The sequence below is a fragment of the Mobula hypostoma genome, unplaced genomic scaffold, assembly GCF_963921235.1.
Source record: "Mobula hypostoma unplaced genomic scaffold, sMobHyp1.1 scaffold_42, whole genome shotgun sequence".
Taxonomy (NCBI): domain Eukaryota; kingdom Metazoa; phylum Chordata; class Chondrichthyes; order Myliobatiformes; family Myliobatidae; genus Mobula; species Mobula hypostoma.
In genome coordinates this window covers 151,642-282,500 of record NW_026948219.1, presented here as the reverse complement: position 1 = coordinate 282,500, position 130,859 = coordinate 151,642, and the positions used below count along the sequence as shown (strand labels likewise).

Here is a 130,859-nt window from a genome sequence, read left to right as displayed (position 1 = left end):
TAGGATGCAGAAGTGGGCTGAGAAGTGGCAGATGGAGTTCAACCCGGAGAAGTGTGAGGTGGAACACTCTGGAAGGACAAACTCCAAGGGAGAGTACAAAGTAAATGGCAGGATACTTGGTAGTGTGGAGGAGCAGAGGGATCTCGGGGTAATGTCCACACATCCCTGAAAGTTGCCTCACAGGTAGATAGGGTAGTTAAGAAAGCTTATGGGATGTTAGCTTTCATAAGTCAAGGGATAGAGTTTAAGAGTTGCAATGTAATGATGCAGCTCTATAAAACTCTGGTTAGGCCACACTTGGAGTACTGTGTCCATTTCTGGTCGCCTCACTATTGGAAGGATGTGGAAGCATTGGAAAGGGTACAGAGGAGATTTACCATGATGCTGCCTAGTTTAGAGAGTATGGATTGTGATCGGAGATTAAGGGAGCTAGGGCTTTACTCTTTAGAAAGAAGAAGGATGAAAGGAGACATGATAGAGATGTACAAGATAATAAGAGGAATAGATAGAGTGGATAGCCAGGGCACCATTGCACAATACAGGAGTACATGGCTTTAAGGTAACGGGTGGGAAGTTCAAGGGGGATATTAGAGGAAGGATTTTTACTCAGAGAGTGGTTGGTGTGTGGAATGCACTGCCTGCGTCAGTGGTGGAGGCAGATACACCAGTGAAGTTTAAGAGACTACCGGACAGGTATATGAAGGAATTTAAGGTGGGGGGTTATATGGGAGGCAGGGTTTGAGGGTCGGCACAACATTGTGGGCCGAAGGGCCTGTAATGTGCTGTACTATTCTATGTTCTACGTTTCCTCTATGTTGTGTTGGGGAAATCTAATGTTGGCCACTGAGTCCCGTTAACTTCCCCCAACTCGCCTCGCTTCCTGAGGCTCCTCGCATTTGTCGCTGAGCTTTAGGCTGTTGTCTTCTCCCCGAATGGGGTGGGTGAGAAAGGAGAACGTCCCAGGTTGTGGGGATCTTTCATTTCACTGCCTGCTTTACCGAGGGACTGGGAAGTCGAGGGGGCAGAAGGGTTTCTGTGATGTGCTGATCTGTTTCCAAAGGTCTCTGGAGTTCATCACAGTCACGGGCAGAGTAGTTACCATGGAAACGTGTGAAGTGTCCGGATGAGAAGCTTTCTATGGTGTGTTGATAAAAATTTGGTGAGGGTCAAAGTATATATGGCAAATTTCTTGTTGTTTGTTCTAACTTTGTCATTTTAGGATCTGTTATACAGTAGTATGTACTATTAATTCAGTATCTGTGTATTGCTGGGGGACCATCAATGATTGTCTTTGATCCCTTCTCCCACCTGATTCCATGTGCTCATCCCTGCCCATCTTGTTCAACCTCTGTCCAGTCTCCTCACCCCACCCCACTGCCCTGCTTCAGTGATGTACATCAACCATCTGGGTCAACCTCTGTCCAGTCTCCTCACACCCCCCCACTGCCCTGCTTCAGTGATGTACATCAACCATCTGGGTCAACCTCTGTCCAGTCTCCTCACCCCACCGCACTGCCCTGCTTCAGCGATATACATCAACCATCTGGGTCAACCTCTGTCCAGTCTCCTCACCCCACCGCACTGCCCTGCTTCAGCGATATACATCAACCATCTGGGTCAACCTCTGTCCAGTCTCCTCACGCCACCCCACTGCCCTGCTTCAGTGATGTACATCAACCATCTGGGTCAACCTCGGTCCAGTCTCCTCACCCCCCCCCCCCACTGCCCTGCTTCAGTGATGTACATCAACCATCTGGGTCAACCTCGGTCCAGTCTCCTCACCCCACCCCACTGCCCTGCTTCAGCGATATACATCAACCATCTGGGTCAACCTCGGTCCAGTCTCCTCACCCCCCCCCCCCCCACTGCCCTGCTTCAGCGATATACATCAACCATCTCGGTCAACCTCTGTCCAGTCTCCTCACCCCACCCCACTGCCCTGCTTCAGCGATATACATCAACCATCTGGGTCAACCTCGGTCCAGTCTCCTCACCCCACCCCACTGCCCTGCTTCAGCGATATACATCAACCATCTGGGTCAACCTCTGTCCAGTCTCCTCACCCCCCCCCCACTGCCCTGCTTCAGTGATATACATCAACCATCTGGGTCAACCTCTGTCCAGTCTCCTCACCCCACCCCACTGTCCTGCTTCAGCGATATACATCAACCATCTGGGTCAACCTCGGTCCAGTCTCCTCACCCCCCCCCCCACCCCACTGCCCTGCTTCAGTGATATACATCAACCATCTGGGTCAACCTCTGTCCAGTCTCCTCACCCCACCCCACTGCCCTGCTTCAGCGATATACATCAACCATCTGGGTCAACCTCTGTCCAGTCTCCAAACCCCACCCCACTGCCCTGCTTCAGTGATATACATCAACCATCTGGGTCAACCTCGGTCCACCCTGTGTCCCACCTCCTCAATGTTATATATCAGCAATCTTCTAACCCTTGTTGTTATTGTGAAGTGTTCTTTTGCACCTTTGGCCTCGCTGAGTTATTTCCAGAATCAGTTTTTGTTAGCTGGAATGCCAGAGGGTCATCAGGTACCAGTTGTGTTGTGCATTAGTGTGGAGGTGCTGGTTTTTGAACTATGACTGGCTTACACACTGCAGCATTTTCCTGGCAGCAAAGAGTACTGGGAGAGTCCTGTGATCTACATTCCAGGCATATGGAACTGTTACTGTTTTGGTTTTGACTTTGGTTAGTGCTTCTACAGATGGGGCTGGACGGTCGTCCTTCTGCAATGAAGCAGAAATTTCAAGCAGCTGGACATTGGTTGTGTGGAAGTCCCAGATTGCACTATCCAGTGTGAGATGGGGTGGGAGGATGATGTGTGAGATTTTCAGGGTCAGTGAGTGGCAGGTTCAGCTGTGTGAGGTTGGATCCTGGGATATCACAGTTTTTGCTCCAGGTAAAATGGACCCGGGCATCGAGCTGCTTGGGTTTATGAGGTGTTGAGCGAGTATTTCTGGTCTGGGATCAGATGTTTATTTCTGGAGTTCCTTTGGAAGCAATGACTGCTAATCTGAGGAGAGGCTATGAGTAAAAGGGCTATTCCGTGTTTACAGCAGTAGAAATAGACCCATGAGTTTGGTGTTCAAACTGTGTTTGGAAATCCCCCCTGTCTGTCACTCGGTGGAAATCAGACAGAATCTCAAGTTGCTGGAGATTGGCACTAAAAACTGAAAATGTTTGAAGTCATTCTGATGAAACATTATTAACCTGAATTGTAAAGTGTGTTCCTGTCCCCAAAGCTATTCCTTACCTGCTGAGTGTTTCTGGTAATTCCAGTTTCTTTTTATTACATTCACTCTGGACTGGTTTATATTTCCTGAAATAAACCTGGTTTAACTTGGAAATGGAAATGGCTTGTTTTGTGATCGTAGTGTTATGTGGTCGGCAACTATGAATATAGAATTGAGACAGGTTTCATAAACAAACTGAAACATTTATTAAACTCTGCTCAACAATTGTGAAAAGTAAACTAACGACTAACTTAACCGGAAGTTAACTGCTATATGGCAATTTAACAAACAGCCAAACTCTGGAACAGTTCTTGAAGAGGTAAATTCGAACACAGTCTTAAAGTGGTAAATTTGAAAGTCCAAGTGATTTACGCAGTCAATAAGGAGAGACTTCTCTGGAAACGGATTTCTTCAAAGATGTGACGTTACTGCTGATTCTGTCCAAAGGATTCACGTCAAAGGAAATAAAACAGCTTAAAGGAACTGACCTTTTTCTGGATGGTGAACACTGCACAAACCTTTCCTGAGCTTGCAGGGGTTATCTCAGATGCAGGTCACTAATTCTGAATGAAGATTCCATAAGGTCGATCTTTTATGAAACCGCCAAACGACACCACCTTTACTCAATCCTTCAGGTTCCTGTAGTTTGGTAAAGGTCTTCACTCTCCGATACTAGACTGCAAAGGTAAACAAACAAAACCTGGCAGCGATTGGCGAAACTGCCAGCACAACGGTTTTACCTTAAAATAGAAAATAGAACTTCGCTTTGAAACAAAACTGCATAATGAGATGATTACGCAGCAAAACTAACTGATGGAGTAACTGACGAACCAAAACTGACGAACTAACTCTGTAACAACAGGGGTTTCCCCATGTATACCTGTTGGAACAGGTCATCACATGACCTCACACTGGTGGGAAAATTACTTGACCCCACCATCACAATGCAATTACATCATGCTCACAAGATACTCCATTACATCATGGTCATAAGACAGTCACAAGATACCCACAAGGTATGTAACAGTAGAACAGTAAAGAAAGCACAACATTTCCCCCTAAATTATCCTGGTACCAATTTGTCTATTATTCCTGGAAATGTGTTTGTACAGTTGTTGCAAACAAGGTTTACAAGAATAATCTCAGGAATGATGGGCATTATGTATGAGGAGAATTTCATGGTTCTGGGCCTGTGCTCAATGGAGTTCAGAGGGACGGTTGAGATGGTGGAGGGATGTATGGTCAAGTAAACCTCCCGAATGCTGAAAAGCCTGGATACAGTGGACATGGAGAGGATGTTTCCATTAGACGGAGAGTCTGTGATCTGACAGCACAGTCTCAGAATAAAGATGCTTCCCTTTAAGACTGACATGAGAAAAATTTTTTGGCCAAAAGATGTCCGATCTGTGGGATTTGTTGCCACGGATTTTGTTTGAGGCTGCCATTTGGGTGTATTTTTGACAGAGATTAAGATATTCATGATTGCTAAGTAACTTTGGGATTACAGGAGGAAGGCAGGAATATGGTGTTGGAATGAAAATCAGCTATGGTTGAGTGGTGAGGCAGACCAGATGGATCGAATCACTTAATTCTGTTCCTGTGACTTATGTCTTACCATGACTGAATGATGGCTTGTTCTTATCCCACATCGTTTTGTGACATGTGAGGGACAATAATAGATTGTTCACTGAGATCATTATATCTGCCTTCAATGTTTAAATTTCAGTGAGTTTTGTTCTTAGTAACATTAAGCAAAAATGTTTTTTTCTCCTTTTTATTGTTATTGTGCTTCATTATCTTTCACATTAAAGTTAGACCTGCGCTGAGAGCTTTATTGGAAGAAAAACCCCAACTGGACGCAAAGCACGACTGAAGACGAGGGAACAGCAACAAGTGAACCAGCCCGAGGGTTGACAGCATCAACTGGAGAGAACCCATCTGACTCGGAGGATCCAGTGATTCAGTCAGGGGAAAGTTTGGTGAGTCTCATTTACTTAGACACTGGTCCTTTAGACATTGCATACTTGTACAAAGGATGGTAGGAAATAGTTGGAGTGAGACTGAATGTTCCCAGAAGAACCAGTTATGCCTCTGTTAGACCCAGTTGCAATCACTCCTTGTCTGGTAATGTGCTTCCAGCAGCCCAGCCCTTTAAAACCACTCCCATTCTGTGGAAGTCGAATCCGGATAAAGCCACTCAGTGATCGTATAAGTACAAACTCTTTATTCCAAGCACCCGGGGCTATTCAGTTATTCGCTCAAACAGGAACAGTCCATGACTGTTCCTGCCCAATCCACTAACTGACTAACAATTCTCCTTACACCACAGATATATCCGTCCAGATACCCGCCCCCCACACAAGACAGGCTGGAGCCAAAGTTATTTGCTAAAGTCAAATTACAAAATAGTCATAATGGCTTACACACACAGAACAGACTGAAGCTGTCCTATCTCTACACATGAGTGCACAAGGAGATAAGCATCCTGAAACCCTAGCTAGCTACCCTCAAGAAGAAATATGGCTCAGCATGGCTTAGCACATCTGTTGATCATCAGCAGTTTCTTTCAGAAAAACAGGCTGCTATTGTTTAACGACGTGTTAATCCTTTTACATAATTTATCATTCCCTCCTTTTGATCATTATATGATCAACAAAGCAGTAATTTTTCACAGAGAAAGCAACCGAGTACAGCATTGACATATCAGTTGGTAATAACAGCGCACAACAGTAATTGTAACAATGACATGTAGAATTATTAGGCCATAATGCAATATCATGCTCCACATATGACTGAACAGGCCTTCGAAGACCATCATTTTGACCCTTCGATGAACCCATGTAAATCCTGTCCAACTTTCTTAATGCTGCAGTCTCCTTGGCAGTGTGGTCAGAGAGAGATGTAATGTTAGTAGACTCATCAGGGATATAGGTGCAGCATTCTGTGTCAATAATAGCACAGGTTCCCCCTTTCTCAGCTGGGATAAAATCTGAAGCCATACGACTCTGTAGGATTGTTTGCCAGATTGCAATCATTTCAGTGGATATTTCTGTTACTTGGGCCTGTGTTTCTGTCAGGGCCCCTGCAGTATTGTGGCCAGCTCCTCAAGTGCTGCAGCCAGATTGATTATCTCTCGTGAATTCCTGGCTACTCCATAGGAGAGAAAAGTGATCATCCAAAATCGCTCAGTCTCAGTTATTCCTCTCCTCTGCTGGGCACCTGCAAGTATGGCCAGGATGCATGTTTCCCAGTATAGGAAGTTCTGTTTGGTGGGAGCCTGAGATACCATCCTTCAAAACACTGACAGCCACAGTCATCTCTGACTGGAACATAGCTCCTCACCCCTCTTCCCCGGGTGTTGTTTAAGAAAGCCCAGGCTGAGAGTTCCTCACTCTGGTTGAGCGGGATTACTGACATTGGAATCATAGATTTACCACGCTGTGGAATTTTGACACAAACCCAGCAGGCCCCTAGTTCTACCTGTTTGGCATACGTGTGAGAGAGAGACAGAGAGTTAACACGGGGGCCCCCGGATGCTGGGGTGAGCCCTCTCAAAGACATGAAGACAAACACCACTATCAGCCAATACATTTTCCTTTTGTCCGAGAGAGTCCTTCTACTCAGCTTCTTCAGGAACATGTTTGTCGTCTGTTCGATGTTCAATGTATCCACCGAGATTGCCCCTTCAGTTTCACAGCCGTGGGAGTGGTCAGTAACACCTGATACGGTCCTCTCCACTGAGGTCCGAGTTTCCCTCGATCCCAGTTCTTGATCAGGACAAAATCCCCAGGTTCTATGGTGGGATAGTCACTCCTCTCTGCGGGGTAGTTCTCTTCCTTGCAAGCCTGTCGTACCTGTGAATGTAATGCTTGGAAAATTTTGGTTAGTTGGCATCTGTATTTCCCCATCTCTTCCCCTAGAGAATGCTGTTACGTACCCCGTAACTGGGTTGCCAAACCAGCAGAAATGGACCACTCAGTTGGAGTCTGGATTACTGGAACTGAGGAAGTTTTATTAAAGAAATAAGCAACACAGTACTCTAATCAAAAGGATATAAATGCAACAGTTTAGCAATGATAAAACACACATGCACACAGAACTAGGATAATAGGATCAATCAAGCTCTATCGCAGTCTAGGGGTAAATGATCAGTTTCAAGTGATGCAAAGTTCAGTTCAATTTAGTTCAGCTCAGTTCGCAGTAATCGCTGTTGTGCCGTTGGGGCGGGGAGAAGAGAGAGAGCGAAAGCGAATGAATATTCAAATAGGATTCCACACAGACCTTCGATATTCCTCGCAGTTAGCCTTCGGGCGAGCCCTTTGTAATGTCTTCTGAGGTCACCGACTGTGACCTCTCTGTTCCAGATACGATCGTTTCCCTGCGGTGAACCCGGCACCCAGGCAAGGGCGGACACACACACCAGGTTCCCGCCGACTCGTACCTTTCCACCCTGTGCGTCTCTGGCTGGTCCTGTGACCAGACCTCCAAAACTCCCACCAACTTGTGGGGACACAACGCACTTCCTGGGTCTCGTTGTCTCGTTTTGTCGTGTTGTCCTTTGCCTTAGCGAACCTGTTCCTTTTATCCTCTTGCTGGGGTATCGCCTGTCCATCAAACTTCAAACAGTTTCAGGTTCAAAGCAACCGTCTTGACAATACTCGGAACTGTGTCTCCTTTTCGTTAATCTCTCTCATCCCCCATTAACATTCTTGAATGTTCCCCCCATTGTCCTTCTTATCGGCATCAATCTTCTGATAACTTGGTATTTTGTCACAATGCATATCCAATTTTGCTGGTAGACTTTCTGGGAGCAATGGTACACCAACTCTTGGTCCCCAGTGTATCCTCATGGGCCGTCCATAAATGATTTCAGCTGGTAACAACCCTGTTTTCCCCTGTGGGGTAACCCTCATGTGGAATAGGGCTAACGGTAGGACCTTCAACCAAATGAGTCCAGTCTCTGTTGTTAGTTTGGCCAATTTACTCTTCAGAGTGCCATTGGCTCTTTCCACTATGCCAGCGACCCGTGGGTGGTGTACACAGTGGAATTATTGCTTGATAGCTAGTTTGATACATATCTCTTCGTTTACTTTCGCCACAAAGTGTGGGCCATTGTCAGATCTCAGCATCTCTGGCAATTATTGCAAGTACCTGGAAATTATTTCCCATAATAATACCTTCACAACAGTCATAGTATTATTATTGGTAACAGTCACAACACACTGGAGGAACTCAGCAGGTTGGGCAGCATCCGTGGAAAAGATCGGTCGACGTTCCGGCCCGAAACGTCCTGACGAAGGGTTCCGGCCCGAAACGTTGACCGATCTTTTCCACGGATGCTGCCCGACCTGCTGAGTTCCTCCAGCGTGTTGTGAGTGTTGCTTTGACCCCAGCATCTGCAGATTATTTTTTGGCAGTATTATTGGTGTTTGGAATAGCTTCAATCCATCTACTAAACTCATCTGTAATAACTAAGCAGTATCTATTGCAATGTACTCTGGGCAATTCAATAAAATCAACTTGTAGACACGAAAAAGGTCCACCTAGCAAGGGAGTCGTACCTGATGTTCAGGATACAGGTTACCAACCATTCCCTCCTTTCCCAGGTGTGTACAATTATGTATATAATCAACCAATATTCATTAAAAACTGTGTCGGAACACAAACCTGTCCCACTGGGGTGATCCAAAAATCTGGGTCGGGGTCTTTCTGGCACCCCATCTGGGACCACAGTTTGCGCTCCTCCTCAGAGGCGTCCCCCTGAAAAGTATGTACCTCCCGCATGTCTGGCAAACCCGTTCTGCTTCAGTCACGGAAGGTTGTTTGACGGGAACCCGAGGGGACGACAACTACTGAGGACTGTGACACACTTTTCACTGTCTTACCTGCTAAAGCATTGCCTTTAGTGACCCGGTCGGACATGCGGGTGTGGGCTGCACATTTAATAATGGCCAAAACTCGAGGTATCTGTGGAGCAGTGAGTAAGTTGTTTACAAAGGTAGCATTACTAATGGGGTGGCCAGAAGAAGTCAGGAACCCCCATTTTCCCAGAGAGCCCCGTAGTCATGTACAATTTCAAATGTATAACGGTAGTCTGTGTAAACGTTTGCACTTTAGTCTGTTGCTAGGATACAGGCACGAGTGAAACAGCTCAGCCTTCTGGGCGGAGACAACTGTTTCAAAAGACGACTGCTCAATTACTTCACTGTCCATCACTGTCGCATAGCCAGAACATTGTTTCTCTGCTGGATCCGCAAAAGAGCTTCCATCCACATAAAACATTGCCTCGGCCTTGAGGGGGTATTGTGGAATGGATAGCACAGTCTGTCCTTCTTTCACGGTGATCTGGACGGGGGCGGGGGGGGAGGGCAGTTGGTGTGGCCAACTTCATGGCCTGAAATTGCCCATAGATGGGGTACAGCATCCTGGGTTCGGTCAATATTAAAAGGATGTCTTACCAGATGTCCCCTCTTCACCTCTGACTCCTTCCATTATCGGAGTTGGCCCGTGGCCAGGTCTTGCTGGTCTCCCTCGGTGCTGGAGGTTTGTTTTGTCAGGTGTAGACAAGGAGCCCTAGGCTCTTTGGCTTGAACCTAGGGCAAAACCTAATGGTGGTATGGGGAACAACCAGTCCTGTCTGTCGCCAAAGGAAATCCGGAACTTCGGCCAGTAATGCACTGCCCTCTCTTCCTTTAACCTCTCCAATCACCGAGACTGGGAACCTCTGTCCCTCGAAGGGTGCATAATATTGGCCTCCTCAGTTCAGCACCCCGTAGGGTCATAGCACGGGGTCACATGGGGGTCGACCGCTGACAGAAGGGGTTCAAATGCAGTGGATTCCAGATTAAGTGCCCACCACTGGGGCGTTGGAAATTGGAAAAGGTGTTGGTTGTTCGCTAGTCCCAGGGTGATACCCTTACCTGTGCATAGAATCTCGACTTTCAACAGACAGCAAGTCTCTCCCTGCTAGATTGCACCCCAGACTGGTGGTGACTGTAATTGAAACCTCACTCTGGTTCCCCTGGATTTCCACCTGCAGTGGCTGGGCACGTGAATATGTACGTTCCGTGCCTTCAAACGCAGACAGAGTGATTGTTGCGTCTGATAGCTGGAATCCCTTTTCTGATACTATTTCCTGACCGAGAGTGGATGTGGTTCTCCCCGTAGCAATCATAAACGGAACTGGAATTTTAGCAACTTGCAGTATCCAGTATGAGGCTTCCAGAGTGCATACACAGGAATCACTGAAAGCTGTCCTTCCTCCTGCTCGTGGATTAGGCAGCATTTGGGTGGGCAGTTGTCATTGTGGAGCCATTAACTCTGCAGTTTTATTGCATTCTTCCCTCCCTGCTCGGAATAATCCTTGGTATTTCCTATCTGGATCTCAGGGTATAGGGATTTCCCCTTCCTTGCCACTGCTGTTTTACCCGAGCGGCCACCGTATCTGAGTACTGGGAGGATTGGGGTTTGAGAGCACTGGGTGCACTTGGCCCCTGGTAAGGTGAGGGTTACGATGGGTGCCCACTCCTCATCACGGTCACTGTCCTCAAACAGGGTCAGTATGCCAGACATGGGTTCAGGATCCCTTGTTTCCCTATCAGTTTGAGCTTCAGACTGACGTTCCTGCCCTTCTCTCCTATCTAGGTCTTGGTTTGCTTACGTTGTTTTTCCTGCTCTTGTTTTCGGTGCCCATCCACCCAATCACGCTCCGCTTTTAGCATCTCCCAACCTTTGGCGTTCCTTCTGCGGTACATTCCTCTATCCCTTTGTCACATGCATTATTCCTCCAACTTGCTGATCATATACTGTTCCACTTTACATCTGCCTTTTCCTTCCATTCCCTTCTCAACAATTTCCACTTCTTTCCACAGTTCTTTATCCATAGGAAATTTCCTGCTTGTTCACATGAGATAATATCCCAGGTTCCACATCCCCCCCCCCCCCACCAGTGGCCACATTTTGTTCCCCAATTTCTTAGTCAGCGCTGCATTCAACATTCACAAATCTTTTTCCTGGGTAAAAAAATGCACAGTAGATGATTTATGTGCACACTGGTCATTACAAATTAGAGGGGACATTGGTGGGAAGGTGGGGAGATCTCCAGTGTCCCTGATGCTCTCACCTACAAGATGTGCATCCAGCTGCAGCTTGTAACCCTGCACTTTAAGGAGTTGGAACTTGAAATGGATGAATTTCGGATCATCCAGGAGTTGGAGTGGGTGATAGATATGACATGAAGAGAGGTGAGTTACACCCAAGGTGCAGGACACAGGAAACTGGGTGAGAGTCGGGAAAGGGGATTATGTTAAATAGCCATCGCAGAGTAATCTTGTTGCCATCCCACACAACAGCAGGTGGACCACTTTAGAAACTGTTGGTGGGGATTCCCTGGCAGAGAAAAGTCAAAAGGGTGATAGGGGATTCGTTGGTTAGGGGAACAGAACAAGAGGGGTCTAATATCCTAGTGGTAAGGCTTGCTAGTGCTAGTGTGGGGAGAGGGTGATGTGGTTAAAATAAGTTGTAGGGGGAATGGGAGCCAGAATGACAGGACAGGTAGTGGGGAGGGTGAATTGAATTGAATTGACTTTATTACATACGTCCTTCATATACAAGAGGAGTGGAAATCTTTACGGTTCGTCTCCATCTAAATGTGCAATGTGTAATTTTCGTAATTTACAATAGATAGTTTACACATAGAATAGCCAATATATCATAGAAATGCAATTGTATCAGCATGAATTGATCAGTCTGATGGCCTGGTGGAAGATGGGCCTTTGCTGTGGCACCGTTTCCTGGACGGTAGCAGCAGGAACAGTTGCTGGTTGTGGTGAATTGGGTCCCCAATATCCTTTGGGCCCTTTTCACACACCTGTCTCTGTAAATGTCCTGAATTGTAGAAAGTTCACATCTACAGGTGCGCTGGGCTGTCCGCACCACTCTCTGCAGGGTCCTGTGATTTAGGGAAGTACAATTTCCGTAACAGGCAGTGATGCAGATAGTCAGGATGGCCTCAATTATATCCCTGTAGAAAGTTCTTTGGATTTGGGGTCCCATCCCAAACTTCTTCAACCGTGTGAGGTGAAAGAGGTGCTGCTGTGCTCTTTTCACAACACAGCCAGTATGTACAGACCATGTGAGATCCTCGGTGATGTTTATGCTGAGGAACTTAAAGCTGTTCACCCTCTCAACCCCGGATCCACTGATGTCAATAGGGGTTAGCCTGTCTCCATTCCTCTTGTAGTCCACAATCAGCTCCTTTTTTTTGTGACAAAGAGGGAGAGGTTGTTTTCTTGACCCCAATCAGATGTTGTTCAGACCTCAGACAGAGTCAGCAATCAAATGGTTGAGCATGGTGCGATGAATGTGCTGAGCTGTGTATATCACAGTGCAAGAAGCATCGTAGGAAAGCCAGATGAGCTCAGGACAGGGAATTATGATATTGTAGCCATTATTGGTACTTGGTTGCACTCAACAGTCTGAGGGATTTAGAGGAACAAATTTGTAGAGAGATCGCAGACCATGCCAGGAAACAAAGGTTGATTCAGTGAGTGATTTTAACTTTCATATATTGACTGGGACTCCCATACTGTAAAAGGACTAGCTGGGGTAGAGTTTGTCAAATGTGCCCTTAATCAGTAAGTAGAATTCCTGACGTAGAAGTGTGCAAGGTGCTGTTAGGAATTGATCCAGGGCTGGTGACAGAAATTAGTGATCATAATGCCATGAGATTCAAAGTAAATATGGCAAAAGGGAGGTCTGGACCATGGGTTGAGATTCCAAATTAGAGAAAGGTCAATTTTTATGGTATCAGAAAGGATCTAACAAGTGTGATTTATGACAGGCTGTTTTCTGGTAAAGGAGTACTTGTAAGTGGGAGGCCTTCAGAAGTGAAATTTTGAGGGTGTAGAGTTTGGATGTGCCTGCCAAAATAAAAGTTGAAAGATATTGTTGAAAGAACTGGTGTACAGACCTTGGTTTTCAGGAGATATTGAGGCCTCAGATATTTTATCCCTCTAAATACCTCAGACTGTTGGGTGCTAACAAGACTCATTAATGACTACAATATCATAATTCCACACCCTGAGCTCATCTGACATTTTTTTACTAGTCTTCTGTTGGTTTCTAAAAGCTTCCCAATAGTTTTTCCTCTTTTGTTTGCCCTCTCTTTGGTTTTTATGTTGGCCTTGGCTTCTCATTTTAGCCACGGTTGTGTCCTGCTTTTCCAATGCTTCCACTTCTTTGGGATGTATCGATCACTCAGCTTCCGAATTGCTCCCAGAAACTCCAGCCATTGCTGCTCCGTTGTCACTCCTACCTTTTCCCTCCAAACAAGTTTGTCCAGCTTCTCTGTCATAGAAACATGGAGAGGTTCAGGACAGAAACAAGCTATTTGGCCCATCTAGTCGATGCCGAAAAAACATTTAAGCTGTCTAATCAACTACCTGCACCAGGACCTTCGCCCTGCATGCCCCTACCATCCAGGCTCCCAAACAAACTTCTTTTAGATGGTAAAGCCGAGCTCATATTCACCACTTGTGCTGACATCTCATTCCACACTCTCACGACCATTTCAGTAAAGAGCTTTTACAAATGTTCCCATTAAATTTTCACCTTCCCCACTTACCCATGACCTCTGGTCGTCATCCCACCCAACCTCAGTGGAAACAGCTGCTTGCAATTACCCTATCTCTACCGTCATAATTTTGTGTATTTCTAACAAATCCTCAAAGCAATGTATAATTTCCTTGTTTATGTTTAGAGCCTTTTTTAGGTGTATAAGATGATGAGGGGCATTGATCGTTTAGATAGCCAGAGGTTTTTACCCAGGGCTGAAATAGCTAACACGAGGGGGTATAGTTTTAAGGTGCTTTGAAATAGATACCGAGGGGATGTCAGGGGTAAGTTTTTTACCCAGAGAGTGGTGGGTGCGTGGAATGCCCTACTGGCTATTTCAGAGTATTTCAGTTACTGTGGGGACAGGAACCCATGCAGCTCAGTGGGAACAGGGAATAATACCAATGCAGAGAGTCCTACTGAGACAGGTCACAGATTGGAGATGGCAGAAATGTCCCATTCTTATTAAGACAGGAAGAGCATCAGAGAATATGTTGGTCATTCCAGATACTAGCTCTGTGCCCAGTTAGAAGATGATTTTGCTCTCCTACTTGGGTTGAACTTCACTGTAATAGTGTGATGTGAGAATACACTTTGACAACTCAAGTGACCTCATCTGAAAGGTTGTCCAACACTGATTGATGGATTTTGTAAATCTTTTTACAAGTTAATAATGACAAGGAATTTGTCTACAGGAATCTCGAACACAACACGCCAATTTTGCTGTCTCTGTCCAGATATTTAAGAAGTGGAGCAAGGGATTCACTCGATCATCCTTCCTGCTCAGACTGTGGGGAGGGATTCACTCGATCATCTGACCGACTGGCACGCCCGTCAATTTGCACAGGGGGGAACCCATTCATTCGATCAGACAGAGGAAATGGATTCAGTCAGTCATTTCAATTGAAGATATATCAGCAAGTTCACACTGGACAAGGCCATTCACCTGTTCTGTGTGTGAGAAGGGATTCAGTTGGTCATCCCACCTGTGGACACACCGGTCAGTTCACCCTGGGCAGAGGCTGGTCATCTGCTGAATTTGTGGGGAAGGATTCACTCGGTCATCTGAACTAATGGCTCACCAGCGAGTTCACACCGGGGAGCGGCCATTCACCTGCTCGGACTGTGGGAAGGGATTCACTAATTCATCTCACCTACTGAGACACCAGTCAGTTCACACCGGGGAGCGGCCGTTCACCTGCTCGGACTGTGGGAAGGGATTCACTAATTCATCTCACCTACTGAGACACCAGTCAGTTCACACTGGGGAGCGGCCGTTCACCTGCTCAGACTGTGGGAAGGGATTCACTTCGTCATTTGTCCTACGGAGACACCAGCGAGTTCACACTGGGGAGAGGCCATTCGCCTGCTCAGTGTGTGGGAAGGGATTCATTCGATCATCCCACCTACAAGTACACTCATCTGTTCACACTGGGGAGCGGCCGTTCACCTGCTCAAACTGCGGGAAGGGATTCACTCAGTCATTTGAACTGAGGGTACACCAGCGAGTTCACTCTGGGGAGAGGCCGTTCACCTGCTCAGACTGTGGGAAGGGATTCACTTCATCATGTGTCCTACGGAGACACCAGCGAGTTCACACTGGGGAGAGGCCATTCGCCTGCTCAGTGTGTGGGAAGGGATTCATTCGATCATCCCACCTACAAGCACACTCATCTGTTCACACTGGGGAGCGGCCGTTCACTTGCTCAAACTGCGGGAAGGGATTCACTTGCTCATCCCAACTGAAGGTACATCAGCGAGTTCACACTGGGGAGAGGCCGTTCACCTGCTCAGTCTGTGGGAAGGGATTCACTGAGTCATCCACCCTACAGAGACATCAGCGAGTTCACACTGGGGAGAGGCCATTCACCTGCTCAGTCTGTGGGAAGGGATTCATTCAGTCATCTGAACTGAAGGTACATCAGCGAGTTCACACTGGGGAGCGGCCGTTCACCTGCTCAGACTGTGGGAAGGGATTCACTTCGTCATCTCAACTGAAGGTACACCAGCGAGTTCACACTGGGGAGAGGCCATTCACCTGCTCAGTCTGTGGGAAGGGATTCACTCAGTCATCTGAACTGAAGGTACATCAGCGAGTTCACACTGGGGAGCGGCCGTTCACCTGCTCAAACTGCGGGAAGGGATTCACTTCGTCATCTCAACTGAAGGTACACCAGCGAGTTCACACTGGGGAGAGGCCATTCACCTGCTCAGACTGTGGGAAGGGATTCATTCAGTCATCTGAACTGAAGGTACATCAGCGAATTCACACTGGGGAGAGGCCATTCATCTGCTCAGTGTGTGGGAAGGGATTCACTTTGTCATCCAAACTGAAGGTACATCAGCGAGTTCACACTGGGGAGAGCCGTTCACCTGCTTTGACTGTGGGAAGGGATTCACTCAGTCATCTGAACTGAAGGTACATCAGCGAGTTCACACTGGGGAGAGACCGTTCACCTGCTCAGACTGTGGGAAGGGATTCACTCAATCATCCTCCCTGATGGCACACCAGCTAGTTCACAGTGGGGAGCGGAAGTACACCTGCTCTGTCTGTGGGAAGGGATTCACCAGGTCACACACCCTACAGAGACATAAGCGAGTTCACAGTGGGGAGCGGCCGTTCACCTGCACAGACTGTGGGAAGGGATTTACTCAGTCATCCGAACTACAGGCACACCAATCAGTTCATACTGGGGAGTGGCCGTTCACCTGCTCAGTCTGTGGGAAGGGATTCACTCGGTCAACCGAACTACAGGCACACCAATCAGTTCATACTGGGGAGAGACTGTTCACCTGCTCAGTCTGTGGGAAGGGATTCACTAAGTCATCTCAACTGAACCTACATCAGCGAGTTCACACTGGAGAGAGGCCGTTCACCTGCTCAGACTGTGGAAAGGGATTCACTTCGTCATCTCAACTACTGAGTCACCAGCGAGTTCACACTGGAGAGAGGCCATTCACCTGCTCAGTGTGTGGGAAGGGATTCACTCGGTCGTCTCATCTACAGAGACACCAGCGTGTTCACACAGGGGAGAGGCCATTCACCTGCTCATTGTGTGGGAAGGGATTCACTCGGTCATCAAACCTACAGAAACACCAGCGAGTTCACACTGGGTAGAGGCTGATCACCTGCTCAGACTTCGGGAAGAGATTCTCTCAGCCATCTCCACCGAATGTGCACCATTGAGTTCACACTGGGGAGAGGCTGTTCGCCTGCTGTGAATGTGGGAAGCGATTCACTGAGTATTCTAACCTTAAGTAACTCTCGCTTTGGCTAGCAGCTTAATATAGGGTGTGATAGCCCCCCAGCCCAGCCAAACTTAAGAAATCTTGTTCGGGTGGATGCTGCTTGATGTATCCCCAGTTACATAGAAACATAGAAAATAGGTGCAGGAGTAGGCCATTCGGCCCTTCGAGCCTGCACCACCATTTATGGCTGATCATCCAACTCAGAACCCTGCACCAGCCTTCCCTCCATACCCCCGATCCCTGTAGCCACAAGGGCCATATCTAACTCCCTCTTAAATATAGCCAATGAACTGACCTCAACTGTTTCCTGTGGCAGAGAATTCCACAGATTCACCACTGTCTGTGTGAAGAAGTTTTTCCTAATCTCGGTCCTAAAAGGCTTCCCCTTTATCCTCAAACTGTGACCCCTCGTTCTGGACTTCCCCAACATCGGGAACAATCTTCCTGCATCTAGCCTGTCCAATTCCTTTAGTATTTTATACGTTTCAATCAGATCCCCCCTCAATCTTCTAAATTCCAACGAGTACAAGCCCAGTTCATCCAGTCTTTCTTCATATGAAAGTCCTGCCATCCCAGGAATCCATCTGGTGAACCTTCTTTGTACTCCCTCTATGGCAAGGATGTCTTTCCTCAGATTACGGGACCAAAACTGCACACAATACTCCAGGTGTGGTCTCACCAAGGCCTTGTACAACTGCAGTAGTACCTCCCTGCTCCTGTACTCAAATCCTCTCGCTATAAATGCCAGCATACCATTCGCCTTTTTCACCGCCTGCTGTACCTGCATGCCCACTTTCAATGACTGGTGTATAATGACACCCAGGTCTCGTTGCACCTCCCCTTTTCCTAATCGGCCACCATTCAGATAATAATCTGTTTTCCTATTTTTGCCACCAAAGTGGATAACTTCACATTTATCCACATTAAATTGCATCTGCCATGAATTTGCCCACTCACCCAACCTATCCAAGTCACCCTGCATCCTCTTAGCATCCTCCTCACAGCTAACACTGCCGCCCAGCTTCGTGTCATCCGCAAACTTGGAGATGCTGCATTTAATTCCCTCATCCAAGTCATTAATATATATCGTAAACAACTGGGCTCCCAGCACTGAGTCTTGCGGTACCCCACTAGTCACTGCCTGCCATTCTGCAAAGGTCCCGTTTATTCCCACTGTTTGCTTCCTGTCTGCTAACCAATTCTCTATCCACATCAATACCTTACCCCCAATACCCTGTGCTTTAAGTTTGCACACTAATCTCCTGTGTGGGACCTTGTCAAAAGCCTTTCGAAAATCCAAATATACCGCATCCACTGGTTCTCCCCTATCCTCTCTACTAGTTACATCCTCAAAAAATTCTATGAGATTCGTCAGACATGATTTTCCTTTCACAAATCCATGCTGACTTTGTCCGATCATTTCACTGCTTTCCAAATGTGCTGTTATCACATCTTTGATAACTGACTCCAGCAGTTTCCCCACCACCGACGTTAGGCTAACCGGTCTATAATTCCCCGGTTTCTCTCTCCCTCCTTTTTTAAAAGGTGGGGTTACATTAGCCACCCTCCAATCCTCAGGAACTAGTCCAGAATCTAACGAGTTCTGAAAAATTATCACTAATGCATCCACTATTTCTTGGGCTACTTCCTTAAGCACTTTGGGATGCAGACCATCTGGCCCTGGGGATTTATCTGCCTTTAATCCCTTCAATTTACCTAACACCACTTCCCTACTAACATGTATTTCGCTCAGTTCCTCCATCTCACTGAACCCTCTGTCCCCTACTATTTCTGGAAGATTATTTATGTCCTCCTTAGTGAAGACAGAACCAAAGTAATTATTCAATTGGTCTGCCATGTCCTTGCTCCCCATAATCAATTCACCTGTTTCTGTCTGTAGGGGACCTACATTTGTCTTTTCCAGTCTTTTCCTTTTTACATATCTATAAAAGCTTTTACAGTCAGTTTTTATGTTCCCTGCCAGTTATCTCTCATAATCTTTTTTCCCCTTCCTAATGAAGCCCTTTGCCCTCCTCTGCTGAACTCTGAATTTCTCCCAGTCCTCAGGTGAGCCACTTTCTCTGGCTAATTTGTATGCTTCTTCTTTGGAATTGATACTATCCCTAATTTCTCTTGTCAGCCACGGGTGCACTACCTTCCTTGATTTATTCTTTTGCCAAACTGGGATGAACAATTGTTGTAGTTCATCCATGCAATCCTTAAATGCTTGCCATTGCATATCCACCGTCAATCCTTTTAAGTGTCATTTGCCAGTCTATCTTAGCTAATTCACGTCTCATACCTTCAAAGTTACCCCTCTTTAAGTTCAGAACCTTTGTTTCTGAATTAACTATGTCACTCTCCATCTTAATGAAGAATTCCACCATATTATGGTCACTCTTACCCAAGGGGCCTCTCACGACAAGATTGCTAATTAACCCTTCCTCATTGCTCAAAACCCAGTCTAGAATAACCTGCTCTCTCGCTGGTTCCTCGACATGTTGGTTCAAAAAACCATCCCGCATACATTCCAAGAAATCCTCTTCCTCAGCACCTTTACCAATTTGGTTCACCCAATCTACATGTAGATTGAAGTCACCCATTATAACTGCTGTTCCTTTATTGCACACATTTCTAATTTCCTGTTTAATACCATCTCCGACCTCACTACTACTGTTAGGTGGCCTTACACAACTCCCACCAGCGTTTTCTGCCCCTTAGTGTTACGCAGCTCTACCCATATCGATTCCACATCTTTCCGGCTTATGTCCTTCCTTTCTATTGCGTTAATCTCATCTTTAACCAGCAACGCCACCCCACCTCCTTTTCTTTCATGTCTATCCCTCCTGAATATTGAATATCCCTGAACGTTGAGCTCCCATCCTTGGTCACCCTGAATCAGTACACAAATCAGTACCCTGAAAACACAAACGGTACATAATATGCGATTAAGCATTTGGGCTTTATAGTTTCTTACTTTGATTATAGGGCGAGTGAAAAAATTAATAAAGAGGAAAGGCCCACTCTCTCCGTTCATGTCTTCTCATCTCTCCCCGGCAAAAGACAGCAAAAATCTCTCTTCCCGACTCAGAAGAAAGAACAACATTTCTCTCATTGGATAGCCCTGCACTCCAAAACCCTGTTGTCTCTTGTGGTAACCTAAACATTGCTGCTACAGAGAAACCGTTACCTCAGCAGTGATACATTGCAGAGAGGCCATTACATTAGCAGTGAAACCTCACAGCATGTTACACTTGTGACATAGTACTGGAATGTTTCAATAAGCTGCATGCGGGATATTTGTCCATCACCGTTGCTGAATGCTATTTCGAGAGTGACTGTCGGTGCTGAACTCTGCAATTATTGCTGCTGCTCACCACACCCAATTCTGCACCCTGATCACTGGGCATGGGAGCAGTTTCTTCTGTTGTATATTCACCTTTAATGGGACTGGAGTTTAACGTAGACTGGAGTGGAGAGCGGCCAGTGAAGGAGTGGAGCTTTGAGGCTTTGGCTCGAGAGGTTTTGGCAATTGGATTGTGCAATCAAGTCAATCAAGATTTGAATATCTCAGACCCAGCAGAAAGCAGCTGATTGGGCAATCGAGGTCAGGTGACCAAGCAGTTTGATTGGGCAATCGAAAATTGAAAAGATCAACAAACAAGTAAAGAGAGGGGTAGCTCAAGCGGAGCGGCCAGTGAGTGAGTGGGCCAGTGAAGGAGTGGAGCTTTGAGGCTTTGGCTCGAGAGGTTTTGGCGAGCAAAGGCAGAGGACGAGCTTGCTCCCAGTAAGGTAAGGCCGGGTATGTTTCTTTAATTATTTTGATTAACTTAGGAGTTGGTAATGGAGGCAGTAGATAGGGCAGTCCAGTGCTCTGATTGTAGGATGTGGGAAGTCAGGGACAGCACAATTGTCTCTGATGACTAAACCTCAGGGATCTGCACTGGGTCCAATGTTGTTTGTCATATATATTAATGATCTGGATGATGGGGTGGTAAATTGGATTAGCAAGTATGCAGATAATACTAAGATAGGTGGAGTTGTGGATAATGAAGAAGGTTTTCAAAGCTTGCAGTGAGATTTAGACCACTTACAAGAGTGGGCTGAAAGATGGCAGATGGAGTTTAATGCTGATAAATGTGAGGCGCCGCATCTTGGTAGGACTAATCAAAATAGGACATACATGATAAATGGTAGGGAATTGAAGAATGCTGTAGAACAGAGGGATCTTGGAATAATGGTGCATAGTTCCCTGAAGGTGGAGTCTCATGTGGAAAGGGTGGTGAAGAAAGCTTTTGGTATGCTAAACTTTATAAATCAGAGCATTGAGTATCGGAGTTGGGATGTAATTTTGGAATTTTATAAGGCATTGGTGAGGCAAAACTTGGAGTATTGTGTACAGTTCTGGTCACCAAATTATAGGAAAGATGTCAATAAAATTGAGAGAGTACAGAGAAGATTTACTAAAATGTTGCCTGGGTTTCATCTCCTAAGTTACAGAGAAGAGTTGAACAAGTTAGGTCTTTGTTCTTTGGAGCATAGAAGGTTGAGGGGGGACTTGATAGAGGTATTTAAAATTATGAGGGGGATAGATAGTGTTGACGTGGATAGGCTTTTTCCATTGAGTGTGGGAGAGATTCAAACAAGAGGACATGATTGAGAGTTAAAGGGCAAAAGTTTAGGGATAACATGAGGGGGAACTTCTTTACTCAGAGAGTGGTAGCTGTGTGGAACGAGCTTCCAGCAGAAGTGGTTGAGGCAGGTTCGATGTTGTCATTTAAAGTTAAATTGGATAGATATATGGACAGGAAAGGAGTGGGGATTTATGGGCTGAGTGTAGGTTGGTGGGACTAGGTGAGAGTAAGAGTCCGGCATGGACTAGAAGGGCCGAGGTGGCCTTTTTCCGTGCTGTAATTGTTATATGGTTATATGGTTAAACCTGCAAGAGGTACATCCAGCTACAGGTCTTGTCAAACCGAGTTAGGGAACTGGAGCTGGATGAACTTCGGATCATTCGGGGGGCAGAAGCAGTAATAGATTGGAGTTGCAGGGAGACAGTCAGTCCTAAAAGTCAGGAGACAGGTAACTGGGTGACTGTCAGGAGAGGGAAGGGGAATAGACAGAAAGAGCAGAGCACCCCTGTGGCCGTTCCCATCAACAATAAGCGTACCATTTTGGATACTGTTGGTGGGGACGACCTGCCAGGGACAAGTTGTAGTGGTTGTGTGTCTGGCACCGAGACTGGACCCTCAGCTCAGAAAGGAAGGAGGGAAAAGAGGAGAGCAGTAGTGACAGGGGATTTGATAGTTAAGGGGACAGATAAGTGGTTCTGTGGGAAAGATTGAGAATCCCGGATGGTCTGTTGCCTCCCTGGTGCCAGGGTCCCCGATATCTCGGATGGAGTTCTCGGTATTCTCAGGAGAGAGGGTGAGCAGCCAGATGTCATGGTCCACGTGGGGACCAATGACATAGGTAGGAGTAGGGATCAGGTCCTGAAGAAGGAAAATAGGGAGTTAGGGAAAAAAGTTAAAAAGCAGGACCTCAAGGGAGGTAATCTCAGGGTTGCTGCCTGTGCCACGAGACAGAGAGGGTAGGAACAGGAAGTCATGGCCGTTGAATGCGTGGCTGAAGAGTTGGTGCAGGGGGCAGGGGTTCAGATTTCTGGAACATTGGGATCTCTTCTGGGGAAAGTCTGACCTGTACAACAAGGACGGGCTGCAGCTAAACTGGAAAGGCACCAATATCCTGGTGGAAGGTTTGCTAGAGCTGTTGGGGAGGGTTTAAACTCGTTTGGTAGGGGGGTGGGAATCAGAATGTGAGTGCAGAGATTAGGGTAGAAGGACAAGGGCATGATACTATGTGTTCTGAGTTGGTGAGGAAGGACAGGCAGGGGACAAAACATACATGTAGCTAGTTCGAGGGGTTGAAATGTGTCTATTTCAATGCTAGGAGTATTAGGGATAAAGGGGACGAACTTAGAGAATGGATCAGTACGTGGAACTACGACATTGTGGCCGTTACTGAAACTTGGCTGGAGGAAGGACAGGATTGGCTGATGCAGGTACCGGGGTTTAGGTGTTTAAAAGGAATAGTATGGGAGGTAGAAAAGTGGGGGAGTAGCATTACTGGTCAGGGATAGTATCACGGCTGTAGAAAGGGAGGATGCTGCAGAGGGAGTGTCCACTGAATTGGTGTGGTTGGAAGTCAGAAATAGGAAGGGATCAATCACTGTGCTGGGAGTAGTCTGTAGGCCCCCAAATAGCCCTCGGGACATCGAGGAGCAGATAAGCAGGTAGATTTTAGAATGGTGCAGGAAATACAGTGTTGTAGTTATGGGTGATTTCAACTTCCCTCATATTGACTGGCACCTCTTGACTGCAAGGGGGATAGATGGGGCTGAATTTGTCAGGTGTATTCAAGAAGGATTCCTGACACAGTATGTGGACCATTCGACGAGAAGAGAGGCCATACTGGATCTAGTTCTGGGTGATGAACCTGGTCAGGTTGCAGACCTCTTGGTGGGGGAGCATTTTGGTGAGAGTGACCACAACTCCCTTAGCTTCAGCATAGCTATGGAAAAGGATAAAAACAGACAAAATGGGCAAGTGCTTAACTGGGGAAGGGCTAACTATGAATGGATGAGGCAGGAACTAGCGAGAGTAAATTGGAAACAGATGTTCAAAGGTGAAAGCACAGAAGTAATGTGGAGGAAGTTTAGGGACCACTTGTGTGGGTTCAGGATAGGTTTGTCCCACTGAGGCAAGGAAAAAATGGTCGGAAAAGGGAACCGTGGCTGATGAAACATGTGAGGCAACTCGTCAAGCGGAAGGAGGAAGCATATGTAAGATATAAGAAGCAGCCAGAGCCCTGTTGGTCGCTTTTCAATTGCTCCTACCCTGTTTACTTAATTGTCTCCTACCAGTCTTTTTTTTTGAAACCTTATTATAATACTTCAATACCGCTTTACTGTGGCTGGGAAAAGATCCAAAGCGTTTGCAAAAGGAAGAGAAACAGAAGATGAATCGCCAGTCACTTTGAATTCAATCAGTGACTTCCTTAAACGGCAAAAGTAGGAATTCTCTGAGGAGTTTCAACTGCTTAACAGCAAATTGGATACAATTCAATGAACTTTATTTCAGCATGAGAACCAAATTCAGGAGAATACTGCGAAGCTAATGACACTTGAACAGGACGTTGAAGATACAATTAAACTCTGCAAAGAGTCATCTTTATCCAGTGATAAAATGCTGAAAAGGATCATTAGTGTCGAAAATAGAAACAGGAGAAATAACTTGCGAATCCTGGGTCTTGAAGAATCAATTGAACGCCCTGACCCTACGAAGTTTTTGCCAAACTTTCTGAAGCAGGTTTTCCCTGCTTTATTCACTATCGAGCGGAAGCTCGATCGAGATTTTCGCTCTCCGACTTTGAAGCCATCGTCTTCGGCGGTGAAACCCAGATCGGTCGGACTAACCTTTCAGGAGTTTCGTATGAAGTTTTGACTGATTGCATGAAATATAAAGAAGTTATGTTGGAATTTTATAATGAAGGATATAAACCATCCCTTCGGTTCCCCGCCGGTCTGACTATTGTTTTGAAGAACGGATTGCGAAAAAGAATAAATGCAGTTGAAGATGCTAAAGTTTCTGAAGGATGAAGTCTAAATCTGTTGTATTTCTTATTTGATCAATTTTTTTTCTTCTGTTAATATGAATTTAAAGTAAGGTTTCATTAAGCTTACAGTTTGGCTGTTCATATATTGTCTTGTTATATATTTCTTAGCTCACTGACTATTGGTCAGCTTTCTCGCTTTGGATGGGGGAGGGGGTAGGGCCTATTTCTCTCTGGGAGATGTGTTGGGTTGAATATATGGTTGTTCGAGATTTCTACACCCTAAGGCCAAAGAGTTTTCATTCATCTGTTACGAGAATACACATAAAATTAAGATGTTTGCTGGCCTGGGCTAGCATCAGTGGCATCAGCAGTTGGTCTGCCACCTGCCCTCAGGGGAAGGAGAGATAAGGAACAATGGAGCAGCGTCTGGAGATGTGTAATGAAGGGATGTGGGAGGAAGAGCTGTCTGGAGCGGCTCCCCCCTTTGAGCCCTGAACTGTTTGAAGTGATGGACAGGCGATACCCCAGCAGGGGGATAAAAAGGGACAGGTTCGCTAAGACAGACACACACGCCACCCGAGGTAACGAGACCCTGGAAGCGGTGCGCTTCTCACGAGTGGGTGAGAAGTCCCAGACAACGACAAGGGTGGAAAGGTACGATCAGCGGGAACCCGGTGTGTGTCCGCCCTTGCCTGGGTGCCGGGTTCACTGCAGAGGATCGACCGCATCTGGAGGAGGGGTCACAGTCGGTGACCTCAGGTGACATCACCAAGGACCCGCCCAAAAGCTGTTTGTGAGCCATCTCGCTGGTCTGTGAGCCATCCCGCTGGTCTGTGAGTGAAGCCGTTCTGAATGATGAGTTGTTCCTATTCTATCTCTCTCTTCCCCCACGTTGTCCACCGCCATGGCAACGATTACTGCGAACTGAACTACTAAACTGGACTGAACTTTGAGTCATTTTGAAATTGGTCATTTACCCCTAGACAACGATAGAGCTTGATTGATGCTGTTATCTTAATTCTGTGCACATGTGTGTTTATCATCACTGAACTGTTGCATTTGTTATCCTTTCGATTACTGTGTTGCTTGTTTCTTTAATAAAACTTTCTTAGTTCTAGTACTCCAGACTCCAACTGAGTGATCCATTTCTGTTGGTTTGGCAACCCAGTTACGGGGTACGTAACATAAGTGGGGTTCTCGTCCGCGATTTTGAACGCTAAATTTGGGACGGAGTAAATTGATTGGGTTAAAATTCCCGAAAGAAAGAAAAGACAAACAGCAGGAATGGAGGTTGAGGAATTTATAAAGGCGCCGACCTTGGAGGCATTAGAGGATGCCAGGAAATCGGAATTGATAGCTGTGGCAAAACGGGTGAATCTTGCTAAGGTGAAGTCGACAATGAGGAGAGAGGAGATACACAGAGCTATTGTAGAGCACTATGTATCTAAAGGTGTGTTTCCCCAAGGTGAGCTGGGGGTGGTGTCTATTGAAAAACCTGCTGGAGACGCGGTACAGGTACAGCTTGAAAAACTGAGACTCGAGCACGAGTTCCGGGTACGGCAGTTAGAACACGAAGAGAAGCAGGTAGAAAGGCAAGAGAGAGAAAGACAGTTGGAGAGAGAAGAGAGAGAGAGGGACAGGCAGTTGGAGAGAGAGGAGAAACAGAGGGAAAGGGAATTTGAGCTGGAGAAGTTAAAGATAAGGGCCGAGCAGGGGCTCGTGCCGAACCAAGGTGGAGGGTTCCGGGCGACCCAGGAGGTTAGGCTGGTTCCCCCATTTGACGATACCGATGTGGATCGGTACTTTCTCCACTTCGAAAAGGTGGCTATAAGTCAGGAATGGCCGAGGGATAAGTGGGTTGTTTTACTTCAGAGTGTACTGAAAGGGAAAGCCCAACAAGCTTACTCCGCCTTATCCGCGGAAGATGCCCAGAAGTATGAGGTGGTGAAGGAGGCCATCCTCAGGATTTATGAGTTGGTCCCGGAGGCATACCGGCAGAGGTTCCGAAATGCGAGGAAGCGGTGGGACCGCACGTATTTGGAGTTTGCTCGTGAGATGCAAACATATTGTGAGCGTTGGTGCGCCTCGAAAGGGGTAGAGGGGGATTATGACAGACTGCTGCAACTGGTTCTGATTGAGCAGTTTAAAGGTTGTGTCCCTGAGGGTATGAGACCCTACCTCGATGAGAAAGAGGCAGCCACGTTAGCCGCAACTGCTAAGTTAGCGGATGAGTATGCGTTGACGCATAAAATGAAGTTTGCCCCGAGTAAAGGCTACCAGAAGGGTAGTCAGGACGGCGGGGGGAGTCCACCGGAAAAGTCAGAAAGTAAGCCGGGGACTAGTGAAAAGGATAAGGTAGACCGGGAGCAGTCTGGTAGGAAGTCTCCTGGGGTCGTCTGTTATAATTGTGGGAAAGTCGGACACTTTGCGTCCAGGTGCTTTGCCCCAAGGAAGGAGACGGGGAAAGGAAAAGCGGAAATTTTGAATGGCTGTATTGAGCTGTTAAGCGAACCGCTAGGGAAGGACAGGTCTGAAAAAGTCCAGGAAGGGCGCGAGAGGTTTATCTCGGCCGGACTGGTGTCAGTGAAGGAGGGGTTAAAACCAGTTCCAGTGCGGATCTGGAGAGACACGGGAGCGTGTCAGTCATTGATATTGAAGAGTGTATTAGAGTTTAGCTCAGAGACCCAGACTGGGGAGGTAGAGGTCAAAGGTGTTGGGGAAGGGACAGAGTCAGTCCCTTTGCACCAGATACATTTACAGAGCAACCTGGTCTCTGGACTAGTCACGATCGGGGTGAGGTCCGAATTACCGATGAAAGACGTGGAAGTCTTGCTCGGTAATGACATCGCCGGAGGAATCGTGTTCCCAGTCGTGAGATTGACGGGTCAGCCTGCCAGCATGGAGGCCCCGCCCGCGATGGTGAATTTGGCTGAAACATTCCTGCCAACCTTGTATGAGACAGGGTGTAGTGAGATAAGAGGTAGTGAGGGAGCTGGGACGGACGTAGCAGTAGCCAGGAAAGAATTTGTGCAGACGCAGGAGCGAGACGAGGGGCTGATGGTTTTTGCCGAGACCGCTCTCTCTGACACAGCCTTGACAAGCTATTGTGCGGATGAGGAAGTGCTAAGGAAGAAAGGGAAATCAAGTACAGCATCCGCAGATGAGGAGTGGGGGGTGGTGCAAAAGAGTTATGGGGATGAGGTTTTTAACATGGCCCACGAGGTACCCCCCGGTGGACATTTTGCGGTGCTGGAGGAAACAGTTGGTGGAATCATGAAAGAGAGTTACCGGCTGCCCAGGGGGAAAAATGTTATTGATCATGACCGACGCGAACTGAGACGGTCACCGGCTTTTGATATGCTAACAAACCTAGTCGGTGTTAGCGTGGAAATCAATGAAGCTAGGGGCCCCCTGATAAGAGGAAAAAACCATTTTGAAAAGATTAGGATGGGATCGGTCAGATGGGAGAAGGCTATTGTTTTGGCCAGGTCTACTGATAAGGTCTCTCCCTTAATCCCCGAAGGAGTAATTAAACGACTCGCACCCATGTGTTTGATTGTCCCGAGGAAATGCAAAGAACTGGGACGTTGGGTTATGTCGGTTACAATAGGGCAGCCAAGTAAACAACACCCATATTTTTTGAGTAATTCAGTGACTAAAGGGCTGATGAACACAGAGGTGTGTATTGGCAATTTAACACGGCTGTCTGAAGCCAGCTTGATAGTGAACCTTGAAAAAAATGAATTCGGCCACGCGAATGTCACTTACCTGGGAATTGTGGTGACACAGGGGCAGCTGGCAGTGATGCAAGCTACAGTGCAGGCTATCGCTGACCTCCCAACCCCGACAGACAAGAGGGCCCTCAGAAGGCTTTTGGAGATGGTGGGGTACTGCAGGAAGTTTTGCAATAACTCTGCGGTCAATACCCGTCCCCCTCCTACTAAGCCCTTGCGAGGGAAAATTGAGTCGGAATGGGACGACCCTTGTTGTTGTGGTCCGGGACAAAACCAAATGAGAGGTTACATTGGTCGCAATTCATCAGTGTTTTTGGCCACTATGAAGTTTGCTGAGTTGGAGCCTGGTCTAAGGGATTATTAATAACACGTGTAAAAGGAACAGAAAATGTGATGACTGTCTGTCAAGGTGTTGACAATTTCAAATTCTCTGTATTAGCTAAATAACTGTTAAAGATGTATATTGTGTATGTATCAGATAATGTAGTCATGTTTGTAATTTTTACCTCCCGGTAAAAATCCTTAAAGGGGGGAAGTGTTACGAGAATACACATAAAATTAAGATGTTTGCTGGCCTGGGCTAGCATCAGTGGCATCAGCAGTTGGTCTGCCACCTGCCCTCAGGGGAAGGAGAGATAAGGAACAATGGAGCAGCGTCTGGAGATGTGTAATGAAGGGATGTGGGAGGAAGAGCTGTCTGGAGCGGCTCCCCCCTTTGAGCCCTGAACTGTTTGAAGTGATGGACAGGCGATACCCCAGCAGGGGGATAAAAAGGGACAGGTTCGCTAAGACAGACACACACGCCACCCGAGGTAACGAGACCCTGGAAGCGGTGCGCTTCTCACGAGTGGGTGAGAAGTCCCAGACAACGACAAGGGTGGAAAGGTACGATCAGCGGGAACCCGGTGTGTGTCCGCCCTTGCCTGGGTGCCGGGTTCACTGCAGAGGATCGACCGCATCTGGAGGAGGGGTCACAGTCAGTGACCTCAGGTGACATCACCAAGGACCCGCCCAAAAGCTGTTTGTGAGCCATCTCGCTGGTCTGTGAGCCATCCCGCTGGTCTGTGAGTGAAGCCGTTCTGAATGATGAGTTGTTCCTATTCTATCTCTCTCTTCCCCCACGTTGTCCACCGCCATGGCAACGATTACTGCGAACTGAACTACTAAACTGGACTGAACTTTGAGTCATTTTGAAATTGGTCATTTACCCCTAGACAACGATAGAGCTTGATTGATGCTGTTATCTTAATTCTGTGCACATGTGTGTTTATCATCACTGAACTGTTGCATTTGTTATCCTTTCGATTACTGTGTTGCTTGTTTCTTTAATAAAACTTTCTTAGTTCTAGTACTCCAGACTCCAACTGAGTGATCCATTTCTGTTGGTTTGGCAACCCAGTTACGGGGTACGTAACACATCTCACATGTTTATCATTCTTATTCTTGAATTGATTACTTTTTTATTGACTCTCGTCTAATTCCATCTGTAATCGACTGCAATTATGACATTATCTCCATTTCGGATCATGCTCCAATGAAACTTTCTATCAAGTTAATGGATACTTCTTCTACTAATAGGCAATGGCGATTTAATTCCAATTTGCTTCAAGGCCTGGACTTTGTTAAATTTATGAAAGAACTGATTGATTTCTTTTTATCGACTAACAGTACGGAAGAAATTTCCAATGGCACAGTTTGGGACGCCTTTAAAGCTTATATCCGTGGACAGATTATTTCTTATTCTGTTGGTTTAAAAAAAACTTATTAAGAATGAAACATTTTTGTTGGTTGATAAAATTAAAGAAATTGATAAGAAATATGCTATTGCTCCTAGTAAGGAGCTCTACAAACAGAGAGTCGAACTTCAAATGGAACATAACTTATTATCAACATCCTCGATTGAAAATCAATTAATGGAAACTAAAAGTGAGTTCTATATTCATAGTGATAAATCGGGTAAACTATTAGCTAATCAATTGAAAACTACTTCGGTTAAACATCAAATTATCAAGATTCGTAAACATGATGACACTTTGACAGTTGATCATGACGAGATAAACAAAACTTTTCAAGAATTTTATATGTCTATATACAATTCTGATTTTCCTCATGACCCTAACACTATGCATGATATTTTAAGGAAATTGAACTTTCCGAAATTATCACCCGAAGAATGTTTAACATTAGAAACTCCTATTACAGATGAAGAAATAACAGCTGTTATTTCTTCAATGAATTCTGGCAAAACACCTGGTCCTGCTGGTTTTACAGTGGATTTTTTAAAGTTATTTTCCTCTGTTCTCTCTCCTTGGCTGTCTAGAATATTTAAAGAAGCAATCAGATTAGGTAAATTACCACAACCATTTTATGAAGCTTCCAGTTCTTCAATTCTTAAAAAGAATAAAGATCCTACTGATTGTGCATCATACAGACTGATATCGCTTCTGAATGTAGACTCCAAAATTTTTTCTAAAATATTAGTAACTAAGTTAGAAAAGATACTACCTCAAATTATCTCTGTGGACTAAACAGGATGTATTAAAAATCATTATTCTTTTTTTTAATATTAGGAGGTTAATGAATATTGTTTATACTCCCTCATTTAACACTCTGGAGTGTATTCTTTCATTAGATGCTGAGAAAGCTTTCAACAGAGTTGAATGGCTATATTTAGTTACTGTGTTTGAGAAATGTAATTTTAGTCCGATATTTATATCTTGGATTAAATTGATATATCATTCCCCTGTAGCTTCCGTTTGTATTTGTACTAACAATCAAAGATCTTCCTGTTTTCATTTATCTCGGGGTACTAGGCAGGGATGTCCTCTTAGTCCATTATTATTTGATATTGCCCTTGAACCTTTAGCAATTGGCATCCGAGACTCACCTAACATTTTTGGTATTACCCGTGGAAATGAAATACTTAAGTTATTATATGCAGATGATTTGTTATTATATATCTCTAATCCTGGGAAATGTATTCCCGTTGTTTTATCCTTCTTGGCTCAGTTTAGTAATTTCTCTGGTTACAAATTGAACCTTAATAAGAGTGAACTATTTCCCCTAAATATGCAGGTTTCTATTGATGGATGTTTACCGTTTAAATTGGTTACTGACTCTTTTACATATTTACGGGATAAAATTACGAAAAAGCAGAAAGATTTATTTAAAGCTAATTTTTTTTTACCTTTAATCGATTACATTAAATTTTTGCTTGCTTGAATGGTCACCAATTTCTTTATCATTGATCGGTCGGATCATGCTATCAAGATGATTATTTTGCCTAAATTTTTATATGTATTTCAAGCGGTGCCTATTTTTATTCCAAAATTCTTTTTTGATAATGTTGATTCCAAAATCTCCTCATATACATGGCAGAACAAAAATCCTAGGTTAGGTAAAAGACATTTACAGAAATCTAAAAAGGAGGTAGGGTTTAGCTTTGCTTAATTTTAGATTTTACTACTGGGCAATTAACATTCAATATTTAAAATTTTGGTTATGAGACTTGGATGCTACTTCAAGTCCACATTGGGTGAATCTTGAATGTAAATCTTTACAAGGGTTTTCATTGGGTTCTATTTTAGGGACTTTGCTTCCCTTTACTCTTTCTAAATTGTATAAACAAATGGATAACCCAATAGTTAAATATACTTTACATATATGGTTTCAATTTTGAAAATGTTTTGGGTTGAATCAATTTATTTTAGCAAGTCCTATTATGTCTAATTTCTTTTTTCAACCCACTACTATGGATCAAGCATATATGGCTTGGAAAATTAAAGGTATAGTATGATTTTGTGATTTATTTTTGGATAATTGTTTCATGTCTTTTGAACAACTATCTAATAAATATAATTTGCCTAGATTTCACGTTTTTAGATATTTACAGGTTAAAATTTTAAAAAAATACTGTTTCCCCTACCTTCCTGAATTTACAAACGTTTGTATATTCAATGGATATTTTGGAAAAAAAAATAGATTTAAAGCCTCTTCAGAAAGGTGTAATACCAATTATTTGTAATATAATTATGAAAATATGTCCAGTTGTATCTAATAAAATTAAGACTGATTGAGAAAGAGAACTTAAGATTATTGTACCAATTGAAAAATGGGAAAAAATCTTCAATTAGTTAACTCATCCTCTATATGTGCTAAACATGTGTTGATACAGTTTAAAGTAGTACATGGGGCTCATATGTCTAGGATAAATTACCTCGTTATTATTCTCATATAAATCCTATGTGTGATAGATGTCACTCCGAGATAGCTTCTCTAACTCAAATGTTTTGGTCATGTCCTTTGTTGAAAAAATATTGGAAAGATATTTTTGATATCATCTCAACTGTTTTGAATATTGATCTACAACCTCACTCTACTACTGCCATTTTTGGGTTACCAATGATAGAATCAAGTCATTTAACCCCTTCAGCTCGTCGGATGATTGCATTTCTTACATTAATGGCTAGAAGATCAATTTTGCTGAATTGGAAAGAGATTGATCCTCCCACCACATTTCATTGGTTTTCTCAAACTATGTTGTGTTTAAATTTGGAAAAAATTAGAAGTGTTGTTTATGATCCCTCTATTAAATTTGAAAAGACTTGGAGGCCATTTATTCAGCATTTTCATATGATGTAACTTGACCATTTCCAAACTTATTTTATTTCTTTGTAATACATGGTGAGAGGAACGGAGTCAACGACACTAATGGTTCCTTTTTTTTAACGACATTACAAAACAGTCCATGCCTTTTTTTTTAGTTTAGTTGATTAACATTGTTTAGGGTAGTTTTTTTTTCGGGGGTATATGTTTGTTTTATTTTTCTTTTTCATGATTTTTTTAATAGATTTTTTTGTTTTATATTGTTCATCTGTATCATGTATGATAGGGAGATTTAATACTCGTGTCAACTGGGCTTATATTTAACTATGAAAATTACGATGCTGTATTCCCAATAATTTTGTATCAATACTGTGGTATGTTTATTATTATGATACTAATAAAAAGATTGCAAAAGAAAAAAATATATATGATTGTTTGAATATCTTACTTTACGGTCTGCTTTCTAGTTTTAATAACTTAGGGCCAGATTTTTTAATTACATGTTGATTGGTATTTAAAATGGTTTGAAATATTACCCTACTTAGTTTGAATGTGAAAGGGCTGAATCACCACATCAAAAGGAACAAAGTGTTAGCTTATATTAAAAAAATAAGAGCACTTTTTTTTTTACAAGAAGCACACATACGCAGCTGTGATAGCTTACGTTTTTTTACTGGGTGGAAGGTTATGCAATTCCACTCTTCGTTTAATGCAAAATCACGTGGAGTTTTGCATTTTGTAGGTAATAACAGTTTCCTTTATTCAGCAAAAAGTTGTTTCGGACCCTAATAGTTGTTGATTTGTTATTGTATCAGGGAGTTTAGACAGTAACTTGATTGTTTTTGGCTAATGTATATGGCCCCCAATGCAGATGATCCAGGATTTTTTGAACATCTGTTTTCATTTTTGCCAGATTTGTGTACTTACTCCCTTGTGATGGGAGGAGATTTTAACTGCTGGTTAGATCCAGTATTAGATCATTCATCTATTAAACCAGCCACACTTAATAAATCAGCTTTGTTTATCCAATTTTTTCTAACTATATGTGGTAGAGTTGATGCTTGGCGTTTACTTCATCCGACTGACAGGGCGTGTTCCTTTTTCTCTCATGTCCATCATTCTTATACCGGGATTGACTTCTTTTACTGATATTCAAATGATTCCATTAGTTTGAAAAAAAATTGAATATAAAGCGATTGTTATCTCTGACCACTCTCCTGTAATTCTATCTTTAAATCTTCCTGGTCCTATCCCCATGAGTAGATTTTGGCGATTTAATTTAACTCTGTTATCTGATGAGCATTTTTAAAAAAATATGGAGAATCAAATTAATTTTTTGAATAAAATACGTTGGAAGAGACGTCTAGCCTTATTATATGGGATACTTTTAAAGCATACATCCGGGGTCAAATTATTTCTTATACTGCAACCATCATTAGAAAAGCTAACAAAGAAAGAAATGAATTAGCCAATCAGTTAAAGCAACTGGACCATAAATATGCTTTGGTTCCTGATTCTGAAACATATAAGAGACATATTGAAACTAAAACTAAATATAATCTTCTTTTAATGTATCCAATTGAAAGCCAACTTTTAAAAGATAGATTAGATTATGAGGACACTCAGTCCTCGTTTGTCATTTAGTAATGCATGCATTAAGAAATGATACAATGTTCCTCCAGTATGGTATTACGAAAACACAAGACAGACCAAGACTAAAACTGAAAAAAAACATATAATTATAACATAGTTACAACAGTGCAAAACAATACCATAATTTGATAAAGAGCAGACCATGGGCACGGTAAACAAAAAGTCTCAAAGTCCCGATAGCCCCATCATCTCACGCAGATGGTAGAAGGATGAAACTCTCCCCGCCATGAACCTCCAGCGCCGCAAACTTGCCAATGCAGCACCCTGGAAGCACCCGACCACAGCTGACTCTGAGTCTGTCCAAAAACGTCGAGCCTCCGACCAGCCCTCCGACATTGAGCACCATCTCTGCCGAGTGCTTTGACCCTGGCCCCGGCCGCCAAGCAACAGGCAAAGCCAAGGATTCGGGGCCTTCCCCTCCGGAGATTTTGGATCGCACAGTAGCAGCGGCAGCGAAACAGGCATTTCAGAAGCTACACCAGATGTTCCTCCCTGCTTCTTACATCCATCTGCATCAAATCAGGATTGTGCACGGCATCCTACTTGACAAATAACAATATTCATCACTGGAGTGGCCGCTGTGCGCTTCATCACACCACCGTCTTCTCTCAGTCAACTTCATATTCACGGAGATAAAACTGGTAAGCCACTGGCTAATCAATTGAAGCCATTTTCAGCCAAGCGGCAAATTAAAGAAATACATAAAATGAATGGGGACATGACAACTGACCACCTTGAAATTAATGCCACTTTTAGGGAATTTTATTCTAAATTGTACCGTTCTGACTGTTAATGATAATATTGCAATGAATAATTTTTAGATCAATTAAATATCCCTAATCTTTCGTTAGATGATCGTAGGCAATTGGATCAACCTATTTCCCAGGAGGAAATTGCTCAGGCTATTTGAGATTTGCATTCCGGGAAATCCCCAGGACCCGTGGATTCTCTGAAGAGTTTTATAAGGCTTTTTCCTCCTTGCTTATACCACACTTATGTTCTACCCTTACAGATTCCTTTCAGGTAGGAAGACTACAGCAGTCTTTTTACGAAGCTTCCATTTCACTCATTCTCAAAAAGAATAAGAATCCGACTGAATGTTCTTTATATAGACCTATCTCTTTACTCAGTTTCGATACTAAAATTTTATCCAAAGTATTGGCTCGCAGACTCGAAAATATTATATTGTAGTGGTGTGCTACACACAGCGCTAAAAATAACCACACGTAGTCAGTGAGTTAGAATTGTGATAAAAGAAATTTATTCAAACTTCGCGGCCTGCTTTAAAGCCTTCCTGTTCCCGCCCTCCCCGGGCGGGACTGCTGTGGGGAATGCATAATCCCAGACCCTTTCCGCGTGCGGGATTTCCCCCCTGCTGCTGAAGATGGCCTGGCGCACCTTTTGGGGCCGGCCTCTCTGCCGGCGTGCGCCGGTTCCTGTGTGCTAGAAAGTGGGTCGCCACATAACCCACCCCCCGCCCCCAGAACTGGCGATACATCCCCCAGTGTCCACAGTCTGGATCGACCTCTGTTTGCGAGGTCTGCCCCTGCTCCACGGTTCCTGAGCCTGGACCGGCTGCGCGAAGTCCATATGGGCCAGTTTGAGTCGGTCCACCGTGAATACCTCCTCTCTCCCCCCAACGTCCAGCACGAACGTGGACCCGTTGTTCCTGTTCACCTTAAACGGCCCCTTGTAGGGCCGCTGTAGCAGTGCCCGGTGTCCGCCCCGTCGTACAAAAAGAAACTTACAGTTCTGCAGGTCTTTGGGTACGCTGGTCGGGCTCTGTACGTGCTGTGAAGTGGGTATGGGGGCCAGGTTACCGAGCCACTCCCGTAGTCTGTCCAGGACTGCTGTGGGTTCTTTCTCTTGCCCCCTTGGGGCTGGTATGAACTCTCCTGGGTCTACCAGGGGTGCGCCGTACACCAACTCGGCCGATGAGGTGTGCAGATCCTCCTTGGGTGCAGTGCGGATTCCAAGCAGGACCCAGGGAAGTTCGTCCACCCAGTTAGGCCCTTCCAGGCCGGCCATGAGAGCCGACTTCAGGTGACGGTAGAAACGCTCCACTAGTCCGTTCGACTGTGGTTAGTAGGCAGTTGTGTGGTGTAGCTGTGATCCTAAAAGGCTGACCATGGCCGACCACAGGCTGGAGGTGAACTGGGCACCCCTGTCGGAGGTAATGTGAGCCGGTACCCCGAAGCGGGCTACCCAGGTTGCGATCAGTGCTCGGGCGCAGGATTCGGGGGTGGTGTCGGTGAGCGGGACTGCCTCTGGCCATCTGGTGAACCGGTCTATCATAGTGAGGAGGTACCGCGCTCCTCGTGACACTGGCAGGGGCCCCACGATATCCACATGGATGTGGTCGAACCTCCGGCGGGTGGGTTCGAACCGCTGCGGTGGAGCCTTGGTGTGCCGCTGCACCTTGGCCGTTTGGCACTGCATACACGTTTTGGCCCATTCACTGACCTGTTTACGCAGTCCATGCCACACGAACCTGTTGGCGACTAGGTGGGCCATGAGAGCCCCCCCCCCTTGTCTTTCTCCCTAGGCCTCCTGTCCCATGATCCTCTCATATCCCTTTTGCCTATCACCTGTCCAGCTCTTGGCTCCATCCCTCCCCCTCCTGTCTTCTCCTATCATTTCGGATCTCCCCCTCCCCCTCCCACTCTCAAATCTCTTACTAACTCTTCCGTCAGTTAGTCCTGATGAAGGGTCTCGGCCTGAAGCGTCGACTGTACCTCTTCCTAGAGATGCTGCCTGGCCTGCTGCATTCACCAGCAACTTTTGATGTGTGTTGCTTGAATTTCCAGCATCTGCATAATTCCTCATGTTTAGGAATAATGGTGCATTGTTCTCTGAAGGTGGAATCACATGTGGATAGGGTGGTGAAGAAAGTTTTTGGTATGCTGGCCATTATAAATCAGAGCATTGAGTACAGGAGTTGGGATGTAATGTTAAAATTGTACAATGCATTGGTAAGGCCAAATTTGGAGTATTGTGTACAGTCCTGGTCACCGAATTACAGGAAAGATGTCAACAAAGTAGAGAGAGTACAGAGGAGATTTCCTAGAATGTTCCCTGGGTTTCAGCACCTGAGTTACAGAGAAAGGTAGAAAAAGTTGGGTCTTTATTCTTTGGAGCGTAGAAGGTTGAGGGGGGACTTGATAGAGGTTTTTAAAATTATGAGGGGGATAGATAGAGTTGACATGGATAGGCTTTTTCCATTGAGAGTAGGGAAGATTCAAACAACTGGACATTAGTTGAGAGTTAAGGGGCAAAAGTTTAGGGGTAACACGAGGGGGAACTTATTTACTCCAAGAGAGTGGTAGCTGTGTGGAACGAGCTTCCAGTAGAAGTGGTAGAGGCAGATTCGATTTTGTCATTTAAAAAAAAATTGGATCGGTATATGGACAGGAAAGGAATGGAGGGCAGATGCAGGTAGATGTGACTAAATGACAGTAAGAGTTTGGCACGGACTAGAAGGGCCGAGATGGCCTATTTCCATGCTGTAATTGTTATATGGTTATATGAACTCGTGGGTGTCTCTGTAGGTTGGACAACTGAGTGAATTCCTTCTCACACCAAGTAGGTGAACGGCCTCTCCCCAGTGTGAGCTGACTGGTGTGCTTGTAGGCTAGCTAACTGTGTGAATCCCTTCCCACAGACTGAGCAGATGAATGGCCGCTCCCCAGTGTGAACTGACTGGTGTGCTTGTAGGCTAGCTAACTGTGTGAATCCCTTCCCACAGACTGCACATGTGAATGGCCACTACCCAGTGTGAACTGACTGGTGTCTCAGTAGGTTAGATGCCTGAGTGAATCCCTTCCCACTGTCTGAGCAGGTGAACGGCCTCTCGCCAGTGTGAACTCGCTGGTGTCTCTGTAGATCAGATGATCGAGTGAATCCCTTCCCACTGTCTGAGCAGGTTAATGGCCTCTCTCCAGTGTGAACTCTCTGATGCACCTTCAGTTGAGATGACCAAGTGAATCCCTTCCCACAGTCTGAGCAGGTGAACGGCCTCTCGCCAGTGTGAACTCGCTGGTGTCTCTGTAGATCAGATGATCGAGTGAATCCCTTCCCACACACTGAGCAGGTGAATGGCCTCTCCCCAGTGTGAACTCGCTGGTGTTTCAGTAGGGTGGATGACTGAGTGAATCCCTTCCCACAGTCTGAGCAGGTGAACGGCCTCTTCCCTGTGTGAACTCGCTCGTGTATCTGCAGATGAGATGACTGAGTGAATCCCTTCCTACATACTGAACAGGTGAACGGCCTCTCCCCAGTGTGAACTCGCTGATGTATTTGCAGATCAGGTGATCGAGTGAATCCCTTCCCACAGTCTGAGCAGGTGAATGGCCTCTCTCCAGTGTGAACTCGCTGATGTACCTTCAGTTGAGATGACGAAGTGAATCCCTTCCCACAGTCTGAGCAGGTGAACGGCCTCTCCCCAGTGTGAACTCGCTGATGTTCCTTCAGTTGAGATGACGAAGTGAATCCCTTCCCACAGTCTGAGCAGGTGAACGGCCTCTCCCCAGTGTGAACTCGCTGATGTATCTGTAGATCAGATGATCGAGCGAATCCCTTCCCACAGTCTGAGCAGGTGAATGGCCTCTCCCCAGTGTGAATTCGCTGATGTAGCTTCAGTTGAGATGAGAAAGTGAATCCCTTCCCACAGTCTGAGCAGGTGAATGCCCACTCCCCAGTGTGAACTGACTTGTGAACCAGCAGGTCGGATGACCGAGTGAATCCCTTCCCGCAGTCTGAGCAGGTGAACGGCTGCTCCCTGGTGTGAACTCGCTGGTGAGCCATTAGGTCGGATGACCCAATGAATTTTTCCCCACAATTCAGCAGATGACCTGCCTCTGCCCAGTGTGAACTGACTGGTGTGTCCACAGGTGGGATTACTGACTAAATCCCGTCTCACACATAGAACAGGTGAATGGCCTTGTCTCAGTGTGAACTTGCTGATGTACCTTCAGTTGAAATGACGGAGTGAATCCATTCCCACTGTCTGATCAGGTGAATGACCTCTCCCCTGTGTAAAATGACGGACGTGCCAGTCAGTCAGATGACCGAGTGAATCCCTCCCCACAGTCTGAGCAGGAAGGATGATCGAATGAATCCCTTGCTCCACTTCTTAAATATCTGGACAGAGACAGCAAAACTGGCGTGTTGTGTTCGAGATTCCTGGAGACAAATTTGTTTTCGTTTTTAACCTGTAAAAAGATTTACAAAATCCATCAATGGGTGTAGGACAACATTTCAGATGAGATCACTTGATCTGGCATCACACTGTTCCAGTGAAGTTCAACCCAAGTTGGAGAGAGATATCATCTTCTAACTGGGCACAGTGCTGGTATCAGGAATGACCATCAAATTCTCTGATGTTCTTCCTGTCTCTATAAGAATGGGGCATTTCTGCCATCTCCAATCTGTGACCTGGCTCAGTCTGACTCTCTCCATTGGTATTATTCCCTATTCTCACTGAGCTGTATGGGATCCTGGCACAACACTAACTGAAACACTCTCACTCAAATAACCGGCAGTCCATTCCACGCATCTACCACTCTCTGTGTAAAAAAACTTACCTCTGACATCCCCTTGATATCTATTTCCAAGCACTTTAAAACTATGTCTTCTCGTGTTAGCCATTTAAGCCCTGGGAAAAAACCTCTGGCTATTGACATGATCAATGCCCCTTATCATCTTATACACCTAAAAAAGGCTTTAAACATAAACACGGAAATTATACATTGCTTTGAGGATTTATTAGAAGTATATAAAATTATGAGGGTATAGATAGAGTAAATGCAAGCAGCTTTTTCCACTGAGGTTGGGTGGGATGACAACCAGAGGTCATGGGTAAGTGGGGAAGGTGAAAATTTAATGGGAATATTTGGAAAAGCTCTTTCCTGCAATGGTTGTGAGTGTGTGGAATGAGATGTCAGCACAAGTGATGAATATGAACTCGGTTTCACCATTTAAAAGAAGTCTGGATGGGAGCCTGGATGGTAGGGGTATGGAGGGCGATGGTCCCAGTGCAGGTAGTTGCATTAGACAGCGTAAAAGTTAAATGTTTTTTCAGCATTGACCAGATGGGCCAAATAGCCTGTTTCAATACTGAACTTCTCCATGTTTCTATGACACAGAAGCTGCCCAAACTTGTTTGGAAGGGAAAAGTTGGGAGTGACAATGGAGCAGCGATGGCTGGAGTTTCTGGGAGCAATTTGGGAGCTCAGTGATGTGAAAGATGTGGAAACATTGGAAAGGCAGGAGGACACAACCGTGGTTGAAATGAGAAGCCAAAGCCAACATAAAAGCCAAAGAGAGGGCAAACAAAAGGGCAAAAATGATTGGGAAGCCTTTTGAAACCAACTGAAGACGACTAAAAAAAGTCAGATGAGCTCAGAGGGTGGAATTATGATATTGTAGTCATTATCGAGTCCTGTTAGCACCCAACAGTCTGAGGCATTTAGAGGAACAAAATATCCGGGGCCTCAATATCTCTTGAAAACCAAGGTTCCCTGCACCAGTTAACTTTCAACTTTTATTTTGCAGGCACATACAAACTCTACACCCTCAAAATTTCACTTCTGAATGCCTCCCACTTACCAAGTACTTCTTTGCCAGAAAACAGCCTGTCCCAAACCACACTTGTCAGATCCTTTCTGATACCATCAAAATTGACCTTTCTCCAATTTAGAATCTCAACCCGTGGTCCAGAGCTCTCTTTTTTCCACATTTGCTTTGAATCTCATGGCATTATGATCACTAATTTCTGTCACCAGCCCTGGATCATCAGCTTATTGCACACTTCTACGTCGGGAATTCTATGAACAGATTAAGGGCACATTTGATAAACTCTACCCCATCTAGTCCTTTTACAGTATGGGAGTCCCAGTCAATATATAGAAAGTTAAAATCACTTTCTGAATCAACTTTTGTTTTGTGGCATGGTCTGCGATCTCTCTACAAATTTGTTCCTCTAAATCCCTCAGACTGTTGGGTACAACCAAGTCCCAATAATGGCTACAATATCATAATTCCCTGTCCTGAGCTCATCTGGCTTTCCTGCGATGCTTCTCGCATTGTGATCTACACAGCTCAGCACATTCATCACACCATTCACAACACGCTGGAGGTACTCAGCAGGTCGGGCAGCATCCGTGGAAATGATCAGTTAACGTTTCCGGCCATAACCCTTCGTCAGGACTGAAGAGGGAAGGGGCAGAGACCCCATAAAGAAGGTGGGGGGAGGGTGGGAAGGAGAAGGCTCCATGCTCAACCATTTGATTGCTGAGTGTATCTGGTGTCTGAACATCTGACTGGTGTCAAGAAAACAACCTCCCCTCATTGTCACAAAACATGCATCATTGCTGTCGCAGTTTATGTTCCACTGGATGCTAATGCTAAAGTAGCCATGAAAGACCTCAGTGTCGCCATTAGCAAGCTGCAGATATTGCATCCAGATGGAGCTTTGATTTCCGCTGGGGACTTTAATCATTGTAACGTGCTTTCAAGATATTACCAAAATGTATTATGCACCACCAGGGGTAATAAAACCTTAGATCATGTCTACACAAATGTGGCTGATGCTGACAAACTCACTATCCTCCCCCACCTGGGACAGTCCGACCATCTTTCACTGTTTCTGCTTCCCAAGTATAGCCCGGTCACTAAACGTGTGAAACCCACAATGAAGACTATTCAGATCTGGCTGGAGGGGGCTGACTCTGCTCTTCAGCACCAATTCCAGCACACAGACTGGAGCACGTTTGCTACCCATGCCACCACAGACTCTCAGATTAATATTGATTTATAAACCAACTCTGTCCTTGAGCACATCAACAAGTGTGTAGATAGAGTGACATTACTAAAACAAATAAAAGTTTTCCCCAATCAGAAACCATGGATGAACAGAGAAGTCTGCATCCTGCTCAAAGCCAGAGATTCAGCCTTCAGGTCTGGAGACCAGGAGGCTTACAGCTCAGCCAGGGCCAACCTGAGGAGGGGAATCTCTCAGGCTAAACACATTTACAAACAGAGAATCAAGGAGCATTTCAACTCCTCAGACCCCCGGCCCATGTACATGGCATTCAGGTCAGTACAGACTTCAAACCTCCTAGTATTGTGCCCCCTTCCAGCTCTGCTACCCTCCCTGACGAGCTCAATTACTTCTATGCTCGCTTTGACCGACAGAACATGGAGGTCACCCTCAAAGCAGATCTCCCACCTGGTGAACTGTCTCTCTCACTTTCCACCTCCGATGTTTGTGCCACCCTGAGCAGGGTGAATGTACAGAAGGCAGCTGGTCCGGATGGAATACCTGGTCGTGTGCTCAGAGTCTGTGCAGGGCAGTTGGCCGGGGTCTTCACGGACATTTTTAATCTGTCCCTGGCCCGGGGATTTGTCCCCACAAGCTTCAAGATCGCCACCATCATGCCAGTACCGAAGCATTCCACTGCCACGGGCCTGAATGATTTCTGCCCAGTTGCACTCACTCCCATCATTGCAAAGTGCTTTGAGAGACTGGTTCTATCACATCTGAAATCCTGTCTGCCCACTACCCTGGACCCCCATCAATCTGCCGATCGCACCAACAGGTCAACAGAGGACGCCATCTCCACGGCACTTCACTCTGCCCCGACCCACCTGGACAGCCCCAACTCCTACGTCAGAATGCTGTTCATTGACTTTAGTTCGGCATTCAATTCTGTAACCCCTTCAAGCTGATCAAACTTCGCCAGCTTGGTATCAGCTCATCCCTCTACAACTGGACCTTGGACTGTCAGACTAACAGACCCCAATCAGTTAAGTTAGACAACCTCTCCTCCTCCACTCTCACCCTGAACACCGGCGTGCCTCAAGGCTGTGTGCTGAGCCCTCTTCTGTACTCCCTTTTCACCTATGACTGCGTTCCTGTACATGGTTCGAACTCCATAATCAAGTTAGCAGATGACAACATGGTGGTTGGTCTGATCAGAGGGGATGACGCGACGGCCTACAGGGACGAGGTCCAGTACCTGGCCGCATGGTGTGCCAACAACAATCTGGCCCTTAACACCCAGAAGACCAAGGAGATCATTGTGGACTTCAGGCATGCTAGGAGCCACACTCCCAATCTACATCAACGGAACTGTAGTGGAGCGTGTATCAAGCTTCAAATTCCTTGGTGTCCACATTTCCGAGGATCTCACCTGGTCCCTGAACTCCTCCATCCTGATCAAAAAGGTGCAATAGCGCCTTTACTTCCTGCAGAGTATCAATAAAGCTCACCTCTGTCCCAGGGTACTGACGGACTTTTACCGCTGTACCATTGAGAGCATACTCACCAACTGCATCTCAGTGTTGTATGGCAATTGTCCCGTTTCGGACTACAAAGCACTCCACCGTGTGGTGAAAACTGCCCAGCGGATTATCGGCACCTAATTGTCCACCATTGAGAACATCTACTATAAACGCTGCCCGGGCAGGGCGAAACACATTATCAAGGATGCATCTCACCCTAACCATGGACTTTTTACTCTCCTTCCATCCGGTAGGCGCTATGGGAGCCTCCGCTCCCACACCAGCAGGCACAGGAAGAGCTTCTTCCCTGAGGCTGTGACCCTGATGAACCTCACATCACAGCGCTAAGCAGTATTGCATCCGTATTGTACTGTCTTAGTACTTTTATATTTGTGTGCTGTAGTACTTACTTTTTATTCTCAGTTATTTTGTAAATAACACTATTCTTTGCATTTCTGGTCAGATGCTAACTGCATTTCATTGGCTTTGTATCTGTACTTGGCGCAATGACAATAAAGTTGAATCTAATCTAATCTAAAAAAAAAACAAAGGAGCTGATTGTGGACGACAGGAGGAATGGAGACAGGCTAACCCCTATTGACATCAATGGATCTGGGGTTGAGACAGTGAACAGCTTTAAGTTCCTCAGCATAAACATCACCGAGGATCTCACATGGTCTGTACATACCGGCTGTGTTGTGAAAAGAGCACAACAGCACCTCTTTCACCTCAGATGGTTGAAGAAGTTTGGGATGGGGACCCAAATCCTAAGAACTTTCTACAGGAACACAATTGAGAGCATCCTGACTGGCTGCATCACTGCCTGGTATGGGACCTGAACTTCCCTTAATCACAGGAACCTGCAGAGAGTGGTGCGGACAGCCCAGCGCATCTGTAGATGTGAACTTCCCACTATTCAGGACACTTACAGAGACAGGTGTGTAGACAACAGACAATAGGTGCAGGAGTAGGCCATTCAGCCCTTCGAGCCAGCACCACCATTCACTGTGATCATGGCTGATCATCCACAATCAGTACCATTTTCCTGCCTTCTCCCCATGTCCCTTCACTCCGTTATCTTTAAGAGCTCTATCTAACTCTTTTTTGAAAGAATCCAGAGAATTGGCCTCCGCTGCCTTCTGAGGCAGAGCAATCCACAGAACCACAACCCTCTGGGTGAAAAAGGCCCCAAAGGATATTGGGGACCCAATTCACCACAACCTGTTCCTGCTGCTACCATCCAGGAAACGGTACCACAGCAAAAGGACCAACAGGCTCCGGGACATCATCTTCCACCAGGCCATCAGACTGATTAATTCATGCTGATACAATTGCATTTCTTTGTTATATTGACTGTCCTATGTACAAACTATTTATTATAAATGACCATAAATTATACATTGCACATTCAGACAGAGACATAACGAAAAGATTTCCACTCCTCATGTTTTTAAAGGATGTATGTAATAAAGTCAATTCAATTCAATTCACCCTCCCCACTATCTGTTCTGTCAGTCTGGCTCCCATTCCCCCTACAACTTATTTTAACCACATCACCCCTCCTCTCACAGTAGCACTAGCAAGCCTTACCACTGGGATATTAGACCCCTCTTGTTCTGTTCCCCTCACTAACGAATCCCCTATCACCCCTTTGACTTTCCTCTGCCAGGTAATCCCCCCAACAGTTTCTAAAGTGGTCCATCTGTTGTTGTGTGGGATGGACACAAGAGTACTCTGTGATGGCTATTTAATTTCATTCCCCTTCCTGACTCTCACCCAGTTTCCTGTGTCCTGCACCTTGGGTGTAATTCACCTCTTTTCATGTCATATCTATCACCCCCTCCAGCTCCTGGATGATCTGGAATTCATCCATTTCAAGTTCAAACTCCTTAAAGTGCAGGGTTACAAGTTGCAGCTGGATGTGCATCATGTCTCCCCACCTTCCCACCAATGTCCCCTCTAATTTGTAATGACTAGTGTACACATAAAGCTTGTATTGTGCATTTTTTAACCCGGTGACAACATGGGCAGAGTGAACTTTAAATAGAGAGCCATTCATTTTAACAGCTGGCAAATCACTGTCAATAAAAACTTTGATGCCCTCTGGGTTTGATCAAGTTCATCTGCACTCTCACACAACCTGTATAGTAGGCCTGTAGCAGATAATGAAGGATTTTCTCTCCACAGCTGTTCCACACTGTCCATATGTGATTTGCTTGCTAAGTGATGCTTACAAAGGTCAGATTTCCAAATAACACTCCACTTCTTCCCACTTGCAAATTCTCCAGCAACTTTTGCTTCACTATAATACACACAGGTAACACCAGTTTCTGTATTGTACATAAATATTTCCCCTGAACCCTCCCCCAGGTGACTGACGGTGGTGAACTCAGTGATGGCAATGCCAATGAATATGAAGGGAAGGGCAGTAGTCTGTCTCATTGGAGTCTGGCACATTTGTGATGTGAAAGCTACTTGTTGCCCAGGGCAAAGGTGTTTGATATCATTATGTACCCAGAGAGAGTGGGACAAAACATGTTCTCACGGGTAGAAAAGTCCAGAACAAGAGGAGGTAGAACAAGCAACAGACACAAAATGCTGGAGGAACTCAGCAGGCCAGGCAGCATCTATGGAAAAGAGTACTAATGCTGAGTTCCTCCAGCAATTTGTGTGTGTTGCTTGGATTTCCAGCATCTGCAGATTTTCTCTTGTTTGTGACTGGAGGCAGAACAAAGGTGATTTTCTCAACAGCTGATGTAAAAGATTTTGTTCCCTTTCTCCGAGTTCCCGATCCTTGCATTTAGACAGCTGGAGCTCAGCTCTGTCTGAGAGATCCATCGGTTCCCATTCCCTCATCAGCCGGAAGCTCCCCGGAGTCCGTGTACGGATGGTGGGGCTGAGAGAGAGGGAAGAGAGCAGGACTGTCCCGGGATTGCGGGTCACGGAGTCCGGAGCTCACAGCAACTACCCGAAGTCGGTGTTGTAAACGCCCGCCCGGTGAGACCCCCAACCCGGAGATCCCTTCTTACCTCAACCGATCATCCGGGGCCTTTTGTGCACCGCGCGCCGGTGAGCTCGAGCTTGGTCGGTTTAACGGCTGGGCTACTAATCACGTGACCAGACCCTCCCCCACCGCTGTCAACAGAGGAGTCACGCGCTGCGTTATTCCCATTGGTGGGAAGCGATGTCAATCACTGGTTCCAGCCAATACCCGAGGCGGACCAACCGAGAGGGCGTTACCCCGCTGACACCGTCTCCCGAACTTTCCGTCACGGCGGGACAACCGTCAAAGTAAATGTCCGCTTTCTGATTTATTTCCATTTCCCTCCGAGGGAAGTTGGGGCGTTTGTGAAGCGTCTCCTGCGGCCGGAGTCTGATGTGTCGCTGAGAGGTAGGAGGAGACCACTCGGCCCGTCGGTTTGATGCCGGTTCCCCGGGGAGGGAGAGGGGGATTTTATTGAAAGGATGAAGACGGTGAGAGAGGGGGCGGACAGGATGTTTGTCCCGGTGGGGACAGGAGGGGCTCATCTGTGGAAATGTCTGAGCCCACGGTGGTGGCGAGCAGAGGGATTCACCACATTGGGGGGCAAACACCGGCAGACTGTTGCCCTGCAAGCGGGGCCAATGGTCCGGGCAAAGTGACAATTATTTGTGTTTTGTTGAGACTGTACCTGGAATATGGTGTAAAATCCCGCTCCCCACACTAACACGGGTCATACAGACCAAAGAACAAACTGCCGGAGGAACTCAGTGGGTCGGGCAGCATCTGTGGAGGGAAATGGACCGTCAACATTTCGGGCCGAGACCCTCCCTCTGGACTGAGAGTGGACGGGAAATAGTCAGAGAAAAGAGGTGAGGGGTGGGGATGGGGCAAGAGCTGGGGAGTGAGAGGTGGATCCAGGTGAGGGGGAGGTGGGAAGGTGGGAATAGTGACGGGGGTGGGAGGTGAGTGGTTGGGGCAACACGGGGCTGCAGAAGATGGAAATTAATTCCATAGAGGATTAACAAAGAGGTTGGAGAGTATTTGTTATAGAGAGTGCAATGAAGATTCACCAGACTGATCCCTGATGTGGTGGGGTCATCATATGAAGAAAGATCAAATGCGATAACCCTTTCATTTGGAGAATCGAGGACTGAGAGGTGAACACATTGAAATACACAACATCATTACCGGTTGAACCAGGGATCCCAGTCTCTGAAAAAGGGGGTGGACTGTCCGGGACTGAGATGAGGGGAAATGTCTTCACTCTGAGGGTGGTGAATGTCTGTAAATCCCCACCACAGAGGGCGGTGAAGACTCAGTGATCGTCCTCACATAAAACAGAGGTCAGCAGATGTGTGGAGACTGAAGGGGTCGAGGAAATGAGGATCGGGCAGAAACATGTGGCTGAGATGGGAGAGCAGCCATCATCTTGTTGATGGTTAGAGGGGCTGAATGGCCACCTCCTGCTGTTTCTCACTTGATGTTTCAGTGTTCCTGTCCAGTGAGGCTGGAGAAATGTGAATAGAAATTAGTGTTTATACACATGAACGGATTTAAATGTTTTGGGTCTGAATTGTGTGTTGGACCGGGATGGGAATCGAGCCTGTGACTTGGTGACTGGGGGTGGAAGGAAAGGGACAGGGAAAATATGGAGGGAAAAGGTAAAAATAGGTGTAAATATGGAATGATGTGGGAAACGCGGCGGATGGGTTGGACAACGTGTGAGGGGCGAGGAGCAGAGTCACCGGATCAGATGGGAGACTCTCCACCCGTCAGGTGATCCTGTTTCCTGTTCACATTTTTCCACAGATCTGCAGCATCTGCCGGTCACTGCTCTACGTGTCCATGTAGCTTCATCTTTCACCCGTTCAGACAAGGCACTGAGATCCGGATCCGTCACATCCTCTCGTTGTGGGTGGACAATGTTTTATTCTGCAATATTTTCAGCATGTAACCATATAACAATTGCAGCGTGGAAACAGGCCATCTCGGCCCTTCTAGTCCGTGCTGAACGCTTACTCTCACCTCGTCCCAGGCCTTTGCCCATAACCACTGGGACGAGGCCTCATTCCACTGTTTTTATCTGCTGAAGAGCAGCCAATGTTTCTGGCTGTAGGACTCATTTATGTGAGAATTTAGCCTTTTGTATTTATCTGAGCTTTTCATAAGTTTAGTTATAGTTTAGTACAGTTTAGTTCAGCTTCACTCCAGAATTTCCAAAGCCACAACCCATTCAGTCAAATAGTTCCACACAATTAAAATAGCTTACAGTATTACATTTTTAAAATTCTTATTTTGTACTACTTACATAATTTAACTATTTGATATGTATATTCTTATTTTAAATCACAATGGTTAAAATCTGTTGTTACAAATTAGGTTCTACTGCTGACATAGAGACAACAAATTACATGACATCTGCCAGTGCTATTAAACCTGATTCTGATAATTGGTCTGGGAGACCCACCACCGGTCACCTGATCCTAGTTACCACAGATCGTAATGTGAGTTTGAAGCCTTTTCTATTTATTTGCATTCCTCAGAAATGACAACAGTTAAGTTTCCTTCTGTGGTTCCAGAGCAGAAGCTCAGTCTGTCTAATATTTCCACACAATTAAAATGGGGAATTTGTTTATTCTTATCAGGTACTGAGCTACAGTGAAAATCTTGCTCGACCTACCATCCACACAGATCAATACATTACAACAGTACATTGAGCTCATATACGATAAAACAATAACTGTAACAAAGCATTATGGCTGCAGAGAAAGTGCAGTGCAGATAGACATATGGGGCAGGGTCACGTCGAGTTACATTGTGAGGTTGAGTCCATTTTATTGGACCGGAGACCATTAATTTGGCTTACAATCGCAAACAGGAAGCCGTCCATGAGCCTAGTGGTATGCGTTTTAAGGCTTTTGTATCTCTTCCACGATGGGGGATTGGGTTTGCAACAATAATGTCCAAAGTTGTGGGCATCCTCGAGTACACGGCCTGCTTTCCCGAGGCAGGGGAAGTGTAGGAAGAGTCCACAGAGGGGAGGCTTGTTTCTATGATGTTTCCAGATGAGACCAAAGTTCTCTGCAGTTCCTTGCAGTCATGGGCAGAGCTTTAGCCATACGAAAGCGTGAAGTATCGACAAGAAGCTCAGAGATGTCAGCCTTCACCCTGCCTTGTGCAGCTGGATCCTGGACTTCCTGTCAGATGGCTGGCAGGTGGTAAGAGTGGGCTCCCTCACCTCTGTCTCTCTGACCCTCAGCACACATGCCCCGCAGGGTTGTCTACTTGGCCCCCTCCTTTACTCTCTGTGCACCCATGACTTGTGTCGCCACCCACAGCACCAATCTGTTAATTAAATTTGCTGACAACACTACATTGATTGGCCTAATCCCAAATAACAACTTTCAATCGATCAAATGCTTCCTGACAAGGCTCAGTCCAAACAAACTTTTCACCCTTCTTCAGGAGATTAGTCAGAGGAAGAGTGATATCAGCAAAGTTCTTCCAGAACTTACGATAATATCCAACCATTCCCAGAAACCTTCCAAGAGCCTTCTTACCAGTCTGTCACAAAAACTGTGTGTCAACTGTCTAAGAAAAATAACAAGATGGCTTGAGTGGCAAAAATAGATTGAGGTGCTTTTATTTACAAAAATAGTGGAAAAACAAAAACTTGGATGTCCACATCAAAACAAGAAATTAAAAAAAATGCAATATATATACATACGGCTTGCAATTGTCACCTGTCTAGTTAACAGCCACCCCCAAACTAAACAAAAAAAGAACCCAAAGCCAAGGCTTACAACTGCTAAGCCAATCCCCCGAGACAAACCAAAAGTTAATTAACTCAATTATCTTCCATTTCACACAATCTGAAACTCTACCACCAGTTCTCACAATAAACACATATACTTCATCATAGGATTCACTATTTCCCAGTTAAATAACTTGTATAAACCCCAAAACTTTACCACAAGATGAGTAATTAGGTAACATTACCCTTGTCCCAGGTAAAGATGGTATCCTCCGCCATCGGCACACCTGTGCAGGTTGCTGCTGCCTCTATATAAGACAGCTCTATGCAGCAGCTCTGTTTCAGACCCAGTGACCGTGGAGGAGAGAGACGTCAGATTATCATGACACTTCGTCAAAACACTTATTGGAAAGATGAATATAGAAACATAGAAAATAGGTGCAGGAGTAGGCCATTCGGCCCTTCGAGCTTGCACCGCCATTTATTATGATCATGGCTGATCATCCAACTCAGAACCCCACCCCGATATGAATAAATTGACCTGAGATAATAAAACTGTGACATAGTGTGTTTCCTTTTTTGATACCTATTACTGCTGGGGTTGAGTGTAAAATTGTGACTGTTGATTTATTGTGATGCGTGCACTCACCACAATAACAGAGGGGAATAATGTGTGTGGATGACCCTTTGAGTGTTTTACCGAGTGTACCATGAGACGTCTGTAATCAGTGACGGGCCTTCGTCACACAGTCGGAATAGGAACTTCAGAAATTGCCTGGATTTTGCCTGCACAGGAGCCAACTTGCCTTGACCTACAACACAGCCAAGATAGATCACAGAGGCATGGCCAAATTCACTCTTAGCTAAGTCAACTGTAAGGTTGGCCCTGGAAAGCCTGTCAAACAGCTTTTCTACTACAGAGATATGCTCTTCCCAAGTGTCACTCCCTGTGACTAAGTCATCATTATAGGCATCTGTGTGTCCTAACCCTTGAATTACAGAATCAATCATTCTCTGGAATGTACCTGGAGCATATTTCATTCCAAATGGCGAAACATTGTATTCATACAACCCAGAAGGTGTAACAAATGCAGAAATTTCTCTACCTCAGTCCGTCAATGGAACACACCAATACCCTTTCAACAGATCAATCTTTGTAAGAAATTACCTTTTCCAACCTTATCGATGCAATCATCCACCCTAGGGATAGGATAGGCATCTGTTTTTGTTACTGCATTTACCTTCCTATAATCAGTGCAAAATCTAACACTACCATCAGGTTTGGGCACAATAACGCAGGGTGAGCTCCAATCTGATGTTGAAGGCCTAATAATATCATTTTTCAGCATATATTCAATTTCTTGCTCAGCCAATTTACACTTTTCTACATTCAGCGATATGGGTGTTGTTTAATCGGTTTGGCTTGACCAATATCTACGTCATGTACTGCGACCGTGGTTTGCTTGGGAACATCGGGAAATAAATCTTTAAACTTCAGAGTTAATTCCTTCAGCTGTTGTTCTTGTGTTGGCTGCAGATGAGCCAACTTGTTGTCAATGTTTTCGAGAACAACCAAGTTCATTAGCCTAACTGGGACCATGTTTGGCTTGTGAAAAGTCTCAGACGAGTCAATTGTTTTAGATTGAGGTGCTTTTACTTACAAAAAAAACTTGGATGTCCACATCAAAACAAGAATCTTTAAAAAATACTATAACATATATACACATATACATACATGTATACACATATACATTCATGTATATATATATATATATATATTTATTACACACACACTTCATCATAGGATTCACCATTTCCCCGTTAAATAACTTAAATAAACCCCAAAACTTAACCACAAGATGAGTTCATTAGCCTAACCGGGACCATGTTTGGCTTGTGTAAACTTTCAGACAAGTCAATTGTTTCATTCTCAGGGTTGTCAGATTGATATGTTTGACAACACTCACCGATGGTGCCTGCTTGTCAGAATAAGGCTTTATCATATTGATGTGTACCACCTGTGTTAGTTTACGTCAGTCGTGTGTTTTAATAACATAATTCACATCATTAATATGAGAGACTAATTCATACAGTCCATTGAATTTCACTTGAAGTAGAATCGTCAACATTGGAGATAAGGCAAGCACATTATCCCCCACCTTGTATTTTCTTTTGTGTTGGTCCGCTTATCAAACCAACACTTCATTTTGTTTTGAGAAATCTTTACGTTTTGTCTCGCTAGACGACAAGCTTGGTATAGTTTAGTTTTGAACTTCAAAACATAGTCTAACAAGTTAACATGTACATCCCCCTCAATCCACTGTTCCTTTAACAAGGTCAAAGGTCCCATCACTCTATGAGCAAATACAAGTTCAGATGGACTAAAGCCCAGTGACTCCTGTACCGACTCTCTTAAGCCTGATTTATACCTGTTGTCAAGTGTACGCCATAGGCACTACGTACCCTACGCCGTACCCACGCTGTACCCTACGCCGCAGGGTAACGTGCACCTCCTCTAAAAAGTAATTCATGCGTCGCGGTGACGCAGACCGCAACAACTGTGATTGGTCCGCTTGGTAGCATCGCATTTCTGGTTGCTTTTCTCTGCCATGTCTGTACACTGATGCAAAATAAATGGTTGGAGACAATGAACCAAATCATCAAATCTACCTGCCGACATGGGAAAATATTTGAGATGCATTTCCCTGTCCATGTCTGTCACGATGAAACTCAACAGTGTCAGAGAAACCCCACGGCCAACTTGCGTTTTGGTGGTGAAGTGCAGAGCGATGCAGACACAACTACACATACTCGCTACGGCATAGGGCTACGCAAAAATTAAATCGGGCCTACGGTGTAGGATACGGCGTATCCCGAATGCACAAGTATAAATCAGCCTTTACAGTGAACAAAAGCAAATGTATTCCTTCATCCCAGTCGTTCCCATTTTCAACACAGTACGTCTTAATCATTGTTTTGAGGGTAGAATGAAATCTTTCTAAAGCCTCTTGTGATTCCGGATGGTACGCAGACGATGTAATTTGTTTAGCTCCCAGTTCATAAACTACCTGCTGGAATAATCCAGATGTAAAATTACTTCCTTGGTCAGACTGGATTTCTTTAGGCAAACCAAATAAAGTAAAAAAAACTTGTTTGGAGCCTTCGCCACAGTTTTAGCTTTAATAAAATTTGGAAAAGGGTTCACCGAATGCAGGTATAGGCCAGAGTGGGGCCACTAGGGTGACCTGATTAGGTTTACCCACAACTTGACAAGTATGACAGGTTCTGCAAAAGGTCACAATATCTTTCCTCAAATTCGGCCAGTAAAATTCTTTCATAATCCTGTTTACAGTTTTATTCATGTCAAAATGGCCACCTACGGGCATACTGTGGGCCAAAGTTAAAATTTCAGTCCCATAAACTTTAGGAATAATTGCCCATTCCTCACTCGCAGGTATAGCAGGTGGCCTCCACTTCCTCATTAACACCCCATCCTTGAGATAATACCCTACCGTCATTTTCTTAATCTCATCATCTGAGAAAGATGTTTCTTATAAAGCTTCAATCTCAAGGTCTCGGTTTTGTTCTGCTATAAACTCCTTCCTAGACAGGGATAAATCTTTCTCATCAGACTTACTACCTGAATCCTGTTGAAACAATGAAGGCAGAAAAGTCCCCGACAAGTCATCATAACCTGAATCCTGATTTTGGCTATCATGGGTATCAGAATCATGCTGCACAGAACCGTCTGCATTGGCAGACTTTTTAGCCATACTTTGAGTTACTGCGATAAATGTTAAAATCCATCTCTGAGTCGTCAGTGGTTGGTTTAGTTGTCAACTGCACTGCAGGAACAACTTTACCATCTGCCAGGTCATTCCCTAACAGCAAAGTAACATCTTCCACCTGTAAACTGGAGCATAATCCAATCTTAACAGGTCCTGAAACCAACCCTGACTGTAAAGTTACCTTGTGCAATGGAACAGAAACAATGCTGCCCCCAATGCCTTTAATAAGATTTACCTCACCTATCTCAGTCTCATCACCAAACTTTAGAATGCTGTCTAATATAAGTGATTGAGAAGCCCCAGTATCTCGAAAAATTTTCACTGGTACCAGGGTTGACCCTTCCATTACTAATACAAACCCATCTGACATAAAATGATCAAATCCCTTTTTAACTTCGTCCGACCTCTCAGTCCTTAACTGAGCCGCAACAGAATGTTCAGAACCATGTGGGTTTATAGGTGCTTCAACATACAAATCAGAGGTATTTGGGACTGCCTCCTTTTCCTTTTTCTTCTTCAGGACAGAACAATTAGCCATCACATGACCAGCTTTCTTACAATAGTAACAAGAGAGACCAGAATATTTCTCCTTCAACTGCTTACCTTCATCCTTACCCTTGTCGCTAGTCCCAGCTTTAATTTCCGGTTTACCCTGGTTATCCCTGCGACTCTTTTGGAAACTCTTACTCAGGGTAAACATAACCTTGTGGGTTAAAGCAAACTCATCTGCTAATTGAGCAGACTCCTGCAAAATGGCAGCATCCTTTTCATCTAAATACATCTTTATGTCACCAGGGACGCACCTTCTGAATTCTTCAATTAAAACCAACTCTTTCAAGCTGTTAAAATCATCATTTACATTTTTATATGTGCACCAGTGGTCAAGACACACAAACTTCTCATAAGCAAATTCCATATAGGTCTGGTTCACAGGTTTCCTCGAATTTCTAAACTTTTGCCTGTATGCTTCTGGGACCAACTCATAAGCTTTGAGCACAGCCTGTTTCACTATGTCATAATCAGCTGCTTCATCAACTGTCAAAGCAGAATAGGCTCGCTGAGCCTTCCCCTTAATTACACTTTGTAAGAGAATAGGCCAACCCTCTTTTGGGCACTTTAAACTCTGAGCAACCTTATCAAAATGCTGAAAGTATTTATCAACTTCCGCATCGTCAAGTGGAGGTACCAATTTAACATCCTGACTGCCCTCAAGCTTATCACCAGAGTCTAATGTTAGACCCCTTTGCTGCAATCTCTCTATCTTTTCCAGCTCGAACAGCCACTGTCTTTCTGCTTCCTCCCTGTTTTTCTGCCTCTTCTCTCTGTTTTCCTGCCTTTCCAGCCTCAACCTGCCTCTGCCTTTCCACAGCCTCCATCTTCAATTTTTCTAACTTGTACGGGAGGCCAAGCTCACTGGGTTTACTTTCAGGAAACACCTCCAACTCCTCCACTTTAAACACACCCTCAGATACATAATGTTCAGCTATTATCCTCTGCACCTGTGACCTCCTCATTGTCGATTTCACCTTAGCAAGTTTTAACCTTTTAACAATACTCAACAACTCAATCCTTCTGGTGTCCTTCAGTGCCTTAGAGGTTGGCGCTTCCAGAAATCTATCAACATCCATTGCTGCTGATTTTCCACACTCAAATAAATCAAAAGGGATTTCTCCAATGAAATCGATAATTAATCAATACGCCTCCAAATCTTTTCCTATATCGGATGCAGGTCCCAATTTTGTCCCCGTAACACTATAGAAATGAGTCAGCAGCAATAGACTACACCTAGAGTCTGTTTTTGATGTTACATCCACGATCTTTATTAGTACCTACTAACAATATAGTAACTTAAGCAAGATAAACAAAAATTAACAGTGTTATGTGTATAAATGTGGGTAAATAGAACTCCGAAACTATTGAGCTCAGGGGAAACAAGGCTTGGAGTCTTGAGATGGTGAACTATGAAAGTTCAGTTCAACCGCAGAATAGTTGAGGAGAGAGAGATATTTGTAATCCAGGGTAAATGTCGAGAGAAGGCAATAACATTAAATTCCACAGCATCCATGGTGGTAAAACGAGGGAACAGTCGCTGTAGATTTTATCTGTCGTCGTTCCAAATCCACATACAAATTATCACCCAAAGTGACTTTTCACAAGGGGTATCGTCTTCAAGTGAATTTCCACACCACACCCAGGCAAGGGTTAACACATAAGTGGTCTTCACAGGATACCCCAAATCCAATCCACTCCTATGGATCAAATGAGGTGACAACCACACATTCGATGTTCGCTGAATTGATAAGTAACCCACCCTTGTGGGCAGAGGAAAGTTCGAAACAGTGACCCTTGGCCACTAGTTCTCTTGTTTCGAACCTTCCATTTTTCCTCCTTCATCTCCATCTGACTCTGAGTATCTCTGTCCTCGGTTAAAACTAAACAAGCAGCGAGCGATGTAAACAAGCTGCAAGTCAGACTGATTTCCATTCTTAATCTCTCTCTCTCTCTTAAAATGACAGTCCACAGAAAATGAAACCTAGGGATTCATAACAATGGCCACTCCCCAGTGTGAACTGACTGGTGTGCCAGTAGGTGGGATGACTGAGTGAATCCTTTCCCACAGACTGAGCAGGTGAACGGCCTCTGCCCAGTGTGAACTCGCTGATGTCTCTGTAGGGTGGATGAATCAGTGAATCTCTTCCCACTTTCTGAGCAGGTGAACGGCTTCTCCCCAGTGTGAACCACTGATGACTCTGTAGGTTGGATGAGTGAGTGAATCTCTTCTCACATTCTGAGCAGGTGAACGGCCTCTCCCACGTACGAACTGACTGGTGTGCCAGTAGGTGGGATGACCGGGTGAATCTCTTACCACATTCTGTTCAGGTGAATGGCTTCTCCCCAGTGTGAACTCGCTGGTGTTTCTGTAGGGTGGACGAATCAGTGAATCTCTTCCCACAGACTGAGCAGGTGAACGGCTTCTCCCCAGTGTGAACTCGCTGATGTCTCTGTAGGTCGGATGACTGAGTGAATCTCTTCCCACATTCTGAGCAGGTGAACGGCCTCTCCCCAGTGTGAACTCGCTGGTGTTTCTGTAGGGTGGACAAATTAGTGAATCTCTTCCCACAGACTGAGCAGGAGAATGGCCTCTCCCCCGTGTGAACTGACTGGTGTGCCAGCAGTCCGGATGACCTAGTGAATCTCTTACCACATTCTGAGCAGGTGAACGGCTTCTCCCCAGTGTGAACTCGCTGATGACTCTGTAGGTTGGATGAGTAAGTGAATCTCTTCCCACATTCGGAGCAGGTGAACGGCTTCTCCCCAGTGTGAACTCGCTGGTGACTCTGTAGGTGGGATGAATCAGTGAATCTCTTCCCACATTTGGAGCAGGTGAATGGCTTCTCCCCAGTGTGAATTCGCTGATGACTCTGCAGATCGGATGACTGAGTGCATCTCTTCCCACAGACTGAGCAGGTGAACGGCTTCTCCCCAGTGTGAACTCGCTGATGTCTCTGTAGATCGGATGACTGAGTGAATCTCTTCCCACATTCTGAGCAGGTGAATGGCTTCTCCCCGGTGTGAAGTCGCTGATGTCTCTGTAGGGTGGACGAATCAGTGAATCTCTTCCCACATTCTGAGCAAGTGAATGGCTTCTCCCCCGTGTGAACTCGCTGATGACTCTGTAGGCAGGATGACCAAGTGAATCTCTTCCCACATTCTGAGCAGGTGAACGGCCTCTCCCCCGTGTGAAAAGACTGGTGTGCCAGTAGTCTGGATGACCTAGTGAATCTCTTCCCACATTCTAAGCAGGGGAACGGCTTCTCCCCAGTGTGAACTCGCTGATGTCTCTGTAGGGTGAATGACTGACTGAATCCCTTCCCACAGACTGAGCAGGTGAACGGCTTCTCCCCAGTGTGAACTCGCTGGTGACTCTGCAGGTGGGATGAATCAGTGAATCTCATGCCACATTCTGAGCAGTTGAACGGCTTCTCCCCAGAGTGAACTCGCTGGTGTTTCTGTAGGGTGGACGAATCAGTGAATCTCTTCCCACAGAATGAGCAGGTGAACGGCTTCTCCCCAGTGTGAACTCGCTGATGTCTCTGTAGGTCGGATGACTGAGAGAATCTCTTCCCACATTCTGAGCAGGTGAATGGCTTCTCCCCAGTGTGAATTCGCTGATGTCTCTGTAGGGTGGATGAATCAGTGAATCTCTTCCCACAGACTGAGCAGGTGAATGGTTTCTCCCCAGTGTGAACTCGCTGGTGAGCCATTAGGTCAGATGACCGAGTGAATCCTTCCCCACAAATTCAGCAGATGACCAGCCTCTGCCCAGTGTGAATTGCCTGGTGTGTCCACAGGTGGGAAGACCGACTGAATCCCTTCTCACACACAGATCAGATGAATGGCCTTGTCCAGTGTGAACTTGCTGATGTACCTTCAATTGAGATAACCGAGTGAATCCACTCCCACTGTCTGAGCAGGTAGGATGGTTGATTGAATCCCTTGCTCCACTTCTCAAACATCTGGACAGAGACAGCAAAACTGGCGTGCCATGTTTGAGATTCCAGGAGCCAAATTCCTTCTCGTTTTTAACCTGTAAAAAGATTTACAAAATCCATCAATGGATTAAGACAAAATTTCAGATGAGATTACTTGGGTTGTCAAGGTTTGATCTGGTATCACACTGTTACAGTGAAGTTCAACCCAAGTTGGACAGAGAAATCATCTTCTGAATGGGCACAGTGCTGGTATCTGGAATGACCATCAAATTCTCTGATGCTCTTCCTGTCTCTATAAGAATGGGGCATTTCTGCCATCTCCAATCTGTGACCTGGCTCAGTTTGACTCTCTCCATTGGTATTATTCCCTGTTCCTGCTGAGCCCCATGGGTGCCTGGCCCCACAGTAACTGAAACACCCTCTCAGAAATAGTCTTTCTTGACATGCATTTGGGATTTTCTTTTACGTATTATTAACTTAAATGCCACAGTTTTAACGTCGTATAAAAATTCCTGCTGAGATGAATGGTGGGTCTGCACAGCTGTTAAAAGGACTTAGAGTGAATTTTTGTATTATTTCAGGTTCTTGTCACAGTCACAGAAAACTACAGCACAGAAACAGGCCCTTTGGGCCATCTGGTTTGTACTGAACTATTTAAACTACCTACCCCCATACCCCCACCATCCAGGTACCTATGTAAACCTCTTAAATGTTGAAATTGAGCTCACATGCACCACTTGTGCTGGCTGCTCATTCCACACCCGGATGACCGTCTGTGTGAAGAAGTTTCCCCTCATGTTCCCCTTAACGTTTCACCTTTCACCCTTAACCCATGGCCTCTGGTTGTAGTACCGCCCAATCTCAGTGGAGAAAGCCAGCTTGCCCTATCTACCTATCCTATCTATACCCCTCTATCACAATCAAATCTCCCCTCGGTCTTCTACATTCTGAGGAATAAAGTCCTGACCTGCTCAATCTTTCCTTATAACCCAAGTCCTCCATACCTGGCAAAATATAGACCTGTATTCCAAGATGCCTTTCTTCTACAGCACTTCTCAGTGCCCTAACATTCACTGTGTAAGACCTAGGTCCAACCAAATGCAACACCTCACACTTGTCTCCATTAAATTGCATTTTGCATTTCTTAACCCATTATTCCAGCTGATCCAGATTGCACTGCAAGCCATGATAGTCCTCCTTGCTGTTCACGACACCACTAATCTTGGTGTGATCCACAAATTTGCTGATCCAGTTAACCACACTATCAACCAGATTACTGATATAGATGACACATAATAACAGATCCAGCACTGATCCCTGTGGCAAACCACTAGTCACAGGCCTCCAGTCAGAGAGGCAACCATCTGCTACCACACTCTGGCTTCTCCCAAAGACAGTGTCTCACCCAATTTACTATCTCATCTTGAATGCTGAGTGACTGAACCTTCTTGACCAATCTCCCATATGAGACTTTGCCCAGTGCCTTGCTAATGTCCATGTAGACAATATCCACTGCCTTGCCTTCAACCACTTTCCTGATAACTTCCTCAAGAGACTCTAAGATTGGATAGACATGACCTACTGTGCACAAAGCCATGCTGTCTAACCTTTTATCAGTCCACACCTATCCAAATACTTACAGTATATATCTGGTTCCTGCACATACATTCCAATAACTTACCCAAAACCTATTGGGAAACTTTCAGAAACCAAAAGCAGACAGCTAAATAAAAAAGTCAGGTGAGCTCAGGGCATGGAATCATGATACTGTTGTCATTAATGCATCTTGGTAGCACCCAACAGTCTGAGGCATTTAGAGGAACAAAATATCCCGGCCTCAATATCTCTTGATAAGCAAGGTTCCCTGCACCTGTAACTTTTCAAATTTTATTTTGGCAGGCATGTACAAACTCTACATACTCAAAATTTCACTTCTGAAGGCCTCCCACTTACCAAGTACTCCTTTGCCAGAAAGCAGCCTGTTCCAAACCACACTTGTCAGATCCTTTCTCAGGACCATCAGAATTGACCTTTCTCCAATTTAGAATCTCAACCCGTGGTGCACACCTCTCGTTTTCCATATTTACTTTGAATCTCATGGCATTATGATCACTAACTTCTGTCACCAGCCTGTCATTTCCTAACAGCTTATTGCACACTTCTACGTCAGGAATTCAAATTACAGATTAAGGGCACATTTGACAAACTCTACCCCATCTAGTCCTTTTGCTGTATGGGAGTCCCAGTCAATATATGGAAAGTTAAAATCACTTACTGGAACAACCTTTGCGTCTTGGCATGGTGCAATCTCTCCACAAATTTATTCCTCTAAATCCCTCAAACTGTTGGATGCAACCAAGTCCCCACAATGGATACAACTTCATAATTCCCTGTCCTGAGCTCATCTGGCTTTCCTACGATGCTTCTTGCATTGTGATATACACAGCTCAGCACATTCATCGCACCATGCTCAACCATTTGATTGCTGACTCTGTCTGAGGTCTGAACAACATCTGACTGATGTCAAGAAAACAAACTCTCCCTCATTGTCACAAAAACAAAGAAGCTGACTTTGGACTACAGGAGGAATGGAGACAGGCTAACCCCTATTGACATCAATGGATCTGGGGTTAAGAAGGTGAACAGCTTTAAGTTCCTCAGCATAAACATCACCAAGGATCTCACATATAACCATATAACAATTACAGCACAGAAACAGGCCATCTTGGCCCTTCTAGTCCATGCTGAATGCTTACTCTCACCTAGTCCCACCGACCTGCACTCAGTCCATAACCCTCCATTCCTTTCCTGTCCATATAGCTATCCAATTTTACTTTAAATGATAATATCGAGCCAGCCTCTACCAGTTCTATTGGAAACTCATTCTACACAGCTACCACTCTCTGAGTAAAGAAGTTACCCTCATGTTACCCCTAAACTTCTGCCCCCTAACACTCAACTCATGTCCTCTTGTTTGAATCTCACCTACTCTCAATGGAAAAAGCCTATTCACGTCAACTCTATCTATCCCCCTCATAATTTAAAATTCTTCTGTCAAGACCCCCTCAACCTTCTACGCTCCAAAAAAATAAAGACCCAACTTGTTCAACCTTTCTCTGTAACTGAGGTGCTGAAACCCAGGTAGCATTCTAGTAAATCTCTGTATTCTCTCTATTTTGTTGACATCTTTCCTATTATTCAGTGACCAGGACTGTACACAATACTCCAAATTTGGCCTTACCAATGCCTTGTACAATTTTAACATTACATCCCAACTCCTATACTCAATCCTCTGATTTGTAAAGGCCAGCATACCAAAAGCTTTCTTCACCACCCCATCCACCTGAGATACCACCTTCAGGGAACTATGCACCATTATTCCTAGATCCCTCTGTTCTACTGCATTCTTCAATGCCCTACCATTTACCATGTATGTCCTATTTTGATTAGTCCTACCAAAATGTAGCACCTCACACTTACCAGCATTAAACTCCATTTGCCATCTTTCATGTACATGGTCTGTACATACCGGCTGTGTTGTGAAAAGAGCACAGAAGCACCTCTTTCACCTCAGATGGTTGAAGAAGTTTGGGATGGGCCCAAAATCTGAAGGTCTTTCTACAGGAACACAATTGAGAGCATCCTGACCGGCTGCATCACTGCCTGGTATGGGAACTGTACTTCCCTTAATCGCAGGAACCTGCAGAGAGTGGTGCGGACAGCCCAGCGCATCTGTAGATGTGAACTTCCCACTATTCAGGACATTTACAGAGACAGGTGTGTGAAAAGGGGCCAAAGGATATCAGGGACTCAATTAACTACAACCACAAACTGTTCCTGCTGCAACCATCCAGGAAACGGTACCACAGCAAAAGGACCAACAGGCTCCGGGACATCATCTTCCACCAGGCCATCAGACTGATTAATTCATGCTGATACAATTGCATTTCTATGTTATATTGACTGTCCTATGTATAAACTATCTGTTATAAATTACTATGAATCACACTTTGCACATTTAGATGGAGATTAGAATGTAAAGATTTCTACTCCTCATGTATATGAAGAATGTTTGTAATAAAGTGAATTCAATTCAATTCACCCTCCCCACTATCTGTTCTGTCATTCTGGCTCCCATTTCCCCTACAACTTATTTTAACCACATCACCCCTCCCCCCAACACTGGCACTAGCGAGCCTTACCACAAGGATATAAGTCCCCTCTTGTTCTATTTCTCTAACTAACGAATCCCCTATCACCCCTTTGATTTTTCTCTGCCAGGTAATCTCAACAGTTTCTAAAGTTGTCCACCTGACGTTGTGTGGGATAGCAACAAGAGTACTCTGTGATGGCTATTTAACTTCATTCCCCTTCCTGACTCTCACCCAGTTTCCTGTGTCCCGCACCTTGGGTGTAACTCACCTCTCTTCATGTCATATCTATCACCCCCTCCAACTCCTGGATGATCCGGAATTCATCCATTTCAAGTTCCAACTCCATAAAGTGCAGGGTTACAAGCTGCAGCTGGATGCACATCTTGTACATGAGGACATCAGGGACACTGGAGGTGTCCATATCTTCCCACCAATCTCCCCTCAAATTTGTAATGACCAGTGTGCACATAAAGCTTGTATTATGCATTTTTTACCCACATGTGCACAGTGAATTTTATATAGAGCGGTATTCATTTTAACAGCTATCAAATCACTGTCAATAAGAACTTTGATCTCCTCTGGGTTTGCTTGCTAAATGACGCTTAAAAAAGTAAGATTTCGAAATATCACCCCACTTCTTCCCACTTGCAAATTCTCCAGCAACCTTTGCATCGCCACAATACACACAGTTAACACCAGTTTCTGTATTGTACATAAATATTTCCCCTGGACCCTCCCCCAGGTGACTGATAGTGGTGAACTCAGTGATGGCAATGCCAATGAATATGAAGGGAAGGGCAGTAGTCTGTCTCATTGGAGTCTGGCACATTTGTGATGTGAAAACTACTTGTTGCCCGGGGCAAAGGTGTTTGATATCATTATGTACCCAGAGAGAGTGGGACAAAACATGTTCTCACGGGTAGAAAAGTCCAGAACAAGAGGGGGTAGAACCAGCAACAGACACAAAATGCTGGAGGAACTCAGCAGGCCAGGCAGCATCTATGGAAAAGAGTACTAATGCTGAGTTCCTCCAGCAATTTGTGTGTGTTGCTTGGATTTCCAGCATCTGCAGATTTTCTCTTGTTTGTGACTGGAGGCAGAACAAAGGTGATTTTCTCAACAGCTGATGTAAAAGATTTTGTTCCCTTTCTCCGAGTTCCCGATCCTTGCATTTAGACAGCTGGAGCTCAGCTCTGTCTGAGAGATCCATCGGTTCCCATTCCCTCATCAGCCGGAAGCTCCCCGGGGCCCGTGTACGGATGGTGGGGCTGAGAGAGAGGGAAGAGAGCAGGACTGTCCCGGGATTGCGGGTCACGGAGTCCGGAGCTCACAGCAACTACCCGAAGTCGGTGTTGAAAACGCCCGCCCGGTGAGACCCCCAACCCGGAGATCCCTTCTTACCTCAACCGATCATCCGGGGCCTTTTGTGCCCCGCGCGCTGGTGAGCTCGAGCTTGGTCGGTTTAACGGCAGGGCTACTAATCACGTGACCAGCCCTTCCCCCACCGCTGTCAACAGAGGAGTCACGCGCTGCGCTATTCCTATTGGTGAGAAGCGATGTCAATCACTGCTTCCAGCCAATAGCGGAGGCGGACCAGCCGAGAGGGCGTTACCCCCGCTGACACCGTCTCCCGAACTTTCCGTCACGGCGGGACAACCGTCAAAGTAAATGTCCGCTTTCTGATTTATTTCCATTTCCCTCCGAGGGAAGTTGGGGCGTTTGTGAAGCGTCTCCTGCGGCCGGAGTCTGATGTGTCGCTGAGAGGTAGGAGGAGACCGCTCGGCCCGTCGGTTTGATGCCGGTTCCCCGGGGAGGGAGAGGGGGATTTTATTGAAAGGATGAAGACGGTGAGAGAGGGGGCGGACAGGATGTTTGTCCCGGTGGGGACAGGAGGGGCTCATCTGTGGAAATGTCTGAGCCCACGGTGGTGGCGAGCAGAGGGATTCACCACATTGGGGGGCAAACACCGGCAGACTGTTGCCCTGCAAGCGGGGCCAATGGTCCGGGCAAAGTGACAATTATTTGTGATTTGTTGAGACTGTACCTGGAATATGGTGTAAAATCCCGCTCCCCACACTAACACGGGTCATACAGACCAAAGAACAAACTGCCGGAGGAACTCAGTGGGTCGGGCAGCATCTGTGGAGGGAAATGGACCGTCAACATTTCGGGCCGAGACCCTCCCTCTGGACTGAGAGTGGACGGGAAATAGTCAGAGAAAAGAGGTGAGGGGTGGGGATGGGGCAAGAGCTGGGAAGTGAGAGGTGGATCCAGGTGAGGGGGAGGTGGGAAGGTGGAAATAGTGACGGGGGTGGGAGGTGAGTGGTTGGGGCAACACGGGGCTGCAGAAGATGGAAATTAATTCCATAGAGGATTAACAAAGAGGTTAGAGAGTATTTGTTATAGAGAGTGCAATGAAGATTCACCAGACTGATCCCTGCAGTGATGGGGTCATCATATGAAGAAAGATCAAATGTGATAACCCTTTCATTTAGAGAATTGAGGACTGAGAGGTGACCACATTGAAATGCACAACATCATTACCGGCTGAACCAGGGATCCCAGTCTCTGAAAAAGGGGGTGGACTGTCCGGGACTGAGATGAGGGGAAATGTCTCCACTCCGAGGGTGGTGAATGTCTGTAAATCCCCACCACAGAGGGCGGTGAAGACTCAGTGATCATCCTCACATAAAACAGAGGCCGGCAGATGTGTGGAGACCGAAGGGATCGAGGAAATGAGGATCGGGCAGAAACATGTGGCTGAGATGGGAGAGCAGCCGTCATCCTGTTGATGGTTAGAGGGGCTGAATGGTCACCTCTTGCTGTTTCTCTTTCTATTCAAGTATTTTTATTGTTACTATCCAAAATTAATAAGAGTACATCGAAGTAACCAACACTTACAATGTTTGTCTCAAGAAAAAAAGACATTGTTTTTAAGATTGAAAATTGTTTCAATTCTCCTGCTGTTTCTCACTTGATGTTTCAGTGTTCCTGTCCAGTGAGGCCGGAGTAAAGCGAATAGAAATTGTTTTCAACATAGAACTGATGTAAATGAAACCTGCACAATTCCTGTGTGGAAACAACAGGAATTCTGCAGATGCTGGAAATTCAAGCAACACACATCAAAGTTGCTAGTGAACGCAGCAGGCCAGGCAGCATCTCTAGGAAGAGATACAGTCGACGTTTCAGGCCGAGACGCTTTGTCAGGACTAACTGAAGGAAAAGTTAGTAAGAGATTTGAAAGTGGGATGGGGAGGGCGAGATCCAAAATGATAGGGGAAGACAGGAGGGGGAGGGATGGAGCCAGGAGCTGGACAGGTGATTGGCAAAGGGGATATGAGAGGATCATGGGACAAGAGGTCCGGGGAAAAAGATGGGGGGGGGAACCCAGAGGATGGGCAAGTTGTAGAGTCAGAGGGAGAAAAAGCAGAGAGAGAGAAAGAATGTGTGTATATAAATAAATAATGGATGGGGTACGAGGGGGAGATGGGGCATTGGCGGAAGTTAGAGAAGCGATGTTCATGCCATCAGGTTGGAGGCTACCCAGACGGAATATAAGGTGTTGTTCCTCCAACCTGAGTGTGGCTTCATCTTTACAGTAGAGGAGGCCGTGGATGGACATGTCAGAATGAGAATGGGATGTGGAATTAAAATGTGTGGCCACTGGGAGATCCTGCTTTCTCTGGCGGACAGAGCGTAGATGTTCAGCAAAGCGGTCTCCCAGTCTGCGTCGGGTCTCGCTAATATATAGATGGTGGTAAGGGAGGAAGTGTAAGGGCATGTGTAGCGCTTGTTCCGCTTACAAGGATAAGTACCGGGAGGGAGATCGGTGGGGAGGGGGGGGGATCCCCCAGTCTGCGTCGGGTCTCGCCAATATATAGAAGGTGGTAAGGGAGGAAGTGTAAGGGCATGTGTAGCGCTTGTTCCGCTTACAAGGATAAGTACCGGGAGTGAGATCGGTGGGGAGGGATGGGGTGGATCTCCCAGTCTGCGTCGGGTCTCGCTAATATATAGAAGGTGGTAAGGGAGGAAGTGTAAGGGCATGTGTAGCGCTTGTTCCGCTTACAAGGATAAGTACCGGGAGGGAGATCGGTGGGGAGGGATGGGGTGGATCTCCCAGTCTGCGTCGGGTCTCGCCAATATATAGAAGGTGGTAAGGGAGGAAGTGTAAGGGCATGTGTAGCGCTTGTTCCGCTTACAAGGATAAGTACCGGGAGGGAGATCGGTGGGGAGGGATGGGGTGGATCTCCCAGTCTGCGTCGGGTCTCGCTAATATATAGAAGGTGGTAAGGGAGGAAGTGTAAGGGCATGTGTAGCGCTTGTTCCGCTAACAAGGATAGTACCGGGAGGGAGATCGGTGGGGAGGGATGGGATGGATCTCCCAGTCTGCGTCGGGTCTCGCTAATATATAGAAGGTGGTAAGGGAAGAAGTGTAAGGGCATGTGTAGCACTTGTTCCGCTTACAAGGATAAGTGCCGGGAGGGAGATCGGTGGGGAGGGATGGGGTGGATCTCCCAGTCTGCGTCGGGTCTCGCTAATATATAGAAGGTGGTAAGGGAGGAAGTGTAAGGGCATGTGTAGCACTTGTTCCGCTTACAAGGATAAGTACCGGGAGGGAGATCGGTGGGGAGGGATGGGGTGGATCTCCCAGTCTGCGTCGGGTCTCGCTAATATATAGAAGGTGGTAAGGGAGGAAGTGTAAGGGCATGTGTAGCGCTTGTTCCGCTTACAAGGATAAGTACCGGGAGTGAGATCGGTGGGGAGGGATGGGGTGGATCTCCCAGTCTGCGTCGGGTCTCGCTAATATATAGAAGGTGGTAAGGGAGGAAGTGTAAGGGCATGTGTAGCGCTTGTTCCGCTTACAAGGATAAGTACCGGGAGGGAGATCGGTGGGGAGGGATGGGATGGATCTCCCAGTCTGCGTCGGGTCTCGCTAATATATAGAAGGTGGTGAGGGAGGAAGTGTAAGGGCATGTGTAGCGCTTGTTCCGCTTACAAGGATAAGTACCGGGAGGGAGATCGGTGGGGAGGGATGGGGTGGATCTCCCAGTCTGCGTCGGGTCTCGCTAATATATAGAAGGTGGTAAGGGAGGAAGTGTAAGGGCATGTGTAGCGCTTGTTCCGCTTACAAGGATAAGTACCGGGAGGGAGATCGGTGGGGAGGGATGGGATGGATCTCCCAGTCTGCGTCGGGTCTCGCTAATATATAGAAGGTGGTAAGGGAGGAAGTGTAAGGGCATGTGTAGCGCTTGTTCCGCTTACAAGGATAAGTACCGGGAGGGAGATCGGTGGGGAGGGATGGGTGGATCTCCCAGTCTGCGTCGGGTCTCGCTAATATATAGAAGGTGGTAAGGGAGGAAGTGTAAGGGCATGTGTAGCGCTTGTTCCGCTTACAAGGATAAGTACCGGGAGGGAGATCGGTGGGGAGGGATGGGATGGATCTCCCAGTCTGCGTCGGGTCTCGCTAATATATAGAAGGTGGTAAGGGAGGAAGTGTAAGGGCATGTGTAGCGCTTGTTCCGCTTACAAGGATAAGTACCGGGAGGGAGATCGGTGGGGAGGGATGGGGTGGATCTCCCAGTCTGCGTCGGGTCTCGCTAATATATAGAAGGTGGTAAGGGAGGAAGTGTAAGGGCATGTGTAGCGCTTGTTCCGCTTACAAGGATAAGTACCGGGAGGGAGATCGGTGGGGAGGGATGGGATGGATCTCCCAGTCTGCGTCGGGTCTCGCTAATATATAGAAGGTGGTAAGGGAGGAAGTGTAAGGGCATGTGTAGCGCTTGTTCCGCTTACAAGGATAAGTACCGGGAGGGAGATCGGTGGGGAGGGATGGGGTGGATCTCCCAGTCTGCGTCGGGTCTCGCTAATATATAGAAGGTGGTAAGGGAGGAAGTGTAAGGGCATGTGTAGCGCTTGTTCCGCTTACAAGGATAAGTACCGGGAGGGAGATCGGTGGGGAGGGATGGGATGGATCTCCCAGTCTGCGTCGGGTCTCGCTAATATATAGAAGGTGGTAAGGGAGGAAGTGTAAGGGCATGTGTAGCGCTTGTTCCGCTTACAAGGATAAGTACCGGGAGGGAGATCGGTGGGGAGGGATGGGATGGATCTCCCAGTCTGCGTCGGGTCTCGCTAATATATAGAAGGTGGTAAGGGAGGAAGTGTAAGGGCATGTGTAGCGCTTGTTCCGCTTACAAGGATAAGTACCGGGAGGGAGATCGGTGGGGAGGGATGGGATGGATCTCCCAGTCTGCGTCGGGTCTCGCTAATATATAGAAGGTGGTAAGGGAGGAAGTGTAAGGGCATGTGTAGCGCTTGTTCCGCTTACAAGGATAAGTACCGGGAGGGAGATCGGTGGGGAGGGATGGGGTGGATCTCCCAGTCTGCGTCGGGTCTCGCTAATATATAGAAGGTGGTAAGGGAGGAAGTGTAAGGGCATGTGTAGCGCTTGTTCCGCTTACAAGGATAAGTACCGGGAGGGAGATCGGTGGGGAGGGATGGGATGGATCTCCCAGTCTGCGTCGGGTCTCGCTAATATATAGAAGGTGGTAAGGGAGGAAGTGTAAGGGCATGTGTAGCGCTTGTTCCGCTTACAAGGATAAGTACCGGGAGGGAGATCGGTGGGGAGGGATGGGGTGGATCTCCCAGTCTGCGTCGGGTCTCGCTAATATATAGAAGGTGGTAAGGGAGGAAGTGTAAGGGCATGTGTAGCGCTTGTTCCGCTTACAAGGATAAGTACCGGGAGGGAGATCGGTGGGGAGGGATGGGGTGGATCTCCCAGTCTGCGTCGGGTCTCGCTAATATATAGAAGGTGGTAAGGGAGGAAGTGTAAGGGCATGTGTAGCGCTTGTTCCGCTTACAAGGATAAGTACCGGGAGGGAGATCGGTGGGGAGGGATGGGTGGATCTCCCAGTCTGCGTCGGGTCTCGCTAATATATAGAAGGTGGTAAGGGAGGAAGTGTAAGGGCATGTGTAGCGCTTGTTCCGCTTACAAGGATAAGTACCGGGAGGGAGATCGGTGGGGAGGGATGGGATGGATCTCCCAGTCTGCGTCGGGTCTCGCTAATATATAGAAGGTGGTAAGGGAGGAAGTGTAAGGGCATGTGTAGCGCTTGTTCCGCTTACAAGGATAAGTACCGGGAGGGAGATCGGTGGGGAGGGATGGGGTGGATCTCCCAGTCTGCGTCGGGTCTCGCTAATATATAGAAGGTGGTAAGGGAGGAAGTGTAAGGGCATGTGTAGCGCTTGTTCCGCTTACAAGGATAAGTACCGGGAGGGAGATCGGTGGGGAGGGATGGGGTGGATCTCCCAGTCTGCGTCGGGTCTCGCTAATATATAGAAGGTGGTAAGGGAGGAAGTGTAAGGGCATGTGTAGCGCTTGTTCCGCTAACAAGGATAAGTACCGGGAGGGAGATCGGTGGGGAGGGATGGGGTGGATCTCCCAGTCTGCGTCGGGTCTCGCTAATATATAGAAGGTGGTAAGGGAGGAAGTGTAAGGGCATGTGTAGCGCTTGTTCCGCTTACAAGGATAAGTACCGGGAGGGAGATCGGTGGGGAGGGATGGGATGGATCTCCCAGTCTGCGTCGGGTCTCGCTAATATATAGAAGGTGGTAAGGGAGGAAGTGTAAGGGCATGTGTAGCGCTTGTTCCGCTAACAAGGATAAGTACCGGGAGGGAGATCGGTGGGGAGGGATGGGATGGATCTCCCAGTCTGCGCGCAGCACCCCCGGTTAGGTTCCGAGGCCCCGCCCACCGCGCTGATGACGCGCAGACGATATCGCGCATGCTCAGTACGGGCAGGGCAGTGTTGTTTTCCGTCCTTTGTTGAGGTGAGTCGGCGGTGGGATCGGGATCGGGATCCGGGAAAGGATTATTCTCTGCGGGGCAACACCGACAATTTCCATTCGGTGTGTATTGAAGCCGGTCCCAAGCAGGGGAGGTCTGATGTTGGGCAGCGAGTCCCGTTAACTTTCCCGAATTCAAACAAGAGAAAATCTGCAGATGCTGGAAATCCGAGCAACGTCCGCAAAGTGCTGGAGGAACTGAGCAGGCCCGGCAGCACCCAGGAAAAGAGTACAGTCGGCGTGACCGGCCGAAACCCTTCGGCAGGACTGGAGAATAAAAGGTGAGGTGGGGTGGGGAAGGGAGAGAGAAACACAAGGTGATCGGTGAAACCTGAAGGGGGAGGGGTTGAACTTTCCCGAAATGGCGGCCTCGCCTCGCTTCCTTGACAGAATCTGCCGGGGTCGGTCCGGGTCGTGAGACCTTCACACCGAACCGTCTGAGATGAGCCGCCGCTCAGCCCCTGTTGTTCTGGTCCTGTTAACAGGATGACGTAAAACATTTCTATATTGTTACTGACAGAGAATTTGTTTTCCGTTTGTTATCTGAATGTACTTGCCTGTGATGCTTCTCCAAAGCAGTCTTTTTCTCTACCTGTAATTTCCCGTACTTGCGCACTTGTCAATAAATTCAACAGAACCTGAGAAATCTCAGTGAGATTTGATTAGTGACGATCATCTTGGCAGCTCGGTTGGCCGAATGTAGAGAGACAGGACACTCTTAAATGCAAGACGCTGAACAGTGTTGATGATCAGAGGGTTATTAGAGTCCAAGTTCACAGCTCTCTGAAAGAGACTGCACGGATTGATCGGGTGGTTAAGAAGCCAAATGGCATGGTTGTCTTTATTAGTCGAGACGTTGAGTTCAAAAGTCTGGAAGTTGTGTTGCAGCTTTATAAAACCCTGAGGGTGGCCTCATCTTGGCACAGGAGGAGGCGATGGGTTGACACGTCGAAACGGGAAAAAAGGAGGACATCTCCTTCGTCCTGCAATGAACAGCCTCATCCTGAGAGCAGATGCGGCGGAGACGGAGGAATTTCGGGAGTGGGATGGCATTTTTGCAAGGGACAGGGTGAGAAGAGGAATAGTCCAGGTTGCTGTGAGAGTCCGGAGCTTATGGTAGATCAGAAGATAAGCTGTCTCCAGAGATAGAGACAGAAAGATCAAGAAAGGGGAGGGATGTGTCGGAAATAGACCAGGTAAACTCGAGGGCAGGGTGAAAGTTGGAGGCAAAGTTAATGAAGTCAACGAGCTCAGCATGCGTGCAGGAAGCAGCGCCAATGCAGTCGTCGATGCAGCGAAAGAAAAGTGGGGGACAGATACCAGACCAAGTTTGGAACATAGATTATTCGACAAAATTGTACCTCCAACTTTCACCCCGCACTCAAGTTTATCTGGTCCATTTCTGACACCTCCCTCCCCTTTCTAGATCTTTCTGTCTCTATCTCTGGAGACAGCTTATCTACTGACGTCTACTATAAGCCTACTGACTCTCACAGCTCTCTTGACCATTCCTCTTCTCACCCTGTCTCTTGCAAAAACGCCATCCCCTTCTTGCAAAACTTCCGTCTCCGCCGCATCTGCTCTCAGGATGAGGTGTTTCATTCCAGGAGGAAGGAGATATCCTTTTTTAAAGAAAGAGGCTTCCCTTCCTCCACCATCAACTCTGCCCTCAAACGCATCTCCCCCATTTCACGCACATCTGCTCTCACTCCATCCTCCCACCACCCCACTAGGAATAGGGTTCCCCTGGTGCTCACCTACCACCCCACTAGCCTTTGGGTCCAACATATTATTCAATGTAACTTCCGCCACCTCCAACAGGATTCCACCACTAAGCACATCTTTCCCTCCCCCCCCCTCTGCTTTCCGCAGGGATCGCTCCCTACGCAACTCCCTTGTCCATTCGTCCCCCTCATTCCTCCCCACTGATCTCCCTCCTGGCACTTATCCTTGTAAGCGGAACAAGTGCTACACATGCCCTTACACTTCCTCCCTTACCACCATTCAGGGCCCCCGACAGCCCTTCCAGGTGAGGCGACACTTCACCTGTGAGTTGGCTGGGGTGATATACTGCGTCCGGTGCTCCCAATGTGGCCTTCTATTTATTGGCGAGACCCGACGCAGACTGGGAGATCATTTTGCTGAACACCTACGCTCTGTCTGCCAGAGAAAGCAGGATCTCCCAGTGGCCACACATTTTAATTCCATGTTCGATTCCCACTCTGGTATGTCTATCCACGGCCTCCGCTACTGTAAGGATGAAGCCACACTCAGGTTGGAGGAACAACATCTTGTATTCCGTCTGGGTAGCCTCCAACCTGATGGTATGAACACTGACTTCTCTAACTTCCGCTAGGCCCCACCTCCCCCTCGTACCCCATCTGTTATTTGTTTATATACACACATTCTTTTTCTCCCTCTGTCCCTCTCACTATACCCCTTGCCCATCCTCTGGGTTTTCCTGCCCTCCCCCCTTTCCTTCTCCCTGGGCCTTCTGTCCCATGATCCTCTCATATCCCTTTTTCCAATCACCTGTCCAGCTCTTGGCCCCATCCCTCCCCCTCCTGTCTTCTCCTATCATTTTCGATCTCCCCCTCCCCCTCCCACTTTCAAATCTCTAACTAGTTCTTCCTTCAGTTAGTCCTGACAAAGGGTCTCGGCCCGAAACGTTGACTCTACCTCTTTCTAGAGATGCTGCCTGGCCTGCTGCGTTCACCAGCAACTTTGATGTGTGTTGCTTGAATTTCCAGCATCTGTAGAATTCCTCGTATCAACCTATGCAGCAGCTATGCGTGTCCTGTGGACTCGGACACGAAGATTCCTCTGATCCTCCACACTGCCAGGAGTATTGCCATTAATACTATATTTTACCATCATATTTGATCTAGCAAAATGAACTACCTCACACTTATCTGGATTGAACTCCATCTGTCACTTCTTAGCCCAGATTTGTATCCAATTGATGTGCTGCTGTAACCTCGACAGCCCTGCACACTATCCACAACACCCCCAACCTATGTGTCATCAGTAAATTCACTAACCCATCCCTCCACTTCTTCAGCCATGTCTTTATAAAAATTGCAAAGAAAAGGAGTGCCAGAACAGATCCCTAAGGAACAGCATCTGCAACCGTCCAATCAGTTAATATCTGTTCATTAAAATTAACAAAAAATCTGCTGTTGCAGGAAATTTAGAGTAGAAAAGAGAGATTGCAGGAAACAAGCAGTAGATCGGAACATCTTGTACAGTTCTGAAACTGGGTCTTCCACCATTTCTCCTTTCACAGATGTAGCCTGATGTACTGAGTTCCCAGAATTTTACATTTTATTATTTTACATTGTGTTTCTGCTACCCTGAGGGAAAATTGTCAGCCAACTGTGCTGGGCAGGATCCCACACAGCAAGAAGTTAGTGATCAGAGATAGTTTAGCTGCTGGAGACAAGCTGAAGTGTATCCATATCCTCTCACAACCTACAGCCTGGTAAAGTGGCCTGAGCAACAGTGCAGGCAGAAAGTCCTTAGGTTCCCGTCCCACCTTAGTCTGTGAATCGTACGTGGCAGGAACACAACGGCAAATTGCCGGCAACAAAACGTCTGTGTGTGGGTTATAATATTAGGATGGGGTCTCTCAGAACATGGAACTGGCAGTATATGGACTTCAATCCAGGCTGGTAATTCTACAGCTGGGATTGGAATTTCCTCAATCTGCAATGAAGCTGAAGTCTCGGGGGGTTAGACATTGCTTATGGGGAGATCACCGACTAGACCACCCAATGGGACGTCATACCTCTCAAGTATTCTGGAGATTTTCGAAGAGGTAACTATGGAGATAAATGAAGTAGGGCAGTGATTTTGTTGAAATGGACTATAGGGCCAAGTTATCGGGATTGGTTAGCTGAGCTGGATCTTTATTCCACAGGAGAATGTGGGTAACAAAAGGGTGTGTAGATAATGCGGTTGATGTGGAATTTCCCCAGGATCAGGATTGTTTAATGTCATTCCAGTAAACTGTTGTAAAGGGGAATGAAATAATTGTTGCTCTGGATCTCATGCAGGAACAAAACTTACAAAGAGATAAATACCAGAATTATAAAAAGCACATGTCATAGCTTAAACATTGTTGGTATGTCCATAAAGTGACGTTAGGCACAGGAGTGTCTGTACATATGGTGAGTGCCAGGAAATGTTAAACTTGTGGTAATGAGGGTGTGGTGGGGTGGGTAGAGCCCTTCACTGTGTATATCATCTCATTGATATGTGATGGACCCCACAACTGTTGTGTCGTTGGCAATTTGACAATGTGATTACCCGGGTGATTTGCCGTGCAGTCCTGTGTGAACAGAGTGTACAGCAATGGGCTCAACACACAGCCTGTGTTGAGGATGATTAGGAGTGAGAAGCTGTTGTACATCCTAACTTTCTGAAGCCGATTGGTTCAGTAGTCCAACACCAGTTGCACAGGGCTGTATTTAGATGGTAGAGTTGGAATTTTTTATAGAGTGGTTCTGTCAGTAAGAATATTGGTGAGTGACCAGTGTGGAAAGATTGGAGTTCTTGATATGTGCCATTACCAGCCGTTTCACGCTCTTTGTGATGATTGGCGGCAGTTCCACTGGGCGGTAGTCGTTTCATTCTGAAGGTGTAGAAATCTTTGGCAAAGGGATTATGCTGGCCAATTTGAAGCCTGCATGAGTGAAGTGTTGACGATGGCCATGAAGTCATCAGTGAACTGGAGTGCACTCGGCCGGGGATGTTTTCTGGCCCGGCAGCCTCTGCGGAGTCCTTTCATCATTGTTACAGAGAGTGGCTGCTCATCTGTGAAACGGGGCACCTCTTTTTTCCCTTATTAGGGAGTGAGAGAGGGAGAGCCTGTGGTATGTTGAATTCCGGGGTGAATGAGTAATCTTTGGGGTACTGCAAATCTGTGTTCTTATTGATGCTTTGCTGCACGCTTGAGTATTCTGTGGGGGTTGTCAATATTTTTTTTTGCTGGTGGCGGGGTGTTGTTTCTTTGCTGCTTACGCATTGGAGGGGGAGCTTGGGGGCGGATTTGGGGTTCTAACATTTAACTGTTATTCATTCTTTAGGGCACTCCTCTGTTTGCATGGGTTTTTGTGAAGAAAAATAATTTCAGTATGTATATCGTATACAATTCTCTGATATTAAATGTACCTATTGCAATATATTCAAACGTAGGAGTGTGTAGCTTTCGTGGCTGCTTTGTGTTTGGTGCCTCGAAGCATTGTTTAGAGCAGGGGTTGCCAACCGGTCGATCTTTGAGACTTTCCCAGTAGATCCCGAAGAAAAATCAAAAATAAATACACAAATACTGTTGTAATGTGAGCATTATAAAAGTAATACTAATTAGGATAACGGTAATATCGCAATATTTTCACTAAAAAGCTGTTTGTAAAGAGAGATTGGTTCCGGGTTGCAGGGGTTTAGTTCTGTTCTTTCTGCCCAGTGCGCATATGTGTAGTTCCCCCACCATGCAGCGCGTTTTCAGCATAGCCTGTGCTGCATCAAAGTGACCAATCGGATTAGATAAGAGTACAGACTGTCCCAAACATCAATATACGGCAATGTCCCCAACCTCTGGGCCGCGAAGCATGCAGTGGTGCAGCGGTAGTCGGAACGCACCCAGCACATCTTTAAGAAAAAAAGCCGAAATAAACAAGCTAATTAATTAGGTGAATGTCGGCTCAGATCAGAGGCGACGCAATTGGCAATCGCTCGTGATATCCTGATAGCATGGCGGAGGCTCCACGAAAGAAGGCAAAAACATACAAATTCCATCCAGAATAGGAAGAGGAATTTCTATTTACCTTGGTGAAAGACAAGTGTGTATGTACGTTGTGCCACCAAACACAAGCACTGACTAAAAGAGGGAATCTGGAGTGGCACCACAACACCAACCACCAGGAATTTAAAGACACCTACCCCCCAAAGAGCGCAATTCGTGCCTGGAAAGTTGAGGAGCTGAAATCGGGGTTGAAGGCCCAGCAATCAGTTTTCACAAAACATGCTGCTCAAAATAAGGCTGCTATTGAAGCATCATTTCGTGTAAGTCACCTTTTGGCTAAACAAAGAAGCCTTTTACAGATGGTGATTTATTCAAGGAAGCAATGGTCATTACCGCAGAGACTGTTTTTAATGACTTAAAAAACAAAAACGGCATCACAACTGCAATACATAATATACTGCTTGGCCCTGCAACAGTGACAAGGAGGGTAGAGTCACTGTCAGAGGACGTTGATCGACTTGTCACTCTGTGAATATTTTTTTACTACAGTTTGATGAATCCCTGGATGTAATGCAAACAGCTCAGCTTGTTGCATTTGTCAGAATAGCTTTCCAGGATTTTACAACAAAGGAGGACTTCCTCACTCTTTTGCAATGAAAGGAAAGAACGAGAGGTGAGGATATTTACAATGAGTTTAAAAAATATGTCCGTGAAAATGACATCACCATTCATAAACTGGTGGCAATTATTACTGATGGGGCCGAGCAATGTGCGGTGTGCACGTTGGTTTTATACCGCTAAAAGTCAGTGCCTACTTCAGGTTAACTTATCTATGTGAAATTGCATTTTCACAGATGAAAATTATTAAATCTAAGTACAGGAGCTAATTAAAAACAGGCACCTCACTAGGGTTGCCAACTTTCTCACTCCCAAATAACGGACAGAAGTAGCAGTCAGATCCCAGGATATTTGTGTTTATCCCAAGAAAGACTACCATGACCATGAAACCTTGCACAGGCACCTGTGTGAGCATGCGTGATGTGCTGATTTCTTCTCTTTACCCCACCAATCAGTTTTGGCTTAATTTTCATAATTTCTACTTTATATAGGCTGCGTATTTATCATATCATTCCTGCTTTTACTATATATTAGTGTTATTTTAAGTTTTATGTGTTATTTGGTATGATTTGGTAGGTTATTTTTTTGGGGTCTGGGAACGATCAAAATTTTTTTCCATATAAATTAATGGTAATTGCTTCTTCGGCATAAAGCATTTCGGCATGAAAGGTTTCATAGGAACGTTCTACCTTAGCGGGGGAAATACGGGACAGTTGGCAACCCTACACCTCACAGACTGTCTCAGACTGGCTGTCTGTAGTTATGAGCCAAATTTCAGGGAACTAGCAGAAAGTATTCAGCCCCAGTCATCACACTGAGTGCAACAGTCAATTTGTATTCATTTATTTTTCGTGTTGAAATAAAATTAAATAATGAAACTTAGAAGTAAAGGTGTGAAGTATTGTAATATTCTTAAAGAAAGACAGCTATGACCTGTTTGATATGTTAGTTACAGTGTTCGCTTGTTTGAATTAATTTGAAGGTTTGACAAAAGTATTTTGTGTAATTCAAATACAATTTGCCCAAATAAAAGGCCTCAAATTGGAAGTACAATCTGAGCTGTTTTTTCTCTAAACGATTTAGTAGGTATTTCTTGCTTTTCACTGAGGTCGAGGTAGGGGATCTTGGGCTTAAAAAGGTTGGTGACCACTAGTTTAGTGCATGGGGTGGAACCACTGCTACAGTCAAAGCTATTTTTCCTAATGCAGTCTGCAATGCCATTGATGCCCAGTCAAATATATCAAGGGTTGTTCCCCAGGGCTGGGGAGTCCAAAGCCAAAGGGAACAGATACAAAAGAGCGTAGAGATCAGAGAGACCTGAGAGGTAATATCAATACACAGAGCTAGTGAGTATCTGGAACAAGCTGTGTAGTGTTTGCATCGTTGGTTATCTACCTCGGGTTGAGTATTCTTACTGAGTTTGGAAGTTCCCGCTCCTGTCGCCTGTTTGTGAGCAGCTGGAAAATAAAGAAACATTCAAGTTGTTGGAAACCTGAAATCAGATCAGAAAATATTTGAAACCATTCCAACACAGAGAGTTGGAGCTGAAGCATTAACTTTGTTCTTCTCCACAGATATTAATAATCTGTAGAGTGTTTCTTGTATTTGCAGCATTTTCGAACATTACGTTAAAATGATTTAGACTCCTGGGAAATGGACATTCAATTTGAATTCATTCTCTTACAGCACAGAAAGAGGCCTTTCAGCCCCAGCCCATCGACTCTGTGCCTTCCTCTGCCTGAACCCATCCACATGCTTCCAGACCATATCCCTCAATACCTCCTTCATCCATGTACCCATACAAACTTCTCCAAATTACTGCATTTGAAACCCGCATCCACATTTGTGCCACACTCTGAGTGAAATAGTTCCGACTCCAATTCCCCTTAAATATTTCACTTTTTGCCCTAAACCCATGACCACACCAAACGTGAGGGGCAAAAGCCTACCTGCATTCACCCTATTTATACCGTCATAGGTTTGCTTACCTCGAACAGGGGTTCCACAGACCCCCCTGTTAATGGTAGGGGTCCATGACAAAAAAAAAGTTTGGGAACACCTGCTAGCATCTCCCCTCATTCTCCTGCGCTTCAGGGAATCAACTTCTAACCTGTTCAACCTACCCCTGTAACTCTACTCCTTAAATACCAGCAACATCCGTGTTCGGCAGGGCTCCTGCAGTCTCTACCCTATTCCTGGGGAATTATCCACCCTAATTCACCCCAAGACAGCAAGCACCTGTTGTGTAATCCGTGCACAATCCATGACTTGACTGGCTTTGGTCATTTCTACAGTCTGTTCCTGTCTCCCAAGTAAACACAGGCACAGAGAATTTGTTGAAAATCTCTCCCATCTCTTTCGGCTCCATGCATACATAGGCATACTGAACGTAGGGAGATATTTTGTGACTGTTAACAGGGTAGTAAGGGAAGCATAGTTTCTCTCAATAAATTATCCTGCCACCAGCTTGTCTGTTATTCGTGGAAATGTGTTCATTACAGTTGTTGTTTTAAAATTTCACAAGAGAGATTCTGGAATGAAAGGTTTTATGTATGAGGGGCATTTGGTATCTCTGGGCCTGTTCTCAATGGAGGGGTGGTGACTCTGGGAACAGAAACATCAATGAAATCCTGAGGTCTGGATAGACCGATAGGGACAAGATGTTTTTAACAGTAGGGGAGTCTAGGATCTGAGATCACAATCACAATGTATTCACTTGTATCGGGGACCTCCTCTTCCATCATTCTGTCCGGTATCAGGATCTGAATATCACCTGTATCAATGCCGGGGGTTGACCGTAGTTATAGGTTAATTGCAGACACAGGAATATAATGGAATTTTTAACCACTTAATTGAACAAAGGATGACACCTAATAGCTATCAGAACAATGTATTGTGTGATGTCATTTCTAAATATCCCATAGTGGACATTTGGAACAAACTGGCCCCATCCAACAATGTGTTTTGATTTTGGACCAGCTTCTGCACTGCTGGAAGTTCTGTAGAGATGGAAATACCAACAGATTTACTGGGTGCACCTCAAGACAGGGTTAAAGCAGCCACTGGAATTTTAGGCTTCCCTGTTACAAAGTGTCTGAGAGCTCAGTATTTATCTTTGTCATAATGAAACTCGAGCATCTGAGGTTGAGTTCCTTGTTTCCTATTTTCAGTTAGTTCTGCGGAGCCATCACCAGGGTAACAGCCCACCAGAACTGCAAGGAACATTTTTATCACTCCATGGTCACTGCCTCTCAGTGGCCACAGCGGTCGGTGTAGAGACCCGGATGCCTTGAGCATTCACTGTCTGGAATATATCATGTTTATATTGCAATACGGATTGCATTTATGCAAATCTCTGTAAATCTGTCTAGGATGTCACAAACAAGGGTCAACAGGGATCACTCCCTCCACAATTTCCTTGTTCATTCATCCCTTCTCACTAATCTTCCCCCAGATACTTATCCCTCCATAGGGCCTGAGTGCTACACCTACCTGTACACCACCTCCCTCACCTCCATTCAGAGACTGATTCCTGGAGGACGATTTAGTCTCAGTGATCGTCTTCACATAAAACAGAGATCAGCAGATGTGTGGAGACGAAAGGGGTTGAGGAAATGAGGATCGGACAGAAACATGTGGCTGAAATGGGCGAACAGCCCTCATCTTGTTGATGGTTTGAGGGGCTGCCTGCCCAACTCCTCCTCTTTCTCACTTGATGTTTCAGTGTTCCTGTCCAGTGAGGCTCCGGATAATGTTAATAGAATTTAGTGTGTTTGTAAACATAGAAGTGATTTCAATGAAACCTGCACAATTCCTGCTCGGGTGGGAATTGTGTATCGGACTGGGATGGAAATCGAACCCGTAAATCTGAGAACCGGGAGGTGCAACGAAGGGGGCGGGGAAGATACAGTGAAAAATTAAAGATGTAGCCGGTGTAAAAATGAAATAATGTATAAAATGTGGCAGGTAGATCAGGCAGCATGTGAGGGGCGAGGAACAGAGTCACTGGTTCAGGTGGGAGACCCTCCACCCGTCACGTGATCCCGTTTCCTGTTCACGTTTTCCTGCAGATCTGCAGCATCTGTTTCTGAGGCCCCGCTCCCGCCTCCGCTCTCACAGTCCCCGGATGGGCGGTGGTTTTCTTTCCGTTCTCTGTTGAAGCGGGTTGTTGGCTGGGATCACTGTCTGCTGGACAAATTGATCAAGCTCTCATCAGTCAGTATTGAGGCCAGTCACTAGGCGTAACCGCGACCGACAATTTCCCATCGGAGAGTACTGAATCTGATCTCGGGGTGGGGGTGGAGGGGACCTGATGGTTGGGCGGAGAGGCCCGTTCACTTCCCCGAACTGGCGGCCTCATCCTGCTTCCTGGACACAACCTGCCGTGGTTGGTCCGAGTTATGGGAACTTCACACTGAACCACCTGAGATGAGCCGCCGCTCAGCCCCTGGTGTTCTGGTCCCGGGAGCAGGATGAGGTGGTGAAGCCGGGACTGTACCACCCATTAAGATGTACCTGGGGACCTTTACCTCCATCATCCGGCCCGGAATCGGATCCAAACTTCACCAGATTGATGCCTGGGGTCGATAATTGTTTTACACTGGAAGTGGCCGTTCGGCCTGTTGTGTTCTTGCAGACACGAGGGTTAAACAGAGAAATCGCACCCTCGGGACACTGATCCACGTGTATGAGTAGTTTCATCTTTCCCCGTTCAGACAGGACAGTGAGATCCGGATCTTTCACGTTCTGTAGGGGGACTGGGAAGTTTATTTCCATCTGCTTTCCATTGCTACGACTTGCAGAAATGCAACCAGTGTTTCACGATATCTGGCCCTATTAATGCTAGAATTAAGTCTTGATCATTTATCTGGATTTCTCGGAAGTGTGTAACAGAATTTCCAAAGGAGCAACCCAGGCTGTCTAATATTTCCCCACGATTAGAATGGGGAATCTTTATTTTGTCTTACATGTACTGAGGTTGAGTGAAAATCGTGTCTTCAGTATTATCCACACAGATCAATACATTACTACAGTACATTAAGTTAAAACAATACCAGAGTGTGGCAAATCATTATGGCTACAGAGAAAGTGCAGTGCAGGTAGATATGTGGTGCAAGGTCTCATCGATTGAGACTGTGTGGTCAGGAGTCCACTCATCATGCTGGGGAACAATCAGTTCGCTTATAACAGCAGAATGGACACCGTCCTGAGCCTGGTGGTATGTTTCCATTTTATTTTATCTTCGACCCGATGGGAGGGTGAGAAGTGAGAATGTTCAGGGTTGTGGGGATTTTTCATTATGCTGGCTTCTAAACTGAGGCAATGGGAAGTATAGATAGAGTTCATGCAGGGGAGGTTAGTTTCGTTTTGTTTTTTTCAAATCTTGTTTTTTTTTCCAAAATAAACACAAGTACATCGAAGTAAACAACACTTACAATGTCTCAAGAAAAAAAAATTATATAAAGATTGAAGAAATTTTGTGATTTAAAAAAAACCCTACTAAGCAAGAAAAGTGGGGAAAAAAGAAAACTCCATTAGGTGTTCAACCCCAGAACCATGCGTCATACTTCTAAAGCTTCAAACCACCAGCAAGAAAGAAAGTACCAAAAAAACTTACAATTAGATTGTGGAGAATCCATCAATTAACTCAAATGATATTAACGAGCAAATGAACTCCACCTTTTCTCAAAATCAAACATAGGTTCAAATGTTCAACTTCTAATTTTCTCCAAACTAAGACATAGCATCACTTGAGGGAACCATTGTGATAAAGTGGGAGCCGTTGTATCCTTCCACTTCAACAAAATGGCCCTCCTAGCTATCAATGTAACAAATGCTGTAACATGTTGGTCAGACACAGAGATACCATAGATATTTTGAGGAATTATTCGGAAAATCATAGTGCGCGCAGCCCGGTACATCCGTTCTGATCAGTATTCTTACTTTCTTCTTCTTACTTTACAACTTACGTTATTTTTTGTTTTTTTCTCACGGTAACACGTCGAAGCTGCACCCTCTCTAACATGCTGGTAGAGAGAGTTTTATTTGGGTTTTTAGCGCTAGAAATAGTTACATCCCGACACGCGGAACAGAAGCAAGGTCGCATTGTTCATTTCAGGGACCAGCTGTTTGTGCTAATGCCGGCCGGTTTATACTAGCAGAGTGGCAGACACCCCTGCTAAAATCTGGAGGAAAACACACAGAGGATGCAGAGGGGGATCACAAAGTCGAGGAAAGAAGGCTGGGTCGAGACAACAGAGACTTATGGAGAAGAGGAGTTCGGTAGATAATAAAATGGACGAGTTCACAGCGCTAGCCAGGTGTCAGAGAACATTTCAGGAGTGTAGTGTTATGTGTTTCACTGGAACGGGGCTGCACGAGGACATACCCGATCAAAACTTCTCCATGGACGGCTGCCAGAAATTCCCGCTGACCGGAAGTGCACTGAGAGCAGTAAGCATAAAGGAGTTGGATGCTTTCTGTTCTGGTTAACAATGGATGGTGCAATCCGAGTCATATTACTATCGAGGAACGTGCTTGTAGACCGGATATTGAACTATTTACTTTTGGACTTCGTCACATTCCACCGAGATACAACACTGGGCGGCACAGGAGGTCGTTCCTGCCTGTGGCCATCGAACTTGCAGCTCCTCCCATGGAGGATCAGACACCCTGAGTCAGTAGACTGGTCCTGGACTTATTTTCCATCTGGCATAGTTTGTATTTTGTTGTTTGATTGTTTGTGTTTTTTGTATTGCTATATTTATGCTCTATTCTTGTTTTTTGCGGCTGTAACGAAACCCAATTTCCCTCGGGATCAATGAAGTATATCTATCTATCTAATTTGTTAGGTTGTAGATTAATTTTAAGTGCTTTAGTAATTGTCAAAAAATGGACTTCCAGAACTGTTCCAGTATAGAGCAAGACCAAAAATGTGTGTCAGTGTAGCTATCTCAGTTTTACATCTATCACAATAACTATCAACATTAGGGAATATTTTAGACAATATCTACTTTGTCAAATGGTAACGATGAACAATTTTAAATTGAATCAGTGAATAACTAGCATAGATCGAAGAAGAGTTGACCAACTTCAGAATTCGCATCCAATCTTCTGTCGTAAAAGTCAAATTGAGTTCCTTTTCCCAATCTTGTTTAATCTTACATAAAGGACACTTATCCCATTGTAGTGGTAAATTATAAATTCTTCAAATGGAACCCTTCTTCAAAGGTTCATACTCATAATAGTATCTAACAGGTCAGCATCCAATAGGTAAGGAAAATTACCTAAATATTTTTGAAAGAAATGTCTAAGTTGGAGATATTGTAATAAGTGTGAGTATGAAAGAGAATATTTATCAACTAATTGTTCAAAGGATATCAGTCTACCTTCTTTAATTATATTTGAAAAAGAATTAATTCCTTTATTTTTCCAAAGTAAAAAAAATGGGATCACTCAAAGAAGGCTTAAAAAGTAGTTTTGATAAATTAAACTACAAAGCTTAATTTTTTAAGATTAAAAAAAAATGCAGAACTGAAGCCAAGTTTATAAAGAGTGATTAATCACAGGCTGCAAGTTTAAATTAGCAACTTTACCTAATTGTATGGGCAAAGCAGCTCCCAATAACAAAGTTACAAAAAACTATTTTACAGCTTTCAATTCCAAAACTACCCAGATAGGCCGAGGTTAGTTTCTATGATATACTCAGCTGTATCCATCGTTCTCTGCTATTTCATTCAGTTAAAGGAATATCAGTAGCCATATCAAGATGTGAAGTATCGGGATGGGATACTTTCTGCGGAGCATTGATGAAGCTTGTAGAGTGGAAAAGGGCATATACTGAAGTTCCTATTATTTGTTCTGGCTTTGTTATATTGGAATCTGTAATCTAGTAGTGTGTACTATTATTTCAGTATCTGTATTTTTTGGATGACCAACAGAGAGTGCTCTTGATTCCTTCTACCACCTGGTTCCATCTGCTCATTCCCTGGCCATCTCGTCCAAACTGTGTCCAGCCTGTACACCACCACCTCAATGACATATATCAACCTCCTTATTCATCCTCTGTACAGCCTGTACACCACCACCTCAATGATATATATCAACCATCTTGTTCAACCTCTGTCCAGTTTGTATCCCATCACCTCAATATCTATGAACCATCTTGTTCAATCTCTGTCCAGTCTGTATCCCACCACCTCAAAGATATGTATCAACCATCTTGTTCAACCTCTGTCCAGTCTGTATCCCACCACCTCAATGATATACATCAACCATCTTGTTCAACCTCTGTCCAGCATGTATCTCATCACTTCAATGATATATACAGGTTTCCCACGCCATCCAAAGGTAGAGCATTCCTATGAAATGGTTCGTAAGCAGAAATGTTGTAAAGTGAAGAAGCAATTACCATTTATTTATATGGGAAAATTTTGTGAGCATTCACAGACCCAAAAATGACCTACCAAATCATGCCAAATAACACATAAAACCTAAAATAACAGTAACATATAGTAAAAGCAGGAATGATATGATAATTACACAGCCTATATAAAGTAGAAATACTTCTCTACAACAATTGCCTGCACAGATCTCTGTAGCAAAAATCTCATGCAAGCGCTGTTGGCATAAACGCACATCCAGTAACCTTTAAACTATGAAGCTGCCAAATCTACCAAATAACACATAAAAATACACAGCCTATATAAAGTAGAAGTAATGTATGTACAGTGTAGTATCACTTACTGGAATTGGGACGACATCGAGCAAACTGATGATGGTGTGTTAGACTGAGTCATCGCAGGTTGGGTGGTGCAGTGGCCCCCACCCTCCAGGCTGCCAACTAATGCACTGATCTGGGCCGACAATTACGTGCTAGGCGGCACCTAATTAATTAGCATGTTTATTTTGGCTTTTTTCTTAAAGATGTGCTGTGTGCCTCCCGGCTACTGCTGCATTCTCCGCGAATCGGTACAGTATCTGTCCGGGGCTGGGGGGTTGGGGTGGTGGGACACGGGGGTGTCATCTCATCGTCGATCAGGGCAGGCAGCTCATCTTCTCCTATGGCTGCTTGCCTCGATGTCGAAGGTTGAGGTTCGTCGTCTGCTGTGGCTGATGTGGAAGGCTTGCTTGACTGCTGAGCCTCGAGCATTTTTCTATCACACAGTTCTTTGTAAGGACTCAAAACATCCTGTAAATATCCCCTAAAGCTACGTACCCTTTCAAAATTAAATTCGTGCTTTATCATTGCAGCGAAAAGCTCACGCAGTTGCTTCAGTTCAGTTCCTGGACGACTTCACTTTCGCTACTGCATTCGGTTTCGATTGTTATCTTTTCCTCTTCCAATTGCATTAGCTCTTCATCTATCAGTTCTTGGTCATGGGATGCCAAAACCTCTTCAACATCATCTTCGTCAGCTTCCACAAGCCAAACTCACTTTGTCCTCGCTTCGTTCACCACGATCGAAACGCTTAATTATGTCTAGTTTTACGCTAAGTGTAACACCCTTATGAGCTCTTTCAGGCTTTTCTGACACCTTAGAACTCATCTTGCTAACGGCTGCTCAATGCAACGTGTTTAAGCAATGCCATTCTGAATCCGGGGGAGAGCGGCTGCTCGGGGTGCGCGCTGCCTTTTATCGCGCGCTGATTTTTTCATGCGCTGATTTTTTTATTGCGCGCTGCCTTTCTTCGTAACAGTGAAAACACCTGAAAGCGAAAACAGGGTACTCATGTAGGTCTTTCATAACAGTGAGGTTTCGTAAAGCGAACGTTCGAAGAGTGGGGGACACCTGTATCAACCATCTTGTTCAATCTCTTCACCCTGTACACCACCACCTCAATGATATATATCAACCATCTTTTTCAATCTCTGTCCAGTCTGTATCCCATCACCTCAATGTGATTTATAACTATCTTGTTCAATCTCTGTCCAGTCTGTATCCCACCACCTCAATGATATATATCAACCATCTTTTTCAACCTCTGCCCAGCCTGTATCCCATTGCTGCAATGATATGTTTCAGCAATCTCTCTTTCAAACTTTGTCTTCACTGTGAAGGGTTGCTTTACATCTTTTTCAGGATTTTTTTTTTTGATAGCTATGACTACCAGAGGTTTAATTGAACACAGCACGTGGCAGGGTAAAAGCAGCCATTTCAATTTTAGTTTCACCGTTACAAAATGTCTGTAGTGTTAAACTTTGTCATAATGGAACTCATCGCATTTGATGTTGAGTTTGTTATTTCCTTTTTCGGTTATTTTCAGTGAGCCACTTCCTCTGTTTCCAGGGTAACGGCCCGTCAGAGCTGCAGCAAGTGTTGCACTTTTTATCGGTCTGTGGTCACCGCCTCTCAGTGTAGAGACAGTGGCCTCGGGAGCAAATGTAACAGAGTGACAGTGTGGGAGGAAAGGATGCTGTGAGTATTGACTGTATGGGATGTATTACACCAGGGTCAGAATGAACTCAGAACTTACAAACCGGTTGGGGTGGGGTGGCATCTAAAGTTTAGGGTGTTGCTGATATTTTACAATCAGTTACTATTTGTACATTAAAATGAAAAGGGAGAAAACACTACAGTTGCAGGAAATTTAAAGTAAGGAGGAGAAAATACTGGAAACGCTCAGCAGATCGGCAGCATCTTGACAGTCTCAGTTCTGAAACTGGATCTTCCACCATTTGTCCTTTCAGAGATGTAGTCTGATGTACTGAGTTCCCAGCATTTTCTACTTTATAATTTTACATTTTGTTCCTGCTACACTGCAGGAAACATGGCAGACAGCTGTGCTGGGGAAGATCCCATACTGCAAGAAGGTTGTAATCAAATGTGCTCGGATTAGCTGCTGGGGACAGGCTGAAGTGTTCCACATCCTCTATACGGATCGAGGAACCAGCCTTAGCACTGGCACCGGTAAAGGGTTATTCGGTTCTAATTCCACTTCAGTTTGTGAATCAGAAATGGCAGGAACACCACGGCAAATTGCCGGCACCAAAGCGTCTTTGTGTGGGTGATAGTATTGGCCTGGTGACTCTGAGGATATGGAACTGGCAGTCCAGGTTGGTATTTCGACAGCCGGAATCAGAATTTTCTCAGTCTGCACTGAAGCTGAAGTCTCGGGCGGTTGGACATTGGTTATGGGGAAATCACTGTCTGCACTGCCCAATTAGACATCACATCTGTCAAGTATTTTGGAGATTATTTAAGAGTTAACTAGGGAGTTAGGTGAAGTTGAGCAGTGATGTTGTTCATCTGAACTTTGGTAAAGTCTGTCACAAGATCCCGCCTGGCAGCTGATCTGGAAGGTTCGGTCACGTGGGATTCATGGGGAGCTAGCGAGGTGGATTCAGACCGGGCTTGAGAACAGGAAGCAGAGGGAGATGATTGAAGATGGTTGTAGCGAACGGAAGCCTGTGATGAGTGGGATGTGTGTGTCAGTGTGGAGACCTCTAAAATTCATTATTCATGCCATTGATTTGTATATGAATGTACATGGCACGATTAGCAAGTTTGAATTGAATTGAATTAAATTGAATTGATTTCTGGCATCCTTCACATACATGAGCAGTAAAAATCTTTACGTTATGTCTCGGTCTAAGTGTGCACTGTGCAATCAAAGTAATTTATAATAATTTGTAATAAATTGAACAGTCCATATAATATAGATTACACTCAAATCAGCGTGAGTTAATTAGTCTGATGGCCTGGTGGAAGAAGCTGTCCCGGAGCCTGTTGGTCCTTGGGAACTGGGATAAAAACTGTTTTTTTCCAGTCTAAAGGCCATTGTTAGGTTTACCAGATCTGCTGGCAAATTGCATACAACACTTTTACGTCATCACCTTGTAAAGTTTTAAACAATTCAACTGGACTCCTGTCACATCCTGCAGCCTTATTATTAGCAATGTTTTCTCTTGCCCATTCGACTTCACTTTCCAGAAAGTCCTGCTCTAGATCGATGAGGGAGTCATTCCTGGTGCCTTCGGTGTTGGGATATTTCCTGTAAAATTCTTCTCTGTGTTCCTGCCATCTCGTTTTGTTGTTTTCTGCTTCTGTAAGGGCCTCCTCTTCTTTGTCTTTTACTATACTTATTTTTGCATGAAATGTTCCTTTAATTTCTATAATCTTCTTGAATCAATCTCTTGTTTTTCCAATTCCGTTAGTTTCTTCAGCTTCTTTCAATCATTCCTTTAAGTAAGTTTCCTTATCTCTCCCTTCTATCTTCTTGATCGTTGTGTTCATTTGAAGGTATTTGTTCCTATCTCCATTGACCTTCACTTCTCTTCACTGCTCAGCTTCTGCAGAAATCCATTTTGCTTTCCTGGTCTTTTTATTTGCAATACTTTTTATCTCCACCTCTTGTCTAATGCTCCTTACTTCTATCCATAGCTCTTCTGGTTTTCTCTCTACCAGCTTTAATCCATGAATCTGTTCTTCACCACCATGGCATATTTTTGAGTGATGCTATCAACATCAAACTTTGCTGGTGCATTGGTTTTCCTGGTACTCTTCAGTTTCATTCTGAATACTGCAACAAGCAGCTCATAGTCTGAGATTGTCAGAGAACAGAGGGACCGAGGAGTTTAAGTGCACAGTTCGCTCAATGTGGCGACACGGGTGGTGAAGAGGTGTTTACCACGCCGTCCTTCAACATTCAGGGTACTGAGTGCAGGAGTTGGGACCATATTTTATTTATTTTTTATTGAGATACAGCGAGCCTCTCTGCCCATTAAGTCCCCCAATTTGATCCTAGTCTTGTGACAGGACAATTTACAATGACCAACTAACCAGCCTACCACTAAGTCTTAAGACTGTGGTGGGCAGCCAGATCACCCGGAGGAAATCCATGCGATCACGGTGAGAACCTGCAAACTCTTACTGGCAGCGGCTGGAATTGCAACCGGGTCGTTCAAACTGTAAACACTTGTATAAGCCGTTGTATAAGTCGTTGGTGAGACTGTGTTTGCAGAACAAAGTATAGTTCTAGCCGCTATTTGTTTGAAAAGACTTGGATAAAGTGGAAAGAGTGCAGAAATTTGCGAGGGTGTTGTCAGGGCCAGAAGGCCTCCATTCTGGGGGGGAGGATGGTCACTCTATATCTTTACTCCCTGGAATGTAGGAGATTGAACAGTGACATTACAAAAGTGTTTTAAATTATGAAGGGGAGAGTAACTGACTCACTCTGTTTTATTTGTGTAATTCAGATCATTGCCAGCAGGTGGTGCTTTCTTCCAACCAGACGGCAGGCAAGCAGACGACGATCAACCAACGTCAGTCAGAGTCAGAATGGACACAGGTATGTTCACTGGGCTCTTTCTCATTAAACCTTAATTACACGTGCAATAAATCGTGTAGTCAAACCAGCAATAGTTCAGAGGAATAAACTTGGGCATTAAATGGGCACTGCAAAACTGCCATCATTGATCCTACTGGTAAGGCGAACAATTCACCAGGTCCAGCGTATGGACCTAACAATGGGAATGGTCAAACACCGTGCTCACCGTGCAAATCTTCACCTGAGTGAAAGGGGAAGGAGCTCCTGAAAATACAGTGGTTGTGGGTGAAACGCAGAGAGGAATACAACAGCAGGCAATGTAGCACTCCAGGGAACAAACATAATTTCTGTCAGTATATGGTACACCCTGATGGGGGAAATGCCTCCGGCAGCCAGTGAGAGAAACAGTTGTTATTTTCTCTTTAAGAAGGGCAATGGTGAAGTCTCCCCAGATTTTCAGGCTGTTGCTCAATGGAGGTGAGGGGAATTCCCGGTGTCTGTTTTCTGTGGCCGAGGTAAGGAAAGTTATATTGTGGGAGAACGGGCTGGGTGCGGGAGACAGTGAACAGGAAAAATGTTAAACAGGGAATCTGAGAGGGCTACCGAGGCAATGAATGTCGTTGGCGAATAAGATTAAAGTAAAGCAAGAGGGCAAGTAGAGAGGGTGACGCACAAAATGGTGGAGGAGCTCAGCAGGTCAGGCAGCACCTATAGAGGGAAATGAACAATTGACGTTTCGGTTTGAGGAATCTTCAGCGGAGACTTTGTACATTGATTTTTCAGTGTTGTATTGGCCACATAAAATGGAGTCAGGACTGGAGGAGCATTCTTCTTGGTGGAGGTCTGTGACCAGTAGTCTCTGCAAGGATCACTGGCTCACTATGCGTCGTGTGTGATGTAAATAACTCAATAATAAACTATGTATTACTCAAAATGATCACATAGGTGGACTGATTTGTCGATTTGCAGACTCGACGGAGTTGTGTAAATTGGAACTGTCGTCAAAATGTTCAGTATCCAATTAGAAATATGAACAGAGAGTCACCAACTACAGTTAATTTGGGAAAATGTGAGGAATTGCACCTTGGGAGGTCAGGCTGGCGAGCGATGTGTGCAGTGAATGCTGGGACTGTTAGGAAGGCTGATGTATGGACGGGTCTTGTGATGGATGTGCATTGCTCCCTGAAAGTGGCAACACAATTGGTAGCATGCTAACAGCAAGTTGAAGTGTGAGTATGTAATTTTTAAAGTTGTGCTGTAACTGGATGAACTGTGGTTAACAGACAATCTCAGTATTGTGCAGAAAATGGTAGCCATATCACGAAAATGATGTAGAAGCTCTGGCAAGGGTGCAGGTGAGTTTCACCATGATTACAGAACATTGGCTTCCAGGAGAGGTCGATCAAGCTTGGCTTGCTTTCTCTGGAGCATCGGAGTCTGAGGCCTCAATCTCAGAGAATTCATAGATTTACGAGAGGCATACCAGAGTTCGATAGCCTGTGACTCGGTGCAAATATCAAGCACTGGAGTGAATAGGTTTAAGCTTAGAGGGTAAAGTTTAAAGGGGATGTAGGATGTATGTTTTCCACAGAGAGTGATCAGTGTCTGGAATGAGCTGCTGAGGGAGGGACTGGAAACAGACACTCAGCAGCATCTGAGAGGCTTTTCAACTCATGAGTAGGCCAGAATGGAGGGATATTGACTATCTTCCTGAAGATGGGATTGGTTTAAATTGATATCATGTCTGCATACGCATGGTACACTCTACTATTTTATGTTCTGTGACTGACTACAGATCTGAACTCCGCAATCTCGGCCTTCCTGTCAAATTGTGAGGATCACCAACTGTTCCGGTTGACGAGATTCTACATGGAGCGACTGGAGCAGGCGATTGAGGAGGGTGTGGAGGGAGTCGGCTTCATGTTAATGGGCGAGGATCACTTCACTGGGCCAGAGTATCACGTAAGTGGGAGGGACATAGACTGAGTGTAGATTCTACTGAATCTATCACAGACCGACAGAACCGGTGTAACGGCACCTCTGGGCTATGAAAATCCTGCAATGCTTGTGGTCAACATTAAGAATAGAGTTATTGTTTGCAGAAACCCTGAACTTTTATTAAGCAAAACAAGCCTCTGTCCATATTTCTGAACACATTCACTTTTCGACAGGTTCGGATACAGACAATGATTGATAGGTGAATGTAGTGACTTGACGGACATTGCAAGTAACAGAGAACCACTGACAGCACATCATGTTCTCAAAGCTCGACCTTAGTGGCCGTTCACCAGAGTCACTTGATTACCCTCGGGTTTCCCACAAATCAAATATATCGTGACTTATTTCTCGGCTCATTTCTCGAGTCTACCTTCAACCCTATCGTCAATTGAACAGGCAGTACTGAATATCGTCTCTCTTTTCAACTACTGATCCTTTTGCATTTGATCAATATCCCAATGTGCCTCATGGTTCAGTTACCTTTTGTTCCTTGTGACTGTTCCATTTGGAGTTTGTAATTACCACAGCATATACTGTTAACACTGGGAAATGAAAAATAATATAATTGAAAATAATCCAAGCATCTGCAGCTAACATGGAATTACCAAGAAACGCCGTTCTAATGGTCCTCGTGTTACTGGAGCACATTCACCTATTGCTCACCAGACTGAATTTTAGTGAAGAGCCACAAATTATTCCCAGCCCTAACATTCCACACGAGACAGCTGACAATTTCAATCCAAACTCCTCTGTATTGGTCTCTCTGACATGCACAAATGTCCTTCAATTGCTGTCTGCTCCTCGCTGCCAGTTCCCAGCTGCAGGCTGACACTGGACCCCTCATAGAGTCTGGCAGTTAACTGTGAACCTGCTGCAGTTCACCAGGAATTACCCCAGAGAAAATCAATAGTGACCCTGTCCTAGATTGACTTAGCCATAGTCATCGAACTCCACAGTACAGCAGCAGGCTCTTCAGCCCATCAAGTCCACACTGACCTATTATATATCTAGTTGCATTGATCTGCACACCGACTAGAGACATCCATACCCTGCTCATTCATGTACTTATCCAAATAGTTTTCAAATGTTCAAATCGAATGCACTTATACCACTTTTGATGGTAGCTCGTTCCATACTCTCACCAGCCTCTGAATGAAGACGTTCTCCCTCAAATTTTCTTTCATCTTTCATCCTTAATCCATGACCTCTAATTCCGGTCTCACCCAACCTCAGTAATAGATGCCTGTTTGCATCTACCTTATTTATAACTTTTATAAACCTTGATACCTCTGTCACTTCTCTCCTGGTCCTCCTACAATGTATGGCAGTCCTAACCTATTCAAACTTTCTGTATATCTCAGGCCCTCAAGTCCTGACAACACCTGTAATTTTTTCTGCACCTGTTGAATCTTATTGATATCCTTCCGAGAGGTAGGTGCACACAATGCTCCCAATTAGCCTCTGCAACATCAATTTTGACATAATATCCCAAAATCTGTATTCAATATTTTGATTTATGAAGGCCCATATCCTAAAAATTTGATCAGAACATCTACCTTTGACAACACTTTTAAGCAATTTTGGATTTGTATTCACTGATATCTTGGTTTTACCGCACCGCTCAGTGCCCAATCACTCAACGTCTTCATGCTATTGTGGCTTGTCCTCAAATAGTGCAACACCACACACTTGTCTTCATTAAATTCTGTCTGCCAATCTCCATTCCACCCTTTTCCAGCTGCTCCAGGTCCCACTGCAAGCTCTGATAAACTTCCTCACAGTTACTGCCTTGATGTCATCCACAGATTTACTGACCCAGTACAGATCCCTGAAGCACACCACTAGTCACAGACCTCCAGTCAGAGAAGCAAATCTCTTTTACCTCTCGTAGCTTCTCTCACGAATCCAATATTTAAACTAACTTACTACCATGTCATGAATGCCAAGCCACTTAAGCTTACTGACCAGGCTCCCATGAGGGACCTTGTCAAAGGCCTTGGTGAAGTCCACGTAGACAACATCCAGTAACTTGCCTTCATTACTCGCTTGGTAACATCCTCGAGAAACCACAAGATTGGTTGGACAGGAACTACCAGGTACAAATCAGTTTTGACTATCCCTAATGAATCCTTGCCCATCCAAATATTCATATCCAGTCCTTCAGAATACCTATCAATAACTTTACCATCACTGGTGTTAGGCTCACCAACCTGTAATTCCCTGCCTTATTCTTACAGCCTTTTCAAACAGCAAAACAACATTATCTACCCTCCAAAACTTTTGCATCTGACATTTTAAATATCTTTACTGGAGCACCTGCAATCTCTGCACTCGCCTCAGACACGTTACGAAGGAAAACCCTGGGGATTTACCCCCCCTAATCTGCCTCAAGACAGCAACCACCTCCTCCTCTGTAATCTGTATAGAGTCCATGATCTCACCGCTGTTTCGCCTCACTCTAAATACTCTGTATGTCTCTCGAGTAAATGTAAATGCAAAAAATCCATTTAAAATCTCCCCCACCTTTTTCAGCTTCATGCATAAAGGCCCACTCTGAAACCCAAGAGGACCAATTCAGTTTGTTGGTATATTTTTGTTCTAAATATATTAATGAAGGGTTTGGTGTTCTCTTTTTTTTTTGTCTGCTAGAGAAAATTTCATGCCGTACTTGAGCCCTCTCGATTTCCTCCTTTAGTAACTCTTGCATTTATTGTACTCAAGTCCATCATTTGATCCTTGAAGCCTATACTTGTGATGCGCTCAGGGCCTTGATCTCTAAAAAAGACAACTTTCCCTAAACAAAGGTACCCCTTGCCTTCTATTCTGTCAGGAACATTCAAACTCTTCACTTGTGGTCATTTATGCATATAAACTCTGTACTCTCAAAATATCAGTTTTGGAGGCCTCACACTTACCAAGCACATCTGTACCAGAAAACAACCAGTCCCAATCCACTTCCGTCAGATCCTTTCTGGTACCATTAAAATTGGCCTTTCTCCAATTTAGAATCTTAACCCGAGGACCAGACCTATCCTTTTCCATAATGATATTTAACCTAATGGTATTATGATCACCAGATCCAAAGTGTTCCCCTGCACACACCTCTGTCGCTTGCCCTGTCTTGTTCCCTAATAGGAATTCCAGAACGCGCTCTCTCCAGTTGTGACCTGAATATATTGATTACGGAAACTTCCCTGGACACATTTGACCTATACTGTCCCATCCAGCCCTTTAACTCGGTGTGCCAGTCAATAAATGGAAAGTTAATTGTCTACCATCGGAATCTTGTGTTTCTTGTTTCTGTGATCTCCCTGCACATTTGTTCCTCTAAATCCCATTGACTGTTGGGTGCTCTATAATATAATCCCACTAATGTGGTCATCCCTTTCGTATTCCGTAGCTTCACCCATATAGTCTCATTGGACCAGCTATCCAGTTTGTCCTGTCCCAGCAATGCAGTGATATTTTCTCTGACTAGTTATGCCAGCGGTCCCCAACCACCGGGCTGCAAAGCATATGCTACCGGGCCATGAGGAAATGATATGATTTGACGATATGAGTCAGCTGCACCTTTTCTCATTCCCTGTTGAGCTTGAACGCACACAAGGTCATTACCCGCGCATCATCCGTGTCAGTGCAGGAAGGAGATCAACTCCTCGAGCTTCAAAATGATGGCGGGCTGAGAAGTATGTTTGACATAACATCTCTGCTGGCATTCTGGATCAAATTCAAGGTTAACTATCCTGAGATAGCCATGAAAGCACTGAAAATGTTACTTCCATTTCCAACATATCTCTGCAATGAATGCAACAAAAACTAAATTGCGTAATAGACTGGACATAAGGAACCCTGTTCGAGTATCGCTGTCTCTTATTACCCCTCGATAGGACCGTCTTGTTGCAGGGAAACAAGCCCAGGGCTCCCACTGACTCAGCGATATTGGTGTGTTGCAATGATTTTATATGTTCATATGGGGAAAATATGTGCTGTGTGTTTAATATCCAAACGTTACTTAAAACGTTATGATGCTATTGACTTGTAAGTGACTTATATAACCATTTAACAATTACAGCACGGTAACAGGTCATCTCTGCCCTTCTAGTCTGTGCTGAACGCTACTCTCACCTAGTCCCACTGACCTGCACTCAGCCCAAAATCCTCCATTCCTTTCCTGTCCATATACCTATCCGGTTTTTCTTTAAATGATAATATCGAATCTGCCTCTACCACTTCTACTGGAAGTTCGTTCAACACTTACTTCAAGCTCCCCTGTCCTCCTCTGATAATTGATTTATCACTATATTCATGCGAAGAAAATATGCGCTGTGTGTTTATTATTAAATTTGTTAGACGAACCCTTTTAGAAATGAAATTGAGTGTATTAGCCACTTATCACCTATATTCCAGTCGTGATTAACAACCTCCCCCACCGAACAGAATCACCAAGAATGACTTGTAGAAAAAAAACGGCACGTACACACATGCGCAAGCAAAGCATGCGCACTGGTGCCCACACAAGGCTTCATGGTCTTTGTAGCCTTTCGGGTAAGCTCAACGTATTGGACAGCTACTCTTGTCCGATGGCAACCCAACCCCCCCCCCCCCCCCGGGTCGGCTGGTCCGCAAGAATATTGTCAATATTAAACCGGTCCGCAGTGTTGGGGACCCCTGAGTTATGCCACCCCTCCATCTGTAATCCCTCCTGCTCTATCGAATCATGTCTAACGCAACGGAACCCTGGAATGCTGAGCTGCCAATCCTGCACCTCCTCCAACCAAATCACATCAATGGTTACAATGCTGTAATTCATTGTGCTGATCCAAGCGTGAGGCTGATCCGTCTTTCCTATAGTACTCCTTGCATTGAAATAATACGCATTTTGGGGAAAAAATGTTTCACGATTCTCATCCTTTAGTTTCCTGACTTTGTATGTCGGCTTAACAACATCTTTCCCACACAACCACTCCACTATCCACTCTGGTTCTTCATCCCCCTGCAACTCAAGTTTAACACCTCCCCCATCCTCATGCAGCGCTAACAACCCTTCCTGCAAGGGTATCAGTCCACCTCCAGCTCGGGTGCAAAACGATCACGGGTGTCCAGGCCACAACTTCCTTGGAAGAGAGGCCCAAACATCTGAAGCCCTTGGTCAGGCACCATCTCATCAGCCAGACGTTAAACTGTATTATCGTCCTATTTCAGGTCTCACTAGCACATGGTACGGGTAACAATCCTGAGAACACAACCCTGGGCTCCTGCACTTCAGTTTAGCATCTAACTCCATGAACTCACTTTGCAGGACCTCATCACACTTCCTTCTCTTGTCATTGGTACCATCGTAGACCACGACCTCTGGCTGCTCACACTGCCCTTAAGAAAGTTTCAGACTCGAACCGAGATATCCCTGACCTTGGCAACACACCATCCAGAAATATTGTTCTGGTCAACAGAATCTCCAGTCTGTTTTCCTAACCGCGAAATTCCCCCTATTAGTGCAGCTTACGCTTCTCGCCCAGTCACAAAACCAAACTCGGTACCAGAGGCTTAATGACCATGGCGTTCCTCTGCTAGATCACACCCCGAAACAGAAACCTGTATACCTGTTACAGAGGAGTTTCCTGCAGTGGCTGCCTCTCCGCTTTCCCTGTCCTGATGGTCACCCAGTTACCTGTGTCCTGCCCCTTGGGTATAGCGCCCTCCCTGTATAGCTTGTCAGTCAACCTCTCAGCCTCTTGAATGATCCTGGGTTCAACCAGCTCCAGCTCCAATTCTCGAGCACAGTCTGTAAGAAGCTGCAGCTGGATTCAACTCCTGAAGCTGCAGTTGTCATGGACACTGGATGTCTCCCTGCCTTACCGCACACTGTAGGAAGAGCATTCCACTATCCTGCCTAGTATTCTCACTGTTCTAACTATGAAAAGGAAGGGAAAATATGATCTAAAATCTACCTAAAGCCTCCGCCTCTCCTCACTGAATCATCTCTGACACAAAGACTCAGCGCCCCACTGTATGTCTGGTTCACTCACACTATGTCTGCTCCGGCTAAACCTTGCCAAGTGGATGATTCCCCGCAATCTGTGGCGCAGGAAGTCCCGACTGACCTCGCTCGCTTCTTTTAAATTTTTTCTCCGACTGTGAACACTTCAATGGCTGTTAGTGATCTGTGGCGAGCAGAATGTGCTGGGTCAGTCCATGTTCAGGGTAGATTTGTACCCATTCCTCCGCTCCTCAATATATTCCCCATTGTTCATTACAGAGCGTGACTGAGTTCGCGGAGAAGGGAAACCGAGCGGGCGCTTCCAAACTCCTCCTGGATCTGGTGATGGAGAAGGGCTCCGGGGCCCGGAGGGTGATGTGGGAATCCTTTGTGAAACTACACCACCATTTACCGAAGCTGAGCAGAATATTGGATGAAATACGGGAACGAGGTACGGTGAACAATACACTGTGTGTTACAGATGTAAATGCTGATGAATTTACAGTATTACACAGAACAGACTTCATGCCGGTTAATCTGTTTGAACAGGTGACGGCCAGTTCGCTTACATGGACACTGAGCGGGGTTTATCTGAAGTGCCAGCGCATCTGAAAGGTAAGCGATGGAACTGACATCTTAAAGTCGGTATTTCACTCTGAGAGTCTGACTACAGTCTTATAAAGGCTCAGCATTATCTCCTTGCTTTTACATTCGATTCCCCTTGAAATAAATGACAACGTTACATTTGCCTTCTTTACTGCAGACTCGGCCTGTAAATGAACTTTCTGGGAAGCTTGCTGGAGGAATCTTAAGTCCTCCTGCACCTTTGATGTTTGGACCTTCTTTCCATTTAGATAACAGTCTGCACTATTGTTATTTTTACCAAAATGCATTATCATATATTTTCCATCTGCCACGTTTCCCCCTGCCCTTCCAATTTGTCTACGTCCTGCTGCAATCGTATTGCTTCCTCGGCACTACCTACCCCTGCACCTATCTTTCTATCATTCGCAAACTTTACCACAAAGCTATCAATTCCATCATCTAAATCATTCAGTAACAATGTGAAAAGCAGTGGTCCCAATACTTACTCCTGCGGAACTAGTCACCGACAGCCAACCAGAAAAGGCCCCTTTTATTTCCACTCACTGCCTCTTGCCTGTCAGTCATTCCTCTACACATGCCAATATCGTTCCTGTAACACCATAGGATTTGATCTTGTTCAGCAGTCTCATGTGCGGCACCTTATCAAATATCTTATGAAAATCCAAGTGAATGGCCTCTCCTCTCCTTTGTTCACCCTGCTAGTTACTTGCTCGAAGAACAGACTTCTACTTATTTTGTCATTAGTCTCCAAGTATGTCAAAATCTCAAACTTAATAAGAGACTCCAACACGCTCCCAACCACTGAGGTTTGGCTAACTGGCCTATAATTTTCCTTATTTTGCCTTCCTCCCTTCTTAAAGAGAGGAGTGATATTTGCAATCCTGCACTCCTCCGGGACCATGTCAGAATCAAGTGATTCATGAAAGATCATGACCAATGCTTTCGTTATCTCTCCAACAACCTCTTTCATGGCCCTGGTGACTTATCCACCTTAATGGCACTCACTCCTACTGCCCGTCATTCACGGACCACTGCACATTGCTAGCGTCTTCCACAGTGAAGACGTATGCAAAGTACCCTTTACGTTCCTCTGTCATTTCTTTCTCCCCCATTACGTTCTCACCAACATCATTTTCCAGTGGTCCAATATTAACTCTTCCCTCCATTTTACTCTTTATATAACTGAATTGATTGCCCTCATATTTCATGTTTTCCCTTCTTATAGCTTTTTTAGTTGCCTTGTGTTGGATTTTAAAAGTTTTCCATTCATCTAACTTTGCACTCACATTTGGTACCATTTCTATCATTTCTGTAATTCGTTTTATTCCATTGCGATACTGGTACATGTAAGTTATGCTTCTCCCTCTCAAAGTGCAGTTTGAATCCAATCATTTAATGATCACTACCTCCTAAGGTTCCTTTACATTAAGCTCCCAATTAAGATCTGGGTTATGACAGAACACCCAATCTAAGATAGCCTTTCCGCGAAAAGTCTCAAGCACAAGCTGCTCTACAAAGCTATCTCATAGGCATTCAATAAATTTCCTCTTTTGTGATCCGACACCTTAAGTATGCTTGATTTCCCTATTTCCCTTGTATATTGAAGTGCCCAATTACAATTGTGGCATTACCCTTATTACATGCCTTTTCAAGCTACCTTTGCAATCTCAGCCGCACATTTTGGCTACTATTTGGAAGCTTACATATGATTCCTATAATGTTTTATTTACCCTTGCAATTTTTTTTTATTTCCACCTACAAAGATTCAACATTCTCTGACCCCATGTTACCTCTCTCTAAAGATTTAATTTCATCTCAAACCAACAGAGCCACACTACTGCCTATGTCGTCCTGCCTGTCCTTTTGATACAAAGTATATCCTTTGACGTAAAGCTCCCAACTATGGCTTTCTTTCAACTACGACTCAGTGATGCCAACAACACCAAGAGTTCTTCCACTTTATTCTGAATGCTACGTGCATTTAAATACAGGACATTCAGTTCTCCATCTGCGCCCTTTGAAATTTTGCCTCTGTGGTGCAATTCAACAGTTCACTCTGTTTGCATTTGAAACCAGTCATTAGCTTGTCCTTCCTTACATTCATGCTACACCTATCGTCTACTTGTACACCTGTTGGCTCATCCTCAGCTCTATCATGCTGGTTCCCACCCCTGCCATGTTAGTTTAAAATACTCCCAATTGTTCCAGTAAATCTTCCCGCAGGAATATTGGTCTCCCTCGGATTCAAGTGGGCAACCTGTCTCATTGCCCCAGAATTGGATCCAGTTATCCCAGAAATCTGAATCCCTGCCCCCTGCTCCAATTCTTCAGCCACGCATTTATCTGCCACCTCATTCTATTCCTATCCTCACTGTCACGTGAAACAGGTAATAATCCTGAGATAAACACGTTTGAGTTCCAGCTTCTCAGCTTCATTCAGATCTCCAGACCTCCTCCTTTTTATCTTCCGATGTCATTGATACCAATATGTGCAACAACTTTTGGCTGCTCCCCCTCCCTTTTCACATATTGTGTGTCCAAAAACATTTTGGACCCTGGCACCTAGGAGGCAAAGTACCATCTGTGTTTCCTTTTTGTGTCCACAGAATCGCCTATCTGTCTCCCTGACTACAGTCCTCCATTACCGCTGCCATCTTCAGTTTCCTGCTCTTCCGTGCAACCACAGGGTTATTGCTTGAGTTCACTGTTACCATCTGCAGTGTTGAGCAGTGAAAGCAGTGAAACCAGCCGCTCCACACAACACTCTCCTCTCCAGAATCCCGTGTGAACTTGGTGCTCACTAGAAAACTGGGAATCTGCAAACTACGAACAGAGAGGACAGTGGAGTCTTTAACAGCAAATCTGAATCAGATCAAAAATGGTTCAGAGCCTACATTCATTTTCAGACACTCTTAACTTTGATCTCCAGATTTCACCCAAACAATGTTGTTTTCTTTATTTGGGAAAATACGTTGAGTGTCTATGTTCATCAGATCAGGCATTGACATCCCATTTCTCTCCATCCTCAGATGTTCAACAGAAACACAAGGAGACTCTGCGGGTGCAAACTGAAACACTGAGAGTGAACACGATCCTGATGAGGGAGAAGGTGAAGGTTTTCCAGCTGGTTGATCGATACGCTGAGCTCACGATCATTTCTACTGTTCGAGATCGGAGACTGGTGGAACATGAGCTGTTGGCAAGAGGCAGAGACCACGAGGAATGGAGAGAGGAACATCTCCGAGGACACCTGGAAAAAATCCGGATGGATCAGTTATTCAAGAGGAGTTTTCTTAAAAAATTTAAAAGTTCTAACATGGAAAGAAAATCCAGGATATCTGCAGCGGTGGCCGGCGTTCCAGGGATCGGGAAAACAACAATGGTACAAAAGATTGTTTATGACTGGGCCACAGGGAAAATATACCAACAGTTCCAATTTGTCTTCAGTTTCAAATTCCGGGATTTAAACTCCATTAACTGCAGAATAAACTTGAAGGAACTGATACTGGATCAATATCCTTACTTTGGGAATATCCTGAGAGAGGTCTGGAAAAACCCAGAGGGATTGCTGTTTATATTTGATGGTTTGGATGAATTCAACGACAAAATTGATTTTGCTGACAGTCAGAGAGACACAGAACCTCGGTCCACATGCACAGATCCTGAATTCAAGTGCAAGGTGTCTGACATTGTGTACAGTTTAATCCAGCACAAGCTGCTCCCAGGGTGTTCAGTGCTGGTGACCACCCGTCCCACTGTGTTACGTTTACTGGAAAAGGCAGAGATCAGTGTCTGGGCTGAAATCCTGGGATTTCTTGGTGAGGAACGGAAGGAATATTTCATCAGACATTTTGAAGATGAGACGGTGGCAGCAGCTGTTTTCAAACACGTGAAGGAGAACGAGATCCTGTACACCATGAGCTACAACCCCTCCTACTGCTGGATCCTCACTTTAGCACTGGGCCCCTTCTTCACACAAAGAGTCAGGAACCCGCAGCGAGTTCCCAAGACCATCACCCAACTGTACTCCTACTATATTTACAACATCCTGAAAAACCACGGCCGTGAGATTGAGAACCCCCGTGATGTGTTGCTCAGGGTTGGTCAGATGGCCTTCAGAGGAGTGTCCGAGAAGAAGATTGTGTTTACAGATGGAGATTTGATCAAATACAATCTGCAGCCTTCCCAGTTCCTGTCTGGGTTCCTGATGGAGCTTTTGGAGAGAGAGAATTCTGCCCGGTGTGTGGTGTACACATTCCCACACCTCACCATCCAAGAGTTTGTAGCTGCAGTCATACAATTCCTGACTCTAAATCCTGGGAGTATCTTGAAATTCCTCACTGAAGCCCACAACACAACAGATGGCCGATTTGAGATATTTCTCCGTTTCGTTGCTGGTCTCTCCTCCCCAATGACAGCTCGGGGCCTGGAGGAGTTTCTGGGTCCATTTCCTTATCAAACAACCTGCCGGGTGATTGACTGGGTGAAGGAGGAGGTTAAGCGCCAGAGTGGAAACACATGGAGCGAAGCTGGTAAAAGGAGCCTCCTGAACACATTGCACTACCTGTTTGAGTCTCAGAATTGCGGGCTGGCTCAGGCCGCACTGGGATCTGTGGAAACACTTTCATTCAGTGGAATGACACTGACCCCGATTGACTGCGTGGTCCTGTCTCATGTCATCGGACTGTGTGATACAATAAAACACCTCGACCTGGAGGACTGCAACATTCAGTGTGAAGGAATCCAGCGGCTGGGACCCGGACTGCACAAGTGCCAGCAGTTGAGGTAACTTGATTTATCTCTCACTCTGAACTGTGAAGCTGTTCCATTATGTTGCTTCAATGTAAAGGTATTTGGGTTAAACAGTGACAAATCAGTTTGTGAAGATCAGTCAGTAGTTCCCCAAGGACGGGAGGGTTCTGTGGGTCCTTGTGAAGGAATGTTGGAGACTTCATCAGATCAGTGAACAGCGGCCATTGGTTTAATGGTAGTAAATCACAGGAATGACTGTGTTTCTTGCTGCCTGTGACACGTCCATTGACAATGTTCATTCTCACTGTTACTGACACCCAGACCGACACTGACTGCAGCAGGTGGGTCAGAGATTCAGACCCCCTTCCTGGTGAGGGACAAGAGACCGTCAGCAGACTGTCCCAGTGAGAAGGAAAGAAATGTTATTGTGAGATGTCCTCCCTGCCTTTCCCTGTGTGTGACTATCATCATCAGTCCACCTTTGTGATTGTGCTCTCCACCAGATACCCAGACCCCATGGGCACATCTCTTCTCACAGTTTTAGGCCATAGTTCAGGCCCACCCATCATGAGCAATCTATTTCTGCATCTCTCATCTTGTGGGATTATCTTTTCCCATCGGTATCTTTTACCCCTGTGGGGGCTCTCTTCCCATCCCTCATCCTCCTGTGGGATCAATCTTCACCATCACCTTTCCTCCTGTGGAATCTCTCTTCCCCATCCCCCTTCCTCCTGTTGGATATCTCTTTCCCATCCCCCTTCCTCCTGTGGAATCTCTCTTCCTCATTCACGTTCCTCCTCTGGGATCTACAGTGGCTTTCAAAATTTTGGGCACCCTGTGTCAAAATTTCTGTTACTGTGAATAGCTAAACGAGTAAAAGATGACCTGATTTCCAAAAGGCATAAAGTTAAAGAAGAGAAATTTCGTTCACATTTTAAGCAAGAAAACTTCTTTTATTTCCATCTTTTACAGTTTCAAAATAACAAAACAGCAAAAGGAGCCAGAACAAAGGTTTGAGCAGCCTGCTTGGTCACTACATAGTAACACCCCGATTGGCAAGTATCACAGCTTGTAAACGCTTTTTGTAACCAGCTAAGAGTCTTCCAAAACCTTTCCTGCGTCTCACCACAGAATTCTGCGTCAGCGGTTTGCAAAGGAGCATTTTAACAAGCCTGATGCATTTTGGAAACAAGTCCTGTGGACTGATGAAGTTAAAATAGGACTTTATGGCCGCAATGAGCAAAGGTATGTTTGGAGAAAAAAAGGGTGCAGATTTTCATGAAATGAACCCCTCTCCGACTGTTTTGCTCCGGGGTGGATCGATCATGCTTTGGGCTTGTGTTGCACGAGGAACATTTGACTGGTAGAGGGAAGAATTAATTCAATTAAGTACCAGCAAATTCTGGAATGAAACATCATACCGTCCGGGAAAAAGCTGACGATGAAAAGATGGTTTCTGCAGAAGGATAATAATACTAAAACATCTCAAAACCCACAATGGACTACTTCAAGAGGCGCAAGCTGAAGGTTTTGCCATGGTCCTCAGTCCCCTGACCTAAATATCATGGAAGATCTGTCGATAGACTTCAAAAGAGCAGTGCATGCAAGACGGCCCAAGAATATAACAGGACTAGAAGCGTTTTACAAGGAAGAATGGGTGAAAATCCCCCAAACAAGAATGGAAAAATGCTTAAATGGCTTCATAAAGCACTTACAAGTTGTGATACTTGCCAAAGGGGGTGCTACTAAGTACTGCCTTGAAGGTGCCCAAACTTTTGCTTTGGGCACTTTCTTTTTTTGTTATTTTGAAACTGTAAAATATGGAAATAAAAAAACGTTTTCTTGCTTAAAATATTGAAGAAATGTGTCATCTTTAACATTATGCCTTTTGGAAATCAGGTCATCGTTTACTTTCTTAGATATTCACAGTAACAGAAATTTTAATGCAGGGTGCCCAGACTTCTGCATGCCACTGTATCTTCAAACCCTCTCACATCAGGAACACTTTTCCAACCATTAGGGAGTGGGACAAAATATGTGGAGTTTACAGGGTCACACCGACAGACTAAATTACTGACATTCGGTGAATACCCTGGAGCTGGGCAGTGAGGGACATTGACAGTGATGGGAACTCCGATCAGTGATTTACTGAAGGGTTTAATGTTTCCTCAAATATCCGAGTGAGAGAAATTCCCTCAGACTCACGGTTTGAATCACTTTGTTCATCAATTTGTCTGTTTGTGTTTAGCCTTGGGGAGAATGAACTGGGAGATTCAGGAGTGAAACTGGTGTCTGCGGCTCTGAGGAACCCGCAGTGTAAAATACAGAAACTGTGGTAAGTACCAGACTGTGGGAGATTGTGTTTACAGTCACTGGGTGTCTGACACTGAACATTAATGTGATCAGTAATTGTGTTACTGATAAACACTGGAGATTTGTACCGTCTCCTGTCTCTCTGTGTCCTTCACCCTCACTCTCTCTCATCTCCAGGCTGAACCGTGTCGGTCTCACAGATTCTGGTGCCGAGGATCTCGCCTCCGCTCTCAGTACAAACCCATCACTGACGGAGCTGAAACTGAATAATAATAAACTGGGAGATTCAGGAGTGAAACTGGTGTCTGCGGCTCTGAGGAACCCGGAGTGTAAAATACAGAAACTGGGGTAAGTACCAGACTGTGTGAGATTGTGTTTACAGTCACTGGGTGTCTGACACTGAACATTAATGTGATCAGTAATTGTGTTACTGATAAACACTGGGGACTTGTACCGTCTCCTGTCTCTCTGTGTCCTTCACCCTCACTCTCTCTCATCTCCAGGCTGAACCGTGTCGGTCTCACAGATTCTGGTGCCGAGGATCTCGTCTCCGCTCTCAGTACAAACCTATCACTGATGGAGCTGGACCTAGGATTAAACTCGCTGACAGACCGATCTGTCCCCGCTCTCCGCCGCCTCATACTGACCCTCCCGAGTCTGAAGCGGATCGGGTGAGTGTTTGTGTTAATGTTCAATGTGATAAAATATCAGCGGATCCGCGGGTTTTCTGGTGATATTTGTCCATGAGTGTTGTTGAAACATTAACCCCAGTCCCCTGTTACTGACACTGTTGTGTAATCTGTTTATTTCATCTTTATCCTCCCATCTGTTTCAGGCTGTGGCAGAATCTGTTCAGTGAGACCGGGGAGAAGAAACTGGGATCTCTGCAGGGAGTCAGACCCGGACTGACAGTGACGGTGTGAACATCTGAGTGTGTGAACAGGGACATTTTGGCCGATTCCTGGCCCTCCCCTTACCGGCAAAAATGTTGGTGGTGAATTGGCGGGGGGGGGGGGGCGGGGGGGGGGCTGGGTAGTGACAAACTTTATTTTTGTTTAATCCCCCTTAACTCCCATGCTTATGTTTAATGGCCGTTTATGTTTATGATTATGTTTAAATTCCCAACGGTTTTAAGGGAACTGGAAACAACAGGAATTCTGCAGATGCTGGAAATTCAAGCAACACACATCAAAGTTGCTGGTGAACGCAGCAGGCCAGGCAGCATTTCTAGGAAGAGGTACGGACTAGTCCTGACGAAGGGTCTCGGCCTGAAACGTCGACTGTACCTCTTCCTAAAGATGCTGCCTGGCCTGCTGCGTTCACCAGCAACTTTGATGTATGTTATGGGAACTGACTCCAGTCCCGCGCTCGGCGACGTTCAGAGCTTCCCCGAAGTGATGTTTTTCTGCGTCCTGTCCAGCGGCGCTGCTCTGGCCAGATGTGCGGGTTCAAGACTCCCCCACGTGAGACCCCGGGGAATTACACAGACAGGAAGAGCCCGGGGGCCGGGGCTCAATCTGGGACACCGGTGTCCCGGGGTGGGATTATCCCGGGAGAGAATCCTTTTGCTCCCTTTGCTGAGGACGGTGCATTCGGCAGTCTGGCCGATATAATGATGTTAAATTGACAAATACCTCGGCAGTGACCCTGGATCTGCAGCGATCCCGGTCACGGCCCTGAAGTGTGATTTTATAATCATCGGTTCCCCGATGCAGAGTGACGGTGAGAAACGGGACTGATTATTCAACCGGTCACCCGTTGTCACCGGTCAGTTAATTGTGTGTGACTGTGAGTGAGTCGGGAGCAGTTTATTTATTCCCGCACGTCAGCAGCTCACACATTGTTTAATTTACATTTGTCATGTTGAAATCAATAAACTGCTGTAACTTCCTGACTTGGTGTCGGACTTGAGTTTTATTTGAGGTTTCTGCTGCCCCCCGCACCTTGTGCACTGCAACAGTGGGTCGGAGCTCCTCACACTGGCACAGTAGCGTCTCAGCTCCAGGCTGAGGGAGGTCGGACTGGCAGAGTCTGGATGCCCAGGATCTCATCTCCACCCAACCCCCTTCCTGGCTAAATGACCCTCTCCTGTCCTCCGCAGATGGTTAAAATCGACTATAATATCAGAAGTGAGACCACTGAGGTCCCGAGTACGAGAGGGATGGGGATGGAATACCGGCGTTAAACACGGGGTGAAGCTCTCACCGCACCGTCCCATCACACACTCCCGGGGTCAGACACAGAGTGAATCTCCCTCCACACCATCCCATCGCGCACTCCCGGGGTCAGACACAGAGTGAATCTCTCTCCACACCATCCCATCTCACACTCCCGGGGTCAGACACAGAGAGGAGCTGTGCTGACTGAGCTGGGAGAAATCGAAGGAAAACTACTGGATAAAGTTCGTGGAATACTTTGGAGGTGGCTCTAAAAGTCTCTTGGACAACTGAGTGAGTGACGGCATTGGCGTGGAAGCTCGGTGTGGAGTTTTTGCTGCCGGTTTGGACTGGGTTTGTTGGCGGCTGCTTACTGCGTAGCTCCCAGCTGCGGCCGCTGGCAACTCGCCAGTAAGCCGGTTCGCTCCAAAACCGTAGGCAAACGCCGTCGTTTTCCCCCCATTGACATCGGGGCAACGTTCCTCCTCCATTGTTTTCCTGATTTTTCGTCCGGTGTTGGTGCCGGTGCCGGAGCATCTGGAAGGACGTTTCGGCCTCTCCCGGCCTGGGTCTCTGCAAGTCCGACGGAGCCTTTCCTGGCGCCGAGCCAGCGAGGAACTGTCGACTGCAAACTTTCCCGGCCAGTTACTCGTTTCGCTCCAGGACTTCTAATCGACAGCGCTGTAGGATTCTCGGACTGGTAAGAGCGCCAGCATGCCGGACCGGTCTCCAGGGAGTCGCGGGCCTTCGGGGAGTTACGCAAGGGCGGCTGCCTCCCCGGCCTCGGACAACGCCCTGTTTCGGTCGGTGAAGGTGGAACGTGGGGTGCAATGTATTTTGTGCCCTGGAATGACACTAGAAAAGTGTACGGAGGCAATGGAGGACCTTGTGGGGAAAGGTGGTATTCTGGCCACCGAGAAGGGGTTTCGGAGAGGCGGTGTTCTATCTGGTGAATGAAGAGCTAGTGCACCGGGCCCTAAGCAGGGGAGTCACGGTGGACAACATCTTTTTACCTATGGAGCTGGTGACGGCCCCCACGCAACGTATCGTGCTTGGGCATGTTAAGCCTTTCATTCCAAATGAGGACTTGCTTCCCCCACTGGCCCGTTTAGGGCAAGTAAGGTCGGAGATCACTGCCATCCGACACAAATTTAAGAGACGCACCCTCCGCACCGTAATCTCTTTCCGGCGTCAGGTTTTCATGCAGCTGGAAAGGGAGGACGATGTTGAGGGCCGCTTTACTGTCCGGCACGAGGGAGTAGATTATCAGGTGTACTGGAGCTCCGAGCGCCCACGGTGCCATGCGTGCAGGGAGGTGGGGCACTTTCGGAGGGACTGTCCTGCCGCCCGGAACCCGAGGGAGCCCACTTCGGGCACCAGTGCAGCAGCTACCTCTGCCCCTGATCCTACTCCTGCGCGTGCGCCTGCACCTGCATCTGACCCTGCCCCCGCCCGTGATCCTGCCCCAGCCCCTCACCCTGCCCCTACCCCTACCCCTGTCCCTACTTCTACGGTTGGGTCGGTCCCTGCTCCTCTCCCTGTAGTTCAGGTGGGGGACGGGGTGGAGTCTGTGCGGAGTAAGAAGGCAAAGGGGAAATCCAAACATAGTAAGAAGCGGGCCTTTGAGGCCGCAGAGCTCACACCCATTTCGTCTGAAGTGGAGCGTGGGGCTCGGGGAGGTGCGCAAGCAGACGGGGCGATGGAAACAGAAGGCGCCGCCCCATCGGTGAAGCCTGCACCTGTGTGCTCGTCCAGCGTGAAGAGGAGAAGGGAACGTCCCCGCAAGAGGGCAGGGGATGTAGATGCGGGAGAGTCCCAGGAAGGGGTGGGAATCCGGGTAGGGGTTGGTTCTAAACCTGAGTCCTCAGATGTAGCCACCAGTCCTGGGGTAGATGGTGTGGTTGTGCAAAAAGCTTGTGATAGGCCTGTTTGCACAAATGAGGCAGCCCTGGAGGCCTCCACCCAGGACCTACAAGTCAGCGCCTCTCTGGAGGCCAGTGTACCGAATAGTGTAAGAGGAGACGAGGTAAAGCTCTCTCATTCTCAGCACCAGGCGGCTTATGAATCCCTTGGACCAAAGGTGCCGGGTTCCCCTCTATGCCTGCCCCCTAGGGAGGACGATATTCTGTGCACATCGACCCCAGCAATAAATGACTTGCAGGGAGTCCCTGGGGATTGTCTCTCCACTGTCGCAAATGTGGATGAGGCTGATGCGACGGTGGAGCGGGCAGGTAAGAGCGAGGTGCCCGCTGCGCGGTGTGGGTCGCAGGCGCAGCCATCTATCGGAACATGCGGGGAGGCCGATGGGGATTCTGTCTGCAGTGACGGTTTGGAGGGGGATTCTTTCGATAGTGAAACAATGGACATCCTCACCCCTCCTGAGAAATCCCCATTGATACCTGTAGAGGAAATTAAGCATTTCATTCTCACCTCTGAGGGTGCCAAGCACCGGCCTCAGCTAGCCTCGCTTCGCTGGCCCAGCATGCCAAGGCTGGTGAGGTCCCTGCGAGTCATCCTCAGACGAAAGGGAAAGGGAAAGAGGAATGCGGTGGTGGGGAACGACAGACGGCAACTAAAATCTTTCCTGGATGACCTAGTAAGGGACATCAGAGGGAAAAGCAGCCTCGCTCCTACGGGGGATGGTGGGTCACAGGGTGTTGCTGGTACCGCTCGAGCCCGGAAAGCAAAAGGTATCCTTGCTTTCTTTCCGGACAGTGTGGTGGAAGGCGCCTCCGCTCTCACCGAAATGGGCGCAGCTGCTGAGACCTAGTGTGCTCCCGCCATGAAGCTTACCATAGCTAGTCTCAATGTAAACGGCAGCAGGGATCCTCTTCGCAGGCATAACAATCTCTCAGTCCTCAGGGATGGGCGGTATACGGTGAGTTTCCTGCAGGAAACCCATACCATCCCTGGGGACGAGTCTGCTTGGCTCCTGGAGTGGCAGGGCGGGGTCTACATGAGCCACCTCAGCTCCATTTCTAGCGGGGTGGCGATCCTGTTGGCCCCGACCTTCCAGCCAGTAATTGAAAGGGTCCAAGACGTTGTGCCCGGCCGTCTGCTCCACCTGGTTGTGCGCCTGGATGGCGTACCATTGCATTTTATCAATGTGTACGCTCCCAGGCGCGGTGTGATGCAGACGCGCCGATTCTGTCAGCTGTCCACCCTGCTGAGCTCCATCGATCCTGGGGATTGCGTCATCCTCGGGGGAGATTTCAATTGTACCCTCGAGGCGGAGGACCGTTCGGGCCTCCAACGCGACCCAGCATCAGCAAAAAAGTTAAAGGAGCTAGTCGGCTCCTTTGACTTGGTGGACAGCTGGCGGAATTTTCACCCCAACTCTAGCGCCTTCTCGAGAAGGTCTAGAGAAGGAGGTTCCAGGATAGACCGCATTTACATCTCTCGGGCCTACGCCTCCCGCGTGTCGGCGTCCTCCATGCGGCCAGTGTCGTGCTCGGATCATCACCTTGTGTGGATGGAATTTATTCCACTACACCCTCGGGTGGGATCCGGGTATTGGCATTTTAACAACCGGCTGCTGGAGGACAGCCGTTTCCGGGATTCGTTCCGAGCGTTCTGGGTCTCCTGGAAGGAGAGGCGGAGAGAGTTCTGTTCCCTACGGCTATGGTGGGATGTGGGCAAAGCCCACATCCGGTTTTTATGTCGGGAGTACACTAGGGGGTCGACCAAAGGGCGGGGCTCTGAGATTGAGCGGCTTGAGAGAGCGTTGCTTGACCTGGAGTCCCGCCTCGGTCCGACCACTGGAGACCAGCAGCTGTGGCAGGAATACCAGGAGAAGAAGGACGCACTAAGGGACTTGCAGTTTCAGCAGTCCCGAGGTGCGTACGTGAGGTCACGGATCCAAATGCTGCAGGATTTGGACTGTGGCTCACCCTTCTTCTACTCGTTGGAGAGGTGGCGGGGAGTTCAAAAGCAGCTAGTGGAATTGCTGGCTGCCGATGGCTCCTCCATCACGGACCCTGATGGAATTAACAACGAGGTCCGTTCATTCTATCGGTCCTTATTCTCACCTGATCCGTCAAATGCGGAGGCGTGCAATGAGGTCTGGAAGGATTTGCCTAAGGTCAGTCCAGAGGATGCAGTGCGTCTGGATGCCCCCCTGACTCGGGAGGAGCTGTCCACTGCCCTTCGGCAACTCCGGAGGGGCAAGTCCCCTGGTTTGGATGGACTGAGTGTTGAGTTTTATCAGGCTTTTTGGGATGTCCTGGGGGATGATTACAGCCTTGTCCTAGGGGAGAGCCTAGCCACCGGAGAAATGCCCCTCTCATGGCGAAGAGCTGTTGTGGTCCTACTGCCCAAGAAGGGAGACCTCCGCCTGCTAAAGAACTGGCGGCCGGTCTCCCTCTTGTGCGCGGACTACAAGATCTTCGCCCGGGCAATGGCCAACCGTCTGGGTTCGGTAATTGGACAGGTGGTCCATCCTGACCAATCTTACACGGTCCCGGGCCGCTCCATTCAGGACAATGTCCACCTAGTACGGGACCTGATCCACCTGCTCCAGGAGACTGGGACCCCGGCAGCGTTTCTTTCTCTTGACCAGGAGAAGGCGTTTGACCGGGTGGACCACAGTTTCCTGCTGGGCACCCTGCAGGCTTTTGGGCTCGGACCACACTTTGTGGCCCGAGTTCGGCTCCTGTACTCTGCCGCAGAGTGCCTAGTTAAGATCAACGGATCACTGACAGGACCTACCCACTTCCGAAGAGGAGTGCGTCAAGGGTGCCCCATGTCCGGTCAACTGTATGCGATCTGTGTCGAGCCATTCCTCGGCCTTCTTCGGCGAAGGCTGACAGGTCTGGTTCTGCGCGAACCGGACATGAGGGTCGTCCTCTCGGCCTACGCCGATGACGTACTCCTCATGATGACAGACCCCTGTGACCTGCGGAGGATGCGCGAGTGCCAAGATGTTTTCTCGGCGGCATCCTCCGCCAGGATCAACTGGGCGAAATGTTCCGGACTCTTAGTAGGCCAGTGGCAGGTGGACTCCCTGCCGGAGGAGATGAGAGCTTTTGAGTGGAGCACCAGACGTCTTCTCTATCTGGGAGTCTACCTGAGTCCTTCTGAGGAGACCTGGCTGGCGAACTGGCAGGACCTGCAGACAAAGGTCATGGCCCGGCTAGGGCGCTGGTCAGGCCTTCTCAGGGTGCTTTCCTATCGAGGCAGGGTGGTGGTCATAAACCAGCTGGTGACCTCCATGTTGTGGTACCGGATGGTCACCTTGGCCCCCCCTGCCCCTTTTGTTGCGAGAATGCAGAGGAAGCTGGTGGACTTCTTCTGGGGAAACAGGAAACACTGGGTCTCTGCAGTGGTTCTGAGTCTCCCAGTAGGAGAGGGCGGACAGTCGCTGGTGTGTGTACGCACACGACTGGCGGCTCTCCGCCTCAGGACTCTGCAGAGATTCCTGTACGCCGAGCGCCCTCCCAGGTGGCACGTGTTGGCGACTTTCTTCCTCCGGAGGGGCCGCTGCCTTCACGAAGATATGCAGCTACCACCGGCAGGCGTCAGCCGTGCTGCTTTGCAGAGTCTGCCCGGCTTCTATCAGGACCTACTGAGAGTCTGGAACATGGTTGCCTCAGGCCGGGAATCCCCTCCTCTGGCAGAGGGCGGGGTCCTGGCCGACCCTTGCCCTGCCTCAGCGGATGTCGGTGCGGCTCAGGTGTGTGGATCGACTCAAGCTGAGCTGCTTGTCGGGCCCAGGCCCCGCAGCCTTACCCGAGAGACGAATCCACACAACTTGAGCCGTCTCTCATCGACACCCACAATCCCATTCAGGGATGCAGGCAGGAGGTACCTTTATGGGCTGCTGCTCCACACCCTCCACTTCCTAGCATTTGTCCACCGTCCCGACACGCCATGGCGGTCGGTCTTCCCACCTGGAGCTGAGGGGGGTCCCCAATGGAAGTCCCTTTACAAGGGAGTCCTCCCCATGCACCTTGGGGGTCTCGGCAGGAGGGTGCTGCATAAAGCGGTGCCCTGTAATAACTTCTTTAGTCTGTACACGGATCTCCCAGCCGCGTGTCACTTCTGCGGGCTGGAGGAGACCGTGTACCATATGTACGTGGAGTGTGTGAGGCTGCAGCCCCTTTTCGCGTATTTGCGTGGGCTGCTTCTCGCCTTCTGGTTGCATTTCAGTCCCACCCTATTCATATATGGTCATCCAGTAAGGAGGGGGGCACAGAGGGATGAGGAAGTTCTTGTCAACTTGCTCCTGGGTGGCGAAAATTGCCATCCGTGGCTCCTGGAAAAGGGTGGCAGGAGGTTCTCCCCAGGCGGACTGCCTGGCTATGTTTAGGGGGTATGTTCGTGCCCGGGTGAACATTGAAAAGGAATACGCACAGTCCACGGCGACCGTAGAGGTGTTCCGGGACCGTTGGGCTCCGCGGGGTGTAAATGCCATCATTGATGAGGATGGGAGTATATTGGTTTAACATGTATTATCTGTCTGTAGTGTAGTAAATGTGTTAGTCACTGGTTTTGTAAATATTGTATAGCACCGACATTTGTAATAAAGAATTTTGTTTAAAAAAAAGGGTCAGACACGGAGTGAATCTCCCTCCACACTGTCACATCACACACCCCCGGAGTCTGACACAGAGTGAATCTCCCTCCACTCCGTCCCATCACACTCTCTTCGGGTCAGACACAGAGTGTAGCTCCCTCTACACCATTCTATCACACATTCCCGGGGTCAGACACAGAGTGTAGCTCCCTCTACACCATTCTATCACACATTCCCGGGGTCAGACACAGAGTGTAGCTCCCTCTACACCATTCTATCACACATTCCCGGGGTCAGACACAGAGTGTAGCTCCCTCTACACCATTCTATCACACTCCGCAGATTCCCCACACCATTATCACATTCCGGGGTCAGACACAGAGTGTAGCTCCCTCTACACCATTCTATCACACATTCCCGGACACAGAGTGTAGCTCCCTCTACACCATTCTATCACACTCCCGGTCAGACACAGCACACCATTCTATCACACATTCCCGGGGTCAGACACAGAGTGTAGCTCCCTCTACACCATTCTATCACACATTCCCGGGGTCAGACACAGAGTGTAGCTCCCTCTACACCATTCTATCACACATTCACACTCTCTTCGGGTCAGACACAGAGTGTAGCTCCCTCTACACCATTCTATCACACATTCCCGGGGTCAGACACAGAGTGTAGCTCCCTCTACACCATTCTATCACACATTCCCGGGGTCAGACACAGGGGTCAGACACAGAGTGTAGCTCCCTCTACACACATTCTATCACACATTCCCGGGGTCAGACACAGAGTGTAGCTCCCTCTACACCATTCTATCACACATTCCCGGGAGTCAGACACAGAGTGTAGCTCCCTCTACACCATTCTATCACACATTCCCGGGGTCAGACACAGAGTGTAGCTCCCTCTACACCATTCTATCACACATTCCCGGGGTCAGACACAGAGTGTAGCTCCCTCTACACCATTCTATCACACATTCCCGGGGTCAGACACAGAGTGTAGCTCCCTCTACACCATTCTATCACACATTCCCGGGGTCAGACACAGAGTGTAGCTCCCTCTACACCATTCTATCACACATTCCCGGGGTCAGACACAGAGTGTAGCTCCCTCTACACCATTCTATCACACATTCCCGGGGTCAGACACAGAGTGTAGCTCCCTCTACACCATTCTATCACACATTCCCGGGGTCAGACACAGAGTGTAGCTCCCTCTACACCATTCTATCACACATTCCCGGGGTCAGACACAGAGTGTAGCTCCCTCTACACCATTCTATCACACATTCCCGGGGTCAGACACAGAGTGTAGCTCCCTCTACACATTCTATCACACATTCCCGGGGTCAGACACGAGTGTAGCTCCCTCTACACATTCTATCACACTTCCGGGTACACAGAGTGTAGCTCCCTCTACACCATTCTATCACACATTCCCGGGGTCAGACACAGAGTGTAGCTCCCTCTACACCATTCTATCACACATTCCCGGGGTCAGACACAGAGTGTAGCTCCCTCTACACCATTCTATCACACATTCCCGGGGTCAGACACAGAGTGTAGCTCCCTCTACACCATTCTATCACACATTCCCGGGGTCAGACACAGAGTGTAGCTCCCTCTACACCATTCTATCACACATTCCCGGGGTCAGACACAGAGTGTAGCTCCCTCTACACCATTCTATCACACATTCCCGGGGTCAGACACAGAGTGTAGCTCCCTCTACACCATTCTATGTAGCACACATTCCCGGGGTCAGACACAGAGTGTAGCTCCCTCTACACCATTCTATCACACATTCCCGGGGTCAGACACAGAGTGTAGCTCCCTCTACACCATTCTATCACACATTCCCGGGGTCAGACACAGAGTGTAGCTCCCTCTACACCATTCTATCACACATTCCCGGGGTCAGACACAGAGTGTAGCTCCCTCTACACCATTCTATCACACATTCCCGGGGTCAGACACAGAGTGTAGCTCCCTCTACACCATTCTATCACACATTCCCGGGGTCAGACACAGAGTGTAGCTCCCTCTACACCATTCTATCACACATTCCCGGGGTCAGACACAGAGTGTAGCTCCCTCTACACCATTCTATCACACATTCCCGGGGTCAGACACAGAGTGTAGCTCCCTCTACACCATTCTATCACACATTCCCGGGGTCAGACACAGAGTGTAGCTCCCTCTACACCATTCTATCACACATTCCCGGGGTCAGACACAGAGTGTAGCTCCCTCTACACCATTCTATCACACATTCCCGGGGTCAGACACAGAGTGTAGCTCCCTCTACACCATTCTATCACACATTCCCGGGGTCAGACACAGAGTGTAGCTCCCTCTACACCATTCTATCACACATTCCCGGGGTCAGACACAGAGTGTAGCTCCCTCTACACCATTCTATCACACATTCCCGGGGTCAGACACAGAGTGTAGCTCCCTCTACACCATTCTATCACACATTCCCGGGGTCAGACACAGAGTGTAGCTCCCTCTACACCATTCTATCACACATTCCCGGGGTCAGACACAGAGTGTAGCTCCCTCTACACCATTCTATCACACATTCCCGGGGTGTAGCTCCCTCTACACCATTCTATCACACATTCCCGGGGTCAGACACAGAGTGTAGCTCCCTCTACACCATTCTATCACACATTCCCGGGGTCAGACACAGAGTGTAGCTCCCTCTACACCATTCTATCACACATTCCCGGGGTCAGACACAGAGTGTAGCTCCCTCTACACCATTCTATCACACATTCCCGGGGTCAGACACAGAGTGTAGCTCCCTCTACACCATTCTATCACACATTCCCGGGGTCAGACACAGAGTGTAGCTCCCTCTACACCATTCTATCACACATTCCCGGGGTCAGACACAGAGTGTAGCTCCCTCTACACCATTCTATCACACATTCCCGGGGTCAGACACAGAGTGTAGCTCCCTCTACACCATTCTATCACACATTCCCGGGGTCAGACACAGAGTGTAGCTCCCTCTACACCATTCTATCACACATTCCCGGGGTCAGACACAGAGTGTAGCTCCCTCTACACCATTCTATCACACATTCCCGGGGTCAGACACAGAGTGTAGCTCCCTCTACACCATTCTATCACACATTCCCGGGGTCAGACACAGAGTGTAGCTCCCTCTACACCATTCTATCACACATTCCCGGGGTCAGACACAGAGTGTAGCTCCCTCTACACCATTCTATCACACATTCCCGGGGTCAGACACAGAGTGTAGCTCCCTCTACACCATTCTATCACACATTCCCGGGGTCAGACACAGAGTGTAGCTCCCTCTACACCATTCTATCACACATTCCCGGGGTCAGACACAGAGTGTAGCTCCCTCTACACCATTCTATCACACATTCCCGGGGTCAGACACAGAGTGTAGCTCCCTCTACACCATTCTATCACACATTCCAACACAGGGTAGTCAGGGTCAGACACAGAGTGTAGCTCCCTCTACACCATTCTATCACACATTCCCGGGGTCAGACACAGAGTGTAGCTCCCTCTACACCATTCTATCACACATTCCCGGGGTCAGACACAGAGTGTAGCTCCCTCTACACCATTCTATCACACATTCCCGGGGTCAGACACAGAGTGTAGCTCCCTCTACACCATTCTATCACACATTCCCGGGTCAGACACAGAGTGACTCCCTCACCCTCATCACACTTCCGGGTCAGACACAGAGTGTCGGGTCAGACACAGAGTGTAGCTCCCTCTACACCATTCTATCACACATTCCCGGGGTCAGACACAGAGTGTAGCTCCCTCTACACCATTCTATCACACATTCCCGGGGTCAGACACAGAGTGTAGCTCCCTCTACACCATTCTATCACACATTCCCGGGGTCAGACACAGAGTGTAGCTCCCTCTACACCATTCTATCACACATTCCCGGGGTCAGACACAGAGTGTAGCTCCCTCTACACCATTCTATCACACATTCCCGGGGTCAGACACAGAGTGTAGCTCCCTCTACACCATTCTATCACACATTCCCGGGGTCAGACACAGAGTGTAGCTCCCTCTACACCATTCTATCACACATTCCCGGGGTCAGACACAGAGTGTAGCTCCCTCTACACCATTCTATCACACATTCCCGGGGTCAGACACAGAGTGTAGCTCCCTCTACACCATTCTATCACACATTCCCGGGGTCAGACACAGAGTGTAGCTCCCTCTACACCATTCTATCACACATCTCCCGGGTCAGACACAGAGTGTAGCTCCCTCTACACCATTCTATCACACATTCCCGGGGTCAGACACAGAGTGTAGCTCCCTCTACACCATTCTATCACACATCTCCCGGGGTCAGACACAGAGTGTAGCTCCCTCTACACCATTCTATCACACATTCCCGGGGTCAGACACAGAGTGTAGCTCCCTCTACACCATTCTATCACACATTCCCGGGGTCAGACACAGAGTGTAGCTCCCTCTACACCATTCTATCACACATTCCCGGGGTCAGACACAGAGTGTAGCTCCCTCTACACCATTCTATCACACATTCCCGGGGTCAGACACAGAGTGTAGCTCCCTCTACACCATTCTATCACACATTCCCGGGGTCAGACACAGAGTGTAGCTCCCTCTACACCATTCTATCACACATTCCCGGGGTCAGACACAGAGTGTAGCTCCCTCTACACCATTCTATCACACATTCCCGGGGTCAGACACAGAGTGTAGCTCCCTCTACACCATTCTATCACACATTCCCGGGGTCAGACACAGAGTGTAGCTCCCTCTACACCATTCTATCACACATTCCCGGGGTCAGACACAGAGTGTAGCTCCCTCTACACCATTCTATCACACATTCCCGGGGTCAGACACAGAGTGTAGCTCCCTCTACACCATTCTATCACACATTCCCGGGGTCAGACACAGAGTGTAGCTCCCTCTACACCATTCTATCACACATTCCCGGGGTCAGACACAGAGTGTAGCTCCCTCTACACCATTCTATCACACATTCCCGGGGTCAGACACAGAGTGTAGCTCCCTCTACACCATTCTATCACACATTCCCGGGGTCAGACACAGAGTGTAGCTCCCTCTACACCATTCTATCACACATTCCCGGGGTCAGACACAGAGTGTAGCTCCCTCTACACCATTCTATCACACATTCCCGGGGTCAGACACAGAGTGTAGCTCCCTCTACACCATTCTATCACACATTCCCGGGGTCAGACACAGAGTGTAGCTCCCTCTACACCATTCTATCACACATTCCCGGGGTCAGACACAGAGTGTAGCTCCCTCTACACCATTCTATCACACATTCCCGGGGTCAGACACAGAGTGTAGCTCCCTCTACACCATTCTATCACACATTCCCGGGGTCAGACACAGAGTGTAGCTCCCTCTACACCATTCTATCACACATTCCCGGGGTCAGACACAGAGTGTAGCTCCCTCTACACCATTCTATCACACATTCCCGGGGTCAGACACAGAGTGTAGCTCCCTCTACACCATTCTATCACACATTCCCGGGGTCAGACACAGAGTGTAGCTCCCTCTACACCATTCTATCACACATTCCCGGGGTCAGACACAGAGTGTAGCTCCCTCTACACCATTCTATCACACATTCCCGGGGTCAGACACAGAGTGTAGCTCCCTCTACACCATTCTATCACACATTCCCGGGGTCAGACACAGAGTGTAGCTCCCTCTACACCATTCTATCACACATTCCCGGGGTCAGACACAGAGTGTAGCTCCCTCTACACCATTCTATCACACATTCCCGGGGTCAGACACAGAGTGTAGCTCCCTCTACACCATTCTATCACACATTCCCGGGGTCAGACACAGAGTGTAGCTCCCTCTACACCATTCTATCACACATTCCCGGGGTCAGACACAGAGTGTAGCTCCCTCTACACCATTCTATCACACATTCCCGGGGTCAGACACAGAGTGTAGCTCCCTCTACACCATTCTATCACACATTCCCGGGGTCAGACACAGAGTGTAGCTCCCTCTACACCATTCTATCACACATTCCCGGGGTCAGACACAGAGTGTAGCTCCCTCTACACCATTCTATCACACATTCCCGGGGTCAGACACAGAGTGTAGCTCCCTCTACACCATTCTATCACACATTCCCGGGGTCAGACACAGAGTGTAGCTCCCTCTACACCATTCTATCACACATTCCCGGGGTCAGACACAGAGTGTAGCTCCCTCTACACCATTCTATCACACATTCCCGGGGTCAGACACAGAGTGTAGCTCCCTCTACACCATTCTATCACACATTCCCGGGGTCAGACACAGAGTGTAGCTCCCTCTACACCATTCTATCACACATTCCCGGGGTCAGACACAGAGTGTAGCTCCCTCTACACCATTCTATCACACATTCCCGGGGTCAGACACAGAGTGTAGCTCCCTCTACACCATTCTATCACACATTCCCGGGGTCAGACACAGAGTGTAGCTCCCTCTACACCATTCTATCACACATTCCCGGGGTCAGACACAGAGTGTAGCTCCCTCTACACCATTCTATCACACATTCCCGGGGTCAGACACAGAGTGTAGCTCCCTCTACACCATTCTATCACACATTCCCGGGGTCAGACACAGAGTGTAGCTCCCTCTACACCATTCTATCACACATTCCCGGGGTCAGACACAGAGTGTAGCTCCCTCTACACCATTCTATCACACATTCCCGGGGTCAGACACAGAGTGTAGCTCCCTCTACACCATTCTATCACACATTCCCGGGGTCAGACACAGAGTGTAGCTCCCTCTACACCATTCTATCACACATTCCCGGGGTCAGACACAGAGTGTAGCTCCCTCTACACCATTCTATCACACATTCCCGGGGTCAGACACAGAGTGTAGCTCCCTCTACACCATTCTATCACACATTCCCGGGGTCAGACACAGAGTGTAGCTCCCTCTACACCATTCTATCACACATTCCCGGGGTCAGACACAGAGTGTAGCTCCCTCTACACCATTCTATCACACATTCCCGGGGTCAGAACACAGAGTGTAGCTCCCTCTACACCATTCTATCACACATTCCCGGGGTCAGACACAGAGTGTAGCTCCCTCTACACCATTCTATCACACATTCCCCGGGTCAGACACAGAGTGTAGCTCCCTCTACACCATTCTATCACACATTCCCGGGGTCAGACACAGAGTGTAGCTGTGCTGACTGAGCTGGGAGAAATCGAGGAAAAACTACTGCATAAAGTTCGTGAGATACTCTGGACGTTGGTCAAAATGTCTCTTGGACATCTGAGTGAGAGGCTGTTTTAGTGTGGAAGCTTCATTTGGAGTTTTTCTGCTAGTTTGGACTGGGTTCGTTGGCTCCCAGCGGCGGCCTCTGGCAACTCGCCAGGAAGCCGGTTCGCTCCCAAAACCGGAGACAAACGCCGGTGTTCCCCCACTAGCATCGGGGCAACGTCCCTCCTCCTTCATCTTCCTGATTCTCGTTCGGTGCAGGAGCCGGAGCATCTGTTGAGACTTCTCAACCTCTCACGGCCTGGGAGTTCTGCAGGACCGTCGGATCCTTTCCTGGCGTTGGAATTTCTGGCGTCGAGCCAGCAAGGTACTGTCGACTGCAAACTTTTCCGGCCAGATACTCTACTCGCTCCAGGACTTTATAACCATCACCGCCGTATATTTCTCGATTTGGACATAGAGTCAACATACCGAACCGGTCTCCAGGGAGTTGCAGGCCTTGGGGAGTTATGCAAAGGAGGCTGCCTCTCCAGCCTCGGAAAATGCCCTGTTTCGGTCAGTGGAAGAGGAGCGTGGGGTGCAATGCATTTTGCGTCGTGGAATTACTCTGGAAAAGTGTGCAGAGGCCATGGTCACCGGGAAAGAGTTCGGGAAGGCAGAGTTTTATCTGAGGAATGATGAGTTGGTGCATCGGGCTCTCAGTGGGGGGATCGCGGTGGAAAACATCTTTTTACAGATGGAGTTGGTGGCAGCTCCCACGCAACCCATCGTCCTCGGTCACGTTAAGCCTTTCATTCCCAACGAGGTCCTGCTTCCTCCATAAGCCTGCTTGGGACAAGTAAGGTCAGAGATTACTGCCATAAGACACAAATTTAAGAGACGCACCCTCCGTACCTTAAATTCTTTCCGGCGGCAGGTATTCATGCAGCTGGAACCGGAGGACGACGTTGAGGGCCGCTTTACTGTCCGACAGGAGGGGGTAGATTATCAGGTGTATTGGAGCTCCGAGCGTCCACGGTGCCATGCGTGCAGGGAGGTGGGACACTTTCGGAGGGACTGTCCTACCACCCGGAACCCGAGGGAGTCCACTTCGGGCACCAGTGCCCCAGCTACCTCTGCCCCTGACCCTACTCCTGCGCGTGCACCTGCGCCTGCCTCTGACTCTGCCCCCGCCCCTGATCCTGCCCCGGCCCCTCACCCTGCCCCTACCCCTACCTCTGTCCCTACTCCTACGGTTGGGTCGGTCCCTGCTCCTGCCCCTGTCGTTCAGGTGGGAGATCTTGAGAATACGTGCACGGAGATTCAGGTGGGGGACGGGGTGGAGCCTGTGTGGAGCAAGAAAGCAAAGAAGAAGTCCAAACACCCGAAGAAGTCGGCTCCCGAGACCGCAGATCTCACGCCCGTTTGCCTTGAAGTGGAGCGGGAGACTCGGGGAGGTGCGCAAGCAGACGGGGTGATGGAAGCGGAGAGAGCCACCCCATCGGTGAATCCTGCACCTGTGTGCTCCTCCGGCTTAAAGAGGAGAGGGGAACGTTCCCGCAAGAGGGCAGGGAATTGAGGTGCAGGGGAGTCCCTGGAAGGGGTGGGAATCCGGGTGGAGGTTGGTTCTAAACCTGAGTCCCCAGATGTAGCCACCAGTCCTGTGGTAGGTGGTGTGGTTGTGCAGAAAGCTCGTGATATCCCTGTTTCCACAAATGAGACACACCTGCAGCCCTCCACCCAGGACTTAGCAGTAAGCGCCTCCCTGGAGGCAAGTGTATTGAATAACATGAGTGGGTAGCAGACCAAGCCTCTTACTGTCAGCATCAGGCTGCTGGTGAATCCCTTGGACCAGAGGTGCTGGGGTCCCCTTCGTGCCTGTCTCCTGGGGAGGGTGATATACTCTACATGCCGACCCCATCAGCTAATGGCTCGCAGAGAGTCCCTGGGGATTGTCCCTCCATTGCCGTAACTGTGGATAAGACTGACGCAACGGTGGAGCGGGCAGGTATGAGTGAGGTACCCGCTGCGCAGTGTGGGTCACAAGTACAGCAATCTATTAGAACACACGGAGAGGAAGATGGGGGATCTATTTGCAGTCAGGGGTTGGAGGGAGACTCCTTGGATAGTGAGACAATGGACATCCTCACCTCTCCTGAGAAATCCTCATTGATACCGGTGGAGGAAATTAGAGATTTCATTCTCACCTCTGAGGGTGCAAAGCATCGGTCCAATCCAGCATCGCTTCACTGGTCTAGCATGCCGAGGCTGGTGATATCCCTGCGGGTCATCCTCAGACGGAAGGGGAAGAGGAATGCTGTGTCGTGGAATGTGCGGCGACAGCTGAAATCTTCCTGAATGACCTGGTGAGGGACATCAGAGTGGCAAATTATTTCACTCCTTCGGGGGATATTGGGTTACAGGGTGGCGTTGGCACCACTCGGGTCCAGAAAGCAAAGAGCATTCTTGCTTTTTTTCAGGATAATGTGGTTGAGGGCGCCTCCGCTCTCACCGGGAAGGGTACTGGTGTTGAGGCCTAATGTACTCCCGACATGAATCTCACTGTAGCTAGTCTAAATTTTAATGGTGGGAGGGGTTCTTTCTGCAGATAAAACTATCTTGCAGTCTTCAGGGATGGGAGATATGCGGTGAATTTCCTGCAGGAAACCCAGAACCATCCCGGGGGACTAGACGGCTTGGCTTCTGGAGTGGCAGGGAGGGGTATACATGAATCACCTCAGCTCCAAGTCTAGCGGGGTTGCGATCCTGTTGGCCTCACCTTTCCAGCCGGAAATCGTGACAGCTCAAGATGTCGTGCCCGGCCGCCTGCTCCATCTGGCTGTGCGCCTGGATGGTCTACCTCTGCATTTCATCAACGTGTATGCCCTGAGGGGCTGGGGTGATGCAGACGCGCCTATTCTCTATTCGGTCAGCTGTCCACTCCACTGAGCTCCATGGATCCCGAGGTTGGGGACCTCAAATGTACCTTCGAGGTGGAGAACCTCTGTAGTCTCCAGTGCGACACGGCATCGGCAAAGCAGTTACAGGAGTTAGTCGGCTGCTTTGACTTGGTGGATACCTGTCGGAATCTACATCCTGACTCTAGAGCCTTCTCGAGAAGATCTAGAGGGGGAGATTCCCGAATAGACCGCCTCTATGTCTCTCAAGCGTACAGCTCCCCCGTGACGGCAACCTGCATGCGGTAAATGTCGGCCTCGAACCATCACCTTGTGTGGATGGAATTTGCTCCTCTGCACTCTGAGGTGGGGACGGCTGGTGGCGTGCTGGCATCAGCGCCAGACTCCGGAGCGAAGGGTACCGAGTTCGAATCCAGCCGATCCCGTGCACGCTTTCCATCCGTGCTGGGTTGAGCGTCGAGCTAGCAATTCGACCTCGTAAAAAAAACCTGGAGAATGCTACAGAAATGCCACATGATGAGCACTCACCGGAAAGATCGGTGTAAAAAGCTTGTCATGACGGCGCCCCGATGACTCTACCAGGAGTTAAGGGCATTCTTCTTCTTCTACTCTGAGGTGGGATCCGGGCACTGGCACTTTAATAACCAACTGCTGGAGGTCTCGTTCCGAGCGTCCTAGGTCGCCTGGAGGGAAAGACGGGGGTAATTGTTTTTATGTCGGGAGTACACTAGTGGGTCGACAAAGAGGCGGGGCTCTGAGATTGAGCGGTTTGAGAGAGTATTGAAATGTCGTTCCCCCAAGCTCAATAGTTTGGGAGTTATATTTACACACACATACACATAACACTGTTAACTTTTGTTTATGGTTAAGTTGCTATATTATCAGTAGATACTAATAAAGACAGTGGTTTTCAAAATCCGTGCGCTCCAGTCACCACTGCCGATGGTGCCGCTCAGCTGGGGGCTCCCTGGACTTTGAACGGGACCCACTGGATTTGCGGCCACCGAACCTCCCCGTGGCTCCCCGCTAGCTGGTCCGGTTGTTAATCTCCAGCACATGTGGTGCCCTCCATCCACCCGCTGAACGACCTGGGGGAGCAGCCGGCGCACAGCGGCCACCGGGACAAGAGGGCCGTCACGGAGGCGGAGAGGCTCTGGATGACAGCCTGTCCCGGATATGACGCGGCCCCATCGTCCCGTGAGGTGATCCAGATGACCGGTGTGCTCAGTTCGCTGGCCAGCGACACGGCAGCGGCATTGCAACGCACCGAAGATGCCCTCACCCGAACGGCGGCGGAGCTGGCGGCCGTCAGGATGGTCACCCTGCTGGATCGACTGGCCCTGGATTACCGACTCGCGGCTGATGGTGGTACCCGTGCAGTGATGGTAAGGAGCGCTGCACGTTTGTCCCTGACGAGTCGAGCAACATCACCCATTGGGCTGCTCATATTCGGGACTCGGTGGCGAAAGTTTAAAGATCGAGTGGCCAGCTCCTCCAGCACGACACCTCATGGGGAAACTGGTGACCGTTTGGGTCCCCGGGGTGGAAGGGTGGGGGATGGTGGGCAACTGTCATCCACTTGTGTATTATACTGTGCTTGCCAAGCTGTTCAGAGCCTGTCTGCCTTTCTTTTGTTCCGTATAGTCACATGCAGCGTTAACCTCAGAAATAGTTAAGTGTAAGACTTCCATTGAGATACATTACTTTCCCTCTCACTGGGTTACATGTAATGCATGGCGAGGGGCGTGGCTTCCGGGGGGGTGGACTGTACTGGAGGGGTCGTGACTGTCACGTGACAGCACTGCCCACTGCCTGGTCGGAAGGCACGCCACCTGCCAATCAAGGTTGGACTCCTCCTCGCCCATCAATTCACACCTCACCATTGGCCCCTTTAATTAGCCTTGTACCTGGCCTCGACATTGTAATCGGCTTAGTTCTGCTGGCACCGAGCCATTTCCCCCCAACCCCCCCGCCGCCCCGGGAATTACCTGTGCGGGACCGTCCAGCCCTGTGTGCACGATAAAGGCTGGCACGTGTGCTGGACCCTCTCTCTTTGCCATCTCCGAGGGACCACCCTGCTTCACTCCCGGTTGAGAACCATGGGACGGCGCTTGAGAAATTGTTGGTGAGCTGTGCACTGAATAGGGTTGGGAGCGTAGATTATTGTCCGTAATAGCATAGTGCCGTGCCTGCAGAGAGTCAAAGGGTATTGAGTTTTCCCTTGGTTGTATGTGCGTGTGTGTTTGCCTGTGTGCGCGTGTGTGTTTTGTTCCCAGGCGATTTACCCACGTTTGTTAGCAATTGTCCGCGTGTTTTATTGCCGATCTGACTTCCCCACAACTGCTGTAAAGTGTGTGTGTCTGTGCGTTCGTGCGTGCCATTTTCCCACGCTTGCCTTCTGTAAATAGAATCCTTTACTACCAAGACTGTGTGTCCAAAGTCCTTGCCTTTGAGACCTACCGAATCTGTTTCCCTACTTGCAAAACCTGCTCAGCCAACTTACACTTTTCTGCATTCATGCGATATGGGTGTTGTTTAATCAGTTTGGCTTGATCAATATCTATGTCATGTACTGCGACCGTGGTTTACTTGGGAACATCGAGAAATAAATCTTTAAACTTCAGAATTAATTCCTTCAGCTGTTGTTGTTTTGGCTGCAGATGAGCCAACTTGTTGTCAATGTTTTCGAGAACAACCGAGTTCATTAGCCTAACTGGGACCATGTTTGGCTTGTGAAAAGTCTCAGACGAGTCAATTGTCTCATTCTCAGGGTTGCCAGATTTATATGTTTTGACAACAATGCTCACCGATGGTGCCTGCTTGTCAGAATAAGGCTTTATCATATTGATGTGTACCACCTGTGTTAGTTTACGTCGGTTGTGTGTTTTAATAACATAATTCACATCATTAATATGAGAGACTAATTCATACAGTCCATTGAATTTCCCTTGAAGTGGATTCGTCAACACTGGAAATAAGGCAAGCCCACTTATCAAACCAACACTTCATTTTGTTTTGAGAAATCTTTAAGTTTTGTCTCGCTAGACGATGGGCTTGGTATAGTTTATTTTTGAACTTCAAAACATAGTCTAAGAAGTTAACATGTACATCCCCATCAATCCACTGTTCCTTTAACAAGGTCAAAGGTCCCCTCACTCTATGACCAAATACAAGTTCAAATGGACTAAAGCCCAGTGATTCCGGTACCGACTCCCTTACTGTGAACAAAAGAAAATGTATTCCTTCATCCCAGTCTTTTCCAATTTCAACACATTATCTCTTAATCATTGTTTTGAGGGTAGAATGAAATCTTTCTAAAGCCCCTTGGGATTTTGTGATTCCGGATGGTACTCAGACAAATATAATTTGTTCAGCTCCCAGTTCATAAACTACCTGCTAGAATAATTCATTAGTAAAATTACTTCCTTGATAAGACTGGATTTCTCTAGGCAAAACAAATTAAAGTTTTAAAAAAAAACTTGTTAAGTGTCTATGCCACAGTTTTAGCTTTAATATTTCTGAGGGGTATTACCTCTGGGAATCTGGATGCACTACACATAATAGTTAGCAAACACTGATGGACAGCTTTAGTCTTTGGCAATGGGCCAACAGAATCCACTATAAATTTGGGAAAGGGTTCTCCGAATGCAGGTATAGGCCCGATGCCACTGGGGTGACCTGATTAGGTTTACCCACAACTTGACAAGTGTGACAGGTTCTGCAAAAGGTCACAATATCTTTCCTCAAATTCGGCCAGTAAAATTCTTTCATAATCCTGTTTACAGTTTTATTCACTCCAAAATGGCCACCTACGGGCATACTATGGGCCAAAGTTAAAATTTCAGTCCTATGAACTTTAGGAACTACAACTTGGTGAACAATTGCCCATTCCTCACTCGCAGGTATAGCAGGTGGTCTCCACTTCCTCATTAACACTCCATCCTTGAGATAATATCCTACTGACACTTTCTTTATCTCATCATCTGACAGAGATGTTTCTTATAAAGCTTCAATCTCAGGGTCTCGGTTCTGTTCTGCTATAAACTCCTTCCAAGACAGGGATAAATCTTTCTCATCAGATTTACTACTTGAATCCTGTTGAAACAATGAAGGCTGAAAGGTCCCTGACAAGTCATCATAACCTGAATCCTGGTCAACCTGATTTTGGCTATCATGGGTATCAGAATCATGCTGCACAGAACCGTCTGCATTGGCAGACTTTTTAGCCATATTTCAAGTTACTGTGATAAATGTTAAAATCCATCTGTGGGTCGTCAGTGATTGGCTTAGTTGTCAACTGCACTGCAGGAACAACTTTACCATCTGCCAGGTCATTCCCTAACAGCAAAGTAACATCTTCCACTGGTTAACTGGAGCATAATCCAATCTTAACAGGTCCCAAAACGAACCCTGACTGTAAAGTCACCTTGTGCAATGGAACAGAAACAATCCTGCCACAATGACTTTAATAAGATTTACCTCACCAATGTTAGTCTCATCATCAAACTTTAGAACACTGTCTAATATAAGTGACTGAGAAGCCCCACTATCTTGAAGAATTTTCACTGGTACTGGGGTTGACCCTTCCATTACTAATACAAACCCATCTGACATAAAATGATGGAATCCCTTCTTAACTCGGTCAGACCTCTCAGTCCTTAACTGAGCCTCCACAGAATGTTCAGAACCCTGTGGGTTTATAGGTGCTTCAACATACTGATCACAGGCATGTGGGACTGCCTCCTTTTCCTTTTTCTTCTTCAGGACAGAACAATTAGCCATCATGTGACCAGATTTCTTACAATAGTAACAAGTAAGACCAGAACATTTCTCCTCCAACTGCTTCCCTTCATCCTCACTCTTGTTACGAGTCTCAGCTTTAATTTCTGGTTTACCCTGGTTATCCCTGCTATTCTTTTGGAAGCTCTTATTCTGGGTAAACTTAACATGATGAGTTAAAGCAAACTCATCTGCTAATCTAGCAGACTCCTGCAAAGTGGCAGCATCCTTTTCATCTAAATCTAAATCAAGGATGCACCTTTTGAATTCTTCAATTAAAACCAACTCTTTCAAGCTGTTAAAATCACCACCTAAATTTTTATATGTGCACCAGCAGTCAAAGAACACAAACTTCTCATTAGCAAATTCCATATAAATCTGGTTCACAGATTTGTTCAAATTTCTAAACTTTTGCCTGTATGCTTCTGGGACCAACTCATAAGCCTTGAGCACAGCCTGTTTCACTATGTCATAATCAGCTGCTTCATCAACTGTCAAAGCAGAATAGGCTTGCTGAGCCTTCCCCTTAATTACACTTTGTAAGAGAATGGGCCAACCCTCTTTTGGCCACTTTAAACTCAGAGAACCTTCTCAAAATGCTGGAAGTATTTATCAACCTCTGCCTCGTCAAATGAGGGTACCAATTTAACTTCCCGACTGGACTCAAACTTATCACCAGAGTCTAACGCTAGACCCCTTTGCTGCAATTGCTCTATCTTTTTCAGTTTGAACATCCTCTACCTTTCTGCTTCCTCTCTGTTTTTCTGCCTCTCTAGCCTCAACCTGCCTCCGGCTGTCCACAGCCTCCATCTTTATTTTTTCTAACTTGTACGGGAGCTCAAGCTCACTAGGTTTACTTTCAGGAACCACCTCCAACTCCTCCACTTTAAACACACCCTCAGATACATAATACTCAGCTATTATCCT

At 46.7% G+C, this 130,859-nt stretch overlaps 1 protein-coding gene and 2 pseudogenes across 1 annotated transcript; 2 read left to right on the top strand and 1 right to left on the bottom strand.

Annotated features, from left to right (window-relative positions):
* LOC134341930 (zinc finger protein 850-like) overlaps positions 1-17,000 on the top strand; it is a 19,217-nt pseudogene extending 2,217 nt beyond the window's left edge.
* A 20,368-nt stretch (positions 17,001-37,368) lies between these two features.
* LOC134341956 (zinc finger protein 850-like) lies at positions 37,369-64,670 on the bottom strand (annotated as a pseudogene).
* Positions 64,671-70,893: 6,223 nt separating this feature from the next.
* On the top strand, positions 70,894-108,182 carry LOC134341923 (NACHT, LRR and PYD domains-containing protein 3-like). Its single transcript, XM_063039859.1, has 10 exons — positions 70,894-71,297; positions 90,575-90,666; positions 92,441-92,607; positions 98,900-99,071; positions 99,170-99,235; positions 102,256-104,011; positions 106,227-106,313; positions 106,469-106,639; positions 106,795-106,962; positions 107,127-108,182. The coding sequence occupies exons 1-10, from the start codon at positions 70,933-70,935 to the stop codon at positions 107,212-107,214; spliced, it is 3,132 nt and encodes a 1,043-aa protein (XP_062895929.1). The 5' UTR covers positions 70,894-70,932; the 3' UTR covers positions 107,215-108,182.
* Positions 108,183-130,859: the final 22,677 nt, after the last annotated feature.

Bases quoted from the DNA above. Each gene is read 5' to 3' on its own strand.
- LOC134341923 (XM_063039859.1), top strand. From the start codon at position 70,933: ATGACGCGCAGACGATATCGCGCATGCTCAGTACGGGCAGGGCAGTGT. The intron at 99,072-99,169 runs GTACGGTGAACA...CTGTTTGAACAG, and splicing joins GGATGAAATACGGGAACGAG to GTGACGGCCAGTTCGCTTAC. The intron at 106,963-107,126 runs GTGAGTGTTTGT...CATCTGTTTCAG, and splicing joins CCGAGTCTGAAGCGGATCGG to GCTGTGGCAGAATCTGTTCA.